At 42.8% G+C, this 144,179-nt stretch overlaps 2 protein-coding genes and 1 long non-coding RNA gene across 13 annotated transcripts; 2 read left to right on the top strand and 1 right to left on the bottom strand.

Moving 5' to 3' along the window:
• Nucleotides 1–33,444: 33,444 nt before the first annotated feature.
• Nucleotides 33,445–71,374, top strand: LAMP2 (lysosomal associated membrane protein 2). 3 transcript variants are annotated; one of them, XM_061408596.1, is made up of 9 exons: nucleotides 33,445–33,650; nucleotides 43,572–43,690; nucleotides 44,363–44,585; nucleotides 49,731–49,889; nucleotides 50,801–50,967; nucleotides 52,300–52,422; nucleotides 56,538–56,601; nucleotides 57,009–57,173; nucleotides 66,067–66,575. In XM_061408596.1, exons 1-9 carry the CDS (start codon nucleotides 33,452–33,454, stop codon nucleotides 66,204–66,206), a joined length of 1,359 nt encoding a protein of 452 aa, XP_061264580.1. In that variant the 5' UTR covers nucleotides 33,445–33,451; the 3' UTR covers nucleotides 66,207–66,575. The 3 variants fall into 3 exon arrangements, with proteins under 3 accessions (XP_061264580.1, XP_061264579.1, XP_061264581.1); XM_061408595.1 differs by lacking the exon at nucleotides 66,067–66,575 and adding an exon at nucleotides 68,810–71,374 and having other exon boundaries at nucleotides 33,446–33,650; XM_061408597.1 differs by lacking the exon at nucleotides 66,067–66,575 and adding an exon at nucleotides 59,797–61,807 and having other exon boundaries at nucleotides 33,456–33,650.
• An 8,192-nt stretch (nucleotides 71,375–79,566) lies between these two features.
• Nucleotides 79,567–127,011, bottom strand: ATP1B4 (ATPase Na+/K+ transporting family member beta 4). 8 transcript variants are annotated; one of them, XM_061408598.1, is made up of 9 exons: nucleotides 126,658–127,006; nucleotides 122,485–122,743; nucleotides 118,376–118,504; nucleotides 118,003–118,107; nucleotides 114,666–114,862; nucleotides 113,971–114,027; nucleotides 110,089–110,184; nucleotides 109,233–109,359; nucleotides 80,294–80,428 (listed from the first exon to the last, which is right to left on the bottom strand). In XM_061408598.1, the coding sequence occupies exons 1-9, from the start codon at nucleotides 126,718–126,720 to the stop codon at nucleotides 80,385–80,387; spliced, it is 1,077 nt and encodes a 358-aa protein (XP_061264582.1). In that variant the 5' UTR covers nucleotides 126,721–127,006; the 3' UTR covers nucleotides 80,294–80,384. The 8 variants fall into 8 exon arrangements, with proteins under 8 accessions (XP_061264590.1, XP_061264582.1, XP_061264584.1 ...); XM_061408600.1 differs by having other exon boundaries at nucleotides 122,497–122,743; nucleotides 126,658–127,005; XM_061408602.1 differs by lacking the exon at nucleotides 80,294–80,428 and adding an exon at nucleotides 87,257–87,371.
• Nucleotides 116,163–122,490, top strand: LOC133242438 (uncharacterized). Of its 2 annotated transcripts, none has more exons than XR_009734864.1 (3): nucleotides 116,163–116,709; nucleotides 121,211–121,312; nucleotides 121,630–122,490. It is a non-coding gene; the product is annotated as an uncharacterized LOC133242438 (long non-coding RNA). The 2 variants fall into 2 exon arrangements; XR_009734863.1 differs by having other exon boundaries at nucleotides 121,211–121,732; nucleotides 122,352–122,490.
• Nucleotides 127,012–144,179: the final 17,168 nt, after the last annotated feature.

The raw sequence follows: 144,179 nt of genomic DNA, 5'->3' as shown, positions 1-144,179 counted from the left end.
TCAGGTGGTCTGGTATTCCCATCTCTTTCAGAATTTTCCACAGTTTGTGGTGATCCACCCAGTCAAAGGCTTTAACATAGTCAATGAAGCAGATGGTTTTCTGGAACTCTTTTGCCTTTTCGATGATCCAACAGATGTTGGCAATTTGATCTCTGGTTCCTCTGCCTTTTCTAAATCCAGCTTGAACATATGGAAGTTCATGGTTCACATACTGTTGAAGCCTGGCTTGGAGAATTTTGAGCATTATTTTGCTAGCGTGTGAGATGAGTGCAATTGTGTGGTAGTTGGAACATTCTTTGGCTTTACCTTTCTTTGTGATCAGAATGAAAACTGACTTTTTCCAGTCCTATGGCCACTGCTGAGTTTTCCAAATTTGCTGGCATATTGAGGGCAGCACTTTCACAGCATCATCTTTTAAAATTTGAAATATCTCAACTGGAATTCCATCACCTCCACTAGCTTTGTTCGTAGTGATGCTTCCTAAGGCCCACGTGACTTCGCATTCCAGGATGTCAGATTCTAGGTGACTGATCACACCATCGTGATTATCTGGGTCGTGAAGATCTTTATTGTACAGTTCTTCTGTGTATTCTTGCCACCTCTTCTTAGTCTCTTCTGCTTCTGTTAGGTTAATACCATTTCTGTCTTTTATTGTGCCCATCTTGGCATGAAATACTACTCACTTGGTATCTCTGATCATCTTGAAGAGATCTCTGTTCTTTTCCATTCTGTTGTTTTCCTCTGTTTCTTTGCACTGATCACTGAGGAAGCTTTCTTGTCTCTCCTTGCTATTCTTTGGAACTCTGCGTTCACTTGGGTGTATCTTTCCCTTTCTCCTGTGCCCTTGCCTTTCACTTCTCTTCTTTTCTCAGCTATTTGTAAGGCCTCCTCAGACAACCATTTTGCCTTCTTGCATTCCTTTTCCTTGGGGATAGTTTTGGTCATCACCTCCTGTACAATGTTATAAATAAACCTCTGTCCATAGTTCTTCAAGCACTCTGTCTATCAGATCTAATCCCTTGAATCTACTTGTCACTTCCACTGTATAATCATAAGGGATTTGATTTAGGTCATACCTGAATGGTCTACTGGTTTTCCCTACTTTCTTCAATTTAAGTCTGAATTTGGCAATAAGGAGTTCATGATCTGAGCCACAGTCAGCTCCCGGTCTTGTTTTTGCTGACTGTATAGAGCTTCTCCATCTTTGGCTGCAAAGAATACAATTGATCTGATTTTGGTATTGACCATCTGGTGATGTCCATGTGTAGAGTCTTCTCTTGTGTTTTTGGAAGAGTGTGTTTGCTACAACCAGTCTGTTACTCGGCAAAACTCTGTTAGCGTTTGCCCTGCTTCATTCTGTAGTCCAAGGCCAAACTTGCCTGTTACTCCACGTATCTCTTGACTTCCTACTTTTGCATTCCAGGGCCATATTATGAAAAGGACATCTGTTTTTTGGTGTTAGTTCTAGAAGGTCTTATAGATCATCATAGAACCATTCAACTTCAGCTTCTTTGGCATTAGTAGTTGGGGCACAGACTTGCAATCCTGTGATGTTGAATGGTTTGCCTTGGAAATGAACAGAGATCATTCTGTTGTTTTTGAGATTGCACCCAAGTACTGCATTTTGGACTCTTTTGTTGACTATGAGGGCTACTTCATTCCTTCTTAGGGGTTCTTGCCAACCATAATAGATATAATGATCATCTGAGTTAAATTCTCCCATTCCTGTCCATTTTAGTTCACTGATTCCTGAAATGTTGATGTTCACTCTTGCCATCTCCTGCTTGACCATGTCCATTTTACCTTGATTCATGGACCTAACATTCCAGGTTCCTATGAAATATTGTTCTTTACAGCATCAGACTTTACTTCCATCACCAGTCACATTCATAGCTAGGTGTCATTTCTGCTTTGGCTCAGCCTCTTTATTCTTTCTGGAGCTATTTCTCCACTCTTCTCCAGTAGCATATTGGACACCTACTGACCTAAGGGGCTCATGTTTTACTGTCCTATCTTTTTGCCTTTTCATACTGTTCATGGGGTTCTCAAGGCAAGAATGCTGAAGTGGTTTGCCATTCCCTTCTCCAGTGGACCATGATTATTACATAAAAAGAGACTTTCCTAGAAGAAAAGAATTTGGATTTGGAGACCTGGAGTCAAGGCCTATGTATCTATTATTACTGTGTGACCTTGGGAAAAGTCCTTCTCCCAATTAGGTCTCCTCCTCAAGTGAAAAAGTTAGACAAGGACTTCCTGGTGATCCGTGGTTAAGAATCCACCTGTCAGTGCAGGGACATGGGTTCCATCCTTGGTCCAGGAAGATTCCACATGCCTCATGGCAACTAAGCCTGTGCGTCACCACTAGAGAGCAGCCCCTGCTCCCTGAAGCTAGAGAAAGCCCGCATGACGCAGTGGAGACCCAGCACGGCCCAAACTAACTAACGAAATAAATAAAAGTTAGACAAAATCCGTGTTTCACGGAATATACTTTGCAGACTACTCTATTAATTTTGAGATACCACATACACATAATTGAGAGAGAGAGGTTACCTTAGCAAATAAATCTGGAAAATGGAGATTAAACAAAATAAGTTTCTTGACCACAGGAGCTCTCATATTTTGCAGTGCTCATACAGTGCACGTTATGACTTTGCAAGATGTGACTATAGCTTTCCAGTGTCTCTTGACTGCAGAACCCTTTGCTGGCAGAGCATCTTGCAATGTCAGTATTCTAAGAAAAATATGCTTGAAAATGCTGGTCTGTGCTAATTTGGCGAATCTTCCTGATCACCCATGGCAAGGTTAAATGAGCAATCTGCTAATGTCAGGACACCAAGTCAGTGATAAAGTCTGACAACAATCAATATCATAGCTTCTTAATAATCATAGCAACCATGGTAATGATATTTATCAGTAATTCAATAATGGTTATTCAGGGCTGAGTAGGCCAAGGCATTGTGCCAAGTGCCTTACTTGTTATCTCATTTCATCCTCACAACAACCCAATGAAAGAATTTCTGTTATTTTCCATCTTAAAGATGAGGAAATCGAGTTTGAGAGAGATCAAAGAAGTTACTTAAGCTCAGTTCAGTTCAGTTCAGTCACTCAGTCATGTGCAACTCTTTGCAATCCCATGGACTGTAGCACGCCAGGCCTCCCTTGTCCCTCACCAACTCCCAGAGCTTGCTCAAAATCATGTCTATCAAGTCAGTGATGCCATCCAACCATCTCATCCTCTGTCGTCACCTTATCCTCCCGCCCTCAATCTTTCCCAGCATCAGGGTCGTTTCCAATGAGTCAGTTCTTTGCATCAGGTGGCCAAAGTATTAGACTTTCAGCTTTAGCATCAGTTCTTCCAATGAATATTCAGGACTGACTCCCTTTAGGATGGACTGGTTGGATCTCCTTGCAGTCCAAGGGACTCTCAAGAGTCTTCTCCAACACCACAGTTCAAAAGCATCAATTATTCGGCACTCAGCTTTCTTCACAGTCCAACTCTCGCATCCATACATGACTACTGGAAAAAACATAGCCTTGACTAGACGGACCTTTGTTGGCAAAATAATGTCTCTGCATTTTAACGTATGCCGTCTAGGTTGGTCATAACTTTTCTTCCAAGGAGCAAGTGTCTTTTAATTTCATGGCTGCAGTCACTATCTGCAGTGATTTTGGAGCCCCCCAAAATATAAAGTCTGCCACTGTTTCTACTGTTTCCCCGTCTATTTGCCATGAAGTGATGGGACAAGATGCCATGATCTTCATTTCTGAATGTTGAGTTTTAAGCCAACTTTTTCACTCTCCTCTTTCACTTTCATCAAGAGGCTCTTTAGTTCTCTTCAATTTCTGCCATAAGTGTGGTGTCATCTGCACATCTGAGGTTATTGATATTTCCCCCGGCAATCTTGATTCCAGCCTGTGATTCATCTAGCCCAGTGTTTCTCATGGTGTACTCTGCATATAAGTTAATTAAGCAGGGTGACAATATACAGCCTTAACATACTCCCTTCCAGATTTGGAACCAGTCTGCTCTTCCATGTCCAGTTCTAACTGTTGCTTCCTGACCTGCATACAGATTTCTCAGGAGGCAGGTCAGGTGGTCTGGTATTCCCATCTCTTGAAGAATTTTCCAGTTTGTGGTGATCCACACAGTCAAAGGCTTTGGCATAGTCAATAAAGCAGAAGTAGATGTTTTTCTGGAACTCTCCTGCTTTTTCCATGATCCAGCAGATGTTGGAAATTTGATCTCTGGTTCCTCTGCCTTTTCTAAATCCAGCTTGAACATCTGGAAGTTCATAGTTCACATACTGTTGAAGCCTGGCTTGGAGAATTTTGAGCATTACTTTACTAGCGTGTGAGAGGAGTGCCATTGTGTGGCAGTTTGAACATTCTTTGGCATTGCCTTTCTTTGGGATTGGAATGAAAACTGACCTTTTCCAGTCCTGTGGCCACTGCTGAGTTTTCCAAATTTGCTGGCATATTGAGTGCAGCACTTTCACAGCATCATTTTTCAGGATTTGAAATAGCTCAACTGGAATTTCTCCACCTCCACTAGCTTTGTTCGTAGTGATGCTTCCTAAGGCCCACTTGACTTCACATTCCAGAATGTCTGGCTCTAGGTGAGTGATCACACCATCGTGGTTATCTGGGTCATGAAGATCTTTTTTGTACAGTTCTTCTGTGTATTCTTGCCACCTCTTCTTAATATCTTCTGCTTCTGTTAGGTCCATACCATTTCTGTCCTTTATTGTGCCCATCTTTGCATGAAATGTTCCCTTAGTATCTCTAATTTTCTTGAAGAGATCTCTAGTCTTTCCCATTCTGTTGTTTTCCTCCATTTCTTTGCATTGATCACTGAGGAAGGCTTTCTTGTTTCTCTTTGCTGTTCATTGGAACTCTGCATTCAAATGGGTATATATTTCCTTTACTCCTTTGCCTTTCATGTCTTTTCTTTTCTCAGCTACTTGTAAGGCCTCCTCAGAGAACCATTTTGTCTTTCTTTTTCTTGGGGATGGTCTTGATCACTCCCTCCTGTATGATGTCATGAACCTCCATCCATAGTTCTTCAGGCACTCTGTCTATCAGATTTAACCCCTTGAATCTATTTGTCACTTCCACTGTACAATTGTAAGGGATTTGATTTAGGTCATACCTGAATGGTCTAGTGGTTTTCCCTACTTTCTTCAATTTAAATCTGAATTTGGCAATAAGGAGTTCATGATCTGAGCCACAGTTAGCTCCTGGTCTTGTTTTTGCTGACTCTCCATCTTTGGGTGCAAAGAATATAATCAATCTGATTTTGGTGTTGACCACCTGCTGATGTCCACGTGTAGACTCTTCTCTTGTGTTGTTGGAAGAGTGTATTTGTGACCACTTAAGGTCACAAAGCTACTAAATTGCAGCACTGGGGCTGAAGCCCTGGGCAGCTGCTGCCCAAGCACGTATCTAAGTATGCTATACCTATGGTGGGGAGAAGGCAATGGCAACCCAGTCCAGTACTCTTGCCTGGAAAATCCCATGGATGGAGGAGCCTGGTGGGCAGCAGTCCATGGGGTCGCTAGGAGTTGGACACGACTGAGCGACTTCACATTCATTTTCACTTTCATAAATTGGAGAAGGAAATGGCAACCCACTCCAGTAATCTTGTCTGGAAAATCCCAGGGATGGGGGAGCCTGGTGGGCTGCCTTCTATGGGGTCGCACAGAGTCGGACACGACTGAAGTGACTTAGCAGCAGCAGCAGTAACATACCTATGGTGATAAAACTTCTTGTCCAAACCGAGACATTTTTGAGAGTGAAGGATCTCTAAAAATAGCTATAATTTTTGAAATATTAAGTTTTTTCACCAAATCGGGTTTAATTATCTACTGTGCAAAACTTACAGTCAAAAGTAAAATGTTTGTTAAAAAATGAAAATTAAATCTACTTGTATATATTAAAGCAAGATATGTTACTTATATTGATTGTCTGAATATTTAAAAGTCGCATAAGTAGAGTAATTTTTATTGGTACATATTCACATAGTCTGATCAGTTTCTTAGTCCTGCCTTTTACAGTGAATCATTAATACATCTTCGCGAAAAATGTATTTTTTTCAATATGGTATTCTTATTTTTAAATTTTTAAAATAAAATTGTCTGGAATAATTTTCAACCTTGAATTTGATGGTTAAGAAACTTCAAATTGTTCATGTCTTCGACTGGCACATTTCTGTAAACCACCCTATTTTTCTTTCTTTAACATATCATCTATTTATTCATTTTTGACCACACCATACGGCTTGTGGGGGCTTAGTTCCCCAACTAGAGATGAAACCCATGCCCCCTGTAGTGAAAGAGCTGAGTCTTAACCACTGAACCAGCAGGGAAATCTCTGCCCACTTTATTTTATTTTTTATTGAAGTATAGTTGATTTACAATATTATATTAGTTTCAAGTGTACAGCACACATAGTGATTCAGTGTTTTTATAGGCTATACTCCATTAAAAGCGATTACAAAATAATGGCTATATTTCCCTGTGCTGTACAGTATATCCTTGTTGCTTACCTACTTTATATACAATCGTTTGTGTCTCTTAATCCCATCTCTCTCTTGCCCCTCCCCACCTCGCCTCTCCACTGGTTGGTTTTCTGTATCCATGAGTCTGTTTCTGTTTTGCCATATATATTCATTTATTTTTTACTTTCTGCATATAAGTGATATCATATAGTATTTATCTTTGTCTGAGTTATTTCACTAAGCATAATAATCTCTAGGTTCATCCATGTTGCTGCAAATGGCAGAATTTCATTCTTTTTATGGCTGAATAATATGACCTGCCTCTTGAGAAACCTATATGCAGGTCAGGAAGCAACAGTTAGAACTGGACATGGAACAACAGACTGGTTCCAAATAGGAAAAGGAGTACGTCAAGGCTGTATATTGTCACCCTGCTTATTTAACTTATATGCAGAGTACATCATGAGAAACACTGGGCTGGATTAAGCACAAGCTGGAATCAAGATTGTTGGGAGAAATCTCAATAACCTCAGATATGCAGATGACACCACCCTTATGGCAGAAAGTGAAGAGGAACTAAAAAGCCTCTTGATGAAAGTGAAAGAGAGAGTGAAAAAGTTGGCTTAAAGCTCAACATTCAGAAAATGAAGATCATGGCATCTAGTCCCATCACTTCATGGGAAATAGATGGGGAAACAGTGGAAACAGTGTCAGACTTTATTTTGGGGGGCTCCAAAATCACTGCAGATAGTGACTGCAGCCATGAAATTAAAAGACGCTTGCTCCTTGGAAGGAAAGTTATGACCAACCTAAACAGCATATATTAAAATGAAGAGACATTACTTTGCCAACAAAGGTCTATCTAGTCAAGGCTATGGTTTTCCCAGTAGTCATGTATGGATGTGAGAGTTGGACTATAAAGAAAGCTGAGCGCCAAAGAATTGATGCTTTTGAACTGTGGTGTTGGAGAAGATTCTTGAGAGTCCCTTGGACTGCAAGGAGATCCAACCAGTCCATCCTAAAGGGAGTCAGTCCTGAATATTCATTGGAAGAACTGATGCTGAAGCTGAAAGTCTAGTACTTTGGCCACCTGATGCGAAGAACTGACTCATTGGAAAAGACTCTGATGCTGGGAAAGATTGAAGGCAGGAGGAGAAGGGGACGACAGAGGATGAGATGGTTGGATGGCATCACCGACTCAATGGACATGAGTTTGAGTAAACTCCAGGAGTTGGTGATGGACAAGGAGGCTGGTGTGCTGTGGTCCATGAGGTTGCAAAGAGCCGGACATGAATGAGTGACTGAACTGAACTGAACTGAACTGATTTGCTGAGAGCTTCAAAAGCCAAAGGGATTTTTTTAGGACTCTATTTGTTGAATATTTGTATTAAACATTTCCAACTAATGTTGAGTAAAATAACCCCAAGTTCAGAGAACTCATTATAAAAGCTCAGTACCACTGTAGGACACTTAGGTCGACTAATACAGGGTTTTCAAAAGCACAAACATTTCTAACACCTGACTGATGATGGAGGGCAAACAGAAAAAGCACATGCTGAGTTTGTCTTTCTTATTTTGGATATTCAGCATAAATTTTGTCACATACAAAAATAATAGTTCAGACCCTAATTGCGTTTATAGGAAAAATATATTTGTGAATTTGACACTATATAATCTCTTTCAATAAGCATCCAAACAGCTACTTTGGAGGCAGTCATCAATTGTATGTGAACTACAACCATCCCAAGGATCTTCCCGCTCTACAGATTTCTTAATCAAGTCAGAACACTATTTTTTACCATGACAATTTCCTCTGTTAAAATTTATGCTCATCTTATCACCAAAGAAACAAAAGTAATTTTATCTTCAATGTTAAACTGAACTTAAAATAGTATTTACAATGCTAGCAAATGTTTCACCTTCATCAAAATTTACTTCCAAAACTGTTATTTGGGAAATTCCCTTGGTGGTCCAGTGGTTAGGACTCAGCACTTTTCACTGCCAAGGCCCAGGTTCAATCGCTGGCTGGGCAACTAAGATCCCATAAGCTGTGCAGCACAGCTAAAAAAATGAAAAAGGCAAAATTGTTATTTGATTGCATGTGTTGGATGAAATAACTGAACCATTATTAATTTGAATAATTAAGAGAAGCTTCTCTTCTATTTGAAGCACCTGAAGGCACTAGTATAAAGTTGGCGTCATGGAACCATTCGTTTGGCTAATTCAGGCAACACCTTCATGGCTACTGTTTCACTTTTCATATGTGCACAAGGACATTTAGAGTAAAAAGTAAGCAAAATCATTTTAGGACAACCACTTGATATACTTGACAAGTCACACTGCACAGAGTTACATGTAAACCTTCTATACCCGAACATGGAAATCCTTGAGCCCTTCTGGAGTAGATGGTGATTCTTCTTCAGCAGATAGATGTCTTCTGGTTTCTGTGCGGTCAGTTACATCACTGTGGCCTCCATGAATAGTAAACAATAGACATTACGTGTGAGCTACATATATGTCATCAACTTCAGTGCCTAGATTTTTATAAACACATGCTTTCATTTACTTGTGCTCCTTACTTCTAAGAGGATTTATTGCAAAATAGAAAAGCATTATCAATCAATAAAATATAGTTGTAGATTTCTACTGTGTAGAAATTATACAACTACAGTTGCAAGACTATTCAGACTGTTTGGAAGGACTGCTAGCTTCTGTTCCCGACACATCTTTCCCGTAGACCTAACCTTAATTTCCCACATCTCCCATTGACCCTTCTAACTAGAGACCTGACAGCTTCTACCACTCATATCTGGAACTCACAGGCAAGAAAACAACTGGCCAGTGTGCAGGTGGCGGGCAGCGGAACAGTGTCAAATCTGTCCTCCAACACCACCTGAAACCTGACGTTGATAGCGGTCCCTGGCTGCCGTGATCTGAGCACATTTCCTTTTATCCCTCATGGGAAGGTTAACTATGTTTGTCTGAAAAGGGTTAGAAAAGGAGATGGATTATCACTGGTTGTTGTTCAGATATGCAGGGTTCTCAAACTGAAACTTGCAGAAGCAGTGTGGGCTGCTTTCGCCTTATGGGATGCTCCACACTCTCTGTGGAGTGTGCTTCTCTCTAAATAAATCCATTTCTTACCTATCACTTTGTCTCTGGCTGAATTCTTTCTTTGATGAGACATCAAGAACCTGAGAGTCCTGAGACAGGTGTGTGATCTCCATTAAAAGACTGTGGTGCTCCAGGGGCTAAGACTGTGCTCCCAATGCAGGGGACCTGGGTTCGATCCCTGGTCAGGGAAATAGATCCCATATACCACAACTAAGGACTCAGTTCAGTTGCTCAGTCATGTCCGACTCTTTGCAACCCCATGAATCACAGCACGCCAGGCCTCCCTGTCCATCACCAACTCCCGGAGTTTACCCAAACTCATGTCCATCAAGTCAGTGATGCCATCCAGCCATCTCATCCTCTGTCATCCCCTTCTCCTCCTGCCCCCAATCCCTCCCAGCATCAGGGTCTTTTCCAATGAGTCAACTCTTCGCATCAGATGGCCAAAGTACTGCAGTTTCAGCTTCAGCATCAGTCCTTCCAATGAACACCCAGGACCAATCTCCTTTAGGATGGACTGGTTGGATCTCCTTGCAGTCCAAGGGACTCTCAAGAGTCTTTTCCAACACCACAGTTCAAAAGCATCAATCCTTCGGTGCTCAGCTTTCTTCACAGTCCAACTCTCACATCCATACATGACCACAGGAAAAACCATAGCCTTGACTAGACGGACCTTGTTGGCAAAGTAATGTCTCTGCTTTTGAATATGCTATCTAGGTTGGTCATAACTTTCCTTCCAAGGAGTAAGCGTCTTTTAATTTCATGGCTGCAGTCACCATCTGCAGTGATTTTGGAGCCCAAAAAGTAAAGTCAGCCACTGGTTCCACATCTATTTGTCATGAAGTGATGGGACCAGATGCCATGATCTTCGTTTTCTGAATGTTGAGCTTTAAGCCAACTTTTTCACTCTCCTCTTTTATTTTCATCAGGAGGCTTTTTTAACTAAGGACTGGCACAGCCTAATTAATTAATTGATTGATTTTTTTAAAAAGCAGCAGCAGCAATATGGATGCCTATTAAACACGCTGATCCTGGATCTAACCTGAGAGATTCTAATCGGCTACAACAGTGTAGTGACCTGAATCTGGGAATTTAAGAAGCATCCCAAGCCATGAGAAACATTGTTATGAAGCCAGATTGATCTCCTGGGCAGCCCTGAGCTAAGAGTTACTCTGCCTCTAGCCCCTGGGCTTCCATGATAGCTCAGTTGGTAAAAAGTCTGCCTGCAATGCAGGAGACCCCTGTTCGATTCCTGGGCTTCTCTTTGGAATTGTTGGAATCATTGTTGGGCTTCTCTTGTGACTCAGCTGGTAAAGAATCCGTCTGCATTGCGGGAGACCTGGGTTTAATCCCTGGGTTGGGAAGATCCCCTGGAGAAGGGAAAGGCAACCCACTTCTGTATTCTGGCCTTGAGAATTCCATGGACTTATAGTCCATGGGGTCACAAAGAGTCAGACACAACCACGTGACTTTTATTTTCAGCCCCTGACCTCCTCTCATTCTAACTTCTGGTTTCCATGCTACAGAAAAGCCTACCAATCACATGGGGCCCATTTGGCAATAGCCTGCTCTCCTTTCCTCTTGGGAGAGCAAACTCTGCTCTTACATGTACAAGTGTCTGGAGCACAGACATTTCAACTCACTTTTCCTTCTATCAAGGGAGGACTGCCAAGTCCTCTATCAAGCGAGCACTACCAATCTTCTTCCTTATCATGTTTAGATATGCTGGAATTCAGTCAGCAATTTGGTGTGTGTTTCTGCATCATTGGTTTACCCCCTAATCTGATTCCCGTTCAAGGAAGGACCTCATGCCCAGCTGTGGAGAATGTGCTCAGATCCCAGCGGTCAGCCTAGCCACTTTGGGGTCCGCTTCCACGTCAGGTCTCAAGGTCATGGGGGTAGCCTACTTCAGATGACTGAGAGAGAGGCAGATAAAGGCCTGGCCTTGTCAGCCCATCAGGGACAGTCTACCGGGCAATACTTGCTCCAGACCTCCCTGTGGGGTTTTCCACGGTTTGTAAGGCTGACACCACTGTTCCACGTTCCCCTCTGTCCAATCCTGCCTCCACGCTGCCCTTTCACAGATATTGATCTCTAAACATCTTGCACCCCCAATTCTACTTCAGCATCTGCTTCCGGAAAACCCAAGCCATGACACCCCATTTCTTGCCCTCACAGCAACTACACTAAAGTACATAAAGTCTAGGGCAGCACTTCAGTGCAAATGTAGATGATTCCCAGCAGTTCAGCACCAGGTGTCACACCCTGGGTCCCCCGGACGAGGCTTCCCTGTGTCCTGGCCCTTAGCCACGAGAAAGGCCGCAGACATTGCCTTGAAGGATGTGAAGCAGGGAAAGCTTCATGGAGTGGGCTGAATCTCAGGTGAACATTTCAAAGCAGGGAGAGAAAAGAGGGAAGAGAACTAGCACCCACTGAGTATCTCTTTCATCTAGGGCTCTCTGCTAGCAACTTATTTTATTTCATTAATGAGGTACTCACAATACTATGGGGTAGGTAGTTCCCCCACCAGTAATAACAAAATAATAGGTATTTTGATCGAGGGAGTGCAGGATTTAAGAGTACCTGACACAGGTACATCAGATACTCTTCTGAGCCTTCACATTGCACTGTTATCTCATGCATGCCTTACGGGTCTTCAAGGCCTTGGAAGCTTTCAGATTTTGAAGACATTCCTCGGACTCCCAGCCTCTAGTACCAGAGTTCCATGGATTTCACTTCAGATCAACTTTTGTGATAGTCATTCTCCCAGCAATTCTGCAGGAATTTACTATGAGGAAGTGGTCCAGATTTGAGGCCCCTCTAGACTCGGGGCTCCAACTGAATGATGCCGCTGTCTGCTCCTCTTCTGCTGACCCTGATTCACTCAGGACTCTGTGAAGGAGTTGAGGCTTAGAGAAAATTAGGGACTCACTTCTGCGAGTACAGCTAGCAAGTAGCAGAGTTTGAGTTCAGACCTTGTTCAGCCTCACTCCTTAGCCTGATTCCTGACTCGTGTACCGTCATCGCCTACTGGTCTGTGATATTTTCTTTTCTTTCTGTTCTTCTTTGGTTTGGAGGCACACTGGCTTGGTGTTTTCTTAGCTGTCACAACCATTGTAAATAAAACACTAATGAAATAGCCTCCTCTGGGGAAAAAAAAAAAAGCTGCAAATAAAACCATGTGCTCACAATATTGTAAAGCAATTATCCTTCAATTAAAAATAAATGTTAAAAATCTGCTTATATTTACAGAAATCTAAAGCTTTAAAATAAGTAACAATTAACTCACCGAAAAGGGCAATCAATATAAATTTTTAAACCACTCAGTGACATAAATAAAAGAAATATATTTTTGCATTTTATCAGTTTCAAGCATATCTCATTTTATTGTACTTTTCACATATGGTGTTTTATTGGGTTTTTTTTGTTTTGTTTTACAAATTGAAGGTCTGTGGCAACCCTACATCGGGAAATTTATCAGTGCCATTTTTCCAACAGTAATTACTCACTTTGTGTTTTGTCACGTTTTGGCAGTTGTCACAATATTTCCATTTTTTTCATTATTATTGTATTTGTTACAGTGACATATGATCAGTGATCTTTGACGTTCCTATTGTAATTGCTTGGGGGCACCACAACAGTACCCATATAGGACAGAGAACTTAATGGATTGTTGAAATGACAACAAAGGATTTAGAATTTTGTATAAATTTAGTTAATAAAGCAGCAGGGTTTGAGAGGACTGACTCTGTGGACAAACAATGTCATCTGCCATTTTAGTAAATAAAGGATGTTGTGGCCACAAAACCATCAGTCACTGCAGCTGCCCCCCACAACACACCCTGAGGGGATTCAGGATGGAGAAAAACTGGATACTGGTCCTAGATAGTTGCAGTTCCCATCAAAGGAATAATTTCAATGACTCTTGCATTTTCCCATAGATAGAAAAGCACTAAAATCATTCACTGGAGAGACCCAGTTTTTGGTGATTAGGAGTAATATCTTTTTCTGTTCCAACTACATGTTTTGTTTTGTTTTTCCCAGCAAAAACTCATATGGCTCCTCCCTTACCTCTTTAGAACAGTCCCTCAGAGCTATCTGAGAGGCTGTATCCTGGGCTATAGTCCTCAGTAAGTCTGCTGAATAAAACATAATTAATAAATAAAATTTATTTATTTATAAATATAAATAAATAAATAAAATAAATAAAACTTTCAGATTGTGCTTTTGTTTTCTCAGTCAACAACTCCAATTCTGAAAGTTTTTTTTTTAATTTAATTTTATTTTTAAACTTTACATAATTGTATTAGTTTTGCCAAATATCAAAATGAATCCGCCACAGGTATACATGTGTTCCCCATCCTGAACCCTCCTCCCTCCTCCCTCCCCATACCATCCCTCTGGGTCGTCCCAGTGCACTAGCCCCAAGCATCCAGTGTCGTGCATCGAACCTGGACTGGCAACTCATTTCATACATGATTTTTTACATGTTTCAATGCCATTCTCCCAAATCTTCCCACCCTCTCCTTCTCCCATAGAGTCCATAAGACTGTTCTATACATCAGTGTCTCTTTTGCTGTCTCGTACACAGGGTTATTGTTACCATCTTTCTAAATTCCATATATATGCGTTATTATACTGTATTGGTGTTTTTCCTTCTGGCTTACTTCACTCTGTATACTAGGCTCCAGTTTCACCCACCTCATTAGAACATGTGGGTAAAATGCTATCAGTATATTACATGCTATACGATACATTACCTGCAATACAGAATCATTCATGACAGGAAGAGTCCATTGACTTGGCAAACTTCATTTTTGTCTTATTTTAAGAAATTGCCACAGCCACCCCAGGCTTCGGCAAACACCACCCTGATCAGTCAGCAGTCATCAACATGGAAGGAAGACCCTCCAGCAGCAAAGACATTACCTCTTGCTGAAAGACATTACAACTTGCTGAAAGTTCTGATGATGGTTAGCATTTTTTAGCAACAAAGTATTTTTAAATAATGTATGTACATTGTTTTTTTCAGACAGAATGCGGCTGCACACTTAATAGACTACAATATAATGTAAACAGAACTTTAATATGAACTGGGAAACCAAAGCATTCATGTCCCTCACTGTGTTGCCCTGGTCTGGAACTGAACCCCCTATATCTCCAAGGTATGCCCATACTTATATAGTATTGCTTAGCATTTATTAGTTAATCCACTGTGTTTCTTTTAAACAGCTTTACTGAAACACACTTGACATTCAACGGCAGAGTCCACTGCACTGAGGTACTTTCACTTTCAAACTACATACATTTGGTGTCTTGGCCACTGTTAAGACCCCATGCTTCCACTGCAAGGGTGTGTGTATGTGTTCTCAGTCCTCTGTGGCTCTTTGCGACCCCATGGACCGTTCCTCTGTCCACGGAATTTTCCAGGCAAGCGTACTGGAGTGGGTTGCCATTTCCTACTCCAGGGGTGGAGGAACTGGGTTCAATCCCTGGTAAGATCCCACATGCCATGCCACAGTGAAAGTCGCTCAGTTGTGTCTGACCCTTTGTGACCCCATGGACTGTGGTTCACTAGGTTCTTCTGTCCATGGAATTCTTCAGGCAAGAATACTGGAATGGGTTGCCATTCCCGTCTCCATGGGATCTTCCCGAACCAGGGCTCAAACCCAGGGCTCCTGCATTGCAGTTGGATTTTTTTTTACCAACTGAACTGCAGAGCCAGAAACCAAACCAAATCAAAGAAAAAAGTATACATAGTTAAAAATGTACTGTTTGATGGGCTTTGACATAGGCACATTTACAAACCAGTTGTGGTGTCTTTCTAAGTAACGTATAACCAACCCAGCAGAGGCAGCAGGCTTTGGTGCAGATTCTTGCAGCCATAAAAAATACCAGGTGACTAAGTGCGCCAGAAAAAGACGTCAAAGCACCTACTGTCAGCGAACTTCTGAAAGCACCAACTTTAGAACCGTACTTTATTGTTCTTTTCTCCGAGAGGTCGTGATTACCTGCTAAGAATTACAGGCTACTCTTGGCGCCAAAGCCAAGACTAAAGCAGTATCACACTGCAAAAACAAACTGCGTTTAAAGGCCTCCAAAGGTAGAATGGTCCTGGAGGAATGCCTGGAAAGCGACAAAGCCTCCGGAGTCACTAGCTCAAAGTACAATTGTCGCTTTGCTGAGCAAGGTCGCCTTGACCGCTGGCAGCAAGCACGGCCGCCCACAGCTGCAGCCGGCCCTCCGAAGGTACCAAACGCAGGAGACACAAAAAGCCAATGTTTCGCCCAGATCGATGTGTTCCACCCGAAACGCTGACCCACGTGTCCAGAGGCGCGCCTAGCTGGCCCAGATCCCCCTCCTTCTGCCACCCTTCCCGCTCCGGCCCTCGGCGTGCCCGCCGAGATCCAAAGCATAGAATCCCACGCTCCCCGCTCGTGTAACACCACCAAGAGGGGGTGGAGTAGGAAGAGAGCCAACCACTTCTTAAGTTTCCTTTTTATTAAAAACTTCACGTGACTGCCCGACTCTTGACTCAGCGATTTCTCCAAACCGCCTCCTTTAATGTATTGGTTTGTCGTCACCGCCTTCACCTTTTTTTGATATAGTCCTACCTGCCAGTTTTGAATTTCTACAGGGAATTCTCCCATTCGGTACAAAGAACAAATAACTCACGGGTTAAATTCCTTTCACCAATTCATTTCAAGCCGGTAAAATGATGAGATAGGGGTTTTAAATAATCACTTAACATAGTTTCCTCCCTCATTTTCCACGGAAGCAACTGCCACGCATTTTCTTGAAAATATATTAAAAGGTGTTGATTTTTTCCCCCGGTTCCTCTCCCATAGTTACTGAATTATTATAGATTTATTTTTAAGCAAATAGGGGAATTAGCTGAAGACGATAAACGGATGTCCTGAAATTCCGACCCCCCTCCACAGGCACACCCCACCAGTGACAATTCTGAAAAGTTTTGCAAATTGAATTTTTAGAACTCAAACCTTGATTTTTGCTTTTAAAGGTTTACTTTAATCTCTGTGATAAAAATACTACACTTATTATAGAAAATATGGACAGTCAGACAACTCAAAAGACAAAATACTACACTTATTATAGAAAATATGGACAATCAGACAACTCAAAAGACAAAAAGGAAGTTATTTACAATCTCAACATTCAGAAACAATCCCTGTTAATAATTTGATGTCTCTCCTTCCAGGCTTTTTACTATGGATTAAAAAATCATTATAATGATAGAATTTTGTTTCCAATTTATGTTCCCTCATAACAAGGCTTGCATTTCCCCACTGTATGAAGAACATAACTTTTAATGATCCTTGGATAATCCCTTGTATGAATGTGACACGGTTCACTTAATCCTCCATTTTGAGACATTCAAGTCCAACATTTTCAATTGAGCAAACTATTTGAAATAGCCCTGTGGTAAAATCATCCTGTGAACCGAGGCATCCTTTGAAATGCAAATAGCCACTCCCAGGTCAAATAAGTGTAAGGGCAGAAAATTTCTCTTCCCTTCTCGATTCTTTCGCTGAGTTGACATAAGACAAGTTAACAGGAGAAAAACAATTTAAATTACGTTTACTTACATATATACAGAAGCCCCACAGAGAAAATGAGGAGTCAGCAGCAGTCAGGTACTTGAGGTTTCTGAACATTCCAAAGCTGAGAAGGGGGTAGGGCTCTGGGGCTTCAAAGGAAAGGAAAACCATTCACAGGGAGATGGGAAGAGGAAATGTTTGGTAAACAAATGTTTGCGAGGACAGTGAAGGAAGTCTTTCTGATATAATAAAAGTTCTCTCTGTTAATAGCTCTCTTCCTGGTGCAGGCTGCCTACCTCAATTCTTCCAGGGAGTTAAGGGGGAGGGGAAGAGCTTTTCCTAAATCTGTTGGGGTTTGCCACAGTGGTACATTTCAGGGTGGTGTGTTGTACTCCCTGCTCATGAAGTTTCTCAGTTCTCATTTATTTGGTTTGTTTGAGGTAATACAGGCTTCCCAGGTGGCACAGTGGTTAAGAATTCGCCTGCAAGGCAGGAGATATGGGTTCGATCCCTGGGTCAGGAAGATCCCCAGGAGGAGGGCATGACAACCCGTTTCGGTATTCTTGTCTGGAGAATTCCGTGGACAGAAAAGCCTGGAGGGCTACAGTCCATAGGGGTGCAAAAGAGTCGGACACGATTTAGCGGCCAAACAACAAGCTAATATAGGGGCTGTTGTATGAGTTTTCTGTTCCTGCTTTAATGGATCACCACAGACTTGGTGACTTCAAACAACACAAACTTATCGTACAGTTCTGAAGGTCAGAAGTCCAAAAATCGAGATGTCAGCAGGGCTGGGTTCCTTCAGGAGACTCAAGGGGAGATTAGTTTCCTTGCCTTTTCTTTTTTTAAAAAAAGTATTTTAGTTTATTAATGTTTTTGCCTGCTCTGTGAAGCATTCAGGATCTTAGTTCCTTTACCAGGGGTGGAACCTGTGCCCCCTGCAGTGGAAGCAAGGAGTCTTAACCCCTGGGCCACCAGGGAGGTCTCTCCTGCCTTTTCTAGTTTCTACAGGCTGCCAGCATTCCTTATCACATAACATCACTGTCTTTTGTATTTTCATACATTTGTAAATTCCCTCCTCTAACAACAACTGAGGCACAAGGAATTTCAGGAAGCTGTGGGATCCAAGATGATAGTGCCTAAAGTCATTTTACCTAACTTTTCTTTTAATGCTGAAATGCATTCTTACATTGTCTGGATAAATACTCCTTCAGCTTCTTTGTAAACACTTCCCGTGACTCTGAACAAGTCACTATGAGTTATTTCTTTTTAAGGTCTTATTGTTAGAAAGTCTTCCTTCCTACTGACCTGAATTCTGGCTCCTTGTGACTTCAAGCTACTCTTCCTAGTTTCTCTCCAGAGTTCCACAGGACACTGCCCGCCCTCTTCCTTGTGCTCATCCTGTAGGACTTTAGAGACAGCTGCCCTGTTAGGACTTCGATTCTCCAGCCTGAGCAAGTCCCCAAGGGGAGATTTCTCAGTTCCTTTCCATTCTGGTCTCCCTTTCCTGGAGGCTCTCTAGTTTAATGTCCTGAAACTGTGGTACCCAGAACAGAAATCTTTTTTTTTTTTTTTGGCTGTGCCAGGTCTTAGGTGGGGTATGTGGGATCTAGTTTCCTAACTAGCAATCGAACCTGTCCCCCTGCATTGAGAGCATGGAGTCTTTGCCACTGGAGCACCAGGGACTGGATCTATGGCTCCAGGGCAAAGGGCACTGGAATATTATCGCCTTTGACTCAAGTTTTCTACCTAAGTGATCCAAGCTTGCACTTGATGCTTTTTATTTATTTATTTTGATTCACACTGTTGACTCACATTGAGTTTGTCTGTAATAAGAACCTGCAGATCTTTTTCATGTAAGTGTTCACCAAGTAGGGTCTCTTCCATCCGGTATTTGTGAAACAGATTAAAAACAAACATATGAAAAGTAAAGTATCTCTGTTTAATTTCACCTCACTGGTTTGGACCCATTATTTCAGCCTAGACCAAGTCCCTTGAGGAGCGTGCCTGCTGCTGCTGCTGCTGCTAAGTCACTTCAGTCGTGTCCGACTCTGTGCAACCCCATAGACAGCAGCCCACCAGGCCCCGCCGTCCCTGCTACTAGGGTGTTTATCCTTAGCACTGCCCGCAGTGCTCAACAGGGTGCTGCAGTCATCTACCTTCCTTGTCTGAACACTAATGGTATCTGTAAACTATTGGAATGTTCAGCGCTGAATAAAAGGCACCTTGTTAGAAATATTGATTCATTTCAATCTCAGTCATCAGAATAGCTCAATCTCCTAGACTGGGATCATTTGCAAAGTTTCAGTCAGTTCAGTTCAGTCGCTCAGTCGTGTCCGACTCTTTCCGACCCCATGAATCATGGCACGCCAGGCCTCCTTGTCCATCACCAACTCCCGGTTCACTCAAACTCATGTCCGTCGAGTCCATGATGCCATCCAGCCATCTCATCCTCTGTCATCCCCTTCTCCTCCTGCCCACAATCCCTCCCAGCATCAGAGTCTTTTCCAATGAGTCAACTCTTCGCATGAGGTGGCCAAACTACTGGAGTTTCAGCTTTAGCATCATTCCTTCCAAAGAAATCCCAGGGCTGATCTCCTTCAGAATGGACTGGTTGGATCTCCTTCAGTCCAAGGGACTCTCAAGAGTCTTCTCCAACACCACAGTTCAAAAGCATCAATTCTTCGGCGCTCAGCTTTCTTTGCAGTCCAACTCTCACATCCATACATGACCACAGGAAAAACCATAGCCTTGACTAGACGGACCTTTGTTGGCAAAGTAGTGTCTCTGTTTTGAATATGCTATCTAGGTTGGTAATAACTTTTCTCCCAAGGAGTAAGCGCCTTTTAATTTCATGGCTGCAGTCACCATCTGCAGTGATTTTGGAGCCCCCAAAATAAAGTCTGTTTCCACTGTTTCTCCACCTATTTCCCATGAAGTGATGGGACCGGATGCCATGATCTTTGTTTTCTGAATGTTCAGCTTTAAGCCAACTTTTTCACTCTCCACTTTCACTTTCATCAAAAGGCTTTTTAGTTCCTCTTTACTTTCTGCCATAAGGGTGGTGTCATCTGCATATCTCAGGTTATTGATATTTCTCCCCGCACCCGCGCTCTTTGCAAAGTTTATGACCACTTAATTTTAGGGAAAATGTTTATATCATTTAAAAAACATTTTTTTTCTTTTCCATACTTACAGTCAATTCTAATGCATTGGAAATTAACGTTGTCCTTCATTGTGAGTCATTAGTTTAACAATGAACAAATATTTTTTTTTTCTTTTCTTTAGGGCAGAGAACCATAATTGCTTTTCCCGTATCTGGCTTATAACAGCTACAGATTCCTTTTCTGCCAAAAGTATGTTTTTAAGCAAGTAAATTGACCACAGACTTTCCTAGATATATTTTCATTTAGAACAGAGTTTCTCAAAATGTATCCCACAGACCTAGTACACCTGAATAACCTGGCTATTTTCTAAAAATGCAGGTCCCTGGGGCCCAACCAGACTCTTAGATTCTCTGGTAGTGAGGCTCAGAAATTATCATTCGACATTAAGCACAGAATATTCTTATGGACACTAGAGTTTAAGAACCCTGCTTTAGGACTTCCACGAAGTGATCTAGAGCAGTGGGTCTGAACCCAAGCCATACAAGATAATCATGCAGAAATTGAAAGTCTCTCAGTGTCTGACTCTTTGTGACACCATGGACTCCATGGAATTCTCCAGGCCAGAGTACTGGAGTGGGTTGCCTTTCCCTTCTCCAGGGGATCTTCCTGACTCAGGAGACAGGGGTCTCTCCTGCATTGCAGATGGATTCTTTACCAGCTGAGCCACCAGAGACCTCTTAAAACCTCTGCTATACAGATCACACCTGGTATGAAGTCAGAATCTCTCAGGAGGGACCCTGGCATTTATATGTTTTTAAAAGTTCCTGGTTTTTCAGGTAGTTATGTATGGATGTGAGAGTTGGACTATAAAGAAAGCTGAGTGCCAAAGAATTGATGCTTTTGAACTGTGGTGTTGGAGAAGACCTTTGAGAGTCCCTTGGACTGAAAGGAGAAACCAGGCAATCCTAAAGAAAATCAGTCCTGAATATTCATTGGAAGGACTGATGTTGAAGCTGAAAGTCCAATACTTTGGCCACCTGCTGCAAAGAACTGACTCATTGGAAAAGACCCCGATGCTGGGAAAGATTGAAGGCAGGAGAAGAAGGGGGCGCCAGAGGATGAGATGGTTGGATGGCATCACCAACTCAATGGACATGAGTTTGAGCAAGCTCTGGGAGTTGGTTATGGACAGGGAAGCCTGGTGTGATGCAGTCCATGGGGTTGCAAATAGTCAGACATGACTGAACGACTGAACTGAACTGAACTGGAAAGTTCCTGAAGTGATTCTAATGTGCAGTCATTGTTGAGAAACACTGATTTTTTTGAAGTACAGCTGACTGAGAAACACTGATTTATATGTTCCACAGTATAGTTTTTTTCACGTCTTCAGGTTAAAATCTATGTTTTATATACAAACTTGTATACCTAAAGTTCTTTTTTCTTTTTTAAAAAGTTGTATTGAAGTATAGTTGATTTACAATATTGTGTTAATTTCTGCTGTCCAGCACAGTGTTTCAATTATACATGTATATCCATTCTTTTTCATATTCTTGTCCACGATGATTTATCACAGGATACTGAATATACTTCTGTGCCATACGGTAGGATCTTGTTGTTTATCCATCCTATATATACTAGCTTGCATCTGCTACTCCCAAACTCCCCATCATCCCTTCCCCGCCCCATCCCTCTCTCCATTGGGAGCCACTAGTCTCTTTATGTCTGTGAATCTGTTTCATTCCACAAGATAGATTTCAGGGTTAAATAATATTTAAAACCTTGTGAAATCTCAAAACAAAAATGCTTTGAGCTCATAAAATGTCACCCGCTTACTTTGGACTTTGAATTACTTGTGCTGGAGTAAAAAAAGAACTTGTCTCTGTGAGGAGATATACAAGGTGCCTCTTATTCAACACTAAACATTCCAGTAGTTTACAGACACCATTATTATTCAGACAAGGAAGGTTGATGATTACAGCACCCTGTCAAGCACTGTGGGCAGTGCTGGGGATAAACACTCTAGCAGAAGGTATGCTCCTCAAGGTGGTCCAATGGTTAAGACTCCGCACTTCTAATGCCAGGGGCATGAGTTTAATTCCTGGTAGGGGAAATAAGATCCCACAACCCATGTGGTGCAGCCAAAAAAAAAAGAGCCTGGAAAAAGAGTGAAGAGCAGCTATACAACACCTCATCACAATGAAGTACCAAACTGCAGAACATATGTTAAATGCTAGTTTAGAAGCTCAGCAGAGAAGGAGGATTTGAGCTGCATCCCGCAAACATTTCAGGATTTGGATTGTTGGTGGGACACATGGACAGCTTCCTGGATGCAGGGTATTATAAGTTCAGATGACTTCAAGTGCCAGGCAACAAAGTTCTCCAACAGTGACTTAAGGTCATTTGGACTTTTATTATCCCATTTAACAAGAAGTTGGGGAGTGGACAGTTCCAGGATTTGTATAGCAACTCAACCATATCATCAATATTTTGTTCTTTTTGCTCTGACATCCTCAGATGTCTCCCCTCATGGTTCCAAGATAGCTGCCACAGCACCAGACGTCATATCCTAAGTCTACTACTTAACTCAAGAGGTTGATGGAGTCCTTTTCCACATTTATCTCATTTTGGAAGAAGAAAGGGCTCTCCCAGAAGTGCCCTCAGAGTCCTCCTCGTGTCTCATTAGCCAGAACTAGGTTACTTAATTATCCCTATATCCATCCTTAGCAAAGGCTTATATCAATGATTTAGAGCGATTGTGATTCACCTCTTGGAGATGTGCATATTGTCACCTGTAACATAATCAAGGTTCTGTCACTTAGGAACTAGGGGGAATGACTCTTTGGTAGGCAATAGGCCGTGCCTGTGACAGGTGCGATGTCAATGAAAACTTATGCAGCAATAAGGAGACCAACCAGCCAGAGCAGATAATGTATAACGTATAGATAAGATTGGCTTGGTAGAGAGGAAGTAAATTTTGAATGCCTTAAAAGCCAAGCAGAAAAATCTAGGGTTAATATAGTTGGAAAGAGAGCTAGTAAAGGGTTTTGAGGAGGAAGAGTATATGATAAGAGCAGTCTTTGAAGGAGATCAACATGACATTTGTGTGCAGGAACGGCTGGAGTCAGGGAGACCAACTAGGCAGTGAGGGCCTGGTCTAGGGTGGGAATAGAAAGCTAAGGATGGATTCAAGAGAAATAGTGAAAGAAACATCAACAGAATTTGGTGAGTGGCTAGTTTGGGGTATGGAGGAGCTGGATTAAAGATAATGTCAAGATATTAAAAAGAATGTGTAGGGACTTCCTTTGTGGTTAAGACTCCACTCCATGCCTCTGCTGTCGGGGAAAGGGGGCACAAATTCAACCCATTGTTGGGGAACTGAGATCCTGTGCCTTGCAGCGCTGCCAAAAAATAAATAAATTTTTAAAATCGCATTAAAAAATAAAAACCATGTCTAGAAATCTTTGTGAGGACAAAGGGACTGAGGAACAAGAGAAATGATTAATTTGGTTTAGGACAAATGAAGTTTGCGGTGACCATGAGCTGTGTAAATGGGTATGACCAATGGGCAAATGGATTTTCAAAGATCAGAAATAGGACCTAGTGTTGGAGATTTTGCACAGCAGTGTCATTGATAGAAACAGCGACACTGGAGCTAGACTGCTAGTGGTGGTGGTGGTTTAGTTGCTCAGTTGTGTCCAACTCTTTATGACTCCGTGGACTGAGGCCTGCCAGGCTCCTCTGTCCATGGGATGTTCCAGGCAAGAACACTGCAGTGGGTTGCTATTTTTTTCTCCAGGGAATCTTCCCAACCCAGGAATTGAACTTGGGTCTCCTGCACTGCTGGCAGATTCTTTACTGACTGAACCATCAGGGAAGACTGCTAGGTTTTGCACTTAATAGATAGGTTGTCATAGGCAGTGCTATGATTTAATGTCTGTGTCCCCCACTAAATTCATATGTTGACGCATTAATGCCCAATGTAACGATGTTCGGAGGTAGAGCCTATGGGAGGTTATTAGGTCATGAGGGTGGAGCTTTCATGAATGGGATTAGTGCCTTATGAAGAGAAACATTAGACAGATGATGTCTCTACCATGGGAGGGCACAGAAAAAAGGTAGCTGTCAGCCAGCTCTGACTGTCACCAGACACTGAATCTGCCAGCACCTTGATCTTGGACTTCCCAGCCTCCAGAATTATGAGAAAGAAATATTTGTTGCTTACGCCACCCAGTCCATGGTGATTTGTTACAGGAGCCTGAGCTGACAAAGACAGGCAAGTTATTTAGCCTTTTTGTGCTTCTGTTTCCTTATCTGTAAAACAGAGACATTACCTACTTCATAGAGTTGTTGTGAGAATTACATATGATAAAGGCTTACAACAGTCCTTGGCATATAGGATGTGCAGCTGTTAGTATTTTTTTTGGTGTCACCAGCTTAGAGGTGACCCTAGAGGCCTGCCATGGGTGTGCTCTTCAAGTCTTCTCGTTTCCACTGTTCTTTTTAGAACAAAAGATACCAGAATCCTTCATTATCAGACAGGCTTATCTTGGAAACCCAGAAAGAACCCTGGGTTTTATTTATTTATTTGGCTGCACTGGGTCTCAGTTGCAGTAATATGAACTTGTAATTGTAGCACATGCGATCTATTAATAGTTCCCTGACCAGGGATCGAACCTGGGCGCCCTGCTTTGGGAGCTTGGAGTCTTAGCCACTGGACCACCAGGGAGGTCCCAGAACCTAGGACTTTAGACTTTTATAGCTGAGAGTGATCATGGTGATTTTCCAGTCCAATGTTTCCTATAAATTTTTTAGCCAGGGAGCCCTTTGTTCAAAAGTTTCCCACAAATTCCACCATCTAAAAGAGAAAACTGGAGCCATTCCTGTTGGTGTGGGTAGGACATCCAGCATGCCTACTCTGAGATATGTCCTCTGAGCCTGTGGACTCCCTGGAACGCACTTTGGGAAACTCTGTTGTTGTTCAAACCCTAAGCAGCAGAGGAAAGTGTGATTAAGTGGGCCAAAGAGATAAGGTGCCTGAACAGGCCACAGAACGAGTAGCGGCCAAACTGGGCTCAGGAAGCAGCTTTCCTGGGTTTTATGTTGAGGATCATGAGCGAGTATTAGGTGCTAGCCCTGTGCTGGATGCCTCTAGATGGTCAGTATCACCATTCTGGTTCGCAGGGCTTCAGGTGGATATGCCTACCCCTGGAAGCCATCCTGGCTCACAGAAATCACTAAGTCTGGGGAGAAAGGGTGGGGAAATACGGATGGAAGGAAACGGATGAAATCAAGTGAAGTGACCTCATTTTTCTTGACTCCTATTACATCCCTAATGAAGGAGTTGGCCAGATGGACTGTTCCTCAAAGCCCATTGTAAAAGCAGCAAGGACTTCAATGAACAGTCAGCCAGAAAAAGGAATAAATAACATCTGGAAGGGTGAAGTTGCGGAGGGGTGGGTGGTGGGATGAATCGGGAGATTGGAACGGACATATATACACAACTATGTATAAAACATTGGCTTCCCTAGTGGCGCAGACGGTAAAGAATCTGCCTACAATGCAAGAGACCCGGGTTCGATCCCTGGGTGGGGAAGATCCCCTGGAGAAGGGAATGGCAATCCATTCCAGTATTCTTGCCTAGAGAATTCCATGGACAGACCATGGGGTCACAAAGAGTCAGACATGATTGAGTGACTAACACACACATGTATAAAACAGACAACAAGAACGTACTGTAAAAGAAAAAAAAAAGAACCTACTGTATAGCACAGGGAACTCTACTCTATGCTCTGTGGTGACCTAAATGGGAAGGAAATGTAAAAAAAGAGGGGGTATATATATACTTATAGCTGATTCACTTTGCTGTATAGCAGAAACTAACACAGCATTGTAAGGCAACTATGCTCCAATAAAAATTAATAATAAAAAAAGAATGAAGTTGCTAGGAAACTTACATATTTCAATTCACAAGAGTGCTAAAGTCTCCATGTAATAAATTCTGGAACTGAACAGGGCCCTCAGCATTTTCCTGGCCTTTCTCACTGACATGAAAATTTAACGAAGGGGGCCTTTTAGAGCACAGAGTTTGAGCCAACGGAGAATAGAGCACTAGGCAAGAAATACAGAGCTAAGACTTCTTCTCTCAGCTCTGCTGCCTATTTGGCCAAGTAACTCGACCTCCCTGGGCAAAATGAAGGGGTTGAAGCAGACAAGAGCTCTTATGATTTTAAATGACTGTCGTTCACCATCAGGAGCCTGCAGTTAGGGGCTGCCATCTTATGCCAAAGAGCTGGCAGCAGCCTTCTCGGTTACACTTGAAGCCCCGGGTGACTGTCACCATCAACAGTGTCATAACAGAGGGGGGTGGTAAGAATCTCTGGTTCTGAACCCTCTCCTCCAAACCCTGACTGCAAAGGAAGGGAGGGAGATGACATGATTGCTTGAGCAGCACACCATCTCACAGTTTCATGGGTCCTGATGTTCTGGGTTCCCTCTCCTTCATAATCTACTGAGTGCAAAGAGAATCTGGAGATTCCAGTGAAGAGCTAAGCGAGGAATGTATGAGTGTGCGTGTGAGAAAGAGAGAGAGACTCAGATAAAAAAGAGAGTGCGACATAGAGACATATAGACAAAGAGAAAATGAGAAAGTGGTAGAAGGGGAAGTAAGAAGTGAGTTCACAGTCAGCTGGCTGGCCTAGTGGAAAGAAGGCATGTATGTGGCCACTTTCCCTGACGTGATGCAGATGGAAGAAACTTGGGAAATACCCTGCTGGGGAGACCATTCCACCAGCTCACCACCTAGGTCCTGCGATCTCCAAAAGCCAGAGCCTATTCTTAGATCTGCCATTCATTTGTGAATTCAACAAGCATTTACTGAGCACTTACTACGAACATAAGATTGGTGGAAAAAATGGCCATGTCTTCTGCCCTAAAGAAGCCTGAAGGCTCCTGTGGAGTCTAGGCCAGTGAACAGTCAATTAGAGTGTGCTGGATGTTATGATGAGGGAAGTGCAGGGTTTTAGGGAAGCAGTCAGTGGAACCCCCTTAATTCAGCCTTGACTGGTTAATGATTTCTTGGGAGAGGCTCATGTCACCTGAAAGAGAAGCAGAAGCCAGACTAGTGTTGCAGGAGGTAGGAGGAGAAGGAATGTTCTAGGCAGAAGTCAGATCACAGGTTATTTAATTTTCTTCTTTGTATTTAGCGGTATGTCAGAAATGTTCTTCATTGGCTATGTGTTCATTTATATAGCAAGAATTTTAGGGACTTCCCTGGTGGTTCAGTGGCAAAGACTCCAGGATCCCCAGGCAGGGGGCCTGGGTTCCATCCGTGGTCAGAGATCTAGATCCCACATGCCACAGCTAAAGATCCTACATGCAGCAACCAAGACCTGGTGCAGCCAAATTAATAAATATTAAAAAAACATTTAAATATGAAGGAAAGCAATGGCCCTCCCTCAAGCAGTGAGCACCACTGCCAACTTCTTTAGGTCTGTGACACACTGGCAGAGAAAGGAATGCGACAATCGCTACCACTAATAACAGTGACAGCAGTGTTTGTTGAGTGCACTACACGTCCGCGTTTTCCCCGTACCTCATGCAATCCTTCCCATAATCCTACGTGATAAATATTCCTATCATTACCTCCATTTTAGGGATGTGGGAACTGAGGCCCAGAGGTCACACAATTAGTAAGTAGCAGAGGAAGGACTCAAATCGTGGCAGTCCAATGCTATCCCAGCCCTCTCTAAATAATGAAGGTGACGTACACAAGAGACTGATTCGTATTTAAAGTTGGCCCTCCTCTAAGAAGCAACTTCCTGCCACCAGCTGAGTATGTTCCTTCTCCTCCAAGTCAGGAGCGGGTGTGTGAAGGGGAAGACCAGATGCACACAGAGCATGGACTGACCTTCCCAAGTTTGCATGATAATCTGATGGCTGAAAAGGGTGCCAAAAATCCACTTCAGCATCACAACGGTGGACCCCATTCCGCTCTGGCCACACTAGCAATGCTTAGCTCATGACAAGTTTCCACTTTGGAAAACAGCATAAAACTTAGGCTTATGAAAACACATAACCCTAAATGATTTATTCAAATTCCCTTATTATTCATGGTGGGCTTCCCTGGTAGCTCAGACGGTAAAGAATCTGCTTGCGGTGCAGGAGACCCAGGTTCAATCCCTGGGTTGGGAAGACCCCCTGGAGAAGGGAACAGCTACCACTCCAGTTTTGTGGCCTGGAGAATTCCATGGACTGTATAGTCCATGGGGTCGCAAAGAATCGGACGGGATTGAGAGACTTTCACTTTCTTGTGATGCAATTCCTATGCTAACCACAGGGTGGTGCTGCAGACAGATCTTGGGATTTGTTTGGGGGAACGGGTTTAACAATTTTTGGGTTTTTATAAATCGAGATACAGCTACACAGTGAAAGCTAATTAGAAGAATGAGGTCAAGATATATGACTTTTAAGGACCATCTTCAAAATATGCCACTAAGTGAGAAAAGCAAGTCACTAAACAATATGAAGAGTATGCTTGTAATTATGAAAAATTTAAAATGTAAATATATATGCAGGTACGTGCATCATTTTTTCCTGAGAGTTTAAAAAAATGGATTCTTACCAGTTATTACTTTGAGGAGTGGGGCTAGAGTCCAGGGGAAGGTGAAAGTGCACTTCTTTTCAGTTTTATAAGTTAAAAAATTATTTGATTTTTAAAAATGATTTGCACTCACTAATTTAAAAACCATCGTTACAAAAACAATCTGATTACTATAAAAATTGAAATACTGCAGGAGTTAACAGAAGTCCCTTCTCTTCCACCTTTAACCCCATTCCCCAGAGGACAGGTGACCTCTGTTTGGTTTCTGGATCAGCAGCATCAGAACCACATGAGAAGTTGCCAGAAATGCAGATTCTCAGGCCCCACCCCAGACTTGCTCGAACTCCACAGTGGGGCCCAGTAATCTGTGTTTTCAAAAGACTTTTTGGTGATTGTGATACACTCTCCAAGTTGAGAGCCATTAGCAGGAGAAGGCAATGGCACCCCACTCCAGTACTCTTGCCTGAAAAACCCCATGGACGGAGGAGCCTGGTGGGCTACAGTCCATGGGGTCGCTAAGAGTCGGACACGACTGAGCGACTTCACTTTCACTTTTCACTCTCATGCTTTGGAGAAGGAAATGGCAAGCCACTCCAGTGTTCTTGCCTGGAGAATCCCAGGGACGGGGAGCCTGGTGGGCTGCTGTCTATGGGGTCGCTCAGAGTCGGACATGACTGAAGCGACTTAGCAGCAGCAGCAGCAGGTTAGACCAGCTCTTTGGCGGGCAGGTGGAGAAGAATGCTGCTGCAGAAACGAATAACTCCAATGGCCTGCTTCCACTCGCCCAGTGCATTTTAGGTTGAGGTTGGCAGCCCTTTGAGTCCACTGTGACCTCTCTGTTGGGGCTGAGTGATGACCATCTTGTCACAGTTTGGAGGGGAAAGGAAAAGAGGAGTGGACTAGAAACTTAAAAAAAAAAGGGGGGGGTAAGGAAAGGGGAAAAATGGCAGAGAAAGAATGCAAATAAAATAATTACATGATTTGGAGGCAAAAATATGTTGCCCGCCATTTCACTAAACAAAGAATGTCCCCCCCCCACCCCATCAAGCCATCAGCCACTGCAGTGCACCTGCCCAAAGGGATTCAGGACGGAGAAAAACAGGATACTGCTCCTAAATCCTTAAGATGCATACCTAAGGAATAATTTCAATGAGCCTAGATTCTTGCATCTTCCCATGCAGAGAAAAGCAGTAAAATCATTAACTTGAGATGTTTTCTGTGATTAGCAGTAATTTTTTTTGATGTTCAATTACTTGTTTCTTTTCCAGCAAAAACTCCTGGCTCCTGCCTTACCTCTTTGGAACAGTTCCTCAGCGCTATTTGAGAGGCTGTCTCATGGGCTATAGACCAGTAAGTTTCTCGAATAAAACCTAACTTTTAGACGGTGTTTTTCTTTAGTCAACAGATGGCAGGGAGATGAGATTAGAGCCTCAGGGCTGCTCATTCATTCATTTAATAAGCATTTATCATTTTTCTATTCTAAATCTATATATTGATGTTCATTTCCTCCCTTGGACCTATACATTTCATTGTCATCATTTACCAGATCTTAGAGGGTCATTGTCTCTTCCACCCTTCGGTGTGTTCACTTTTCGGGGAAGTGTTTACCAGCGATTCCTTGCTCTCAAAGCTGCTCAGAAAGAGTCAGAATCTACCTGGGGTGGTGTGGGGCTGGGGGTAGGGGTGGGGGAGGGGGACTGAGGAGTTTTGCGCAGGCAGGTGGGCACGGGGTCCCCTACGAGAGGAAGTGCATGTGAAAGCGCTCCCTTTCCTGGCAACAACAATCAAGTCCACAGCTGGGAAGCTCAGATGCCAGGGGAATCTCATAAAGTTCTTCAAACCACCGACCCCAGTCCCACTTAGGAATCCGCCTCTCCTGCAGAAGAGTCAGGGGCAAGTTCCTTCAACTGGCTAGGTGATGGGAGACACTGCAGAAAAAAGCGAGTAGTTCTCGCGGCATCTCCGAGCGCGGAGACATTCAACAACTGCGTTTGAGTTGTTACATTAAATTAAGTTGTTAAATTAAACAAAGGTTTGAGAATTTTGAGCCTGTGTCTTCTGACAAAATAACCCAACCTTTACTCACCAATCCCCCACCCGCCATCCTCCAACAACAACAACAAAACACAAACACCGTTCTGTCTCCTGAAGAAGGCTGTCCCGGTCAAGAAACCAGCGTTTGTTTTGCGAGAATGGTGGTGAAGGGGGCGGGGTGGGGGGTGGGTGGCGGATTTAGCTTGTAAGGCCGCTGCTATCTCTCTCTGTTCCATTTTTTCATTTGATTGACATCTGCAAGAAGTTCAGTACAATTGGTTAAACGGAATTCTTGACTCAATGGGGCACTTTGTTTTCTTATATCTTATACAAATGAGCATTTACTTTCATAGAATCCTAGACTTGTAAAGCTGGGATTACCTGACAGTTCATCTCTGGCCGATTAATACTGTCTTGGGGAGTTCTAAGAAAAATACAGTGCCCAGGCCCCAGGCCTTATCTACTGAATCAGAGAATCTCAAGGGGTGGGACCGAGGGGCATCTCTAGTTTTTAAGCCCTACCAGTGATCCCAGAGTGCAGCCGGCGCTGAGAAACAGCTCTAGTCACACATTTATATTTTATGGATGTAGAAGCTCAAAGAGATGAAGAGAAGGTCATGATGTCAGTCAGAGGTATCTCACGCCCAGCTCTTCTGAATGTCCGCCCAGTGTTCTTTCCACTATGCTGTTTTATCTCTTCTTAGCATTTCGCTGAACATGAAATTTAGGCAGTTTATAGTTGAGGAAGAAGGGACAGAGTCCCTTCATTAAGGATTGAGCCGGGTGGGGTGGGGGGCAGTATGCTTCCCTGGAGGTCCAGGGGTTAAGATTCCATGCTTCCACTGCAGGGCTCATGGGTTCGATACCTGGTCGGGGAACTAAGATTCTGCATGCCTGCATGCCATGTGGCACAGCCAAAATAAATAAATACAAATAATGGGGGGGGGGGCGCACTTCTGAGCGCTCAACTCAGCTGCAGGTTATCCAGGACAGAGCTGCTTCCCAGCCTTATCAATGGGGCAGTCAGTTTCACTCATGACAGAACACGTTCAGTGTTCTCACTTTCAGGAATTAATCACATTCAAGCGAAGGACAGTGGGGGAATAGATCTTAATATTGGAGCAGGGGTGGGTGTTAGGGTGAGAAGTCATAGGTCCTACTTGCTAAGCTGCTAAGTCGCTTCAGTCGTGCCCGACTCTGTGCGACCCCATAGACGGTAGCCCACCAGGCTCCCCTGTCCCTGGGATTCTCCAGGCAAGAACACTGGAGTGGGTTGCCATTTCCTCCTCCAATGCATGAAAGTGAAAAGTGAAAGTGAAGTCGCTCAGTTGTGTCCGACTCTCAGCAATCCCATGGACTACAGCCTACCAGGCTCCTCAGTCCATGGGATTTTCCAGGCAAGAGTACTGGAGTGGGGTGCCATTGCCTTCTCCAGTCCTACTTAAGAAATAGTAAAAACTACCAACTTCCTCAGAAAAATACACATATGTAAACCTTGCCTGTAATTTTGGGGGATTCACAGACACTTATCCCTGACCCCTAGTTCATCCATTGGAACCAGATTAAGATCTCCTGGGACTAGATGATTTTGAAGCTCTATTTTCTGATACTTGAAATATAGTCTGGGAACCATAGGAATCAGAATCACTTGGAGTTCTTGTTAAAACAAAAGAACTGATTCCTAGGAGTGCCACAGACCTACTGTTTCAGAATCTCTGGGGAATGACGTGAGGATTCTGCATGTTTTTAAAAATCCCCAGATGACACTTTTGGAAACTAACATTTGAGAATCGACGCTTTGTCCCAATTTGAGATCTTTATAGTTTTTGAATGCTTTCATTTGTTGAAGAGTTTAGGTTTCATCTGTTCAATTGTCAACTATACCAAATAATGTGTTTAGAGTGAATTCTAATTAAAGAATATTTACATGTGTATAGATAGAGGAAAAACAGCTTGTTGGATGGACAGGTAGATAATGGTGTCTCTTTCTGTGTGCTCGGAATATGGATGATCCTTTCTTCCCTTGTGCTATTTCTCTCTTCCTCATTGTCTTTCTTTCTATATTTAAATAAGACTCTTCCTCTTTCTGAGTTCAGTTTCCCCATCTGAAAAACAGGGTGTTGTAACTAGGTGAACTTCAAGGCCTGCTCTGGCGTTCACTGACTCCATATCACCCTCTAGCTCCCTTGTCCTTCTAATGACATGAGCTGCATGGCAACAGTGTTTGGAGAATAATCATGTTTTATTTCTGTAGGTATGACGTTGCAATACCTAGCAACCATTTTGACTCCAGCAAAAGTATTCTCAAGGAGTCAGAACTGAAATAATCTATACTATCTACACCCCCCAAAAAAGTTCGTCTCGCTTTAAAAACCTCAGAAAGGGCCGTCCGCGCGCATCTCTTAGGAGCATAAAAATGACTGTGAACCAAAAAGCCAGGGCGTGGTCATCCCGCCCACTGGGCCCAAGCGTCACCACCCCTAGGGCCGCTTTCAAGCGCGCTGATTGGCTGAGGGCAAGAAAGAGCCCCGCCCCTGGTCTTATGACCCGCGCTGAAAGCGCCGAGTCCTGGCTTTTGCAGCGTTGTGGTCGGTGGTCATCGGCCCTCCTATCAGGTTTCCGCGAGCCTTTTCCCTGCTGTCGCTGCTCTTGTCGGCGCCGCCTGCTCTCCGGGATCATGGTGTGCTTCCGCCTCGCCCCGGTTCCGGGCTCTGGGTTCCTTCTCCTCTGCCTCGTCCTGGGTGAGTTGTCGGGCCCTTCTGCTTAGTCCCTGATCCTGGGCCCGGGGCTCCCAGTTCAGAGGCAGTAACCTGAAAGACTGGTCCGGGGGGGAGGGGGTTGAGAGGCTGAACGACAGACACTGGGCGTTGGCGCTGGCCCGAGGTGATGAGCAGTGACCTAGCGAAGGCCCGACCGAGGGATGGCGAGGGACAAGGGCCCATGAGAATAAAAAAGAGCAAGGGGTCCGGGTGGACGCCGAGGGAGTAGGTAGGGAAGAGCAGCAGAGGTGGAAAGAGTAACTTGGGGGAGATGCTAAGGAGAGGTGAGCGTGGGAGGGCGGTACGTGCGGATTCTGGGGTGGCACGGACAATTAGAGTCCTGGTCCTAGGATCAAGGAAGAGTTTTGAAGATGGTGGGAACCTGTGGGGCGGGAGAGAAAACTGGGGAGGGAAGGGGACTGCCTGCGTGGAGAAGCTTGGGTTAAGGAGGGGGGGCAGATAGGGGGAGATTCTGAGGGGCAGTGAGAGGCTTGGTGGGGTAGAAGTTTAACGCTGTGGAGGAAGGGTGATTCAAGAGATCATAAATTGGGGTTTGGTACTTGGAGTGTTGATGGGGAAGGGGGAGCTAAGGTGGCTGGGGCAATTTCCAGACGAGAAAACTTGTACCCAACCTCTGGAGACTAAAAGGGATGAATACAAACTTCGGTGGGGAGTGAATATCTGACTTGGAGGTGCTGAGGACATAGTTGTTTATCTTTTTTTAAACCAGTTTTGTTACTTCCTTCCAGCTAGACTGATTAAAAAAAGGTACCCATATATTGAGGTTTTGGGGGTGGTGTATCTGAGTCTTTTATGCTGCCACTTTGCGTTCAGAAGCTCCTTTTCTTCTCTCTCACACAACTGGCCTGTTACCGCCTGGTTTTCGGAGGAGAAGGAGGGCAGGTCATTTTCTAAGGATCGGGTTTTTGCTAGGTCCTGGCTGCTGGCGCTCTGAGCGCCCCGCGCCCCACCTCCACCCCCACCCCCACCCTTCCACCCGCAAGCTTTAGGTCCCCGAGGCCTTTAAATACCTGAGAGGTGAACTTTGGCCAGAATGTTTCTTCCTGTCCTGATAAATTCTGAGCTTGTTACTACCTGACCCTTGCTATTTGTGACCTAATAAAAGACCGGAAGGCGCAGACTCAGGTGGGAATAGAGAAGAAATAGATACAGTAGGGGCCCGGGAGGGGCAGTGAGAGGCACACATTTTGTAATTCACATTTCAGTAGAAGAATGAAGTCAACACGTGGAATGGGGGATTCTCACCCAGGGGGCATTTAGCAATGTCTGGAGACATTTTGGGTTGTCATCACTGGGGATTGCTTTTGGCATCTAGTGGGAAGAGGCCAGTGGTGTGTCTAAACATCCCACAAGGCACAGGACAGCACTCCCCCACCCCCGCCCCCATAAAGAATTACCCATCTCAGAATGTCAGTAGTGCCAAAAGATGATGAATCTGGCTCCAGAGCCATGGAGTTGGAAGGGGTCTGGATCATCTAGTGATTCTTAAGGATCTTTGAGGGTGGAGTTAGGGGGAAGTTCCTGTCAGATGAAAACTATCTCCAGACTGAAATTAAGATATTTGTCTTTTTCACACTTATCCTCTCCTCAGTACGGTGGAGTTTTCCAGAAGCTATAGAATGTTTGATGACATCACCACTCTCATGGGTCTGATGTGTTTTAGTCCCTTTTTTAGTTTTAATTTGTAGTACAGCAAGTAGCAGTGGATATAAGTCACATAAACAAAGCCCTTTGAGGTCCTCAGTGGATAAGAGAGTAAAGGGGCCCTGATGCCAGAAGGGAATCTAGCTGTGCATTTAGTGCAGGAAAGCCTCTAGCCCTTTTGAAAGGGGCCGTGGAGCTTTGCTCAAATGTAATGTGCCACCTTGACTCCCCTGTGAAGCACTTGGGGAGGCCAGATGACCCTGTGAGAGGATTGTTTACAGTGAGAAGCACCTTATCAGTGACTAGAACACATCTGACCAAGGCATCTGGTAATCAGTAGTTCTCTGCCAATTGGATCAGCACAAACAACACTTTTATTGTGCAGAGAAAGGGGGAAAAATTCATTGTCTTGTTGGCTTGCTTGTCATTTTTTTTCCTTTTAATGAAAGCTTTTTTGTGTGTTCTTTTTACAAAACCAGTGCTTGCTCATTGCAGAAAATAAACAGGCGAAAAGAAGCACATTAAAAAAGCCATCAGCTCATCTGCTAGTTTGCCATTTATTGTTTGGGACTAACATCCTCTTGGAAGATTTTCAAACTCCTGTGTGTGTTTAAGAATTTAGCAATTCTTCAGTTGCTTGGTGGATTTTGCACCTTACCTTTATGTATCAAAATGGATACCAATAATAGTTTTTTGGAAAGTCAGTGAAGTATCTGCTGTGAAATTCAGGCTGTTCCTGAGCACTGCAGTGGGTCCCAGGGAGGAGGATTTGTTCCTGGATTTATGACCTTATGAACTGGTAGTGCACTGGTTTCACTTGGTAATTTTATAACTCTCTCCCAGCTCTACCAGGTAGCTCTTTAAAAATAGATGGCTTTAGAGTAAGTATAGAAAGGAATTCTTAGAGCCTGTGTGTTGGCCTTTTTCACAAAGATTAAATTATGCTAGTATTTATTGGAATGAATTAGACCTGCCTACTCTTGCCTGGAGAATCCCATGGACAGAGGAGCCTGGTGGGCTGCAGTCCATGGGGTCGCTAAGAGTTGGACATGACTGAGCGACTTCACTTTCACTTCTCACTTTCATGCATTGGAGAAGGAAATGGCAACCCACTCCAGCGTTCTTGCCTGGAGAATCCCAGGGACGGGGGAGCCTGGTGGGCTACTGTCTATGGGGTCGCACAGAGTTGGACACGACTGAAGCGACTCAGCAGCAGCAGCAGAGAGCGTCTGAAGAAAAGCTACCTAGAGGCGTTAGAGTAGTGGATGAAAAACTTTTCCTAGCATCATTGCTTATGTTTCCCCTGTGACATTATAGATTTCAGAGTTCTGTGGTTACTGATTCCCATAACTAATCTGACTTCTGGTTTTTATACGGTGGAGGCTATTCTGGGTGGGGGAAAACCTTATAGAAATTTCCCAAGTGTGTACTTCACTGGTAGAGCAGTCGCTCCTTCCCACAGTTGTTGATGGAAGCCACTAGGCGAAAGGTTCCTGCTCTCAGGGAGCTTACCTCTTAGTGGGGGAAGACAGCCCCTCAGGTCAAGAACAGAATTGCAGAGTGCCATAAGCAGGTGAAGGCAATGAGGCAGGATATGAGGAAGAAGAAAGAGCCGGTAGGGAGGGAGTGGTGGGGTTGACCCTCTTTGACATTTGTGGTCAGAAGGCCTTCATTGTTGGGTGACATTTGAACAGAGACTTGAAGGAGGCCAGCCCACGTGACTTACTTGGAGGAATAGGAGTCAGTCTTATCTTGCCCAAATGCCTAGGTTATTAGGCTAGCCTGTTTTCCACCCTTTTATTCCCCTTCCCCCTAGCCCCCCACCTCACTAGGCAAATCTCTGTGGATTTATTTAGTCTCTGTGTGGAGACTGTCTGCTGTACCGTTAACTTCCCATTGCCTCCCTGGCACAGGGCCTGGGGGCACGGGGTTAACTCAGTAGGCTTTTGTTGAAGGTCTTCGTTGGTGAGCGCTGGGGAGACATCGGTGAACTAGATTAAGTTGGTTACCTTTTTCTTCTGTGAACCTTACATTGGGTTTTGCAAGATGGAGAACTTTAAGATCAGTGCTAAGCTGTACAGATGATTATAAACCAACTGATTAAAGTATAATCCCATATAATAATGCTGGTATCTTACCTGTTGTTCACTCGCTAAGTTGTGTCTGACTCTTTTTTTGACCCATGGATTGTAGCCTGCCAGGCTCCTCTGTCCAGGGGATTTCCAGATAAGAATGCTGGAGTGGGTTGCCATTTTTTCCTCCAGCTCCAGGGTATCTTTCCAACCCTGGGATTGAACACGCGTCTCCTGTGTTGGCAGGATTCTTTACCGCTAGGCCACCAGGGAAGCCCCATCTTACCTATATCCCTTCACATAAACCTAAACAGTAGTGAAGGTTCACCTGGGGAACCAGAACATCCTGGATGAGGAGAATAAATAAGATTTTCACAAAGAACCAGTTTCTCTCTCTCGGAGGTGATTGAAAAGTGAGATTTTTCTGTAGCCTTACCACTGATAACTTTGGTTCACTGTTCTCCTGAAACTATTCTGGTTTTAATAAAGATACTCGAAAGGACAGGCTTATTATTCATCTGTTGGTCATTGGTTATCACATCTGATAGGATTTATAGATATTCACGTATTTCCCGTGAGTGCAGCTTTCTTCCACTGGATCCTTGAGTGGAATTTGTGATGAAGGATTATTTCACAGCATTATAGCTGAATTCAGTGATCCTTGGTGCAAGAAGACTGCTCTTCCTCCTGTAGTGATGAAAGCATTTCGATCATAATTTCAGATTAAAGTGATCAGAGATCCTGTCAGCTCCAAAAGTGTACTTTATAAGTACTTGTTGGTATCCTGCCTTGCATTGAAAAAGAATTCTGGAGGTCTGCCCAACACCACTCAGCAATAAGCACTTTCCATTAGTTGAATGGAAATCTTTTATTTCCTTACCCACTCTCTGACCTTAAAACAATATTTCATAGCTTGAAATCTTTTTTTTTTTAATTTTTAAGAGATTTACCAGAAATCCAGAGTATCAGGAACTACCACGTGGTAATTGTTACTTACATTAGGAACTGAGGAACAGTTGATTTGACTTGGTTGACTCAACAAACCTATGAGTTGAAAACAAAGTGTAAATAGATACTGTATGCCTATGTCCTGGTTTTTTTTCGTGTTTTTGTTTTTAAGATCCTTTGCTCAACCTCATTCTGAATTGATATCAGAGTTTGAGGACAAGAGTCCATCACTTAATACAATGAAAGTAGACAAACTGAAAATTTGGGAAGGGATCCCTTTAGGTGCTGTGCTTCTTAGAAGGGAAAAAAAAAAACTTTTAAGTTGGAATCTCTTAACTTGCATGGCAAAGGTCTTTTCGCTCTGAAGGGCTCTCGTGCTTTCGAAGAATGTGTTAGAGAAATACACTGTACAATTCTTAGCAAGGTTGACTTGCCCAGAATGTCACAACCAGTGTTTAAATTGGACTGCCTGATTTGAATTCTAGCTCTTCAGCTCCAGTGATGGGTCTCTTTAATTGTCTCATTATACTATTGCCTCTTAGATAATTGTTTTTCATTGGTTTTGTTTTACTACTGTTATAATGTTCCCCCCCACCCCCATATTGTTTACAAATGTATATTTTTCAACCACACTTTGGATCAAAAAGACTTAGGAAAACCTAGCCACATTTTGCTGTGTGTCATGCTTAGAGACCAGAGTTCTGAGTCCTAAAAGAACCTATAAATGATTTCTTTGGAAACAAGAGGATATTTGCATTTGGGAAAGTTGATTTTGCCTCTCCCCCCCAGCCCCTTTGGAGAGTAAACTCAGGTCTATAATTACACACTCCAGGATATATTCAGCTGTGTTTTTTAGTGTCATAAAGTCTTTGACAAAAATGGCTGGCTAGTCTAAAATCAGACACTTCGATAGGATGCAAGTGGCTTGCTGAAGATTTTTTTTAACCAAAATGTAAATGTTTCATCTATAAACTTCTGGGAAAAGCAGTATTCCTAGCTTAAATCCATGTCAAAATGTATTGTGGAAAAAACCGACATGGGGGTTGAGGGGAGTATCCAGAAGACTGATGGGTTGGGTTCATGATTTGGAAGAGGTGAAGGCTTAGACTTCCTGTAATTAGATTAAGCTGTGTTCCAGGTCCTGATTGCATGGTATTTTCACCTGGATATAATCAATCAGTATTTATTGACAATGTAATATATTCAGCACTACTAGGGATGGGGGGAGATGGAAGTAATAGATATAGTCTCCCCTTCCCTGACACCTGTGATGGATGACATTCATAAAAAAGACACACTCCTAGGGGCTGTGCATAGATAAGATCATCTGCCTAAGGGAGAATATTAGAATTCAAATGAGTAGCAGAGACCTTATCAAAAGCGAATCTTGAATCTATTCGTGTATATCATTCATTCACGGTCTTTGGTACTTTTTTTATTAGCTAACAACTTATTTGCTGTATACTATAATTTACCCTGGCACCTCAGTTTCTTGTGAAGTTACAGTTGAAAACTGTTGTTTTGGAGCTTACAGTAATAGAGGAGACAGGATTAACAGGCATAGAATAACTGAATAATTCAGGGTAGTATAAAGTATATGGAAGTGTGGCAATGTGCACTGTGACTGCTCCTTGAGGGCTGTTACAGTCAGGAAATCTTTAAGGAGAGAATGGTGGCTGAAAAACGGACAGCCTATCAGTCTGGGTTCTTAATTATAAACAACAGAAATTAAATCTCATCAATTTTTAAGCAGAAAAGGAATTTCTTAAAAAGATATTGGGACATGTGCATACACTTAGACCCTGCAGTTTCATTCCTAAACATACACCCAATAGACACACCACACACACCTGTGTTCACTGATGCGTCCATTTGTAAAAGAACCAAACTGGAAACTCTCCCAATGTCCATAAGCAGTAGCATAGACATGCAGTGGAGTACTGACCTAATGCAGGAAGGCTGTACATACAGAATTAGAAATGACAAACGGCAACTACGCTCAACACCGTGGGTGAATCTCGAAAGACATAATGTTGCATAAAAGAAGCCAGATACAACAGAAAGTATAGTGAAAGATTTCATTTACATCAGGTTGAACAACAGGCAAAAGTAAACTGTGCTGTTTGTTAGAAGTCAGGTTGTTGGCTGCCCTTGGAAGGGAATTGGTAACTGGAAGGGGAAGTGAGGGAACTTTCGGGGGACCACTTGGAATGTTCTGCGTCCTGACACAAGTGGGTTCAGTTTGTGAAAATGCTTCAAGCACTTGCAATCCCTTCTGTATGTATGCTGTATACACTTTTCGGTATGTATGTTACACATCACACATTAAAAAAAAACTCACGTTGTAAGAAAGGTACAGTGGATTACTCAGAATTTAAGCCAAGTTCAGTGTCCCAACTCATGCCACTGAGCTGCACTGCCGCCGCCAGGCATTAAGCAGCAACATGCCCTGCTGGCTGCCCCTGCGCATTTTCAGCTGTTACAGTGGGGGGAGGTGGGATTGGCCAGAAATTGTTTTTAAAAAAGGGCGGGGGTGTTGTAGATTTGGGGACAGCCAGAAATAGTGAAATCCCCTCCCAGGGAAACAAGTCTGTTTCAGATGGTAGGAACGGTAGAAGCCTGGGACAGAGGTTGACTGGAGCGCGGTAAATGGGTCCAGTGGAACGAGTTCAGCCGGATTGCAGGGTGTGTTCTGGGAACACGGCCTTGAGAGAAGTTGAGGAATAGGGTGGGGCAAGATTAAAGATTACTTTGAAAGTCAGGCAGAGGAATTAAATTCTAGCATGGGTATTTTGGAGCCCGTAAAAGGTTTTGAACAAGACAGTATCCTGAGAGGAAGAGGCGTTTAAGGACCGTGAATCTGACAGCACCTCTAGGGGCTGCTAGGACGCATCTGTAGTAAGTTAGGGGTATGCTGGTGGGTTTGGAGTAGAAACTAAAGGCAGAGATTGGATTTCAGAGGGAATTGGAAGGGAAAAAAATCAATAGGACTCAACAAAGAGAATGAAGGAGAAGCCAATTCCCCAAACCTTTTGAGCCTGAGTGTCTGGACAGGGTGCTGCCTTTCCTTTCAAGCCAGTGAGGCTGAGAAGTGGGGAACGAGTTTGGTGATGGACAGAGAAGCGTGGTGTGCTGCAGTCCATGGGATCACAAAGAGTTGGACACAACTGAGCAACTGACATCAAAACTAACATCAAAACAGCCTACCCACCTACCCAAGGGCCCAGCACATTCTGTTCTCTGACTTCACAACCCAGCACCCTGGGAGAACTGTGCTTTCAGAGGGCTTCTTCCACCCCCAGCTGCCCAGGGGCCACTTTTACTCAATGCCTGTGACCTCAAACTCGACAGTTCCAAAACATCCATCACCAACTCCTGGAGCTTGCTCCGACTCGATGGACATACAGATGGACTAACGTCCATCGAGTCGGTGATGCCGTCCAACCATCTCATCCTCGGTCGTTTTGATGTTAATGTAGCGGCAAATACAGACAACTGCCTTTGCTTTCTGTTCCAGAGAGCCGAGTCCTCCACCCTTGATACTGATCCTTTGATACTGAGTGCTTTTTCACGTAGTTTTGTTTGCTACTCTGATTTCTTTGGAAAGAAAATGATTAACACATGGCAGGCTTTTTTGGTTGTTTCTTTTGAATGTTTTGGTTTTTTTTTTTTTAATGAGTTTATTCAGAATCAACAAAGAATTAAAAAAAAAATTTATTTTTGGCTGTCTGGGTCTTTTTTGCTTTGCGTGGGCTTCTCCAGTTGCAATGAGTGGGGGCTACTCTCTCGTTGCGGCGCTCGGGCTTCTCATTGTGGTGGCTTCTCTGGTTGCGGAGCACCGGTCCTAGGGCTTGCAGGCTTCCGTAATTGTGGCACACGGGCTTAGTGGTCCTGCAGCATGTGGGATCTTTCCAGACCAGGGACCAAACCCATGTCCCCTGCGTTGGCAGGCAGATTCTTAGCCGCTGCACCCCTAGGGAAGTCCTGAATACTTTGAATACAAGGAGAATGTGTTAAAATGGGGGACTTTAAACAGACCAAGAGAATGTGTATGGAAAGCAGGCTTCCAGCTGATCAGAATTCTGAGCTGCAGTTCTCACCACTACTGCAGGGTAGCCTTGGATCAGTGATGGTAGCTCCATTCCAGATTGTTCTGAGAAAAGAATGGCTGTAAAACCTACTTAGGCCTCACAGGTCTTTTGGAGCCTGTAGCCAGTACATTTAGGCATTGTCAGTGACCACGAGCTTAGGCGTATCAGATTCAGGCTTGGCGAGGCAGCTTGGTCTCCAGAGCATGACGCGGGCTTTGTGTACAGCTTGAAAGCTGTTGCTGAGGCACGCCTTCTTGGTATTCCTCTCGGGACTCGATTCTCTCTAGTTTAGAGCGTGTCCCCACTTGTAGGTGACGCTGGCATGCTTGGGTATCGTTCAGGCTGTACAGCTATCTCAACAGGAAACAGTGCACCCCTTGGTGAGACAGTGAAGAAAACCCTTACATGGTGGTCCCTCATTTATGCTGCTGGTGTGTTTTCTGGCGTATCGTGTTTTGAGTCTTTGGGCTCTTCAATGTAATAGGTGATGTCCCCCATTTAACCTAGTGTAGAAGATCAGGGTCGAGGTAGCTGAAAATCCCCAAAGCTTTTCTGTCCCTGAAAGGTTTCTCTGCTAAAAAAAGAGGTAGCAGGTTGAGAATGGAGGAAGGGACTTTGAGTCCACGTCAAAAGATGAATTAGGCTTTCTAATCGATTGGGTTTTAAAATGAAACTGAAATGATAAACATTGTGTTTATAAAAATTAACTTTTTGCTTGTGGATCTAACAACCTTTGTAATACTCTTCCTTTGATCACGTGATACACATGCTTAGACCTGGCCCACATTTTTACATCAGAATAAAAGGGTTTGCCAAGACTTCTCAGTGTCATAGGTCATGTAGTTTGACAGGATTTAAAGCACCAAGATCGCAGAAATCAGAGCTATCATTATTTTTATAGAGAAGGTTCCACCAGCTGGTTTGAGAAAACACCCCTTCCACATTTCCCCATCACCTCATTTACCTAAAAAAAATAAAAGTCTTAATAAGTAATAATTGCCTAAAACTAGCAAGGCACAGAGTGTGGAAGTGATTATTAGGTTGAACTTTAGGGATGAATAGAGCTTACTTTTATTTTATATATGTTTCTGTAGTCCAATTTAAAAATCTTATTGTTTTTAATCTAGGCGCTGTCTCGTCTTATGCACTGGAACTTAATTTGACAGATTCATCAAACGCCACTTGCCTTTATGCAAAATGGCAGATGAATTTCACAATACGCTATGAGACCACAGACAAGCATAATGTAAGTGTTTTTATTTTTCTTTGGGTTTTATAGTAGGAATTTAATTATATTCTCTTTTTTTAATCCTTTGCATTCATTTATACAAATTTGATTTCATGTTAACTGACACCATGTACATTTTGTGGAGTTATTTAGCATGTACACTTGAAGGTATTCTATTTAGTTTTGAAGTGAACTTTTTTATTTATTTAGGAATGAATATTTTAATTCATCAGTTCTTTGGAGGTTTTTTGGAATTAGTTAAGGGAAAATGATCTGAAGACTATGGTGTTTCAGGTTTAACTATTTCTATAATTTTCAACATGTGCTAACATTGAAGCTCTTTTAAATAGCTTGCTATTAAAGTCACCTTTGGGTGGAGGTGTGTTTATCCTCTCAATCCTTTTTGCCTTATTTCTTTTCGTTGAGATCCTGCCTGCTTACAGCCTGATATATATATATTTTTTTAAGTCAATAGCTGAACTTCAGACTGGTTTTCCTTTTGTTTTTAGACATACATGAATTTGTCCAGAGGGACTGGTGTGTAGGTAAAGAATCGGAAACCCGTCAGCATAGACGGGCCAGGCTGGCTAGTGGGGTGTGATGTCAACTTCATAGTGGCACTCACGGTGGAAATGCTTGTTCTCATTGCTGCCTGTTTGGGACTAAGCCCCAGGTGTCTTTTTCTTTTAGAAAACTGTACCCATTTCAGACCTTGGTGCTGCAACCTACAATGGAAGCTTTTGTGGGGACGACCAGAATGGTCCTAAAATAGCAGTGCAGTTTGGGTCCGGTTTTTCCTGGATTGTGAATTTTACAAAAGAGGCAGCATCTCCATCTACTTATTTAGTCGACACCATCTCATTTTCCTACAACACTAATGATAACAAAACATTTCCTGATGCGAAGGAAAAAGGTAACCTTAAGAATTGGATTGTGTTTGTGTTCTCTTGCTCTTCATTAATAATGAACAATGTAAATAATTTAAAAGCCGTGCTTATGCATGTCTGTCTCCCTAATTGGAATGGAAATGTCATGTCTTTGGATTTTCTTGCACAGCATAGTATTTGATACAGTGAGGATGTTTGATGTCATTGCTTGATGCTTTACTGTGTACCATGTAGTACTCTAAGTATGTTGCCAGCAGCATCTCACTTTTAAGCCTTACAGCAACCCTGGGAAGTAGATTTTATCTCAGCTTTACAGGCCCGATGAGATGAGATATCTTTCCCAAAGGTCACACAGGCTAGTAAGTGGTAAGCTGGTGTTTGAACCAAAGTCTGTTGAACTTATGTGTCCGTGGCACATGACTACTGTTATTTACTTCATTCAATAGTGGGCAGTCAGTAAGTGTTGAATGAATGAGAAAATCCTTTACTGATAACTATTTTAAATGGGTACAAGTTTAGTAACCTGAGACCAGCAGAAAAACTTCATCTTCGAATCTTGTTACCGTTTATATAGGATTTTGACTGTAAAGTAAAAAACGTAAGGGAAAAGAGTTGTTAAAAAAAAAAAGGTAAGGTGACTAAAGTCAGCATTTGCTGCTATTTTGAGACAATTTTAGGTCAAAATGAACTTGGGAAGGCATTGGGAATTAGACCATTCTGGTAACTCCAGAATACTGGAGTTGGGTAGCCTTTCTCTTCTGCAGGGGATCTTCCCAACCCCAGGGATTGAACCCGGGTCTCCTGCATTGCAGGCATAGTCTTTACCAGCTGAGCCACCAGGGAATCCCAAGAATACTGGGGTGGGTAGCCTTTCTCTTCTCTAGGGGATCTTCCTGATCCAGGAATCGAACTGAGGTCTCCTGCATTGCAGGTGGATTCTTTACCAACTGAGCTACCAGGAAAGCCGCTCTGGTAACTTACTAGAAGTGAAATGTGTTATTAAAATATTTTGAAGGCATGGATAATGGAGATTTCAGTCTTGCTAGGAATATAATTCTCTCCTTTCTTCCCCTTCCACTGAGATTGGGATATTAACATGGTGTTCCTAGTAGCTTAGCATTTCTCACAGATAGTATTTCATCCTGACCCCAGAAACACAAGTAGATGGGCTTTAGTTGCCTGGTCTGGGGGATGAGTAATTCATTTGGATTTATGGAGTATCAAAAGATTATATTTTTAAAGACCCAGAAGTGAGTGAGCTCATGTAAAACATGGGCAGTATCACTAACTGAGACTCAGAAATCAAATCCTAGGTTTTTTTTTGTTGTTTTTTTTTTTGTTTTTTACTGATCTCTTAGTTTGAGAGGATAACTGAAGCAAGTTTGTTATTGGATATTTTGTATATTTAGCTTTCTGCTGTATATTGTCTTTCAGAACTAGGATTAGGATTTGGCCCTAACTTTCAAGGAGCTTAAGAACTAGTTGGAGAGACTGAGTGAGTGAAGTTGTTTTCCCAAGTATACATGGAAAAATTGGAAAGAACATTGAGATCTGTGTGGTTTTGTTATTGTTTGTGTTTTTGGGGTGGAGGGTTCATAAATCTTTTCTGACTTCTCAACGTACAGAGTGAACTTTACCTATGGTACATAGTCCCTGAGCTAATCAGTGGATACCTCTGGACAAGAGGGCCTGATGACAAGCAGAGGACGTCATGCATTGGAGGAGTGAGAAAGCTTGGTGTAGAGGAGGAGGGCCTGAGCTGAAACTTCGCCTAATGGTAGATTTTGAGTAAGCGGAGAATTTTGAGCAGAGTATTTCCAGCAGGGGCAAGCACAGTATGTGCAGTAGTGTTTGGAGAGCCGCCCAGTTAAATAGAGGCTGTACATAGTAGAAGGAAAATCATGTTGGCCAGGTGCAGTGAGTCTAAATTAATAGGGGGCTTTGGAAGCCAAGGAACTGCTTTTAGCTTGATGGGGTAGGCACTGGGGAACCATTTTAGATTTTTAAGCAGGAGAATGATGTAACAAAAGTAAGAGACAGTAGTTTATAAAGAATGTTCTACGGGATTAATCGGGAAGTGAGGAGACTACAGGCAGAGATACTAGCTTAAGAGACTGTTACAGAGCTCAACGGATGATGTAATAAGTACCTGGACCAAGGTGGGGTGGCAGTAAAAGCTGCTGCTGCTGCTGCTAAGTCGCTTCAATCATGTCCGACTCTGTGTGACTCCATAGATGGCAGCCACCAGGCTCCCCGTCCCTGGGATTCTCAAGGCAAGAACACTGGAGTGGGTTGCCATTTCCTTCTCCAATGCATGAAAGGGAAAAGTGAAGGTGAAGTCGCTCAGTCGTGTCCGACTCTTAGTGACCCCATGGACTGCAGCCTACTAGGCTCCTCTGTCCATGGGATTTTCCAGGCAAGAGTACTGGAGTGGGGTGCCATTGCCTTCTCCGGCAGTAAAAGCAGATGGGGGTTAATCTGACAGATTTAGTGGGAAGACTGTGGACTTTGAAACGTTAACACCGATCTCTCTCCCCATTCATTTATTTATTTATTTTTGGCCGTGGGCCTCCCAGGTGGCTCAGATGGTAAAGAATCCTCCTGCCAAGTGGGAGATGTGGGTTCAAGCCTTGGATCAGGAAGATCCCCTGGAGAAGAAAATGGTTACCCACTCCTGTATTCTTGCCTGGGAAATCCCATGGACAGAAGAGCCTGGCGGGACACAGTCCATGAGGTCGCAAAGAGGGACGTGACTGAGCTACTAAACAGCATCAACAACATTTTTTTTTGCTGTACTGAAACTATTTGAAACTATTTGAGATTTTAAATGACTCCCTTAAACAAACTGTTGATAGTTTTTTGAAATAATTTAGCATCCTATTTTTAGGCATCTGGTAATTGAAGTGACTTTGAAGTTGTTTATTGTTTTTGGCTGTGCCACAGTTTCTCGGAGTTTAGTTCCCAACCAGCAATTAAACCCGCATCCTTGGCAGTGAAAGACCGGAGTCCTAACCACAGGGAATTACCTCCTGCTGTTTCCTTTAAATTTTTCTTTTTCATGATTAAAATACAGTGTACTCTGCTCAGTGTTATGTGCCAACTTGGATGGGAGGTTGGGGGGAGAATGTGCTTTGCCGCCCAGTCGTGTCTGACTCTCTGCAACCCCATGGACTGTAACCCGCCAGGCTCCTCTGTCCATGGGGATTCTCCAGGCAAGAATACTGGAGTGGGTTGCCACACTTTGCTCCAGGGATCTTCTGAGCCCAGGGATCGAACCCAGGTCTCCCTCATTGCAGGCAGATTCTGTACTGTCTAAGCCACAATGTATATGTATGGCTAAGTCCCTTCACTTAATCAGCTATACCCCAATACAAAATGTATTTGGTGTTAAATAAATGAAAAATTTTTAAAAATTACAGTGTAGAAATAGAAAAGTACAGGAAATAACAGAACCACACATAAACCCATTACCCAGAACTAATGTCGTTTTTTCCATATTTGCCTCATTGTTTTATTTCAAGAAATAAAAAACCTTTCCAGGTAGTCTAGAGGTTTCCTTTGTACCCACTCCTCAGAGCCATTTTCCTCCCTGCCTCCCAAGAGGGGATCACTCTTGGGAGTTAGGAGTGTAGCCTTCCTGTCTATATGTTTGTATTTGACTAATATATATGTCAATATGTGTTCAGACACAATGCATCATTTTAAAAATGACAGTTTTATAATGTAACTCCGGTGTGTCTATGACTTGTTTTTGCACTCATTTGTATTTTGAGGTCTGTCTATGTACAGCCAGTTCAGACATCTGTTCACTTAGTTAACAGTGAAAAATGGTTTTGGAGGAAACTGTTCTGGTTCATTGGTTTAAATTTTTTTTCCCTTTGGCATTTCACTATAGGCATTATAATAACTGCACAGAAAGGCGGTAACTTGTTGCTTTCATATTGTGAGATTTTCCTAAATGGAATAGTCTCTAAATTCTATCCAGGAAGAGGTTTCAAAAACTCATTTTAGTTACTTTCACTTACTTTGGGATTGTAGCACAAAAATAATCCTTGATTATTCCATCTCTCTTGTTTGTTTTGTCGCTAAGTCATGTTGCTTCTACCTTAGATAAGTGTTTGCAATTTGCCTCTCTGTTCTCTTCTTGGGCTTCCCTGGTGGCTCCGTGTGGTAATGAACCCGCCTGCCAGTGCAAGAGATGTGGGTTCAATCCCTGGGTCGGGAAGATCCCCTGGAGGAGGAAATGGCAACTCAGTCCAGAATTCTTGGCTGGGAAATCCCATGGACAGAAGGAACTGGCAGGCTACAGTCCGTGGAGTCACAAAGAGTCAGCCGTGACTGAGCGCGCACGCATGCTCTCTTCTTACTGCCCCTCACTGTCTTGGTTTAGGCAACTCCTCCTCATCTCCCCTGCTTTTTTATACTTTTCTTTCTTTCTTTATTTTTGTGCTGGATCTTTGTTGCTTTCAGGTTTTCCTCTAGTTGTGGTGACCAGTTGGCTTCTCTCTAGTGTGCCGGCTTCTCATTGAGGTGGTTTCTTGTTGTGGAGCATGGATGGTAGGGCGCATGGGCTTCAGTAGTTGTAGCACATGGGCTCTGGAGCACAGGCTCGATAACTGTGGGCTTAGTTGCTCTGCGGCATATGGGATCTTCCCAGATTAGGGATCAAGTCCAGTTCTGCTGCATTGGCAGGTGGGTTCTTTACCACTGAGCCACCAGGGAAGCCCTCATCTTTCCTCTTAACCAGGTCATTAGCGTACTAGCTAGTTTACCTCTTAAATGACTTTGCTTACAAAGTTTTCTGCTCTGCCTGACGTCTACAGTTTTGCTGTCTTCCTTAAATGACATGTTTGTTATTTCCAGCTTTAAAAACTGAAACTTACCTTCTATTGCTAACAAAACAATGCCCAACCTGTCCTTAGGTCATAGAATATGCTGCAAAGTGTGACCACCTGCAACTTATCTTTCCTTCCTAATTCCATCACCCCTTTCCTCTTAACCCCTTGTGTTTTAGCCACAGTGAATTTGTCAGTCCCTGAACAGGCCTTGTCTGTTGTCACTTCAGGAGTGGGGTGGGGCATGCACACAGAAAAGGTGAAACTCTATGTATTTATATGATCACTTTCCTCCTACCTTCTTGGAAATAGCTGTTGTTAAATCTTGTCTTACAGAAGTTTTTACTGTTAATAACCGTGTGGCACTCAAGATTCCATTGAATGACATCTTTAGATGCAATAGTTTGTCAACCTTAGAAAACCGTGACGTTGTCCAGCACTATTGGGACGTTCATGTACAAGCTTTTGTCCAGAATGGCACAGTGAGCACAACAGGTAAGACGATTCTGTACTTGGGTCCTGACTTAAGATGAGAGTATACCAAGAAGCTTTAGTTGAAGTACCATCTGAAGCATTTATATGTTAAGACTGACAGCTACATTGTACTGTAAAGGTTTTATAAATAACAGCAATCCTGATTCTGGTAGAACTTGCACTTACAGGTTTCTGATGCACATGTGGCCGAATGATCTTCTGAAATACCTACCTCTAGTGCTCCCCGTGGATAAAGCCTAATCTTGGCTGGAACAAATCCTCAAATAGCATTTGATCCTCAGCTTTTAAGCTTTTGAAGATCCCAGACAAAAGCTGAGAAATTGGATTTGTGTTCTAATCTTGACTTTTATAAATTGATTTGGTAACTTTTATATGACTTTATTGGAAATACATTAATTTCTCAGCCACCAGTTCTGGAAAACGACCAACACTTCCTGTGAAGAGGTTGAAATGCCTATGATTTGCTGTAGGGGCAACACAGAGAAAAGGTTCATTTGTATTTAAATCCTTCAGTAATTTTTAAACTTTTTTTTTAGTTAAAACACTTTTTTTTTTTTTTAATGTAGGGGTGAACTGTTTTCAAACTTAAATCTCTGATTTTCATCTCAGAAGCAGGTGATAATTTGGGGGGAACAAAGTGTATAAAAAGATGAGTGTGTGGCCACATGTGAGTAGATAAAGCATTTGGATGTGTCTGGAGCCCATGTGCTGTGTCATAACTTTTTTAAGATTGTCTGCATATGAAGCAGCAGTTTGAGGACCTCTGCCTCATTTAGTTTAAAATACTAATAATACTTTCAAGACATTCCCTATCCCAAATATAATCCTTTTGGACTTCTGTTTTGAGAAGTATGTTGCTCTTCCCTGACCTTATGAATTAAACAGTTTATTTTGTCCTTTGTATGTCTTAGAGTTTTTGTGTGATAAAGATAAAACTGTAACCACTGCCGTGCCCATCGTTCCCACCACGCTGCCATCTCCAACAAAACCAGTGGTCGGATCCTATTCAGTTGTAAATAGCAATGGTACCTGTCTTCTGGCTACCATGGGGCTGCAGCTGAACATTACTCATGATAAGGTATAGTTGCCTGTTTTTATTGATACGTTCTTTTCTGTATCTCCTTTCCAATGTAGTGGGTCCAGCCTTCAGCCCAAGAGTAGTGTAATAGACTGATGCAGTTTTAAATACTGATCTGATGTTGTCTTGTAGAGTTGTAACTAATTTGAGTTAATACAACCGTAAAGAGTTAATGTCACTGTCAAAGGATTGTCTTGGCCAGCAGGAAACCTATTAGTTTAAGGAACTCTTTGGGGTGTAGATTCTTTTCCCGTCAGCAGGTCACAATATGAGCAGTTTTTTTTTTTTTAAGAGTAGTCTTTTTTAAAATGTTTATTTATTTTTACTTATTCTTCTCTGTGCTGGGTCTTCATTGCTTTGGGTGCGCTTTCTCTAGTTGCGGTGAGTGGGGGCTACTCATCGTTACTGTGCACAGGCTTCTCAGTGTGGTGGCTTCTCCATTGTGGAGCACGGGTTCTAGGCACATGGGCCTCAGTAGTTGCTACTCTCCAGCTCTAGAGCCTGGGCTCAGTGGTTGTGGCATACGGGCTTATTTGCTCTGTGGCATGTGGGATCTTCCTGGACCAGGGATGGAACCTGAGTCCCTTGCATTGGCAGGCAGATTCTTATTCACTGCACCACGAGGGAAGTCCAAGCAGTTGATCTTTGTTTCAGTTAGTTTAAAGTACAACTCCTTCACACTTTTATGTGAGGGCTTCCCTGGTGGCTCAGATGGTAAAAAAATCTGACTGCAGTGCAGGAGACCCTGGCTTGATCCTGGGTCAGGAAGATCCCCTGGAGAAGGGAATAGCAACCCATTCCAGTATTCGTGCCTAGAGAATTCTGTGGTCAGACCATGGGGTTGCAAAGAGTCGGACACAACTGAGCGACTAACACTGTAAACTTGGAACAGTGCAACTGTTTCTCCAGCTGTTTGATGATCTGAATGGTATAGGTAGGTAAATACAGAAAGGAGTACCTGATGGCACTTCTGCTTGCAAAGCTCTATTGGGCCTACAGAGGGCGTTCTGGCAAACCGATCCCATTTCCAGTGTCTTAGGACTTAAACAAGCTAGACAAATGGCTCTTGTGCACCATAAAAAATGTCTTTTCATTTGGCTCATTGTTTGAGGAAGCTTCCCTCTTGTCTTCCTTTTTTTTTTTTTTTAAAGTCTGCTGAGTTACAGCTTGAGGGGCTTGTGCCAGCTTTGAAAGTAAGACATCATACATTTAAGTATCCAGGAGACAAAAGGAGTTTTTGTTTTCCATGAACTTGATCTTATTGGAATATAAGGTTTTGCTATAGATTTTTATGGTTAATCTATGCCTTTCTCCCCTCCTCTTCCCCTAAAGGTTGCTTCAGTTTTTAATATCAATCCCAACACAACCAACGCTACTGGCAGCTGCCAACCTCAAACTGCTCTGCTCAGGCTGAGCAGCAGCAACATCAAGTATCTCGACTTTGTCTTTGCTGTGGTGAGTAACTGGTTCATCAAGAATTAGGATCATTCTCTCAGAAACACATCTGAAAGTCTGTGTGAATGGGTGTGTTATGTTTATGTGTTGAGGGGGATAATTATCTCTCTTTTCCATTTCAACACTGCTTAATTACACAGTGTAGTCCATTGATTCCTGTTAATTCTGCAGGGTCACTTCCATGTTCTCTGGACTGGGCTCATTCTCCTCTTCTGCTGTTATATAGACCTTAGGGTAGGAGTAAAAATTAACCCATATAAAAAAAAAATCTAATTTGTACAAATAGATATATGTAATAATAAAGTCTATTTATAAAAGACAAAGTACTTTCCATAGTTTTTTTCCATTATTGGTTAGAAAATTCTCCTGTTTATCTATTATAATATTTAGGCTTTTTCAGGGTTATACTACTTGTCAGAGTACCAGTAATGATGATAGCTAACACTGAGTACTCAGTGAGTCCAAGGCTCTGCATGTACTGCGTCAGGATAGTTTATAATGGTGGCGTCCAGGTTTTCTTTGTTCATGGTCCTATCAAAGGCTGGACCCTAAACAGGAGTTTTCATGCATGTTTGACTTCTAGCTAGCAGAAATTAATCATTGGGGACCTTCATTTCCACCTTCTCAGAAGCAGTTGTTATCCTCGTAATTTTTTGAAGGGTGTGTGTGCGTGCATGTGCGTGCACAGGTTACGACAAATTGGAATGGGGAAGTGGGGCTAGCTACCCATGAGGGAACCTGTTGACCCACCAAAAGTTAATATATAAGTGGCTAAAAACAGTTGTGCTTTTAAATCAGATTACTCATATCTAGGGATGGGGAAATAGCTTCAACATCTGATACATGAGAAGTTAGGTATGCCTTTGTTTCTTGTCTAAACTTGGTATTTTGAGTATAAAGCCTTTTTCCTCTATGGAAAGTAAGTGGAGTAATTAATGATTATATTTTAGAAAGATTTATAAAAATCTTTTTCCAATATGTAAATAATTTCTCCATTACAGTACACATATGACCAGTGAACTGCTATTAAGAATGTATAGTTAAGCTTGTCATCTTCAATGTGGTAGAGCAAGCTTCCCAAGTTAACCTCATAGAGATTATATTCTAGTCAGTAAAAATGAAGGAAGCAATATTTTAGATTCATTCCTTTTTGAGTGATTAAGCTTGATCTTTCTAGCTGAGGTAGGATCCTAAAGGGAACATGGTTTTTTCTGACTCTCATGGGGAAATATGTAATACTTAATTCCAGAAGACTATTCTAAAATGTAGTTCAAAATAGTGACATTTTAACCCTGCTACAGGCACTTTGAAAAGTCTAGAAATATCTACAGTGTCACCAGAGTTCAGTGGGGCCCATCTCACCTTCAATCTTATCATGGCAGTTGCTTCTCAGGATAATTGAATTCAGTGTATGTACAGGATGCTTTTTATAGTGTTCATGAGGTTCTAATGGCAAGTATACTGGGGTGGTTTGCCATTTACTCCTCCAGTGGATCACATTTTGTCAGAACTCTCCTATGACCCATCTGTCTTGGATGGCCTTACACAGCAAGGCTCGTAGCTTAATTGAGTTACCCAAGCCACTCGCCATGGCAAGGCGTGTGTTCCGCCCCCCCATTGGAAAAGACCTGATGCTGGGAAAGATTGAGGGCAAAAGGAAAAGAGGGTGTCAGAGGATGAGATGGCTGGATGGCATCACTATTGCAATGGACATGAACTTGGGCGAACTCCAGGAGGTGGTGAGGGACAGGGAGGCCTGACATGCTGCAGTCCACAGGATCGCGAAGAGTTGAACACGACTGGGCGACTGAACAACAACACAGGATGCTATGGTGGGATACAAAGAAGAAGGCCTATATTCTTAAGATGCCCATGATTTATTGGTCAAGGTGTGTGCGTGCATGCGCTCAGTTGTATCCAACTTTTGTGACCGCATGAACTGTAGCCCACCAGTCTCCTCTGTCCATGGAATTTTCCAGGCAAGAGAACTGGAGCAAGTTGCTGTTTCCTTCTCCACGGGATCTTCCTGACTCAGGGATCGAGCCTGCATCTCCTGCGTTGGCAGGCGGATTCTTTACCACTGAGCCACTGGGGAAGCCCCCAAGTGATAAAGATAGCAGTGTACAAATAACCACCACTTTTATGGAAGGCCTTGAATGCCATGCTGGCTTTTGGATTTGATTCTGTGGAAAAGTAGACTGTGCTGTAGGAGGTGCATTCAAAGTGGGGTGAGTGTTAGACCAGAGGAAAGTACAAAGTGCTATGGGAGTAAAGGAGGGCTTCCCAGGTGATTCAGTGGTAAAGAATCTGCCTGCAATTGCAGGAGACACAAGAGTCCCAGGTTCGATCCTTGGATCAGGAAGGTCCTCTGGAGAAGGGAATGGCTGCTTCCAATATTCTTGTGTAGAGAGTTCCATGGACAGAGGAACCTGGCGCCCTACAGTCCATGGGGTCACAAAGAGTCAGACATGACTGAGTGCCCCAACACAACAATGGAAGTATAGAGGAGTGAGCCATTAATTCCGGCTGGAGGAGAGTCAGGAGGGCTTTACAGAAGAGATGGCATAAAAGCTGGACATTCAAGAATGGGTCAGATGTGTACACATGGAGTATAAGAGGAGTAAGTGAAAAAGTACAGAATATCCCTGGATAAAGGAGCACAATCAAGACCAGGTGGAAAATGAGGCATGGAGCGTGTTCAGTGAATGATAAGTTTGGAAGAGTGTTTGGGACAAATTGTGGAGAGCCTTGAATGGCAAACCAAGGAGAGATGGGGTGGCATTGTCAAGACTTCTGTGTGCTTTCTCCTGAAGTTCTCTTGGTCTGCCCCCTTGTTTTCATTCCCTACCGATTCCAGCCTCCATTACTGCTTACCTCCTAACTAGTTTCAGACCACCTCCTAACTAGTCCCCCCCTTCTCCTCCCCTCCCCTAATGTACTTCGGCATCAGCTGAATCTTCTTGAAGCTCAGCTCTTTCTCAGAAACTGCAGTAGTTCTGTTTTGCCAACAAGAAAACATCTAAATTCCATGCCTGGGGCAGCTCAAGCCTCCTCTCCCCGCTGTGCAAAGTAACCTGCATATCCAGCTCTATGATTCCTTCTTTCCCTTGTCGTGAATCTCGTGCTTCCGTCACCATGCTCCCTGTGCACATCCACTGTGGTAGGAGAGTGGCCAAGGAACCAACCCTCAGGCTGCACAGCCAGACTCCTGGCGTCAAATCCCAGCTAACTCTGTAGCCTTGTGGAAGTTGCTCAACACCCTCCATGGATCAGTTATCCCATCTCAAAATGGGGTGTTGTAATTCTTCCATGAAGCCTCCTGGGTAAAGTTTTAGGAACAGTGCTTGGCACTTAAAGTTTTCAGATGCCAGTGTGCTTGCGGTAATGCTCATTTCTGACTTCTTTACTCAGGCTCTTCCCTTCTTGAATACTCATTTGTGCTTCTTTCCTAATTGAATCCTACCCCATTCAGATGGCCTGCCCCTAACCTTCTGTTGCCTTTGCTCCTTCCCTAGTTGGAATTCCTCTCCTTTTATTCATAATTTATCACTTTCTTTTTTGTAGTATGGTTATTTATTTTTCTTTGTCTTCTCTGGCAGAGTATAAACACAATGGGGGCAGGATCCAAATGTGTCCATTTTGCTGGCTCCCTGGAACACTTTGATGTGTTACCTTGTACATAGTAAGCGGTGAAGTAATTAGAAGGATCGTTTGATCAGATTAATGCTTCAGAAAGAAAACAGCATTGGAGGAAAAACAGAGCTGGACAGGCAGAAAGGCAGGGAGCCCTGTGAAGAGGCTGTTGTGATCCAGGCTAGAGGTGGTAAGGGCTTGGAAAGTGACAGATCAGAACGGAGGGAGTGAATTGCTGAGTGTCTGGGAACCAGGTGAGCACATCATCTCTGGTCCCAAAGTTGGAAACAAAAATGAAGAGGAAAAGGGTTTCAGTCACATTTTGAGTCTCTTGACTTATTTGCAATTTGTGCTACTGAACCAGGTCTAATCCCTGGTTGGATCTTCTGGGTAATAGTGTTAGATTGCTCTTCTTCCGTAGATGTTAACTGTGTCTGTAAACAGCTGTGATGCGTTGACTAACTGGATGCTTTTTTTCACAGAAAAATGAAAACCGATTCTATCTGAAGGAGGTGAATGTCAGCATGATTTTGGTTAATGGCTCTGGTAAGCAAAACATTGGCCTAGGGGGTGGGGAAGAATATAGGTTTCACTGAAAGAATACAAACCATAATTAATGACAAGCGCCTTATTTTATGGAACAGAAGATTCTATGTCAAAATTGGGCTTTGACCATAACTTAGAACCGGTTTTATCTTTTGCAATATCTTGTATTTTCAAAGCATAGTGAATAATAGTTAAGAATGTGACTGGGTTTTAGACTGTCGCAACATCCAAAGAGAGATAGGGAACCTAGTTAGTGATCTTAAGAATGGCTTTTTGTGGGCAGACCCTGTACCCTGAGCTCTCCCATATTTCACAGAAAATTCCTCAGGATTGTCTTCCCCCTCCCCCCTTTTTAAAAAATATTGACAGGATAAGAAGTTACTAACATTTTTTTTTTTCCTTTAAAGTTTACAGCATTTCAAATACCAATCTCAGCTACTGGGATGCTCCCCTGGGAAGTTCTTATATGTGCAACAAAGAGCAGACCGTTTCCGTGTCTGGAGCATTTCAGATAAATACCTTTGATCTAAGGGTTCAGCCTTTCAGTGTGACAGAAGGAAAGTATTCTACTGGTAAGAGTCAAGCAAGTTTTATTAATAATTTATGCTCATAGGTTGACTGCTAGGTGGCTTTTATTTTGAGTTGTGGAAATTTAAGCCCTGGAATAGAGAAATAGGAATTCACCTCTCGACTCTTGTAGCCCTTGAGCAAGTAGTATGACTGTATTAGCTAATCATTTTGCTCAAATTAGGTGTGTTTTGTAATCTCAAAACCATTTGCAGCAAAATTCTTAAAGCTAAAAACTGATAGGTGCTTAAGTGAGCTTTACAATACTTTGGCCACCTCATGCGAAGAGTTGACTCATTGGAAAAGACTCTGATGCTGGGAGGGATTGGGGGCAGGAGGAGAAGGGGACAACAAAGGATGAGATGGCTGGATAGCATCACCGACTTGATGGACGTGAGTCTGAGTGAACTCCGGGAGTTGGTGATGGGCAGGGAGGCCTGGCGTGCTGCGATTCATGGGGTCGCAAAGAGTCGGACACGACTGAGCGACTGAACTGAACTGAACATAAGACGCAGACACTCCTCCATGGGTTGTCATTTGTGGGAAGGATGGCACTGGGGAACAGCAGTTTTTGAGCATCTTGACTGCCTTCTTGGGGCCATCTTCTCACTGGAAACATTTTCATACTCAAAGCAGTTTGGTCTCATTTTATTAAGACAAAAGATTGTGGTAGGAAAGCCTCAGATGTGGCCTATGTTTTGGCCAGCTAGAATGATCTGGAGAGTTTTGAAAGCATGTGCCAGTGTGAATGAGGCTCTTTGAAGGTCTACTCAGGGCTAATGGTGGTATTTAACAGATTTTTAGTGAAAGCTTTGTGAACGGCTCATTACACTGTGTTTATACGATTATGAAAGATGCATTTGGCATTACAAGATTAAAATCTGCATGAAGAGGGAAAAGTACATAAAATTCCTTAATTGACTTGTCTTTTAAACCCGATTATATAAAATGGATGATTTGTGGATCACAGCTCTGCTGAGCAGAGCCACACCAGTCATCCCCATCCTTTTCAACAATGAATTCAGTGGTTTAGAAAGAAATGTGGAAGCTGCATCTGAAAGTGAATATGCTGCGAGCTGCTCAGCGGTTTTGCAGTAGTGCTGAACACCTAGCCGGCCTTGGTTAGGCCAGAATAAATTAGGCTCTTGACCCTACCATTCTTGTGATTAGAGGGGTTGATCACAATTAAAACATAGTCTCAAGAATTCATTTTCCCCTTTGTCAGATTTTGCTTGTGTGCTCAGTCAGTCGTGTCTGGCTCTCTGCGACCCCATGAACTGTAGCCCACCAGGCTCCTCTGTCCATGGGATTTTCCCTACTAGACTACTGGAGTGGGTTACCATTTCCTTCTCAATTATTTTGATCCTTTCATGGTTTTACTTTTGAGTCTTCATCAAACTCCTCCTCTGCATTATAACCTTCAAATTTTAAGTCCAGATTTGTGTTTAGAACTTCAGATTATTTGCAGTGTGCAGTCAGCTCAAGCCTGTTAATCTAGTCAGCTAAAATACAGATGAGCTGTATTTTTTCTCTTATTTTCCGCTTTGGTTTTCATATACATAGAATTAAAAATATCACCCAAAGGACTATACAACATTTAGTACTGAGACTGAATGTATAATCTATTTGTGGAGCTAGGTTCTTGACTGGTAATACTTGACTGTATAGGAGGAGGAAATAGACTTTCAGTAAGGTAAGAGTGTTAATTGGATTTTACTGAATCAGACTGCTCTCTAGCAATGGAAAAGATAGCCCCTGTGAGCCCTGACTGGATTGATAAATGTGGTAAACACACTCAAATTAGTCAGAAGTCTCAGTTTCTGGGCTTTAGCAGCCACTAGAAGTGTTTCCTCAAAGTTGAGAATCTGCAGGCTTTTTTTGTAAAGGCTCACACAGCGTTTCAGCTTTGGAGGCCATATGGTCTCTGTCACAACTATTGAGCTCTGCCGTTGAGGCATGAAAAAGAGCCTCAGGCAATAAACAAGTGAACGTGGCTGTTTTCCAGTAAAACTTGCCTTGTGGATACTAGAAACTTGTATTTCATGTAATTCACATGAATCACAAAATCCTCTTTCTTTGTTTTTGGCCCCCCACCCCCACCAATCATTTAAAAATTTTCAAAAGGCACTTTTTTAGCCTTTGGGACAGATTTGGTTCACAGGCTATAGTGTGGCTCTTCTGATCCCGTGATGAAACCTTCCTAATCTGCTCCCAGTTTCCCTAAAGACATCACTCTGCCATGAAGAGTCTAAACTGGCTATGTAGAAATCTGGCTAGATTGGCTCCCTTCATTTCTGATAAAGTAATACTCCTATTTTGGAAAGCACTTGGAATATATAAACAAAGAAATATAGACACATGTATGTGTTTTACATAAATGAGTACACATGCGTATATATCTAATATATACAAACACATGAATGAAAGGACAAATAAGTTTTTGGATTTTGATTCTAGAACAATCTATAATTTATGTAGCTTTATCATAAAAATAGACCTGTCTTAATTACTTAAAGTTGATCTTTTAAGAGCATTTTCTGACTTTTTAATGAACATCTTTTACTTTTGGAACATCATTTCTTTTTTTATTATACTCATTCTTTGTTACACACTTTTTCTCACCTACAGCCCAAGAGTGTTCGCTGGATGATGACACCATTCTAATACCAATTATAGTTGGTGCTGGTCTTTCAGGCTTGATTATCGTTATAGTGATTGCTTACCTAATTGGCAGAAGAAAAAGTTATGCTGGATATCAGACTCTGTAACACTAATCTACATGATAATAAAAGCAAGTACAAATTCCAACATGCAATACTATTCAACTTAAGGTATATATAGTTTACAGTGCTGATCTTAAAACAGGTGGTGTTGGGGGATTTCAAACTCAAATAGATAAAAACACCCCTAAAATGATAAACTATAAATTAATCACATGATTTTGGCTTTTCCAACTAAGGAATTTAAAACATTTTTATAGCGCCCCCCCACACACACAAATGTGCAAAATCGCATGGATTATAAATTCTGTTTTACATTGCCTTGAATTAGTATTCCATTGTTGTCACTTTAGACATTCTGATTAGAAATACCCAGTTTAGGAAAAAGAGCTTAACTCCCTCCCCACCCTCGTATGTAGTCAAATTGAGACAACACATTCTGTGGTGGGTTTGTACTTGCTCATTTTGCATTTCTTAGTGATTTTGTTTGCAGGTTAACTTAGCTGCTTTGGCATTGCTGCATATTTGACTATGAGAGACATGCCAATAGATGTGAACAGGGTCTAATAGTATTATATTCTTAGCAATGCATGCTTTTCTAATGCCTTTTGAGTACACTTGTACTTAATATGGCTGTAGTGACAAAAGATACAAAAGCTTTTAAAATTTTAGAATAGGTGTTAATCTTACCGTTGAATCCTTTCTTTAAAAAAAAACTGGGTAATTCAGCCTTTTAAATGGTAAAATACAAGACTATTCCAACTGGGCATTTCAATCCATTTTCTAGATGCTTTAGAGATAATTGCTAGGCAGTGCCAATTTGCGGCGTTAGTTCTTTGTACCCATAAATTGGCCCCTAGGCACAGTGCTAATATTAATGTCACTAGATTTATGTAGATTTCTCTTTAGTCTTTGAATCTCTGTGTTGGTGGTAGTTTGTTTTATCTTTCCTTTTCCTTAAAGAAGAAATGCCAGTATGTCCTAGAACCTAGATAAAGAACTTGGACCCAACCCAAAAGTCTTGGTCTCCTCTTTGTTGACGAAAAAGCTGTTCTTCCTTTCCAGCTTGCATTGATGGCTACATTTACTAATGTGGCTTTCATATTTAAATAGTTCAGTGCTAATCAAAGCTTACGTTGTTATTGTTCATTACAGTAGCATCATCAATTCATGTACTTTGTTAAGTTTTGTGCTCTGGGGAGAGGCACCAATTGTCCATTTCACCTGCACCACCTAATGTCTAGAGCCCCTCTCTAGAAAGCTTCTTGGAGCTGCTTTGCCAGCTTAAGGCACTTTTTAAAGGCTAAATAGAAATCTGATTTTTTAAAAAAATTTTATTTAAATAATGTTTTAGTGTAAGATTGTTACCCTTATAGGAATGGACAACGCTTCCAAGAGTATGAGCCTTAGATATTTCTCAAGAGTCAAAGCAAAGCAGCTTTTTTAAAAAATAAAAATTGGAAGCACAAGCAAGTGGCACTGGCTTAATGCTGTTAATGTTTGTAGAAGTTTCTACCTTGAGATTATATACCTGATTCATATTAAAATACCTCTAATTAGCACTGTTTTATAGAGAACCTGACTTAATTGACTATTTTCGTATTTTACATGGGCCAGTTTATATGCTATTATTCACGCTATTAGTTCGTATAGCCACGTGTTCTTTGTACCTTTTGTAGTTTTGTTTTACTGGGTTTACATCTTGATGGTCTAACACTCTATTTGGTTTCTGGGTGTTTCTCATGGGTTAGCATTTGTATAAAGAATCTGGTCCATGTAAATGCTTTTCATGTTTTTTTCCTCAAATGTTTAAACCACTAGTTGATGTATGGTATTTCTCTTCGGTTATTTGACTGTCCACTTGCTCAACATATTGCTTCTAAAACAAACAATAAAGATTCTTTTATTTCTTAAGGAAATTTGCTCACATTTCTTTCCTGTTGGCTAAAGTCTAGATTTTGTATACTATATAATGGCAATTTCTTCCAAAAGGAAAAACTTCAGAAATGCCTAGAACTAAGTTATTTCCAGAATGTTCTGTGTATTACTGTCTGGGAGAGTGGCGTGTGTGTGTGTGTGTGTGTGTGTGTGTGTGTATAGGTCCTTACTGATGTTGGGGTGGCTACAGAGTAAAAATCAGGTCGGGGATGAGATGTGTATGGGATGTATGTATGTGTGTGTGTAAGTTCCCCAGTTGAATCTTATGTGTAGCCAGTTAGAAAACCAATGATTTAGAATATTTTATAGTAAAAGCAACAGAATATCTCTGTATACTTTTCTCAACACCTAAATTGAGGCTGATATTTAATATCTACATTGCAGCCTCACAAAGCAAGCTATTGATCCAAGCCAAAACAGGATTGTATGTAATCTTTCTCTCAGATCACCTTAAAATGCATGAAACTTCCAATTTCTAGATGACTTCCCAGTCTACCTTAGTGTATCACACACAACCATTTAGCAGCCTGGCTGGCTTTCCTCTGGCTCAGCCAGTTAAGCCTGTGACCACCAGTTAATCATCACAGCTCTGAACGCTACTAGCAGCCATGTGCCTTCGGTCAGGCTACTCAGTTGGGGTCTCTCAGGTTTTTCATCTGGGGGTTGAGGGTTTTCAAGTCTTGTTACTTTTATTTCTTTGAGTGAAATTTTTCATTTCAGTGAAGAAAAATACACATCTGAGTATTTTTAGAAGAAACCTGATAAGCTACTTGTTAGGGATAAAAAGCATATTTTCATCAAGTGTAAAACATACCGTCTGAAGTTTATTGCAACTTTTTAGGAGGAATTCTTAAAAGAATCAAGATAATTTTAGGATTATAGCATTTTTATTTCTTTTTATTTAAGTAGATAATATTATACTGTCTTAGGCTCACCTTTCTCCTACTTATCTCCTGATCTTTTATCCTAGTACCTAATTTTCTGCATCAATAATTATCATATTTTTGAAACTAGTATAGAGTAGCTTCAAGTATCTTTTCAGATCCGTATAATAAACTTCAAGTGGTTTGACTGTATATCTAAAAGATATGTGATAAATGTCATATAAGAATGTGCTTCTTAATGTTGATTCTTCCAAAGAGAAATTGACTCATTGGTTTTAAAGAGGTGTTTGTTTTCTATTTTATTATAAATGTACATCTTGACTTTTCAACCCTCACCCTGAAAAGTGTATCTGACAAATTTCTGAACTAACAGAAAATTGAAGATTAACAGCATTTTTAAAATCTCCATGAACATTTTCCTTGAGATTTCAATGGCCATGAAATTTTACCTCTAAAATTCTTCACTGCTTCTGTGATTATTAAACTCTTCCACTTTTCCATTCTCCAGAAATATTTTCAGTATGGTCTCAAGTGTACATTAGGCAGATAGAGCAGGTCAGAATGACTTACAAAAGGAGGGTTTTCTTCAAGATGTGATTTTATTAAAATTTCTGTTTACCAAAACATCTTTCCATTACCTGAAGAACTTTTGCAGGTTGATTTCATAAAATCAATAGTTATTATAAATTCACATACTAGTTGAGAACATTTTAGGTAAATGACAGCATCTAGAAAGATCTTTGTATTAGTGGAATTGCCTTTTTGATCTAGGAATATTTGTCTTACATGAAAGCCTTATTGGCAGTATTTATTAAAGTCGTTTCACTAGTTTCAAATTGGGTCAAATACCCAATTTGGGAAAGAGAGGAGTTTGAATTTGTTTCCAGAATAAGAATCTACTAATAAATTTTTTAAAAACCAAGTTATAAAAAATCCAAGGCATGATACTTTATGGTACATGTCACCCAAGTGTTTATATGCTGGCTGGTAATTTGGGAAATTGAAGGGGAGGAGCTCACTGGGTGATCTTAACACCATAAATCCACAAAAGCCACATCTGGCAATCTTAGCTATCCTGATTGTTAACAAAACCAAGAAGCAAGTGAAAAAGATCATTGAGCTGGCAGCCAAAGTTGATGTCACAAAGTCCATAAACTCTAGGATTGCATATTGTTCCCAGTTATTGCTCCAGAGACTAGTGAAAGGCTGGCACATTTCTTACTTGAAAATACAGATTTGCCTTGCAGCTATTCATTCTTTTGGGCACAATTCTAATAAGCATAATTATCTGATTTATCAATCCCTGGTAAATTGCAAGCGAGGAGGAGAATTAGGGCAGTAAGAGGCAAAGAAATGGAAAACAGAAGTTGTGGTTCAACATACTAGCTGCTTCATGTCTCTGCAAACATACCACCATCTACACTGTTCCTTTCTTCTAGAGTCTCAGTAGGTTTTCTTCTGGTCAGTGCTTCTAGAATTGCATTTCTCCTGCCTTCCAGGAGGCATCTTCAACCTGTAAAAAACTCATGGCTTTTTCCTTGATCGTGTAACCACTTAAGTCCCTCCCACCCTGAAGATACCCTCTCTTAACCCCGTGTCCCCCTGCTGTCTACCTTTCTTTGGTCCCTCTAAACTTCTCATAACAAATACTGTGTTCCTCATCCCAAGTTCTTGATCTCCTAAGCAATCACTTCCCACTCACTCTTAAACCTGCAACAATATGACTCCTAGCCCCCACCCTCTGTATTGCTTCAACCAGTGGACATTTCTCAGGCATCTCTAGTAATTGACACTATTCTCCTATGATAATGGAAACTGTTTCCTTGGCTTCTGAGGCACCATTTTCTACCTACCTTTCCTGCTTTTCCCTACTCCTTTATGCTTCAAAGGGTTTTGTCCCTGACCCTCTTACTTCATCTGCCCTTGCTGAGAAATACCTCTGTCCCTGGTTTGACCTATCACTTAAGTACATCAACCACTTGGTTAAGACGCAGGTATCTGAAACTTGAATGTCTCCCTCTTACACAGATCCCTCTTTACCCTCTCCCAACACACAGATTTTAAAGATTAAAAAATTAACCCTCCCAAAATAATTACATATAAAACTGAAATGCATATTATTCCTCTGTATTCCTTATCACCATGAAGGGCACCAGCATCTACCTAATCACCAAAGCGTGGAATTGGAAGCCATTCTATTATCTCCTACCACACCGCCTACATCCATTTGGTCAGTTCTGTCTTCTCGTTGGATCTCTAGTCTATCCCTTCTGCATCTGCACATTGCTAACTGAGTTCAGGATCAAATGATTGGTCATCTGGCTTCTAGCAGTAGAGTTGCTTCCTAATAATACCTCCAGCCTTCCATCTCCCATAACTTCTGAAACAAATATCCTGCTTAAAATTCTGCACATTTTTTTTTTTGCTATCAGTATAAGGCCAGACTACCTAGAGCATACAATGCCTTTGTAAGCTGGTCCTAACATCCTATTTCCACCTCTTTTCCAAGAGTATTTCTTAATCCATTGTTTTAGCTATGCCAGCCTGCTTACATTTCACCCAAAGCCCTGTGTTTTGTTACCATCCATGGGTCCGTATTTTTGTCTATGCTGTTTTCTATACCCGGAGTGCCCTTGACCTGGTACCTGCACAGCTAATTCCTACTCATTCTTAACATCTCGGCTCTCGTGTCACCTTTTTCAAACTATACCTTGGGTAACAAGGCTGAGTTGAGTGCGCCTCTGAAAAATTTCGATGTGTGTTCCCTGCCCTTGTTACAGGACATTTTGAAATTGTAACCACTGATTCTCTTGTCTGACTCCTATACCAGACTGAAATCTTGAGGCTGACAGTTATTTAATCTGGGCCGGTTGATACCTTTCCTTACTACTAAGTGACCCCGTATTGCTCTGCATTGAGTCTTCTATCTGCTTTGTATAGTTGGTTATTTGGCTCATTTCATTATTGCTTCCCAATCTGTGGGGCACCTGGCACTATGCTGCTTCAACTTCATAACAGTTTGCTTCCGAAAGCTCACAGCTTGATCATCAAGGAAAGGCTAAATATATTTATCCATTATCTTCCATTTAAGAAATCTGGGAAGTAGGTGATCGTTCTATGTCTCATCCAAAATGACTGCATTTGGGGGGGGGGCGGTACTTAAAAGTATGTTTTGGTTATTTGGAAAAGCACTTTCGTGGGACATCTCATCTGCTGGTAATGAGTGCCAGTGATTTGTTGCCTGGGTGTGAAAAACGAATGTGTGTGTTGGGAAGAACTGTCATTTTAACTTAAAGTGTACACATTAGAAATGTTGTCACTGTTTTTGTTCTCAATTGTCCTTTCTCCACATCTAGCTCAAGACTGCAGTGCAGATGACGACAACTTCCTTGTGCCCATAGCGGTGGGAGCAGCCTTGGCAGGAGTGCTTATTCTAGTGTTGCTGGCTTACTTTATTGGTCTCAAGCGCCATCATGCTGGATATGAGCAATTTTAGAAACCTGCATTCTGATTGATTATATAAAAATACATGCACATAACAAGATTTTCTTCCTTTGCAGTTTTGAAATATTTTGTGAAGATAGCAAAACTTTAAGTCTTAAATCAGTCCCAGCATTTGAGATCACTCTTTATTAGTAAAAACTGTAAATAGAACAGCTTAAAACTGAAAAAGCGTCGTGTTAACTGGTCCTGAAGACAAATTTGTTGGAAAGAACATGGGTGTGCAGTGTTTCAAGGTCTATCTTAAGAAGCCTTGGCCAAATTTGGATTCTAACCTAAGATGCCTGAAACTTATTAACATGACCATTATGGAGGTTGAATGTGTAGTTGTGTCTTCATGGAATTAATAAATATTGTTTCACTACCGGTGTTCTGTTTTCAGTGTATAAGAACTATCCTGATTTAAACTCATCACAGTGCCTTTGCATATAGTTAATTAAATAAATGTTGATGTGGCATAAATGCCCATCATATGCTTAAACTTGGTTTTCGGTTGAATGTCCTCAGGTGTCAGCATTTTATGTGACTTTTGCTGACTTCTTTGAAGCTGAAGTCAGTATCTTAGGCTTGTGATTTTTCCCTAGGTATAAAACAGACCCAAGAGACTACAACAGAGCTTAAACTGGCTTCAGAATTAAGAGCTTTTTAAAAAAATGTTTCTTTTGCAGCAGTATAGACTGAAAAGATTCAAACATGTTTAACCACTTGCCTTTTTTTTTTTAGTGTTTTTCTCTTCCTTGGATGCCCAATTAGCATTGAAAGATAGAAATATTCTATGAACTAATTGGGAGAGATTGTGTTGTGTTTCTCTACCTCATCTTGTTGATCTCTGGAGCATTAAAATCTATTTAGTGTTGTCATCAGACTGGTACTTAGGAAATGTAAGCTAACAGCAATCTCAAAAGTCAGGCAGTGAGGCATAGCAACTAGGCTCTTAGTTTTTCCAAGACAGCCCCTGTGGGGCAGAGCATAGATGGGGGATAGAGAGAAGCTGTTGGCATTAAAATGAACTAGAGAATCAGCCCCTATCGAAGCATGCTCCATGTTAGAAGCGCAGCACAGATACTGAATGTATAGACAAGTAAAAAGGAAGCTTGAGAATTTCACATTGAAGTGATTATTTTATTAATTCATTCTATGTATATATTGACTTGTTCAGAATTTTTATAACTCACTAATCAGTATTTTGGCACCCAGCTATCAGTCTCAGAAAGCTTTCAGTAAAATACAGTAAATCCTTTTAATAAAAGCTATTGTTATTGCTGAAATTCATATTATATATTCAGAATGATAGCAACTTTTTATGCATGACAAAAATTCAAGAGGAGAAAAAGATTATAGTAAAAAAGCAAGTTATTGTTTGATCATAAATCACACCAAATACCACATTTGTTATGTGCACGAGATTTATAAAGGATTTTTAAAGACTGTTTACTCTATACCCCGTAATTTTTACAGAAGAAGAGAAGTGACTCCACTGAGGTTATATATCTAGTGGACAACAAAAGCACTATTGCCATTTTTATTTAAAAGAGTCCCAATGAAATCTAATCACTCAATAGTAAAACTGGTTTAAACTTGAAACTATGAGATCAGCATTGGACACTTTGAGTTTCTGTACTAATTACTTCCAATAAATGATATATGACACCAACTTTGCTTAAATATTTTTGAAGGTAATGTTGGCTTTTTGAATGCCTCCTATTTTGATCTGTTCGCTACTTCAAAGCCTAAAATCTCCTTGGATGGGATCACAAACATGGGAGGAAAAGAGAAGGGAGTAAACACTTGTTGACCTTCTGATGTGTATCAGATATTTTAGAAATATAATTGTTTTTAATCCTTAGATACCTTATAATGTAAGTATCATCCCCCTTTTATAGATGAGGAAAGTGAAGCTCAGTTTAAATTACTTGACCAAGGTCCTTTAGCTAGTACTTGAAGGAGTCAAGATTTAAACTCAGTTCTGTCTCAATCCAGAGCTCAGAATCTACACTGCGTGTGTGCACAGCCTTCTTGGTGGTCCAGTGGTGTCCACTGGATTCTGCTTTTATTCCAGGCCACTGCTCAGTGAAAAATAATATAACCTGACAGTTACCTAATGCTTGTATGAAAAACATTACACTGCATTTTCTTGATCGTAAATCTTTTTAACTTGAATTTTATTACTCATTCAGAATTTTTATTTATATTTTCACAACAGTTGTGGCAAGGTAGGAAGGGAGTGGGGAAATACACAGGTGGTGGTTTTATTCTCTTTTCCCGTGGTGCTATTAGACAATTCAGCATAAAGTCTTCCCATATTAGGCAAGCACACTTCTTTGTTTCAGACCCTTTCCCGTTGTCCCCTTAACTTATGGTTTTGTACTGAGGAATTAGGTGTGGTTAAAGATGAAGTGACAGTGAGATACAGGAGGATTGGTTAGTTGGAAATGTTAATATTTGGGTGGGTATAGTAAAAATAGAAGATGGGGTAATGCTCTAAAAGACTAACCTATGTATACATTCAAAATGCTTGTTTCTTGTTTGCTTGTTTCTGCTTAATTGCATTCCTTACTAATTTCCTTTCCTTGCTTTCTGTCTGTTCTTTTCTGACAGCTGAAGAATGTTCTGCTGACTCTGACCTCAACTTTCTTATTCCTGTTGCAGTGGGTGTGGCCTTGGGCTTCCTTATAATTGTTGTCTTTATCTCTTATATGATTGGAAGAAGGAAAAGTCGTACTGGTTATCAATCTGTGTAATCAATTAAATCTAGTAGGTTCTTTTATTTTTATTTTTTGGCTATCAGAAGTTATGTCTTCCATTGGCTAAAAGCCAGGAAATGCTGTGCAATTGTTTGGGATATGCAGATTAACCTCAGTGAGTTGCTAGCTAACTTGGGCATGAGTAGCACTCTTAGGACCAATTTCTGTTTTTTATTTTTCTATGTTTTGTTCCTTTGTAAAAGTGTAATTGAAAGAAAAATTGTGGCTTACAGTATCTTTTTTAGTAAATAATGATTTTAAGCCTCTGACTCCAATTATGAAAGCATTGCTATTGAAGGGTAATTTTATATGTTGCAGTTACTTGTATTTTGCCTCTTTGACATTATTTGCAAAATCAAAGCTGTTGGAGAATTTAACTTGCTTCAGAAAATCAAGAGCATAATGGAATTCATTTTCATTGGTGGCAAACATAAAATTTGGTTTGTCATCAGACTTAGTTTTCCCAAGATTATTTAAATCTTGATTTTTCTGCTAGTTAGAAAGAAAGGAATGTTTTCCCAATATTGTATTTAATAGCAAAAGTCTGGCTGTTTTCTTAATTACAATTAGTGGCTACTCTATTTTAACAAGGACGTCTTTTTTTTCCTACTAGAGTTTGGAATATATTGACTATCTCAGACTTACCATTTATGCTGAAGGTTGAAATAAGATCTACAACCCCTTTTTTTTTTAAGGTGTTCATACCAAAATTTTTTGCCATACTGCACAACACACCACGCGCGATCTTAGTTCTTCCACCAGGCATTGAACCCTTGACCCCTGCAGTGGAAGTGCAGGGTCTTAACCACTGGACCACCAGGGAATTCCCTGGGTTATAATTTTTTTTTTTAGAGTTATGAATTAGAATTTTTTTCCCCCATGGAGGCTTGCCTTGTTCAGAAAGTTACTTCATCCTCCACTAAAAAAGAACAAGATGAAGCTTTATTTTGTGTGCCGTCTGCACTCTCTTGTCCCCTGTATGAATAAGTTCTAATTGATAAATTTTTAATGTGTTGGTTTCTTTTTCTTATAACAGCAAGTGCTAACTCTAGAAACTAGTGGGCCCTGAAGTATCATCAGTCAAATGGCTGCCTGGCCAAAGCTGGACCAGGAATATTCTGTAAATTTGTTGATAACAGACTCGTATCCCTGTAGGGACCTCTAATGGCTCTGGCTGCTGGAGTCAGATACTAGAGGCCTCTCCTCCCAGTGTCTGCTTGACTGGCCAGGCTGTTGAATCACCCTGTGATTTGGAAGCACAGTGCTGTATCTCTCTAGTGTGCAGCTTTGCACACATGTGATTTGTATGATTCCCATGAAGGCAGATGCTGAGTTTATCAAGCTATTTTCTCTCTATGTAACTAAAAAACAAGCGTCTTCCAAAGATCTGTCTTCACTTTAAAAACTTTCTTGGATTAAAAAATTAGGCTTAAACCTTAAATAAAGTTTGTTATTAAACCCAAGGATAAGATCCCCATCTACCTCTCAGCACAGTGCAGATGCTGTCCACTGTATTGCTGCCATTAAGTGATGCCAGAACTCTGCCAATAATTGGGACTGGAAACTTTCATTAGAAAAAAAATCATCAACATCTTTCTTTACTATCTTTATATGTGCACCTCAAAAGCATATATTCCAAACTGGAGTAGAAAGTCAGAATGCTCAACTATACTTCCCTTAGAACTTTCTAGTTCTGACTTGCAGACTTGAGCTCTCCTCAATTTGCTAAGTATATAAAGAATGTTTTATTTAAAAATTTTTTTTGTGTGTGTGAAAACAGTTGATTAGCTGTTATTTAGTCTGAGTGATGGCACCATGAAGAACAGTGGCTTCGTTTCAATAAATATTTTTGAGATGATTGTCTGAAAGCCAGGTTATTTAAATCAGCTTGTGACCTTGCCAGGTATATGGGTTGGAAAATTCAGATACATTTAGAAGTATGGGTTCATTTAAAACAGTCTCCTACTGTTGGGTAGGAGACTAACATTAATTCTTCAATGAGTATCATGGTTTTATCTTAGATAATTAGCAAACATGTTTAATTCTTGAGAATTAAGATTAACTAAAATATAAAATTATCAGATGGTTAGAACAAAAACTGCTTCAATTCCAATAAAATACAGGAAGCCCCAAATTTATGAACTGAGTGTTCAATAAGCTTTGCTCACTGGGTTCATTTTTATGTCAGTACAACAGTGGATCAGATAGTGGGGCTTTGAACTCATGAATATAAAGAATTATTTTCACCTGAGCTTCTTAGGAAGAACTGATGCTTGCTGCTACCTAAAGTTTTGGATATATCAATATAGTGAACTAATTAATACCTACAAAATAAAGCATACTGTGGCACTCCTGTTTCATCTGATATGTGTGAATTTTAGATCGGTGGATTAAAATATAATAAAGATCATTCAATCTATATTACTATGGATAACTTCATTTTTATTCCATGATCTCAGTATTTAGAGGTTGGATTGGTTTGTATAACTGAGTTCCTCAAATTTTTGTCTCTTGAATTGTCAATAGGACTTACATAATCTCATAGGTTTGCACATTTACACAGGGCAGTCATTAAGGCATTAGAACCTTTAATGTAGACATCTCAAATATGGGGGCCTATATGGTCATGAAAATTCCAAGAAGATATTGAAAATATAAAAATCAAATTTAAGAGCTTCATAATAATTGTACTTTTAATATATATATCTATCTGCATTGATAAACTGTACTCACTGTTGAAATTGGTTCCATTCTGAGCAAGATAAACACCTCAGGGATCTGACAGGGGCAGAAGAAGAGCTATCCATTTTCTGAAAATTCCTCTGAATTCCTGATAACCCAGTCTAATGCTCAAATGTTATATGACTGGATTAAATGGCGCACATTCCTTTTTACTTGAGACATTTTTGGTGGGAGAAGGGATTGAACTTTGGATCTCTCCATAGTTCTGAATAACGGGGTTTCATTTTCTGATTGTTAAATGTTTAATGGGCTTTAATTCAGTCAAAAAATGGCCTTACCTTGCATTTGTGGGACTGAGGGGAGGGGGTCGTCTGTCTTCTCTCAGCTGAATATATTTCATAACTCTGCACCTCACAAAACCTCTGAAAGAAGCACTTTATAGATAGCAAGTAGAGTGTTTGCATATATGTTGCTGTCTATCTAAAAAGTCAGCGTGGAGGTCCATCTTTTTTAAGTTCAGTGTGTATACTGTAAGTGCTAGAACTGCCTTTAGAATTCTAAGGAAACGTTTTGCTTTCTCTTTACTGTTATTGTCTTTTTATTGTCTTTTGATGGCAGTGTAAATTTGAGTCCCTCTATTTCAAGAGAGCGTGAACAGGAAAAATCTTGGCACCCAATTCATTTTTAGTGGGAAAATGCAGCTATAGTTGTATTGAGCAGTTACAGTGCTGTGCACTGTATACACGCATTTCATTCATTTAATCCTCACAGCAACTCTCTGAGGTTGGGTGGTATCATTCCCAGTTTACAGAGGAGATAACTGAGGTTTGAGCTGTTACTTAACAAAAGTCCCACAAAGAGTAAGTGATGAAACTGACATTTGAACCCAGTTCTCTCTGCCTTCAAAGACCGTGCTCTTCACCACCATGCATCTTGGCTTCTAAGAAAGAATAGATTAAAAAGAAACATATACCTTACATTAAATGGTTACAGAAATCTGACTTCTATACTCTTGTGTCCTGCATGAAGTCACCCTATAAATGTTCTTCAGTATTCTTAAAATAACTTGAGTTTAGTTCAGCCCAGTTGACGCAAGAGTGAATGTGGTGGCAGTGTGTGTTGTGAAAGATCAAACCAAGGCCAGTTTGTGCTGCACCTCGTTAGAGATGTTAAGCCCTGAATGTCACTGTTCTTCAGAGTAGCTTCATCTAGTTATTCTGATCACGTATCATTATCATTCTGTCCTCAAAGTGTTCTGCACCATGAATCATTCTGACCATGCATTAGTGTGTTTAAGAGACTAAATGGATCTGTCTCCTCACTTTACCTAAATTAATGTCATCCCTACCCCCCAGCCATCCCCTAACTTTAAGTGCAGTGTAGCCATGACACTTGGCAGTCCTTGCTGGGTGGTTCTGAGTCCCAGTATGCAGTTCCTCGTACTATCTAGAGCCTTTCTGAGAGGGCATTGAAACATATATATCACCATAGGTAAAACAGATAACCAGTACAAGTTTGATACATGAAGCAGGGCACTCAGAGCTGGTGCTCTGGGACAACCCAGAGGGATGGGGTGGAGAGGGAGGTGGGAGGGGGGGTTCAGGATGGGGGGAACACATGTATACCCGTGGCTGATTCATGTCGATGTATGGCAAAAACCACCACAATATTGTAATTAGCCTCCAATTAAATAAACAATTTTTTTTAAAAAGAAATCCTGATTGACATTTGTTGTTGGTTGCTCAGTCATGTCCAAGTCCTTGTGACCCCATGGGCTGTAGCCTGCCAGGTGCCTCTGTCCATGGGATTTTCCAGGTAAGAATACTGGAGTGGGTTGCCATTTCCTTTTCCAAGGGATCTTCCAGATCAGGGATCGAACCCACGTCTTCTGCATTGCAGGCATGTTCTTTACTGCTGAGCCAACAGGGAAGCCCTTATTCGCCTACTTATTTTCCAGCCATAATGTGCAACTCTTCCACTCCCACCTTATCTGCTCTCCTGTACTCCCTCCTCTCCAGCCATACTGGCCCTCTTGCTACTCCTCAAAGACCCTCAAGGGTGTCTTCCCTTCAGGGCCCTTGTGTTTGCTCCGCCTTCTACCTGGAAAGATCCCCTAGCTATCCTCACGGTTCATCCTCTAGTCCCATTTGCTGCTGCTGCTGCTAAGTCACTTCAGTCGTGTCCGACTCTGTGCGACCCCACAGACAGCAGCCCACCAGGCTTCCCCATCCCTGGGATTCTCCAGGCAAGAACACTGGATTGGGTTGCCATTTCTTTCTCCAATGCGTGAAAGTGAAAAGTGAAAGTGAAGACGCTCAGTCGTGTCTGACTCTTAGCGACCCAGTGGACTGCAGCCCACCAGGCCCCTCCATCCATGGGATTTCCCAGGCAAGAGTACTGGAGTGGGGTGCCATTGCCTTCTCCACTAGTCCCATTTAGGTCTCTTCAAATGTCACCTTCAAGGGAAGCAGTCCTTGACCACTCCAGTGTTCCCCCCTACACCACTTCCCATCCCCTTTAGTCTGTTTCACTTATATTACTTACCAGCCGTTACCATCTGACATACTATTTTACTTGCTAATCTGTATTTCATGTATGCTTCCCACTAGAAGGTAAACTTCATGAAAGCAGGAATCTGGAATGTTTACTAGGCTGTTCCAGTCTCTAGTGCCTGACACACGGTTCACACTGAATAAATATTTGCTGATGGATAAGTGGTCATTTTTTGTAGTAATAGCTAAACATTAACTCCTCAGTACCTGTTTTATCAAATCTAAGATGCTATCAGTTCTAAGATAAATACTTGTTAAACTGTGAGAGGCCTACTGTTTTCAAAAATGTGAAAAAAAATGTACACCTTAGAGTTGATATCCATCAGGCACTGTGGAGAGTACTATTCCTGCATTATAACACCTACCATTAATCCATTGAATGCATCTGGGATTCAGAGCCAAGCCATAAGCATGCTACCATTACAACCTCCCTTCAGTATGACATACTGCTTCTTGTGTCCTCTTCAATTGCAAAAACAAAAGTCTGGCGGCTATGATTTTCCACTTTATGGCAGACAGTATTTAATATTCATGTTTCCTTCTTTTTAAATGCTACATAGCATAGCATGGCAGGTATATCAGAGAAGAATGTGCATCCTTGCTCTTGACACACATCAGGGTGATAAGTAACTTGGACAAGTTATTCAACCCCTCTAAGCCTAGCTTTCTCCATTTGTAAGATGGAGATGGTACTGCCTTCTACTTACTATCTTGTAGGGTTTTAAAGGGAATTAAATAAGATAATGCCACCAAATTTACAAAGTAAGCTCACATAAACATGAGCTTTTAAAAAATCATATAGGTTGGAATCTTCTTCCTTTTAGATGATAGATGTCAAATGTTTAGACAAGATCATGGAAAGAGGAAGTGAAGAGAGCATAGGGCTGAGATAAAGCCTTAAGGAGCAGAAATCCACTCAAATTAGGTTATAAAAAGAGCAACAAATTATGAAGTGATTGTATAAGTCTCACAGAATCCAGTTGAAGAAGTACATTTGAGACTCAGGAATAGAGTTAAATTATAAAGCTTCAACTGAGAATAAACAGGTGATAACTACCAAGAAAATTTAGAAAAAAATGAGTGATAACTTGACTGCATTTATTAAGATGTGTTATAAAGCTCAGATCAAGTGTTAGATGGATATAATAATAGACCAACAATTTAATGGACAACATATATACACACACTGTATTTGGTATTTGATAAAGATGGTCCTTTCAGATCAGTGGGAAAAGACTGGAACATTGAAAAATGATGCTGAACTACTAGGTTGATTATTTTTGGGAAAAATACATTGAGACCTACCTCATAAGTACCAATACTTCTATCAAAATGCCACCACACACAAAGATAATCTACAAACAAGGGAAAATACTTGGCATCCTAATTATGACAAAGGGTTAGGTTAATATCCTTACTATGAAATAAAAGCAAGGTGAGTATTCCATGAGTACACTTAGGACATGAATAAATCATGACAGAAGAAATACAAATGGTTAAGTAATTTCAAAAAATACTCCATCTTTCTATGTAAGCAAAGAAATGCAAATCAAACTAAGATCTTTCAAACTGGTTAAGATTTTTTAAATGATTATATTTACTATTAGGTTTTCTTCTTGTAGCTCAGCTGGTAAAGAATCCACCTGCAATGCAGGAGACCCATTGGGAAGATGGAGAAGGGATGGGCTACCCACTCCAGTACTCGGGCTTCTCTGGTGGCTCAGCTGGTAAAGAATCTACCTGCAATGTGGGAGACCTGGGTTTGATCCCTGGGTTGGGAAGATCCCCTGGAGAAGGGAAAGGCTACCCACCCCAGTATTCTGATCTGGAGAACTGCAGGAACGGTATAGTCCATGGGCTCGCAAAGAGTCGGACATGACTGACTTTCACATTCATATTTATTCTTGGGCATGGTACAGAAGACTCTGCACACTAGTATTGTTGAGAGTGAAGTGAAAATTTGAAAACAATCTAAATGCCCAGTGAGAACTCCTTAAGTACAATAAATTGAAACACTGACATGACAGCATTTTACATGACCATTTAAAGTTACATTCTCAAATAATTCAGATATGAGACAGTGTACCCTACTGCTAAGTGAGAAACAGATGCAGGAAAGGAATATGTACTGAGTTAATCTGTTTTGGTAAATCTCTATGTAATCTGTAACTGCTCTGCCACCCAAAAAATACTTCTCTCAATTCCTATACCTTCTTGCATATGGGGTGCAGAGCCCACCATAGAAAGGATCCAAATTTGAGTCACTACTTTTACAGTTGAGGAGGCTTCAAAAAAATATGTACCATACTGTGTCTTGGTGTATATAAATATGTGGTTCTATATATACCTAAGTGTGTGTATGTAAATACATTATAAACAGTAGTTACCTCCAGGTTTGGGGATTGTACATGGTTTCAATTGCTTTTCCTGCTTCTGTTTTGGTGAATCCAGTTTCCTTTGATAGTCAGAAAGGGCCTCAGGAAAATAATTTCCCAAGAGAGTGAGTTATGAATCTCCTTGGTTCTCTCTTGCATCTTGCTCATAAATAAGGGTTGACTCGGTGAGAGGACAAAGCCTCCACTCCTGCCAGGTATCAGGGCTCTGCCCTCATTTGAAACTTGTTTTTATTAGAGAAAACTTGAACATTGCTCACTAGTCTGGCTAGCTGGCATTTGCCATGCACTGGGCACAGCTCTCACCTGCAGAGGGATGCAGCACACCTATCACGGAGCAGTCTTCTGTTGCCTCCTGCGACACCTGATGGAGAAGGCAATGCACCCACTCCAGTGCTCTTGCCTGGAAAATCCCATGGATGGAGGAGCCTGGTGGGCTGCAGTCCGTGGGGTTGCTAAGAGGCGGACACGACTGAGCGACTTCACTTTCACTTTTCATGAATTGGAGAAGGAAATGGCAACTCAATCCAGTGTTCTTGCCTGGAGAATCCCAGGGACAGGGGAGCCTGGTGGGCTGCCGTCTATGGGGTCGCACAGAGTCAGACACGACTGAAGTGACTTAGCAGCAGCAGCAGCAGCAACACCTGAGTGGGGCTTCTCCCCATCCCTACACTTACCACTCGCTGCCTGCAGAGGCCCCCAGAGGAAGGGTCAGCTTGGAGCCACTACTTCTGCAGCTGTATGAGACAGAAGTGTTCATGGCAAGGGGCTCTATGGAGGTGGGGCGGGGAGCGTAGCAGCCACCCTATGCTGCTCCGCTTTCTGCATCGCTCTCCCTGTAACTTTCAGCAGGCTGACACCCCTAGAAGCCATGTCCACAGTCCTTCCAGCACCTTCTTTTGTAGCATCAACACTCCACAACAACCAACCCTGACTCTTTGGCCACCTCCACTCACTTCCCTCTCCACCAGACTGGCTCTATGATTCAGAGTCCTTCCATTATAGTCAGATACATCCAGCAAGGTATTGACAGACCCTGTTAACTGCTAGTAACTGGTAAGGGTACAAGGTTGAGGTTCTGATATAGCAGAAAGGGCATGGAGTTCAGTGCCAGGCAACTTGGGTTAGAACCCACACTTCACCAACTCCCAACTAAATGACTCTGGGTAACTTACTGAGTTGCCACATTTGTTAAAATGGGAGTAAAACATCCTCCGTGAAGCACTATTAATAGAGGCTCTATTATACCTATACTTGACAGAGCTGTCACCAATGAGGATAATAGCCATACAGTGTCACATGGTGGCCACTCTGTGGTATGAGAAGTCACACCATGGGCACCCTTTATACCCATTACCCCAGCATCACAGAGATCCCAATGGTGGGGGAAGGCAGCCGACACTTTTTGGGGATCAGAGAAATTCAGTAGCTTGTTTTAGGTTACACAGCTAGTAATTGGTAGAGCAGGTGTATGAGCCCCGTCACTCAGGATCTTAAACAAATTACTGCCTTTACCTGCGTGTGTCCAGCTTGGGCACAGCCAACCTTAATGATTCTGGCCAAAGATTCATGCAGGTTGCTATGAAAAAAAGTCACCCCTGAAACATTAGGTGATTATATTGAGCTACAGAAGAGTTGTACCTGGAGAGTCTGGTTTCTTACAGTTCTACAGACATTCCAATGGACATCAGAGTGTGTTGTGGAGCCTTAAGTGAGCCAGCCATGATGGGATCCAGGGTGATTTGTTCCCATTACACTCTGGGTACAAACAAAGGTTCTCAAACCTTAGTAAGCACCAGAAACACCTGTTAGACCCTTACCCCCCACAACTTCTGGAGTCAGGAGGTCTGAGGTAGAGCTTGAGGATTTGCATTTGTGATTAAGTTCCCAGTTGATCCTGATGCTGCTGGTTCAAAAGCCATGCATTGAGAACCACCAGATTAAAATGTACTATAATATTCCCATCTCATCTGTGTCCTGTCCTCCCAGAATTCCAGGGAGTAATCAGCATACACAAGTGTATCACAGAACCAGCCTCCAACCCAGAAAACTTAGCTTTGTGATGATGCCCTCGACGGTCCCCTTCCTCCCCAGCACCCTCCCGAATAACCAAGGCCTCCCAGTAATCAGGACCCTGGGAGCGAGGACGCTGGCGGGGCAGCTTCATGTCTGTTCTCTGCCCCATGTGTCTCTACACCAAGCAGGGAGCCAGACTCCACCCCTTTTGCCTCTGGAAACATTTGCCACATTAGCCAACTGGCTAAGCCTGGCTCTTCTCCAGAATCCTGAGCACCTTGATGGGACTGTGCATAGGAGGGAGGGGAGAGTGCCCTGCAGGGCAGAAATTTCTGCTCAAGGCACTTCTGGGAGACAGGGCCTCAGGGAAATGGCTTCTTGGTGCAGATAGGGAGGCTGGACACATCCCAGCCTAGGCAGAAGCCCCCTCCTCACCTCACCTCACCTCTCCTCTCGTGCCCCACGGGCCCAGGACTAGAAGAGAAGCGCACCTTCAAGGACACAGACAGTGAGGGGAGCAGGCACAATCACAATGGACTGAAGACCCCACGGAAGTCCCTCCCCCCAGTTCTTGAGTAACTCACAGGAAGAGGAGGGGCCCTTCCATAGTGAATGACATGGAATTCTCTAGTCACCTCAGTGGGATGGAGGGAAGAGGCAGATTTAAAACACCACTTCTGAGCAAACCTGCCCCTCGGTACACACAGCGCAGAAGACACAGCAGGTAAGTGAACACTCTATTACTAGTTAGAAGCAGAAAACCTCTGACAAATGCTGAGCCTGGTGAGCTGGAATCTCTTGGAGGAACTTGAGGACGCCTCTTGTTCAGACTGGAGCCTGAACTGACCTCCAGCCCCTGGGTGGACCCTGGCTCCCCCTGGCTTGCAGCAGCTGCCTCAGGGAAGCAGAGCACCTGAAGACACCAAGTGGAAGAGAAGGATCCAGGGGCATTCTCAAGAGTGCCTATCCCAGTCCAGTTCTATTTTTAATTTAGTTCAAGAAAGCACAGTTCATAGCACAATGCCTGTCCTAGAAAATACATGTTATTCTTCATCTACTCTTGACTGAAAAAGGGCTTGGGATGGGAGCAGCCTGAGGCTGAGGGCTTAAGTGTGTAGCAAGACAACCCAGTGGTCTTTTAGAAAACCAGGAAAAGTTGCCCTTCTCAGGGGGGAATCAGCAGGAGTATGAGAAAAGTACTGCTTGTACTTTTGTGAGGCTACATTCCCAATATATGCCCCTGCTCATTTATTTCCACTGGGATTAATGTGATGAGCAGTTCAGTCATTCAAATTCTTCCATGAAAGTCTGATTTTGCTCCCAGAATTGTAGAAATGAATCTTGACTTTATTTCAATTGGATTTACTTAAAGGCCACACTATATGTAAGGCAAAGAAGTCATACCTGATACAATTGATATGCCAAATTAGGCTCTCTCCTGTCATGTAGCCTCTTGCATCCAATTGAGTTAAAATGTGTGCACCAGATAACAACATACAGTAGTAATTACTAGTACATGCTAGGCAATAACTGCTTGTTCAATGAATTAATGAATGCAATTTGACAAACCTGCTAAATCCCTAAAATTCACTACTACACTCCCACCCCTCTTTGAAACTTTGTCATTCATTAAGCTTAACAAAATCTTGTCTGCCCTCCCTTGTTACAAGATGTGTGTCAGAATGTCTTCTTTCCTCTGATTCTTCATTTTTTTTTTCTGCTCCAGCCAGCTGAGATCTCACTGAGGCGAAGGCTGCTGAGAGCTGGAAGGGCATTTCGTGGTGATTCACACATAGGGAGCTGGACTTCCTTCAGCCTCAGATGAAGATCCTGGAGTTTAGAGACACAAAGAACAGGCCCAAACCAATGAATGTTATAAAAACAAATCAAGGAACAAATATGAACATGGCTGCAGTATACAGCATAACGATAGTATTCTCAAGGAAAAGCAGTGTTCCTAGAATAAAACGTATCTTATGTTCTAAAAGCACAGTTATTCTCAGCCAAAGACCTGGTATCATGGGAGAGAGGGGCTAAGAAAAATATAGGAAGGAGAAAACGAATGTTTAATCACATCAGCCCATATACCTTAAGGTGTCAACCAATCGGTAGCAGCCATCAAGTCTACCACCTGTGAATTTAAATGCCATTGGAGAAATTTTCCTTTAAAAATTAACATATTCATTAGAATCTCATCTTTCTTTGAAACAATACACATATATACATGTATACATGTATAATATGAAAGTAGGGGAAGAGATCCATATGTAGAAACATATTGTTGTGTTAAAATGGTTATGGGTCATTGGTAGGATAATGAAAATTTTTGTTTTATGGATTTTCAAATTTTCTATGATGTAAATAAAATTTTTTGATCAGAAGGGGACCTCCAGAAATTGATTTCTCTTTAGAATATGTCTCCATTCTTTTTCTACATCCCTGAATCCAGTGAGGAGCTTCTTTGGGGCAAGACTTCCCACCTCAGTTAGTATCTAGATTTTTTGCATTCATCGCAAGCCAAACATCAGGAAAAGTTAATCCCATTCTGTACCTTAGGCAGTCCCAATCCCTCCTCCTGAGGATCCCTCTTCCTAGGGTTCAAAGGCTTTCTTACCATCTGGAGTCCTGGGCATCCGATCCTGAGATTGTTGATACATCGGGTCAACTTGGAAGTGCCCCACGGGGTTTCCGAAGTGGGGACCTTCCCCTTGGCCTTCGACCCTCTGGTACCACGGCAGGGCTACCTCTTCCTGGGACACAACTACAGGCCACATAGCAGGTGCACACATCACCGGAGCAGGCATCTGGGGGGCCGGGTATGCTGCTGCTGTGGCGGCGGCTCCTTCGGCTTCTGAGAGTACCCTAGGTGGGGGAGGTGGTGGGTATGGGAATGGCATGGGGTATGGCATGTGCCTGGGGCATGGCATGGGAGCTGGGGGTTGAGCAACCTGGGCCCAGGGACCCTGGGCCCCCTGCACGTACTGCACACCGCCTGCCAAAGCATACTGCGCCTCCTCCCTCTGGGCCTCCAGCCGCCTTCGCTGCGAGGTCGCGACCAGCAACTTGTTGCGCTCCTCAGCGGTCACGGGCCACGTGTCAGCCCGGAGCTGCGGGGATCGAGAGCTGACTGCTCTCTGGGCCTGCAGCAGCTGCCCGCGCAGGGCCTCGCGCTCGCTCAGCGCCTGTTGCAGGTCTTGGCGCGTGCGGCGCAACTGCATGACCACCTGCTTACGCTCCTCGCGCAGACGCTGCAGCTGCGAGGCCAGGGCCCAGGTGGCCGTCTCGCGCTCCTCCACCTGCTCCTGCAGCCGCTGGACGCGGCGGGCCTGCTGCTCTCGCTGCCTCGTGGCCACCCGCACGCTCAAGGCCAGCGCGCTCCAGGCACAGGCCCTCTTGAGGTTGAGAGGTACATGTATGTCGGCCAAGACGGACTGCAGCTCGTCCTCGATCTCATTCCAGGGCCGCGAGCGGTAGGTCATGTAGAAATCTGGGCCGCCGCCGTTACTGAGTACTTCTTGGTTGATGAATGTAACTACGTCTCTGTGGCGAAAACCGCTCCTGGGATCTTCGCCGTCCAAGGCCATGACCTCCGCGGCCTAGTCTGCGGAGATGCAGCAGCTCTGGTGAGAGATGGCCGCTAAACCGATCCGCCTCTCGGCTCCTCACTCAGTCCTCCTTCAGCCCTAGCTCAGTCCTGGCCTCTTTCGCCTCCTTCCCCTCACACCCACGAGTCCCCTAACGAAGAGTGGTGTGGCTCCTCACACGGCGTGACGCATCAAAACTGTGGGCTTCGAGTGAGGCTGCAAGGCATGGTGGGAACCCCCGTCCTCGGCATGGCGCCTCCTGTAGGACGGGAAGTGGGGCGCCTGTTCCTGGATCCACCGCCGATGCACCTGCCTTGGCACACCGCCCCCTACAGGGCGGGCTGGCTGGTGACTGCAGTGTGCCGCACAGTGAATTCGCGTTCCCAAGAGATTCTAAAGCACCTGGATACTAAAGAATTTCGAATCTGGGAGTCATTTCAGTGGGCCGGGCGCGGGGGTCGGCGGTTGGGGTGGGGTCTTTTGGTTCAGCGCCCTCTCGCTTTACGTCAGCCGTTATCTCACATTTTCTATAAGGTTTCAAGCTGTCTATACTCTTCCCTAATCCTAAAGCAGACAGCCTTGGACTTCGGCTAGTCAAAATCAAGTGGTTGAGCCATGAAGCCCCTTGGTTTTCCTTGCTGAACCCTATCTTCAAGCTCTAGATCCCAGTTCCTCCTATTCCTTTTTTTCAGGGACTTCACTTCGTCTTCCCACCCCTCCCCCCAACCCCCGTATTTCCTGCATCTCAGCCGGGCTGCACCACCCCTGTGCTACTGGGTATTTTTCTCCCAGACAGTAAGCCTGTTCAGGTTCCCTATGTGCTTGGAATAATTTCCTCCCTCTAACCTGCGTCCTGGACTTTCTTTCTTCTCATTAGAGTAGTCCATCCTAGGTCCACTTCGCGATGCTCCCTTTACCGTTCAACCTGCTGCACTTTGGTTTTCACCCTACAAAAACTTTAGTGAAAAATCTCTGATAAGGTCACCAATAGTCACTATCTCACTACAAAAGCAAGTGGATACTTTGATAGTTTTTATGTGATTTTTTTCAGTAGGCTTTGAGTCTTTTGACCATTCCCTCCTTGGCACTCACTCTATCCTATCTTGCTTTCTGTGACATCAAATTCTTCTGATGCTCCTCCTGTCCCTCTGGCTTATCTTTCTGTTTCTTTCAACTGTTTGTTCTTCTCTGCCCACGGCTCCAAAGTTAGTATTTTCCCAGTTTTGTCTTCAGACCCCTCCTCTTCATTCTATATGTTCTCCTTGAATAAGCTTATTCACTCCTATACTGTTATTTTGTTTTCTCTGGACTTCAACCCCATCAGCTGTAAAATGGGAATATAGGTAGGATCTACCTTATAAGGTTGTGAAGATGAAAATGTTTAGAATATGTTAATTCTTATTGCAATGATTACATAGTTGCTGCTAATAGAAGTCATAATAGTGGTAATGGTGGGGTGATAGTTTTAACAGTCTATGCCCAGTTGCAGCCCCAGATCCTGTCTGGTTATATATATGCACATATATGTAGAGAGAGAGTTGATTTATAATATGATATTAGTTTCAGGTATATAACATAGTCCTTCAACATTTTTATAGATTATATTCCATTTATGGTTATAAAATATTGGCTATGTTCCCTGTGCTGTACAATAAATATATCCTTGTAGCTTATTTATTTTATACATAATAATTGGTACGTCTTAATCCCCTACTCCTATCTTGCCTTTCCCCCTTCCCTCTCACCACTGGTAATCACTAGTTTGTTGTCTGTATCTGTGAATCTATTTCTTTTTTTTACATTGACTATCTTGTCTTAGTTTTCAGGTTTTTTAGATATAAATGACAATATACAGTATTTTACTTTCTCTGACTGATTTTACTAAGCATACTGTCCTCCAGGTCCACCTACGTTGTTGCAGATGACAGAATTTCATTCTTTCTTCTGGCTGTGTAGTATTCCATTGTGTGTGTGTGTGTGTGTGTGTGTGTGTGTGTGTAGCTCAGATCTTCTTTATCAGTTTGTCTGTTGATGGACATTTAGCTTGCTTCCATATCTTGGCTATTGTAAATAATTGTAGGTAATGCTGCTATGAACATTGAGGTGCATGTCAATTTTTGAATTAGTGTTTTCATTTTCTTTGGATATATACCAAGAAATGGAATTGCTGGATCGTTTGGTAGTTCTATTTTTAGTTTTTGGAGAAACATCCATACTATTTTCCATAGTAGCTGCACCAATTTACATTCCCACTAACAATGTACCGCAGTTCCCTTTCCTCCACATTCTTATTTGTGGCCTTTTTGACAATGGCCATTCTGACAGGTGTGAGGTGGTAGCTCATGGTTTTGATTTACATTTCTCTGATGATGAGCACTGTTGAGCATCCTTTCATGTGTCTGTTTGCCACCTATATGTCATCTCTGGAGAAACTATTTAGGTCTTATGCCTATTTTTTGAATGGGTTGTTTTTTGATGTTGAGTTGTATGAGCTATTTATATATTTTGGATATTAACCCCTTATTGATCATATCATTTGCAAATATTTTCTCCCATTCAGTAGCCTGTCTTTTCATTTTGTCAATGATTTCCTTTGCTGTGCAAAAGTTTTTAAATTTAATTAGGTCCCATTTGGAGAAGGCAGTGGCACCCCACTCCAGTACTCTTGCCTGGAGAATCCCGTGGATGGAGGAGCCTGGTGGGCTGCAGTCCATGGGGTCGCTAAGAGTCTGACACGACTGAGCGACTTCCCTTTCACTTTTCACTTTAATTCTTTGGAGAAGGAAATGGCAACCCACTCCAGTGTTCTTGCCTGGAGAATCCCAGGGACGGGGGAGCCTGGTGGGCTGCAGTCCATGGGGTCGCTAAGAGTCTGACACGACTGAGCGACTTCCCTTTCACTTTTCACTTTAATTCTTTGGAGAAGGAAATGGCAACCCACTCCAGTGTTCTTGCCTGGAGAATCCCAGGGACGGGGGAGCCTGGTAGGCTGCAGTCCATGGGGTCGCTAAGAGTCTGACACGACTGAGCGACTTCCCTTTCACTTTTCACTTTAATTCTTTGGAGAAGGAAATGGCAACCCACCCCAGTGTTCTTGCCTGGAGAATCCCAGGGACGGGGGAGCCTGGTGAGCTTCCATCTATGGGGTCGCACAGAGCCGGACACGACTGAAGCGACTTAGCAGCAGCAGCAGCAGCAGGTCCCATTTGTTTACTAGCCAGATCTAGTGCCAGTCTGTTGGTAGGTAAAGCCAGGTCCTGGGATCTGTCTACAGGGCCTTGGCTGGGGGGGGGAGGGAGTGGGGGGATGGGGGGAGTGGGGGGGTGGGGGGGTCCCAGAATTGGTTCCTGACACAGCTGGCAGCAAGACCCAGAGTGTCTTGAAGCTTATATTGACCTGCTTGTGGGTGGGACCAGGGCCCAGTCGATTCTAGTGCTGGTTGTGTCCTGATGGTGATTGACCTGGGTCTGTAGGCTTCAGGACTATGGTTTTCCTGGGGCTGGTGTTCACCTGTGAGGGGTGAGGCTTGTCTTGAGGCTAGAGGAGGCTTGCTGGTGGGCAGGGCCTGGGCCCATCTAGTACTAGGGCTGGAGCTGGCCTGCTGGTGTGTGACTTGGGTACATAGGTTGGGGGCTGTGATTTTCATGGAGCTAGTGTCCGCATGCTGGAGGGAAAGTCTAGAACAGGCTTGCTGCTGGGCAGGGCCTGGGATTCTGGGGCTGGTGTCTGCCCACCGTTGGGTAGAGCTGTGTCCCACTATCTTTGGCCACAGGAACCTGATGGTCCCTGATCTGTTACATGTGCACTGGTGTGTGGGGCCTGTTTCTGGGCCCTCTCATGGACAGGGCCTAGTCTAAGGGTGGCTGTGGGCTCAGAGGATCTTAAGGCAACCTGTCTGCTAGTGCATAGGGCTGTGCCCCCTCACAGTTAGTTGCTTGGCCAGAGGTATCCCAGTACTGGTGCCTATGGGCTGTTGGGCATGAGTGGGGCTGGGTCCTGAAGCTAATAAGCTAGAGGGAGGATTCCAAAATGGTGCTTGCCAGCACCAGCGTCCACATGGTAGAAAGAGCTCTCGGAAATGGCTGCCACCAGTGTCTGTGTCCCCAGGGTGAGATATAGTTGCCTCTTGTCTCTCCAGGAGATTTTCCAGATCAGCAGGTAGGTCTGACCAAGGCTTCTTTCAAATTAGTGCTTCTGCCCTGGGTCCGGGAGCATATAAGATTTGGGTGCACGCTTTAAGAGTGGAGTCTATTTCCTCCAGTCCTCGTTGTCTTTGGAAATTGAGCGCAGCTGTCCTTCAAAGCCAAACCTTCTAGGGAATCATCTTTCCCCATGCAGGACCCCTGGACTGGGGTGTCCAATGTTGGGCTCAGACCTCTCACTCCTTGGGGAGAACCTTTGCAGTTATAATTATTCTCCCTTTTGTGGGTCACCACTTAGGGGGATGAGACTTGACTATATTGGACTTCACCCTTCATACCCCTCTTGTTGTGATTTCTTATTTATATCTTTAGTTGTAGATTATCTTTTCTTGTAGGTTCTGGGTTTTTTCACTGATAGGTGTGCTGTTAAATCATTGTAATTTTGATGTGCCTGTGAGAGGAGATGAGCTCAGGGTCTTTCTACTCTGCCATCTTGGCCCAATTGCACAATTTTATTTTTTCTAATTTATTTTATTTTATTGTTATTTTTGGCCACACTGTGGGGCATATGGGATCTTATGTGGGATCTTAGTTCTCTGACCAGAGATCAAATCCACATCACCTGCAGTGGAAGTGCACAGTCTTAACCACGGGACCACCAGAGAAGCCTCTCTATACTTTAAAATACTACTTGCATCCACCACAAGTCGAAGTATTCCCAACCTAGACATCTCTCTTAAACTTAAGATCCATACATTTTTCTTCCCTTAACTTGTAGCTATTGAACGCATATAGAGTCACTTTTTGAAAGTAAAATTGAGAGATATTATAGATTGTTTGGATGGGGGTTGTAAAGATTAAGAGGAAAAAAAGGAGACAAGGATGACCCCTAGTTTTTAAGTTTGAGCAATTGTTTCAGAGATGTGGTTTGTGATGTCTTTTAGTGACCAGACTAGAGATATCAAGCAGGCCTTCTGGGATATACAGGTTTGGAGCACACGGAAGAAATCGATGGTACTTAATAACCAAGGACTTGAATGAGATCTCCTAGGAAGAGAGGAGAATAGAAAATAGAGGACTGAGTCTCAGGGCACTCCAATTTATAAATACACAGTTATAGTATAGTCAGTTATTAAAAGCACAAAAATGATTCTGTGTTAATTCCTATTTAACCTTTCAGTTCAGTTCAGTTCAGTTGCTCAGTCGTGTTTGACTCTTTGCGACAACCAGGTAATTATGATGTATGCCATTTCAACCATAGAAAAATATGAAAAACTCCCCCAGATCATTTTGTATAGCCATTATTATATAATATCTGATGACAAAAATATAGTACCAAAAAGATTACTATTGACCCATCTCATTTATAAATATAGCTGCAAAGAGATTCGACCAACATTTATATGTTACTTTTGGTTCATATCCAAGAACAATTCCTTGTTGTGAGATTCTTGTATTATATATGAAGGAGTATAATAACTCTTAAAAGTATATTAAAGATGCATATTGTAAGTTAAAGATATATATTCCACACCATAGAAAAACATGGGCAGCTCCCCAGTTCATTTTGTGAAGCTGATAAAGCTAATAGCCAATCAGAAAAATAGTGTGCAAGTTAATATTGTATAAATATACTGACCCATTTGCAAAAATCCTACATATCTGAAAATGGACAGTGTCAACATTCCTAGGACAGCAAACCCTACTTTCTTCCTTGCTAACAGAACCTCTACATTGCTTAGTCAGTGGCGTATGAACCCTGGGCAGGGTCTTGTGATTGACTTAGGGGTGGACATGTAACCCTGTGCTAGTCAGTGAGATATATCAGGAAATTTGCTGGGAGTTTCAGGGAAAGATTTTCCTTTGTGATTAGATAGAGGACCAATAAAGTGCAAACCTTTTTCCACGAGCCCTCATCCTTAGGATGCCAGGATGGGGTTGTGTTGTTTGCAGCTGCAGCAGTTACCTTGAGACCAGGAGGGGAGACATGGCAGACATATGTTGTGACCATCGTGTAGGGTGAGCCTCCATCCCAAATTTGGTCCAGACGTCCAGACTGATGACATCACATGCACAGTAAGAGGGTTTGAAAATGTTTATTCCATTAAGGAGCTTTCTGGGGAGAACAGCCAGACTTCCCGAGTTGGTCCAAAAATGGCTTGAGAGAGCAAAGAAAGACTGGCTGGGGATTTTAGTTGTAGTTAGAGTTGGGGCTGTGGTGACAGTTCCTGCGTGCAGGTGGGGGCTTGTGGTTTGAAAGTCTTGCCATCACCAAGGGAGAAAGCACTGAGGCTTTCTTCCTAGCTTTCCCAGATGAGGGGGTACAAGGGGAGAGTGAGGGTTGAGGCCTAAAAGCTGTCCGCAAACATAAAAAAGCGAAGTCAGACTCTTCATGATAATTCACCCCAGTGTTTGAGTGATGACAAAAGTGTATGACACTTCATTTAACTGAAGTTGATTATGGCACTCTTTGTGGCCTGAGGGCTTCCCAGGTGGCTCAGCAGTAAAGAATCCATCTGCCAAGCAGGAGACACGGGTTTGATCCCTGGGTAGGGAAGATGCCCTGGAAAAAGAAATGGCAAACCACTCCAGTATTCCTGTCTGGGAAATCCCATGGACAGAGAAGCCAGGAGGCATGAGAGAAGGTTGCTAAAGCTTCTCTTTGTGAAAGGAGTCTAGCCAAGGGGCACTAATGAGAGTGGCTGTTGTATTGCAATTTTGACAGAATCTAGAGCCTTTGTTGGAAGGGGCTCCATTCAAGGTGGGCTGATTTGCAAATAATTGCATGAATGGGCTAAAGGAAAAATTGTAAATAAGGAGTACGTAACCGCCAGAACCCAAAAGGCCTAAAAGATACTGGGCTTGTTTTAACACTGGAAGTTGAGAATTCGTAACTATTTCTTGACAGTGTCAGGTATGGAGGGGTCCTCCGTTTACCAAATAATTTTCAGGAATTTACAGAGGTAGTGGGGTCTTGCACTGTTTGTGAGGCAATGGCCTAGCCCCCTTTTTGAGCTCCCTATGTGATTGTGTTCATCCTGAATAAATGTGCCTAGTGAACAGCCTCGGAGAAGGCAATGGTACCCCACTCCAGTACTCTTGCCTGGGAAATCCCATGGATGGAGGAGCCTGGTAGGCTGCAGCCCATGGGGTCGCTAAGAGTCAGGCACAACTGAGCAACTTCACTTTCACTTTTCACTTTCATTCATTGGAGAAGGAAATGGCAACCTACTCTAGTATTCTTGCCTGGAGAATCCCAGGGACAGAGGAGCCTAGTGGGCTTCCATCTATGGGGTCGCACAGAGTCGGACATGACTGAAGCGACTTAGCAACAGCAGCAGCAGCAGCAGCAGCAGCAGTGAGTAGCCTCAGAAGAGGATGTCAGGAGTATAAAGCCATATCTGTGCCCCTGGAAAAAGCTGGATGCAGTTAAGATCATTTTGCAAAGATTGTGTGCGATGGCAAGACTGTTGATGTGCTCCATAGATAACCAGGTAAAGTGTATCATGTACCTTAGGAGGTGAAGGCAAACTACAGTTGAGAGACTTTTGAAATAGAGACTGAACAGAATGTATTAGTCAAATCTGTTACAGAAAAATATCTACCATTTGCTTGGACAGAGTCAGTAGTTTCAATAATTTTGAGTACAGAAACCTTAATGGGCGGGACCACAGCACTGAGGCTACAAAAATCTACTGTGGGGCATCATTCATTCTTTTTTCACTTGAAAGTTTTTAATAGTTGATACTAAAAGTTAAACATTTTTCTTTATTCACTTAAGACTTATATAACATATTTTTTTCCCTTGGTGGATAATTGCTTTACAGTATTGTGTTGGTCTCTGCCATACACTGACGTGAACCAGTCTTAATTATTGTTGTTGTTCAGTCGCTAAGTCATGTCTAACTCTTTGCAATCTCTTGGACTGCAGCATTCCAGGCTTCCCTGTCCTTCACTATCACCTGGAGTTTGCTCAAACTCATGTCCATTGAGTCGGTGATGCCATCCAACCATCTTATCCTCTGTCATTCCCTTCTTCTCCTGCCTTCAATCTTTCCCAGCATCAGGGTCTTTTCCAATGAGTCAGTTCTTCTCATTATGTGGCCAAAGTATTGGAGTTTCAGCTTCAGCATCAGTCCTTCCAATGAATATTCAGGGTTGATTTCCTTTAGGATTAAATAGTTTGATCTCCTTGCTGTCCAAGGAACTCTCAAGAGTCTTCTCCATCACCATAGTTCAAAAGCATCAATTCTTTGGCGCTCAGTCTTCTTTATGATTCAACTCTCACATCCGTACATGACTACTGGAAAACCATAGCTTTTTGACTATATGGACCTTTGTCAGCAAAGTGATGTCTCTGCTTTTGAATATGCTGTCTAGGTTTGTCATAGCTTCTCTTCCATGGAACAAGCATCTTTTAATTTCGTGGCTGCAGTCACCATCTGCAGTGGTTTTGGAGCCCAAGAAAATAAAGTCTGTCACTGCTATCACTTTTTCCCCTTCTATTTGCCATGAAGTGATGTGACTGGATGCCATGATCTTAGGTTTTTGAATGTTGAGTTTTAAGCCAGCTTTTTCACTCTCCTCTTTCACCCTCATCAACAGGCTCTTTAGTTCCTCTTTGCTTTCTTCCATTAGAGTGGTATCATCTGCATATCTGAGGTTATTGATATTTCTTCCAGCAATCTTGATTCCAGCTTGTGCTTCATCCAGCCCAGCATTCGCATGATGTACTCTGCATATAGGTTAAATAAGCAGGGTGACAATATACAGCCTTGACGTACTCCTTTCCCTATTTGGAACCAGTCCGTTGTTCCATGTCCCGTTCTGTTGCTTCTTGACCTGAATACAGGTGTCTCAGGAGGCAGGTAAGGTGGTTTGGCATTCCCATCTCTTTAAAAATTTTCTACAGTTTGTTGTGATCCACACAGTCAAAGGCTTTAGCATAGTAAATAAAACAGGTGTTTTTCTGGAACCCTCTTGCTTTTTCTGTGATCCAACAAATGTCGGCAATGTGATCTCTGGGTCCTTGCCTTTTCTATATCTACCTTATACATCTGGAAGTTCTTAGTTCATGTACTGTTGAAGCCTAGCTTGAAGGATTTTGAACATTACCTTGCTAGCATGTGAAATGAGAGCAATTGTACAGTGGTTTGAACATTCTTTGGCATTGCCTTTCTTTGGAATTGAAATGAAAACTGACCTTTTCCAGTCCTGTAGTCACTGTTGAGTTTTCCAAATTTGCTGATATATTGAGTGCAGCACTTTAACAGCATCTTCTTTTAGGATTTGAAATAGCTCAGCTGGAAGGAATTCCATTACCTTCACTAGCTTTGTTCATAGTAATGCTTCCTAAGGCCCACATGAGTTCACACTTCAGGATGTCTGGCTCTAAGTGAGTGACTGCACCGTCGTGGATATCTGGGTCATTAAGATCTTTTTTGTATAGTTCTTCTTTGTATTCTTGCCACCTCTTTTTAATCTGTTCTGCTTCTGTTAGGACCTTGCTGTTTGTGTCCTTTATTGTGTCCATCTTTGCATAAAATGTTCCCTTGGTATCTCCAGTTTTCCTAAAGAGATCTCTAATCTTACCCATTCTATGTTTTTTGCTATTTCTTTGCATTGTTCACTTAAGACGGCTTTCTTATTTCTCCTTGCTGTTCTTTGGAACTCTGCATTCAGCTGTGTATATCTTTCCCTTTTTCCTTTGCCTTTCGCTTCTCTTCTTTTATAATTATATAATTTTATAATTATAATTTTATAATTATAATTATGACTGATTCACATTGATGTATGATTTTATATATATATATATATGGCTTCTCTGGGTCAGGAAGAGCCCCTGGAGAAGGAAGTGACAACCCATTCCAGTATTCTTGCCTGGGAAATCCCATGGACAGAGGAACCTGGTGGGCTACAGTTCATGGGGTCGCAGAGTCAAACACAACTTAGCAACTCAACAACAGCATTAGTCACAGCTTAGGCTGAAATCAAGACAGATGATTCATTCTAAGACACACAGATAGGTCTGGGCCAAGACACACAACCCAGGGTCATTCACTTTAAAGAGGGCTCTGATCCCATACTTCTAAATGCCAATTAATTATTGAAACTTCTGACTTAGTTAAATCTATAACACAGCTCTGTAGGACTCAGCCAATGTAACACAAAGGAGCACAACTCAAAGGGCAAGCTAGCCAGCAGGCATCAGAGTCAGTTAGCAAGCTAGAGCAAGAGAAGACACACCCCTGGTGGTGGTGATCATTGTCTCAGCATTCTGCTCACAGTACTGACTGTGGACACCCTACAGAGACAGCATGGACCCCCACCCCAAATTTAGTTTTGATGTCAACACTGAAATTGCTTACATAATGAGGCTTTCTGGGGCAACCAGGGCAGGCATCTCAAACTGACCTGAAATGATATGAGAGAGGAAGGAAAGAAAGACTGGCTTGGGGTTTTTTCTTTCTTTTTTTTTCTTTTCTTAATACTGGAGTGGGTTGCCGTTTCCTTCTCCAGGGGACCTTCATGACCCAGGGATCAAACCAGCATCTCCTGCGTTGGCCAGCAGATTCTTTACCACTAGTGCCACCTGGGAAGCCATGGCTGGGGATTTTTATGGTTGTCTGGGGAGAGGTGGGCTGGAGTGAAGGTTTTTGTCCATGAGTTGGGGCCCGGGGGTTTGAATCTATGGCTGGTGCCAAACAAAGGAGAACCCAGGCTTTCTTACCAACTTACCAAGATGCGAGGCACAAAGGGAAGAGGGAGGGTGAAGCTTAAAAGCTGTCAGCAGTCAAACATTGAAAAAGGGATTTGACTTTATTAGAGCACACTTCTAATGGCAGTATGGAAAAGTGAGAGCGCTGGGTCCTTGATGAGTTTATTCAGCCTCTCAAAGGCCTTGGAAACACCTGCTCCAGACTTCCACTGTTGCTGAATAATTCAGTGTCTTTATGGTTAACAGGCTATTTTTAATTAGGCTTTCTGTTAGTTGCAGTTAATTCTGAACTGATTTAGTGTTGAAAATATTGTATAATCCATTATTATCATTTTAGATATATTCAAGGAATACAAAGGTGGTTCAGTATAAATAAACCTGTACTCGTAATTCATAACAAAGTGAATTAAAGAAGAACATCATGGGTCATATTAGTAATATACTTTAATTGCTTTCATAAAATCCAGTAACTATCCCTAATAAAAACACAAGGTAAAAGAGGAATAGAAAGACCTACCTAAAGGCTCCTTACTAAAAACAAACAACAAATATCATTCTGAAGAATGAAACACTAAAAACATTTCCAAGATAACCAAGAATTACACAGGAATGCTATTATAATTATTCTTCCACATATTCTTATTCTAATCAATGCAATAAAGGAATAAAATGATTTAGTACAATAAATATTGAAAAAAATCATAACTTTTTCTGGTGTGAGTGTATACCCAGAAAATCCAAGAGACACTAATAAATACTAGTATGATTGATGACATCATCAAGGTTTCTGGATAAATATTTATTCACTCATTTGTTTATTTATTTTAAAATATCTATTTATTTATTTGGCTGTGCCAGGTCTTATTTGCAGCATGCAGGATCTTTACTTGTGACATGCAAATTCTTTAGTTGTACCATGTGACCTCTTAGCTGTGGCATGTGGGATCTATTTCCCCTACCAGGGATCAAACCTGGGCCCCCTGCACTGGGAGCACAGAGTCTTAGCCACTGGACCACCAGAGAAGTCCCCAAAGTAAATATTTAAAAGTTAAATTTTCTTTGTATTAGGAACAAATGAGGATAACTAGAAAGGGAGAAAATACTTCATTCACTGAAATGACTTAAATTATAAAATACTTCATAGTAGATTGGTAATGGGTTAATTTGTTCAGGTTCAGCTACATTTCCCAGAATTCCTTTTCCTTTATGTTCCCAGCTAGGGTGGGACACAGGAGAGATTATTGTGGGGGACTTGGAGGACTGAAGGGAAACAGTAGCCATTTTGTAGCTTGAACACATTGGTTTTTTTCTGCTGACTGACTTCAGTGGCGCAAGACAGCAACTGGGTTTGAAACTGTCCGACCTTCCCCTCAATTCTCCTTTCACTTTTCTGAGTCCTGGGTCAGGTGTGAGAGTTTAGTTTTGTGACAGTGTCTTGGCCTCTACAAGATACACATTCCATTAAGGTCAGAGGAAACAAGAACTGACGTGACACAAGTTTCAGTTCATCCTTGGGAATGCTAGCTCATGCTCGTGAGGTCCACTTTGTTTCTGTTCTTTCCCGTACTTCATATCTACCTCCATCTTGCCTTCCTGACTGTCTGCACTGTGGACTTCAAGTTCCAGCATCAGATGTGAAGATAGGAGCCTTACAGAGACTTCTTAACTAGTTCTCATAATTGTGTAAGGTAAAATCTCTATAACGAATGCCTTAAAAACACACATACACTCACATGCACACTCACATGTGTGCACATGTACACATACACGCAGAGTAGTCCTACTACTTTAATGGAAGCCTGACTGAAATACTTTGAAATAAAATTTAACAAAAAAGGAGATAGATTTTTGCTACCGGCCAAGATGGTACAGTAGAGACTGGATTTACTCTCTTATTACAAAAAGATTACTACATTTTTACAAATGGACACCAGATATGAAATAACAGTTTTCAAGTCACTGGACCTTAAGTAATGAAGGACAGTGATTCCTCAGAAATGGGAAACAAATGAGGTGATCCCTATGTTTGCTCAGCATACTGTCTGGAAAGAGTTTCCAGGACATACTATGAGGAGAGGGAATCAGGTAGAAGCAGAAAAACTCCATGAGTTGAGGAGAGGGAGTGAAGAATCTGGGGGACACTAAGGCAGCCAGTATTTGCAAGACAGAGTAAGACTGCTGCTGCTGCTGCTGCTGCTAAGTCATTTCAGTCATGTCCTATTCTGTGCAACCCCATAGACGGCAGCCCACCAGGCTCCCCCCTCCCTGGGATTCTCCAGGCAAGAACACTGGAGTGGGTTGCCATGTCTTTATCCAATGCATGAAAGTGAAAAGTGAAAGTGAAGTCGCTCAGTCGTGTCCAACTCTTAGCAACTGCATGGACTGCAGCCCACCAGGCTCCTCCATCCATGGGATTCTCCAGGCAAGAGCAAGACTATATACATATATATATGTATATAACTTCAGAGACCTTCAGAGAGTCCTCTCAAGTATTGATGTGCTCACATGTGAAAAAACTACTCAAAGCTAAGGAATTAATCACAAAAAAGGATTAGAACACAAATAGACATGGAAATAGTGCCTGTTCCCTTAGCCAGACTGGTAGTAATCTCACAATTCATGCAACATTGGGTAGAATACTGAGGTTCTGGCCTAGGTGGTGGAGGATATTTAGACTCAAACTGAACACTGCTCTCAACCCACCTAAAATATCATAAAAGCAAGCTCCTAAAGGATTTAACTGTTTCCATGTAATAACTTAAGTGTCTCTGAGGAAAAAGCTTCAATAATTGTAGGATTACAGAGACAACTAGTACTCACCAAGTTAAAATTCTCAGTGTTGGTTATCTAATAAAAAATGGCTAGGCATGCAAAGAAGCAGGAAAACTTAAGTCATAATGAGATGAAAAAAAAAATCAACCCATCAAAAGCAGCCCCAAAACAACTGAGATGTTGGAATTAGCAGACAAGGGCATTAAAACAGTTGTTATAGCTACTAAAATTGTTATAACTATAACTCTGTATGTTCAAAAGTCGTGAAGACATGTATAATATAAAAAGACAGAAATAAAATCTATGAAATTGAGAACTATGCAATTTGAAATAAAAATATACTGAATGGGACTAACAGTAAATTAGACATTGAAGAAGAAAAAAATAGTAAACTTGAAAATATAGCAATGGAAACTATCCAAAATGACACACTCAGAAGAAAAAGCATCCAAAAAAATGAACAAAGCATCACTGAGCTATGGTAAAACTGTATTTGTGTAATTGGAGTTCTCAAAGGGAGTACAGAAAATGGTTAAAAACTTTCCAAAAGTTCATGAAAGCTATGAACCCACAGATCCAAGAAGCTCAAAGAACCTCAAGCACACAAAATATTAAAGAACACTACACCAAGGCATATATGATTAAATTTGTTCATGAGTGAGAGAGAAAATCTTTTTTTTTTCATCCCACTTTGCAGCTCGCAGGAAGGATCTTAGTTCCCTGATCATGGTTTCAACCGGAGTGTTGTCACAACAGTGAAAGTACTGAGCTGTAACCACTGGACCACTAGGGAATTCCCTGAGAAAATCTTAAAAGCAACCAGAACAAGGCATGTTACATAAAAGGATGATAGTAAATTTCATATCAGAAATTATGTAAGATGACAGAGGAGCAAAACCTTTAAAGTCTTGAAATTAAAAAATGATTGTCAACCTAGAATTTTGCCCAGTGAAAATATTGTTAAAAAACAATTTTTACTCAGTAAAAATTAAAGATCTTATTGGCTTTATTCAGTGATCCATGAATCGGACAGCATCCCATCTAGTAGAAAGGCATTTCCAGGAACTGTACAAAATGAAAGATTTTTATAGGCAAAAGGGAACAAGAGCAAGGAAATTATGCTAGAAGATTCACTGTGGCAAGGTCACTCCTTTAGGGGATGGCAGGGGTCTATCAGAGAAATTGCCTTACTAGTAGTGATCAGGTAATTCCTGACTGATTGGTTTAAGATTCCATTTTTGGGAAAGCTGAAACTGTAGTTAAGTTTTGTTTGGTGATGTGAGACTTAGCATAAGTGACTCCATTTGTGACCCATTGTCTTATTTTTAACAATATCAAGAAAGAAAGTGAAATACTTATTCAGATATACAAAACTGAAATAAGGCATTATTAGCTGACTCATACTGTAAGTGTTAAAGGGATTTCTTCAGGCAGAAGGAAAATGATAAGATGGAAATGTAGATTTCTACAAAGGAATAAAGAACACTAGAAATTATTACAATGAGATATACATATATATGATTTTTTCTTATTATTTAAATCCTTAAGATAAAATTGACTTAAAATAATATTAACAATCTAGTGTAGATAAAGCAACCCTAAAATAACAATAGAGAGCAAATGCTGATAAAACCAACAAAGGCAAGAGTGAGATAATAATCAATATGCAGTTCATCAAAAATAAGGCAAAAAGAGGAGAAAAAGAATAAATGGGGCACATACACCACTGAAGTTGTACCCCAATTAAGTCAGAGGTTCTCAAGAGAGTGGACTTAAAACCAAGGCCCAATTAGAAGTTGCCTGCAAGAAACACACTTTAAATATAAAAACGCAAATAATTTAAAAGTAAAAGAATGGATTTAGCAATGATTTCTTGGATTTGCCACCAAAAAATGCAGGCATCAAATTTTTAAAAATATATAAATTGCACTATGTCAAAATTTAAAACATCTTTGCATTAAAGGACACAATCTTTGCATTAAAGGACACATTAAAAACACAGATTGAAAAGGAATCCTCATGGAAAGGGAGAAATATTTATAAATCTGATAAGGGGTTAATATGCAGAATATATAATGAACTTCTACAACTGAATGATTTAGAAAACCTGATTTAAAATACGGGCAAAGGTAACAAGATGGTGGACTAGGAAGTTACAGACCCTCCTTTCCCCACAGAGACACTGAGTTACACTGAGTTAACAGTAATACACAGACCAGAATACCTCTGTGAAAACTCTAGAGACCAGCGGAGAAGCTACAGCAACTAGGCCCTTATAAAACCAGGAGGGATTCCAGTGAAAGAGTAGGAAAATTCATGCATTTTGGTTACTCGTTCATGTCACTCCCTCTGTGTAGCATAGTACAGAGTAACCTGGAGGAAAACCTCCAAACCAGAGCACCTCCCCCCAGAAGGAATAAAAAAGGAACATATGTCCAACATTCTGACTTGTTTGGGACTGCCAGAGGGACTAGTTTCTGTCTTGTCTCATTCAGAACACTGATGGGACCAGCACCACGGTTTGGAAGCCACTGAGAGCAGGTTTGGGCTTCTCAGGTGGAGCTAGTGGTAAAGAACCTGCCTGCAAATGCAGGAGACATAAAAGATGTGGGTTCGATCCCTGGACTGGGAAGATCCCCTGGAGGCGGCATGGCAACCCACTTAAGTATTCTTGTGCGGAGAATCACATAGACAGGGGAGCCTGGAGGCCAAAGTCCATAGGGTCGCAAAGAGTCAGACAGGAATGCATGAAAATAGATTTGAAAGTCACTGAGAATAAAGACGGAGAAGTCAATGGCACCCCACTCCAGTACTCTTGCTTGGCAAATCCCATGGACGGAGGAACCTGGTAGGCTGCAGTCCATGGGGTCGCTAAGAGTTGGACACGACTGACCGACTTCACTTTCACGTTTCACTTTCATGCACTGGAGAATGAAATGGCAACCCACTCCAGTGTTCTTGCCTGGAGAATCCAAGGGACGGGAGAGCCTGGTGGGCTGCCGTCTCGGGTCGCATAGAATCGGACACGACTGAAGTGACAGCAGCAGGAGTATAGAATTAAGAGCATGTTAGGACTGTAGTTCTGCAAGCAGACACCAGGGAGAGCAAGAGATCGGAAAAGGTTTGAGAGGTTTCAGAACTTTGAGCAGCGAAGCTTGGAGAACGTCTTCCCTTGCAAGAAGCTAGCGCTTAAAAATTGGGAGAAGTGGTTGTTTTTCAAATGCCCAAAGCCCAGCAAAAAATTACAAGAAACAGAGAAACATGGCCCAATCAACGGAACAAAATAAAACTCTAGGCATCAACCCTAATGAAACACAGATCTATGATCTGCCTCACACTCATTAGCATGGCTACTATCACAAAACATAAAATAACATGATGATAAGGGCGTGGAGAAATTGGAACCTTTGTGTACTGTTGAAGGGGCTGTAAAATGGTGCAACTGCTATGGAAAATTATACGGATGTTCCTTTAAAAATTAAAAATAGAACTACCATATGATCCAACAGTCCCACTTCTGGGTGTGCACCCCAAAGAATTGAAAGCAGAGTCTTGATATTTGTTCACCCATGTTCATAGGACCATTATCCATAATGGCCAAAAGGTAGAAACAGCCCAAATATTCATCAACATATGAATGGGTTAACAAAATGTGGAATATGCATACAATGGAATATTCAGTTCAGTTCAGTCGCTCTGTCATGTCCGACTCTTTGCGACCCCATGAATCACAGCATGCCAGGCCTCCCTGTCCATCACCAACTCCTGGAGTTCACTCAGACTTACATCCATCGAGTCGGTGATGCCATCCAGCCATCTCATCCTCTGTCATCCCCTTCTCCTCCTGCCCCTAATCCCTCCCAGCATCAGAGTGTCTTGTGCAATGAGTCAACTCTTCGCATGAGCTGGCCAAAGTACTGGAGTTTCAGCTTTAGCATCATTCCTTTCAAAGAACACCCAGGGCTGATCTCCTTCAGAATGGACTGGTTGGATCTCTTTGCAGTCCAAGACACTCTCAAGAGTCTTCTCCAACACCACAGTTCAAAAGCATCAATTCTTTGGCACTCAGCCTTCTTCACACTTCAACTCTCACATCCATACATGACCACTGGAAAAACCATAGCCTTGACTAGACGGAGCTTTGTTGGCAAAGTAATGTCTCTGCTTTTGAATATGCTATCTAGGTTGGTCATAACTTTCCTTCCAAGGAGTAAGCGTCTTTTAATTTCATGGCTGCAGTCACCATCTGCAGTGATTTTGGAGCCCCCCAAAAATAAAGTCTAACACTGTTTCCCCATCTATTATTATTCAGCCTTAAAAGGGAGGAAATTCTGTCATATGTTACAACATGGATGAACCTTGAGGACACTATGCTAGGTGAAATAAGCCGGCCACATGAAGACAAATACTGTATAATTCCACTTATATGAGGTATCTAAATTCATAGAGACAAAGTAGAATGTTTGTTAACCAGAGGCTGGGAGGAAGGGGAAAAGAAGAGTTGCTGTTTAATGGGTACAAAGTTTCAGATTTGTAAGATTAAAAAGTTTTGGAGATCTGTTTCACAAAAATGTGAATTCACTGAACAGTACTGGACTCTACACTTAAAAATAGTTAAGATAGCAAATTTTATGTTGTGTATATATTTTTTTTGGCCACAAAAAGTATCCTAAAGGAATAATCAGAACTGCGCAAAGGGATTTTAGCACAAGAATGTTCATTGATATTTATAATTTTTAATATCAAGGAAAAATAAGTAACAACCTTAATGCACAATTTGGAATTGATTAAATAAATTTTGATGCATCCATACTCTGGATAGTACATAATGCTATTTAGCTATTAAAAGTCATGTTAAGAACAAAAAAATGATACATGTTAAAGCAAACTAATAGTTATAACAATGAAGTGTGGTGTTTATAACATACATAGAAGAAAAATGTATGATAAATAGCACAAAGATGAAATGGAAGTTAATTGTTGTAAAGTTCCTATACTATACATGAATTGGTATAATATGACTTGAAGGTAGAGAGTGATAAATTAAGGATTTCTACAATGAAACCCTAAAGCAATGTCTAAAAACACACACACAAGAAATAAATGAAGCAATAATAGCTAATAAGTCAATAAAGTAGAATCATTTTAAAAACAATTAATTCCAATGGAAGACAGAAAAACAAGAAAGGGAGAACAATAAACAGATGGGACCAACAGAAAACAAATGGCAAGATAGTAGATTTAAATACAACCAAATTAATAATCACATAGTATATAAATGGTCTAAACAACTCAAATGGTAGAGGTTGTCAGTATAAAATATATGATAACTACATAATTAAATATATAATAATTTTTTTCTTATTACTGAAATCTCTTTAAAAATAGTTTACTGTTTAAATAAAATAATAACAATGTGTTGAGCAGCTTATGATATATGAATCAGTAAAATGTATGATAACAGCAGAAAAACCCACAGGGGAGAAGTTGAACATATGGTTCTGTGGTAAGGTTCATATACAATATGTAAAGTGGTATGATATAACTTAAAGGTAGATAATGATGTTAAAGATATATACTCTAAACCAGTGGTTCTCAATCAGGGGTGATTTTGACCCCTGGAAGACATTTTGGAATGTCTGGAGACATTTTTGGTTTCCGCAACTGAAGAGGGTACTACTGATGTACACTGGGTAGAGGCCAGCGATGCTGCCAAACATTCCAAATGCACAGGATGGTCCCTGAAATGAAGAATTACGTGGACCAAAAATTCAACAATTTTGAGATTGAGAAAACCTGCTATAAACTCTAAAGCAACCATTGAAATAGAATCTTTCTTGCAGAAATTGACAGGCAGGTCAAAAAATTTACATGGAAATTAAAGGTATGCAGAAAAGCTAAAAAAAAAAAAATTTTTTTAAAGAAGAACAAAGTTGGAAGACTCACACTTCCTGAGTTCACAACTTGCTCCAAAGATTTTGGCAAATCTTGTATTTGATAAAGGTGTATAAATAACCCTAACAAATGGAGAGTAGAAAGACAACCAAACTAAAAATGAGCACAGGATCTAAATAGACACCTCTCCAAAGAAAATATACAAATGGCCAATGAGCAGAAGAAAAAAAATGCTCTCTGTCCTTAGTCATCAGGGAAATGCAAAATACAAGTCAAAACCACGATAAGGGGACTTCTCTGGTGGTTCAGTGGCTAAGACTTCGAGCTCCTAATGCAGGGGGCCTGGGTTCGATTCCTGGTAAGGAAACTAGATCCCACATTCTGCAACTAAGACCCAGAGCAGCTGAAGAAATATATATTTTAAAAAAACATGATAAGATGCCACTGCACTCCCAGTGGGATGGCTATAATAAGAAAAAAATAATAAAAGTGTTGGCAAGGATATAAAGAAGTTGGAACCCTCATACTTTGCTGGTGGGACTGTAAAATGGTGCAACTGCTTTGGAAATCAGTCTGACAGTTCCTCAAAAAGTTAAACATAAAATTACCATATGACCCAGAAATTTCTCTTCCTCTATATATAGATGGATAAATGGATAGATAGATAGATAGATAAGTGATATGTGGATAGATATTCTCATCCCTATTAAAAGACGCTCTCCATTCCCCTTCCTTCCAGCCCTTGGCAACCACAGATGTATTGTATCTTTATGGATTTGCCTATTCTGGATACATCATATAAATGGAATCAAGCATGTGACCTTTTGTTTGGCTCTTTTAGCATAATGTTTTGAGATTCATCCATGCTGTGGCATGGATCAGTATTTCATTCCTTTTATGCCTGAATAATATTCCACTGTATAGATACGTTATATTTTGTTTATCCATTCATTAGTTGGTGGACATTGGGGTTATTTCCATTATATATTATTCCAACAATATTATGTAGTTTTCAGTGTGTAAGTCTTACACTTGTTTTGTTAATCTGTTCCTAAATATTTTATTCTTTTTTATTCTATTATAAATGGAATTGTTATGTCAATTTCATTTTTAAATTGTTCACCACTAGTGCAGAGAAAGACAATCAATTTTTTTGTGCTGATATTTTATCTCACAACCCTAGTGAACTTATTCTCTAGCTGTCATAGTCTTTTAATAGATTCCTTGGATTTTCTATATACAAGATGATGTCATCAGTCAGAGGATTGGAGGGGAGGGAAAGGATGTTACCCTCATCCTGCATGTTACTTGTGAACAAATTTGTTCTGATGCAAGTCAAATACTTTTATGATTCAAGTTATTAATAACTATTTTATGAAGATTGTATCAGTCTATTCTGAGAAGAAAACGTTTTATGGAAGCCAGACTTTGAATGCAGATTTAAATTATGGAATTCTCTTTGGTAAAGACAAAGTAGAATAAATCAAGACGGTTTCTTTCTCTTTCCACCTTGCTTTTTTTCTAAGCCAAAGGTGTTGACAAAATGCCAGAGTAGAGTGAAAGGACTGTCTTTGGAGACCTTAATGTTAAAATTTTGAAAAGATTTTAGTTTGAAAGTACAAGAACAACCATAAGTAGATGTAGGATTTGACAGGACACTGACAAAATGCAGTGGACAGCTATTCTATCTTCCACTCGTTCACCTTTCTTTGGTAAAATCACTTCAGTTTTCCTCAGGAGGATCACCTCTCCCTGACTTTCATTCCAGGCAAGCTGAGTGGTATTGATATCATCCCAAGCTCCAGGGCTGGGCATGTGACTCAAGCCTGGCCAACTAAAGAAGTTTCTCCTTGTGGCCACAGAGGTAGGTTCAGGGATGGACACAGAATCCAATTCAAGCCAATGAGAGACTCAGAATTTTTATTTGAACTATCAGGGAAGAGAACCTACCTTTTCAAAGGGAAAGTGTAAGTGATAAGTTGCTCAGTTGTGCCAGACTCTTTGCGACCCCATGGACTGTATAGCCCGCCAAGCTCCTCTGTCCATGGGATTCCCCAGGCAAGAATACTGGAGTGGGTAGCCATGCCCTTCTCCAGGGGATCTTCCCTACCCAGGGATCGAACTTGGGTCTCCCAAATTGTGGGCAGATTCTTCACCGTTTGAGCCACCAGGGAAGCCTTTCGAAGGAAAATTAGCCTTTGAGAACATAGGCCTGATAGTGCTGGCAGCCATTGTACATATCTTGATTTGTGGAGCCTGGAAATGAAGCCAACGTGATGGAAAGCAGTATAGAGAGATGGAGAAAGACTGGTTCTTAATGACATAGAGTTCCAAGACTTGGCTATGCCTCAAACCAAAGTAACCAGAACCTGGATTTTTTAGTTATATGATTCAGTAAATTTCTTTTTATCCTCAAGTCTATTTGAGATCGTTTTTATTCATTTGTTTTGTGACTTACAAGCAAAAGAGTTTTAAATGACATACTAAAGGATACCAGATTAGGAAAGTATGAAGGAGGAAATTGGAAAAGGGAATGAATATTAAAGAACAGAGAAAAGAGTTTCTATCATGGGAAAGCCTACTGCCTCTGACCCCAAAGCTGTGGAGCAGAGTATGCATGAAGACAAAATGCCCTGGTCACTGGAGTCGGTTCAGTAGATGGTTCTAGCACTCTACCAGACTCCCAGGAGTCTGTGCTCAGAATCTCAAAATCTTGGTGTCTGCACTAGATGTTTTGTGTTTGACGCTCCAAAAGTAGTCCCCCCTCCCCTTTCCACCCTGCCTTCTTCCTTGGGAGACTGACCTGTATGGACCACACCAGAGGGCTTACTTGCCCTCTGATTTTGGTTGGGTTTGGGCAATGAGAATTACCAGCAGGAGATCAGAAGGAGGGAGGAAGATTAAGTCAAGGTATTTATTCTCCTGTTTCCCTACCTACTAGGTCACCTTGAGATAGCTTAGTTCTCCAGCAAGGTCTCCACTTCTCTCAAGGTGGTCAGCTGTACCCTACTCAGTCCTTCTGGGTTTTGGAAACCACTTCCTAACCCCATCCCTTAGGGCCTAGGGAAGGTTAAGAGTTTAGCTTGAACTAGCCTGGGTTATTGTGCTATTCTTTATGGTTCCCTACATTGACACATTTATAATTAATCTCTTTGTAAATAAATCCTCTACCAATTATTCTATTTTGTCAACATGCTGTCTATTTCTTATTGGAATCCTAACTGATGCTACAGCTAATCAGGGGCCTGCAGAGAAGTATATCTTGAATACAGGGCTGTCAGATTGAGAGCCTACCACATCCTTCTTAAAGCTTTTCGATCCCTCTATCAGCTTTTCTTCTTTCCTAGCCTACAACTAAAGAACTGTGTGAAGTAGGCAGGGCTGTTCTGCATTTCAACTCCATTTTCCTTGCCCTTTGCCTCCATCTGTCCTAGCCCCCCTCAAACCCCTCAGTGCATACACAGACACCCAAAATTATTTTCTACCTGGATAAAATCACACTGTAAATCACACTTCTGCATGATTTGGTTAAACTGCTTTATCATGTTTGAAGTTAGTAAGGAAACAGGACTCTAACACAGAACCTAGATGGGGGAAATACATTGGGATCATAGACCGCCCCCCAGTCAAACCATATCTGCCTATTAGACCTTAGCCCAGGGCAGCTTGCAAAGAAAGAAGGGGTTCCTACTGCAGCCTAGCCTCTGACTCAAACAAGGGAATGGAAATATTTCTGTCTTTAGCTGCAATCACCACTAGAGATTTGCTCTGGGAGACAGTCTGTGGTCAGATGTGCCCTGAAGTCACTTAACTTGCAGTTTCTCTTTGAATTTCTGTTCCTTTTCCCTGCCTCAAAGTTTCTCGTCGCGTTCTTCTCCTGTGCAAACAAACAGAATAATTTATACCAGAAACTCAACCTTGATGAAGAAAGGCAGTTTACTCTGACAAAATAGTCTTCCAAGAAACTGGAGCATGAATGTTGCAAAAGGAAAAACGCTTAGAAATGGAACAACTTTTAGTTTCATTCTCCTGTGGCCGAATCCCAAGAGTCAGGAAAAAAAGGTGGGAAGGGGAAGAAAAAACAGTTTTAAACTAATACGCTGTCAGTTGTCAAGTTTTCCACCCACATGTCTGCCCAATATTCCTGTGGGGAAATCAGTGGTACAGTTTAGAAAGAGGAAATCATACACTCCTTTTTTATTTTAATTTATTGCTGTCAACATCTCCCCAAGACAATATTAATGTTTTCTACATGAAGATTCCCAGCAAACAAATGCCTAAGAAAGGTAACGTTAGAATAATAATTTCAAGGGCTAAGAAGTAAAAAATCCTAAGTCTAGCATGGACAAAAATCATGAAGGCATTTGGAAGTAGTATTTCTCATTGACAATCAAGTAAAACCAAGCGCAGTGCAACAGATGGTGTACAAATCAAATCCTGATACAGCACCATTTAGGGGACTATTTAAATTAGTCCACTGGAAGTTTCTTCAATTGTTAGAATCCAGTTGTAATAAATATAATATCCAGTTCTGTATAATAAAGCTATTTTTAAATGTCCTGGCTGACATCCCCAAGTATCCTACTTCTATTCAATATTGCTTTCAAACTGTGGAAATGATGGATTCCGTTGAATGAGAAATACTGTATGACAAAAGATTCATAATTCCTTGTCTGTTTAATAGTCAACGTATTTAACAGGATAATGTATTATGTATAATATATAGCACCAGTTGAATTCCTGTGAAATGTTAACTATTCTAACTCAAATTTGACATATGTTTTAAAATGTCTGGGATATCTATCATTCATTGATTTTTTAAAAGATGGTACTTCCTGGTAAGCAGCAGCTCAGAGTAGAAAGAGCACTGGACCTGGAGTCAGATGCAATGCTGGTTGTTTGCACTAAACGCTCTCTAAGTTCCTTTCCAGATCTACTGTTCTATTATCTGTTACTACTAAATCTTGAGACTTTGATCATTTGAGCTCATTGTTTTCAAGTTGTTATCTTCAAGTTGGTTTCTTTTTAAAGGTTAGTTTTGAAAGTCGAATTTGGTAAGGAAAGGAGTTGAGGGGAGACAGTTTCGTTGTTTTTTGTGTTTTCCACAGGTCTGCTGTTGCATGTCTTTGAATCACTTGTTAATAGCAGTCAGCCCCCCTTTACTGTCACTAAGAGTTGGAAAGGTGTGTGGGAAGGAGATTCCAAAGAGCAGCAGCAGTCCTTTCTGCCATAAGCCAAGAGAGAAGCAGTACCTGAGAGACCAGATTGCTGTGATATGTTTACATAAGTGGCTCAAATTCCCATGATTAAATACCGTGGACTTTCTTAAGAGAGTTCACTTAAGCAAATGTTGCTTTTGTTCTCAGATTTCCTTCTTCACCAACCCACTTATATTTACAGCTCCACATCAGTGTCTGACAAGTAGAAATCACAAGCCTAAAATGTCCAGAATTGATCTCAACATCTTCCTCTCCATTCCTGCTTCACTCATGTATTCCCAGTCTTAATCGACAGTATCACCATCCCAGGGGTTCTTGCCAAGCTCAGAACCTTAGTGTCATTCTTGATTCCTTCTCCCTCACTGCCCATTCCCCAGTCTTGTCCCTCTGCAATGCACCCTTCACGATGTGGCTGCCAAAGTGCTCTTTCTGAAAAGTAAGTATGATCACAAAGCTTCCCTGCATAAAATGCTTTTGTTTGTTGTTGTTTAGTCACTCAGTCGTGTCTGACTCTTTGTGACCCCATGGACTGTAGCCCGCCAGGCTCCTCTGTCCATGGAATTTTTCAGGCAAGAATACTGGAGTGGGTTGCCATTTCCTTCTCCAGGGGATCTTCCCCACCCAGGGATTGAACCCGTGTCTCCTACGTGTCTTCTGCTTAGCAGGTGGATTCTTTACTACTGAGCCACCTGGGAAGCCCATAACATGCTTTAATGACTCCTTTTCTCCTACTGGACGAAACTCCAAGGCCTCTTTCAGTACCTGTATGCCTTTCTAGCCCAGTCCACTGCCCCTCCCTGCCGTTGCTCTGAGCCCTTTACATTCAAGTTACATGAGCTGCTCACAGTTACCCAAACACAGTTGCATGTGAAACTTCCTCTGCTACTTTCTCAGCTTGAGTTATTTTTCCTCGTGTTCCCATAGCATTCCCACATACTAATATTAAAACTCTTGTCACACTATATTGTAGTTACTTCTTTACTTGTTTGTTTTCACTACCAAACTGTCAGTTCCCTGTTTTGGGAGAAGGTAAACATTGTAGAGGAGATTCCGACTCTGGATATTTCCAGGTGGCCTTTAAGCTTGCTTTGGACCCTGAGACACTATACTCTTCTCTGACACTCTCTTTTTCTCCTGGTCCCAGCCCTCCCCCTAGTAGAGACAAGCAGCGGAATGGTCATATGGCCAAAGATAAGACAAAGCAGCCTGGCTGATCCACAACCTGGATAAACATCTGCCTCGTACCATTTTTTTTAAGAAAATGAAAAGCTGGCTAATGGGACTTGAATATAGGGTGGCCTGGCAGGAGATTTCTGTCTTACCATGTATCAGTCAGGAGACCCTGACTTCAATCCCCAAAGGTGTAGCAGAGGGTGTGAGGGTGGTCAACACATCCATCCCTGAGGTCTCAAAAGAACATCACACTACTGTCAGACAAATAGCCCAAGAAGAATTCGGTGGTGGAGATCATCCTTGCCTTTTCCTTTGCCTGAAGCTGAGACAACCTTTCTGCGGGAACATTTGCCTTTGGATGACTACACCATAAAGCAAGGAATCTAATAACAGTCACATCCACGTGGTAGGTGTTCTCCCCAGTTGCACTGGGCCTCACCTCCCCAAAGAAGTCATAGGGAAGGTCTATGTTCTGCTCTATCCCAGAACAGCATCCAGTTATCAGTGACTTCTGTTCCAGTTGGAGATAACCCAGTTGGTGAAGCAGTATTTAGTTGCCCAGGAAAGCCTATTTCACAAGCAGCCTTGGATACAGACTCCCTGGGCATGATGGCCCTAGGTGTATTCTGGATTGGTCTGCTTGGTGATTCTCAGGGCAGGACCTTGCCAGGCAGGTTAACAAAAAGGGTTAGTTATCAGCCTGGTTGGGAGGAATCTCACCTCTAAAAACAACACATTTTTAGAAAATATGATGAATTTATAATCATTACAGAAATTGTCCTTCATGGCTACTGTGAATTTTATCAGATACTATGTTTACACTACGATGAGACTTCTAGCAGCAAGTATGGGTTTTGGTTTTAAGTGGGGGAAAAGGAAACAAATATAATCTATTTGTCATCAGGAGAGACTACCTTTAAAAATCAAATAGTTCCCACAATGCCATTTTGTACATATGTCAAAGGCAAGGAAAAATGGTCTACTGTCTCAGGTGTCCATCTGGCTGTGTCCTGATTGAAGAAGAGAATTCAGGTGCTACCAGGGTAACATGAAATAAAACAGAAACAGAACTGGTGGGAGTGGCCCCCCGAAGTTCTTAGGTTTCTATGTTTAGAGTAAAGATTACCCTACCCACAAAACGATCATTGATGACGTCATTTATGATGCCTTTGCCCTTCAGTTGGCACTGCACAGGCACCGCTTGGTTCTTCACTACATCTGTAAAGTGCATTGCCACCAGCGGGGAGGTGTAGTTAACCTGTAGGTGGAAGAACAATGAATTCTAAGTGGGAGGAGGGGCGGGGTTGTGGGGAAGGATAGCAGGATGGATGTGATTGGATGCTCAGTGCAGGATGGAATAACCTCCACAAAGGGAACTGTGTAAATCCCATGATGCCAAGTCACAGGTGGCTGAAGCAACTGAGATGCTCTCTCTGCCCTGGGACTTGGGGGAAATTACACGTTTCTCTCATAAGTCAATGTCAGTTGTCTGACTGTCCTCTGGGGAGAAGCAGTTCTAACTCAGCATGATATGGTTTTCTGGGTATCAGACCATGAATCAAACCAGAACTAGTATTTATTAAGTCTCCATGCTGGTGTTGAAGCCTTCACTGCCCCAAGACGCCAAGCAGGAGAAAAAGGAACCCGATTATTTGGGCATCATTGAGTGCAATGGTTAAGTGATTAGTCTGCTCCTGGCTCTGCCACTAATTGTCTGTATGACCTTGGGCAAGTCACTTCCTCTCTCTGAACCCTCATTTTTCTATCTGTAAACTGAAGGAGTGAGGCCACACCATGTTTGAGATTCCTTCAGATTTGGCAAGGAGTGGTTGGGATAGGAATTGGTGGAGTGAACTCCGGGTCTGGGCCAGCAGCTGTTCACCCCATTGTTATTACTACCTGCTGCTCCCTGATTCTCATTGATCCCAGTCAGCCCTGCCTCTGAGCCCTTTCTGACAGCAAAGACTAAAGGGGAGTACAGACTTACATGAGTCAGTTTGCCATAGTAAGGGTAGTAGCGGAGGTCAAAAGAAGCCGACTCTGGGTAGTAATTGATGGATCGGATGTCGTTTTCATCACCTCTCTGTAAGTAGAAGCAAGTATGTATCAGGTGGTGGGTCCCTGAGTTGGAGCCTGAGCTAAAGGGGCCTGAGGCCCAGGTAGAAACACTGTGTGTCCATCTCAGGAAGACCAGGAAAGCAGAGTGAGGCATAGCTCAGGCCAGACTTATTGCCAGAGGAGTGTTTCCAGGGAGAGACTGGGCTTTGGCTTTGCAGTTCAAAGAATTCTGAATAGAAGGCCCAGACATGGAAGGCTGAAGGTTCTCACTGTAGCTCTGTGCTGGCTCCTAGGAGACTCAGGCGGAAGGGCTCCGAGGGGCTCTAAAGGGCTTGCAGTACCTCGTGTTGCTCTGGCAAGAGGGCCTACCATGCCAGTCCCTCTGCAAAGAATCATACTGGACCTGGCACCCAGCCTTGGACTCTGGAGCCGAGGCAGGTGTAAATTAGAACATGCTCTGTAAATCCCACTCTACAACACCATGCACGTGGTGTGCTCGATTCTGATGGAGGTCAAACCAGGTGCACAGGGACACAGCCTGGACGTGGCTCACCTAAACGCGTGTCTCTGACCACATTCTCTGAGGGGCTTCATTACAGGGGGTGGGGTCAGGAGGATAAGCAAAGGGGGAATGACTAAATAAACAAGTCCACCCTCATTTAACTTCTATGTAGAGTACATCATGTGAAATGCTGGGCTGGATGAAGCACAAGCTGGAATCAAGATTGCCGGGAGAAATATCAATAACCTCAGATATTCAGATGACACCACCCATATGGCAGAAAGCGAACAAGAACTAAAGAGCCTCTTGATGAAAGTGAAAGAGGCGAGTGAACAAGTTGTCTTAAAACTCAACATTCAGAAAACTAAGATCATGGCATCCGGTCTCATCACTTCATGGTAAATAGATGGGGAAACAATGGAAATAGTGAGAGACTTTATTTTCTTAGGCTCCGAAATCACTGCAGATGGTGACTGCAGCCATGAAATTAAAAGATGCTTGCTCCTTGGAAGAAAACCTATGACCGACCTAGATAGCATATTAAAAAGCAGAGACATTACTTTGCCAACAAAGGTCCGTCTGGTCAAAGCTATGGTTTTTCTAGTAGTCATGTACAGATGTTGAGAGTTGGACCATGAAGAAAGCTGAGCACCGAAGAATTGATGCTTTTGAATTGTGGTGTTAGGAGACTCTTGAGAGTCCCTTGGACTGCAAGGAGATCCAACCAGTCCATCCTAAAGGAAATCAGTCCTGAATATTCATTGGAAGGATTGATGCTGAAGCTGAAACTCCAATACTTTGGCCAACTGATGTGAAGAACTGACTCTGGAAATGACCCTGATGCTGGGAAAGATTGAAAGCAGGAGAAGGGGACGAAAGATGATGAGATGGTTGGATGGCATCACCAACTTGATGGACATGAGTTTGAGTAAGCTCCAGGAGTTGGTGATGGACAGGGAGGCCTGGCATGTTTCACATGGGGTCACAGAGAGTCAGACACGACTGAGCAAGTGAACTGAACTGACCCTCATCATAGTATGTCAGGCAGGGCTTTCTGCCCATGCGTTAGGTTTGCCCTAGATAGCTGAGGTCTGGAGGTAAGAGACAAATAGTGAATCACTACTAGCAAATCACTCACTCGGGTCGTGTGATTACTTCTATCAATATACTATAATGGCTTATTATAAACTGAACTCTCCTTAATTTATTCTAGTAATTACTTCATCCTGCTTGACTTCCACAAGTGGGTGTGGATTTGACCAGTATTGATTATTATAGAATGTATAATGACTCAATTTTTTTTAAAAAGACAGTTCTCAGCAAGGTTCGATGTAAGCTGAAAAATGAATGACTTCCACTAGGGAACTCTCAGTTCATTTCAGTCATCAGTCATGTCTGATTCTTTGTGACCCCATGGACTGCAGCACACCAGGCTTCCCTGTCCATCACCAACTCCCAGAGCTTGCTCAAACTCATAGCCATCAAGTTGGTGATACCATCCAACCATCTCATCCTCTGTTGTCCGCTTCTCCTCCCACCTTCAATCTTTCCCAGCATCAGGGTCTTTTCCAGTGAGTCAGTTCTTCCTATCAGGTGGCCAAAGTATTAGAGTTTCAGCTTCAGCATCATTCCTTCCAATGAATATTCAGGACTGATTTCCCTTAGGATTGACTGGTTCAATCTCCTTAGGGAACTCTATGCTATGCTAAGTCACTTCAGTCGTGTCCGACTCTGTGCGACCCCATGGACTACAGCCCACCAGGCTCCTCCGTCCATGGGATTTTCCAGGCAAGAGTACTGGAGTGGGGTGCCATTGCCTTCTCCGAGGGAACTCTAAGCAGGACTCAATCCAATTACTATGCTAGTTTAAGACTGAGTTCATCTTCATGGTTTATTTATGTATTCTAAAAAGTAATGAAATTTATTTTTGGTGAATGGTGTGTGGAATCAATTCCACCGTTTGTAGTCACACCTCTCATGTGTGTATGTTTATACATGTTCACATATATGTGAACAGAATGAATGTCCTTCCTACCTTGGTCACTGGGCAAGCACGGCCTGATCTTTCAAAGCTCATCTTCAGTGTCATCACCTCCCATGTGGAACTAACCTTTCCTTCCTTTATGTCTCCACTGCATCTGTATTACTTGACTGCCTTGATTTCAGAGACAGATTCATATTTATCTTGGCACTCCCAGCACCCAGCAGAGTACCTGGTATTTAATAAGTGATTCATACATTCTTGTTGAATGTGAACTGCTGCTGCTAAGTCGCTTCAGTTGTGTCCGACTCTGTGCGACCCCATAGATGGCAGCCCACCAGGCTCCCCCGTCCCTGGGATTCTCCAGGCAAGAACACTGGAGTGGGCTGCCATTTCCTTCTCCAACGCATGAAAGTGAGAAGTGAAAGTGAAGTCGCTCAGTCGTGTCCGACTCTTAGCGACCCCATGGACTGCAGCCTACCAGGCTCCTCAGTCCATGGGATTTTCCAGGCAAGAGTACTGGAGTGGGGTGTCGTTGCCTTCTCCATGAACGTGAACTACTGCTGAATAAATGCCACCTTTTGTTGCTTTCTGATCTGCCACCATCAAGACTGCAGTTTTGAGTGGCATTTCTGCTACTGAGAATGGGATTCCCTGGTTTCACTTATTTGTAAGACAGCTGCCCAGGACTGGGGGTACAGTGGCTGTTAGCAAACAGGAGGCAGCTACTGCCAGTTTAAGAAGCAAACCCAAGATCTAGGGCTTTTTCCTACAAGGGAGCTAATTGGCACAGATGAGATAGGAGTTAATGGCCCCTTGAAGGACAGTTAGTTAGCATATTAATGGAGTTCTGTTTATGCTTCCTTTGTAGTCATTTGTTATTGCGACACCCAGTGCCACTGGTCATTGCTGCAAAAAGTGAAATTCAGTTTTAAAACCAGGGACTAATGACTCTAATGAAAGCCGCTTGTTTAGTTCAAAGAAACAAGTAATTAGAGCTAAAAGCAAAAGTGTAAACAGAATCCCAATTAATGACTTGGCACATTGTTGTTCCCAGCTGTGTCCCTTAGCTGAGGTTCAGTCCTTGGCTTTCACAGGTATAAATCAGCACACACACACACACACACACACACACACGAATACACATGAATGGAATGCTTTCTGGAAACAGGGAGGACTGAAGGTATAAATGGAGGCGTAGTTATGAAAAGATTAACCCTTTCCCTGACCCTTAGCCAACCGTCCATGGTAAAGCCCTTGGAAGAGATGACCCATCTTTTTGCACGAAACAGGTGTGCTAACAGTACTTATTCAAAAGGGCACTTTACCTGAACTTTGCAGGAAACCTTCACAGGGTCTCCACGCTCAGGACGAAAGCCAACAATCTAGCAAAAGAAAAAAAATTAACAGGTTTGACAGTAAAAAAGTAGGGCTTTTCTAAATCCCCCTAGAGTCATCACTTCTTTAGGCACAACCTTGATCTATTTGTCCTCTCAGAAATGTTACAGAAAGTAGAAGATGCAAAATATCTTCAAAGCTACACAGCTCAGCTTACTCCTTGTTTTATTTGTGGCTGATATTCATACAATGGTAACCGCAGCAAGATTATCTTGAAGGTGTAAAGAATGTACTGGTGTCAAGAGGAGAGCATGCCTAATAAGGCTCTGCCACCCCAAGGCATGGCAGGAGAGGAGGAAAATGCATTTCTTGTAATATAAGAATTGCCCCCCACACCACCTTCATGTCAGTCTCCTGTGCCAAACAGCTCAAGATCTCATTCCTGATACAGGCATCCAAGGGCAGGTTCAGGGGTGCTGGAGAAGAATCCAAATAGAAAGTGTTCAGGGAGAAAAGGAATTATTACTTGGTAGGTTTATCCAGTTGTTTGTATTACTGATGCTCTTGGTAAAAATGGCCAAGCTTAACAGTGTATAAAGACAGAACCCAAGAGACATGGAGTGGCCAGGGCCTTCCTACCCAACTCATCCACTTTTCATTGCCAGAGTATCATGGGCCAATATACCCGGTTCATCTTTAGAAGGATGCAAGGCTGTCCAGTAGAGTAGCCAAAAGTTGGGTCTTCCAGGCCAGAGCAGTTCTTCAGGAAGGAGCGCTTAAATTGGCAGGCCTTCTTGTCTTCATCCTCATCACCGTCTTGGATGAAGTACTGGCCTGGGGGACAGTCTACATTCATTTCCTCTTGAAGACTGTCATTGTAACCTAAAGCATGTGGGGGTGGCAAAGGGTCATGTTAGGTGCTGCAGAGAGGGCCAGGTTTTCAGTGGTTCTCCCTGGTTTCCTTTCCCCAGCTTACTTGTGCTCCTTTGAAAGCCCACTCAGTCTGTCTTAGACCCTGTGACCTGGCATCAGGGGCCCCAGGCCCTTCAACAACATCTCTCCCAAGAAGCCTTCTGGGCTAGTCCCCCTAGCCCACTTGGATTGCCTGTCCCCTTGCTTCTCATTCTCTTGGAACTTCTTCCATATCCATCTCTGGATTGTATTATGTTTGTCGCTTTATAACTCTTCTCTATTTTCCATTATTTCTTTTCTGACATGGTAAATTGTAAACGTGGAGGGCTGCCTCTTCTATTAATACCTCTGGGAGAGGAAGAGGCACATAGTAGGCAGATTTTGGAAGAAGGACTGAGTCATATCAAGGCATGGGATATACATAGAGGCAGAACACAGGGGTTATATCTCTTTAAGTTCAGTCTAGGAAACCTCTCTTTGAGGTTGATCAGAGGCACCCAATGCAAAAAGGTGAAAACTGTATGTTGTGGAACAGGAGGAAGCAGGAGGAAGAAGAGGAGGAAATAAACCAGCTCATTCTTTATAGAGGGAAGTTAGCACTGAAAAGTAGAAACTTAGGTTGAAAGACAGGAAACAATGACAAACGTAGGGTCTCCACTGAGAGGTTGAGGGGTGAGGTCTTGTCTTCTGAGACCCGAGGCACTCAGAGTTAGTGTCCCTTTCCCTTGCATGGAATTTAGCATGTGCCCAAGGTACACGTGGCTTTCCTGATAGCTCAGTTGGTAAAGAATCTGCCTGCAATGCAGGAGACCTGGGTTTGATCCCTGGGTTAGGAAGATCCCCTGGAGAAGGGAAAGGCTACCCATTCCAGTATTCTGGCCTGGAGGATTCCACAGACTGGGGTCCATGGGGTCGCAAAGAGTCTGACACGACTTAGCAACTTTCACTTTCAAGGTACAGGTATCAGGGAGAGGGCTGAAAAGGTCCATCTGTGAGCTGACTGGGCTACTAGATGCCATAGAACTGGGCTTTAGAAATGACTACATTATTCCCAGTTTGGTTCTCAATGATGAAATCCAGTTAGTCCTATTAGATCCAGCCTCCATGCGTTTATGTTCCAAGTAGCTCAGTTTTCAGAGGAGATTGTGCCACCAGAGGTAAAACTCCAAAAGTACTGCTGGGCCCTTATCTAGACGGACTGTGACTTGGGCTTGATATTAGAAGCAACTGGGAATTTTAAATCTATTCTAGTAAATTTTAAATCTTAGTTATGGCTAAGCTTTTATTTTTCCTTTGACAAATCTACATTCAATTCAAGGTTTTGTTTTAATCTCTCTCTTTTTTTAATCTTTTTTTGAAGAATAAGACCTATGTTCAAATAACTTTCTAAATAGAAACTCTAATCACGTGTTCGTTGTTTCTCTTGAGGGTGTTCCTTTAAAAATAATGTGACATGGGCATGACCCCTTATTGCAAAATCTCTGTCCTCACAGGAATGAAATTGATACTCTGATGTCTATTTCAGAGATGTGTTCCTTTTAAACAGGGCATATTATCTACACTTAGGCACTAAAAAAATCCAATGCTTTTCCTAATGTTCCCCACCTCTGTCATCAGGTCAGAATTGATATTTCTGCATCTTCTCTCTTCTCAGAGGAATTTCCTCAGCAGAGATTCTGATAGTACATTTGCAATAGCTCACAAGCATTTTGAAAGAAGAGAAGATATTGTGCTGGCTATGATGCCCAAAACATTTTGGGGAGTCAAAAATGGGACTCCATGGATTCAAAAAGAACCATGCTCCTCTCATTTTACAGGTGAGGATTCTGAATCTCAGACTTAATCAAAATGACACTGATACAAAGCTGAATTTCTAATTCCTGGTCATATGGCAGCAGCAAAGAATTGTGAAAAGCAGCACTTCTTAAGCTTTAAAGGGTGTAAAGACCACCTACAGACCCTCATTCAGCAGGTCTGGGTAGGGCCTGAGATTCTCCCTTTCCAGCAAACTCCAAGTGATACTGATGTTGCTGGTCCCTGAATCACACTTTGAGTAGCAAGGGTGTCAAGAACAGAAACAAGGGTTTAAATTGAAATACTGGTTCAGCTACTGGAAGACTTTGATCAGATTTCTTCCCCTTTCTGAGCCTCAATTCCCCCATTGGTAAAATGAGGACAATAGACTCTGCGATGCAGGGTTAAAGTTCAGTGACAACATTTATGCATTTAAACAAGGCTTCCTATCACGTAAGAGAATCCTCTTCGTTCACTGCCTGTTCTGTAGGCCACCCCCATCACTTGGCTTCAGCCAGGCCAGGACAACCAAACCAGTCTGACGGGCTTTTCCTCCACAAATAATAGGTGTAGTTAACCCATGGATTTACTTTGATAGCTGGAGAAATACAGAGACTGTGGGCTCTATGTTTAACCTTAACCAAGCTGCTGCCTCAGTTTTCACTTGCCCCTGAGAACATTATCTGATAATACTATAGAGATAGGCATCTTGAAAACACTGGCTATCAAAATGTTGGAGTGACTACCACCCAGAGGTTTGTCCTCCAACTCCCTTTTGGATTGCTATTTAAATAAAGAGACTTAAATAAAGGCTTTTTAAGATGGATCATCCTTTAAGATGGCTCATCTCCAAGAAATGAATTCTCTCACCTTGAGAAAACACAAGAGGTAAGAGTCTTCCAGTTCTGGAGAACACTCTCCTTTTCTCATCACCACCTGCCCCCCCCCCCCCGGAATTATCTTTTATAATTGATCATTATTGAGCCATCTGGATATGTCCAGGACATAACTAGGTGCTCTAGGGTATTCCAGAAGAGAAAGCAAGTTCTCTGTTCTAATGAATTTATCACCTTACTGGCTTATATGCTTTCATATAAACATGTAACTTACCATCTTTGGCTTTATATGCTTTAAGGCAACATACAATCACAAACCACAGTAGTTTTGATTGTATCTACAGGTGCTGAGGGGGATGCAAGATAACGAAAAATCAGAATGGGCAGTGTTAGTTAAGACTGGGATTTCAGAGCCAAGTGATTTTTGAGTTCCCACCCATCACCTTTCCAAAGATATTCTCACCATTCAGAGGCACTTACCCTGGAGAAAGCCATTTAGACTAATCACATAATGCTGCCAAGTGTCAGGTTCAGAAACGTTGAAGTTGAAGTTAAGGCTATGGGCGAAGGGTCTGATCATAACTCCTGGCAATGAAAACAAGTCTTGGATATATTAACCCATTCTTGGGATAATTTTTGTATCAATTCCCATGAAACCATTCCCCCCAACCCCACCCCAGGCAATCAAAATGAAAAGGACCATAATCTGCCAAGTACCATTTTACTTTTACTCCTAATAATTGAATCCCTAAGTCATTACAGGGAAAAGCCAAAGTTAATTGAGGCTGAACATGCCGTGCAAGCAGATTTCTGTCCAGGGTGTTCGGACAGCTCAGGGTATTTGGGCACTCACCAGGAGGCTTCACCCTCTCAGTGAAGGTTGGCATGTAAGGACTGATGGTCAGAAATAGCGTGTACATGCAAAGGGTGATCACAGCAGCCAGGGAGGCATAGAAGAAGAAGTAAATGACTAAGATCAGGCCTGCAGAAAAATCAGAGATGAGGGTGGTCAGTGCTGGCCAATAAGCCCTGTGTCTGCATTTGAACTCACGAATCAGAACCAGCGCAAACACGTGACATGGCTTTTTTTGTAATTCCCCAGATTCAGTATGTCCTTGCTTATTCAGATTTCACCGATTTGAAATTGGTGAGAATTGCGTCAGAGGTCTGATTGCAGTTTTACCTTTACAGCATCTCCGATGGAAGGGCTTGCTGAGCAAATGATGACCATGAACTAGATTATAGGGGAACAGAGTTTAAAGTACTGCAGAGGGCAAATTGCTTGGGAGTCCTCTGGGCTATGGTCAATGTCCTATGTACAAATCATTCTCTGCTATTCATTAAAGCAGGTGTCCTAAAGAGTTCTAGCCACCTGGTTCCAGTGATTATATATATTTGCAAGTGATGAAAACAGCATTTCTTTTCACATAGCCCATAATTCAAACTTTTGCTTCATTTCCATTGGACTTGCCTCTAATGAAGGCAAAGCAAGGTTTCACTTTATGTACTTCAAATCTTATTCATGTTTGGCAAAAGTTTAAGTGACTCTGATTTCAAAAAGAACACTAACACAGGATGGGGAATGAAGGAGGGGGCAACTGTACTTATTGATACCTGCCACCTGTGAGCTCTAACTCTGCACTTGGGCAAGTTATAGAACCTTTGGGCACCCCCCGATTCCTAGCAGATAAAATGGTGATAAGTTTAGCACTTCCCTCATATTCTGATCTGTGTCCCTAACAATATTTGAAATTCAGCCTTTCCTTCCATCCTGTGCTGATGCTACCATTTCCTAGCTGTTGGATGTTAGACATGCTATTTACCTCTCTGGGCCTCAATTTCCTCATCTGTAAAATGAGGATAATAATAGTACTGACTTCTTAACATTGAATGATGCATATAAATAGCATAGCACAGAGCCTGGCAGACACTCAGTGCTCTATATATGACACTCTTCATCACTGTTAATATTATTATTGCCATGGTTTCCAGAGGCACAGTTGTATGAATTCTCCCTCTGTGGGCTGGATCAGGACCAGGTTTGTCCCGGGATTAGGCAGCACAGAATGAGTGAGTAAGCATGCCCCTCTTTGGGGCCGTCTCAGAAAATAGCATCTAACTCTTCTCACAGCAGTACCATGATGTCAGAACTATGGATTTGAACCATATCATGAGCTGGAAACCAGAACAAACTACCTAACTCTGCTGTACCCCAAACCAAATCCAAATGTCAATTTTTAAATTGAACCATGAACCGAATAAAATTAACAGCCCCCAAAAGGAGTCGGGAAAAGGAGAAAAAAAATTCCTTAGGAATTTAACTGGAGGTGAACCTTTATGTTTTCTAAGATGCACTAAAGTGGAACTGGAATACAAACACCTCACTTCAGTTGGAGTCCCCAGAGAAGAAACAGCAGCACCTTGTGTGCCTGTGGTACTTGGCTGCTGCCCACTGGCTGGCCTGATGGGTTGTGCCCTCTGCCTCCTCCTCCATTCTCCATTGCTCTACCCCTGTCCTCATCCTGGCAACCCATCCACAGCTGGAACCATCCTGGGGGACCAGAAGGCTCAGTTTCATGGATGAAAGGAAAGCAATAGAAGACAGGTACATTCCTTGGGAGACATCTTCCTTCTTGCCGGGGATGTGTGGCTGGGAAGCTGTAGATGGGAGAATGGCACAAACAATGTGTCCCCTCAGCTTTGCCCAAGAGTCTGTGCCCTGGAGCCTGTGATAGGCTGTCTCAGCTACACTGTACCACCCCCACCCCCGGCAAAACCAAGCACTGTACCCACCTGAACCCATTGATCCCTCCAACCTTTTCTGCTCCAAATATCCAAATTTTACTTGGGCTGCTCCTCTAGGTAATCCAGGGTTCACCCCTGAACGCCCCACCCAAGCTTGGATAGACGATTATATCTTGAATAGACAAGATACCCTCAATCCCAACTCTTCAGTCCTTCCACTAAAACACCCCATCAGGTCCTGAGTCTTTTACCCATCAGGGCCTTGCTCACTGCTAAAGTTCATGAAGACAGTGTGGTGTTCTGGCAAGAGAAGGAACTCCAGTGTTTATCCAACCTGGGTTTGAGTCCCAGTCCTGCCACTTATTAACTGTGACTTTAGGTAAGTTACTTACCCTCTCTAAGCCTCAGTTTCTGCATCTGTAAAATGGGGACAATAATATTACTACCTCATAGACTCTGGTCAGTACCCAATAAAATAAAATAAAATAGCTCCTATGAATAGAGGTTGCCCAGCTATAAGAGGAAAAGCCCAGAATATAATAACAGGCTGGGTGAATATGTCTGTCATGGGTGAATATGTCTGTCATGTTGATGTCCAGGCTGGACAGGGTTAGTAAGTGCTTAATTGGCACCTAGTTCTCAAGCAAGAGGACAGCAAGGCATGTGGTGATCTGGGCATTAACATCACTATTTGCCCTTTGCCCAGGGTTAGCCTTCTGAGACCCACTTCCCAGAGGCCTGGATATGCAGTGTCCCCACTGGCACATCTCCCCTGGACACTCGAACCTTCCTCCCTTGTCCCCACGTATTGGCTTATGGATTCTTCTCCGCAGGCACAATTTGGATCAGCTCATCTGGTTAAATTCCAATGGCTGTTTAAGGGTTAACGCAGGGCTTCCTCTCCCAGAACCACACTTGGATTTCACAAGGCCTGTTTTTTCAGTCCTCTTTAGGCAAGCCACAGACAGCTGTGCCCCCTTTGGAGCCCCAGTGAGTGTCCTGCATTTGTCTGCAGCTTCCAGAATGTTGGAATGTTCCTTGAAAGGTACATTTGTTCCAGTCGAGAGTTGAGAGTTTGAGGGATGGGCAGGGGTGGGGTTGGGAACTGAAGAGGGGTGAAGGGAGGTGGGTGTTGTTCAGAGCCCCACACCTGCTATTCCCAATTCCAGGAAGCGGGGCTGGCCGTTTCACCCTGACTGAGCTGAATTAGAAACATCAGCTACAAAGGAGAGAATTCTCAGTTAAAGGGGCCTTTAGAAGGCATGAACGTCGACTTCAGCAATGTAGACTCTTGGCACTGGGGGACTCTTATTTCATCCATAGACTTATCTGTTTTTTCTTCCATGGGGTAACTGAGTTCAGACCAGCAGCTGCTCTTCTCCTGGGATGTGCAGAGAGTGTGGCGAGTGTGAATTTTACCATAAGCTAAATCTCCTGAGAAGCATCAGCATTAAGAGTTCAAGAGGTGAGTAGGAGGGACCCTGGGAGAGGAGTGCTGGGGAAGCTGTGAAGTGACAGTGGTGGCTGCAGATGGACCGCAGTTCTGCCATGGATCAAGAAAAACAGGAGCTTGGGCTTAAATCGCTAGAAATGATCCCTTTAACCCATTTCTCTCTAAACACCCTGGAGCCGTAGAGCACCCACAACCTGGGGCCAGCGGCAGCCCTGGCTATCCTTCTCTGACGTTATGGGGTGAACTGATGAGACTCTACAAACCCTTGGTCAGGTTAGTAGGGACCTGAGTCTCGTATCCTAGGAATAGTCTTCTGCGTAACACTTTTGGTTTTACCATGTTCATATCTTACCAGAGTCTCAGGCTGCTCCTGTGAGACAGAAAGGGAGATACTGCTTCCCTTGTTTATCAGGTGAGGAAACTGAGGCTCAGAGAGGATAAATGATGAGCCCAAAGTTACAGAGAGAAAATGACAGGGCTGGGGCTTCCATAAAACCTGTGCTTTTTCAACTCATTCTTACTGTCTTTTTGCACTACAAAATGCTGTTGAGCCCAGTGGATTTCAGCTACACAATCGTCTGTTCACCCACTTGGAGTTTGTTCTGATGAGATCTGCCCATTATTTCCCTAGGCGTTGATCCGGTTACGTGAAGAGCTAAGAGAAGTTTGCAGACAAGCCCATCCAACGTGTGGTAAAGGAGTCCTGGACGCCAAGCCGAAAGCAAAGGACACCCGACTGGGGCATTGGGACCACTGGGACTTACTCCAACTCTGACCTGTTCGGGCCAGAGATGTCCTTTTCTCCGGATCCCACAGGTATTCATTGACAATCTGCAGTTTCCGCCACCAGGCACTGTCTGTTTCCTGACTGTGACTATCTTCCTCCTCCTTCTCCTCCTCTTCTTTCTCCTCCTCTTCTTCCTCCTCCTCCTCCAAATCAGGTACCACCATCACCCTAGCCTCCTCTTCTGCTTCTTCCTCTTCATCCGCTAAGTAGTTCTGGTTCACTTCATCCTGATCATCCTGAAACAGTGACAACACACAACCCCTTTTTTTGGAAAAGAAAATTTCCCATGGCACATCCCACCAGCCAAAATAAATGAAAAACAACTCAATATTTGGAGATGCTTCAGATGTCCACTTACCCAGAAACATACCTGTTGTTACAAGAGGCAGATTTCTTTCTCTCTTGCAGGAAATATTATTTCTATGACCCATTTTGACCCAATATTCTTTCCATAGAGGTGCAAGTGTTATTCTCAGCTGCAGGCATTTCGGTTGTTCCCCTAGGACTGTTCATGTCATTACTCTGTCCTGGGGCCATGGCTTCCTGTTAACTTTGGCCTGTCAGGGCAGACTGAGCTCAACACTGGAGGATGGAAGAGTTTTAGACACTTGTGTCTGTGATGGCACATTCTCAGTCCAAGGCAGCTTTGTCCTAACACTCTGGATGCTTTCAGCTGCTCACCCTCACCATCCTAAGTTGTGGCTAAAAATAGCTTGGAATAGACATCAGGAGGAAAAGCCAGCTGCTGTACCCCTCCTCAAAACTTAGACTGTCTTCCCCACAGAAACAAGAGATTGGGGGTGCAGTTCTTTGCTGCTTCTCTGACTATTGCCCACGCTGGAACCTCTGCCTGCCAGAAGCAGGTTGGACAGGCCACCTGAGTGCTGGGATGGCAACTGATATTTCCTTCGTCTTCCCCACCCCCAAGCCCGTACGCTTGGCAGAAATCTGGGCACGTAGGAAATGCTCAGCACATATTTGTTGATTGACTGATTGCAGCCATTACTTGAGATCTGAAACTGTAATCTTCTCCAAGTGGTTCTAAGAAAATTAAACAAAAAAGAGAAAAACCCAGACTTCACCAAATGGTATTTCAAATGCCTCCCAGCCACAGGCTGGCGAGTTGGATCTCTGCTCTTTGTGGGTCTGCCAAGGCTCATTGCAGCAGCAGAAAATGAGGCCACCCTCCCTTCTCTGTGCTGTCCAAATCTGAAGAGCGGCAGGGCCTGTGCACCTGTTGGGGGGATGTATCCAGTGATAGAGGCCAGGGGCTCCGTGCCGCCCTCTCCCTGCCTGATTCCTCAAAGGCCATTTAGAGGACACTCGGCTGAAAGGGCTGACGTGGGGGGCGGGGCGGGCCAGAGAGCTAGATTGTTCAGGATCCGTAAAAGTGATACAGAACGACAAGGCTCTACTCTCAGCATTCAGTCTGCCCAGTGCTGTCTAGCTCTTGATTACAAGCTCTCTTGAATTGCTCTCTAATTTCTTCAAAGGTACAGTCTTATGTCACATGTGTATCAGACCTGACAGGGGCCTTGAAGAGTCACTTGTCCACGTGCGGCCCAGAGAGGCAACAGGATGTAGCCAGAATCACGCAGCTAGTTCAACGATAGAGCAGACAGTCTCTGAACCCATGTCTCGCAATATCCCTGACAATGATGTTTCTCTCCTACCACTTTGAGCGCAAAAGCTGAGAGGTGGTTGAGCAGATTGACAGAGCACAGCAATATGTTAGATTCTGTGTTCCCAAGAGGCTGAAGGTGCTCACAACTGGAGATTTCTAACTCTGACAAGGACTCATGGGATAAGGCTTAGGAAAATAACCCCCCATCACTCAATGTTGAATGGATTAATACATGTTCTTGAATCTCTTTCACTTGTGTGTGAACATAGGTACCCATTTGACCTCCAGAATTACATTCTGAGCACCTGGGGTGGGGGTGGGTGGGACGGGGCCGTATTTTCTAACTCCTTGATGACCCTCCACAGCATGGAGCCTGCAGCTAGGTAACCAGTGGGCACCGAACAAACATCAGTGATAACTGCCTGACTGAAAACTCCTGAACCATGCCCTCGCCTAGGCATTCATCCGGACTGTAGTGGGTAGTCAGTCATCCTGGCCTCCAGAGAATCTGATCTAACTGAAAATCTCAGAGAATTTGAAGTATAACATTTCAAGGTGAAGGAGTTTCTATTCCCTTTATATTTTCGGGAAAATCTCCTTTCCTCTCCTAGTCGCCTGTTTTGCCTGCCCTCCACCCCTGCTCCACAGAGGAGGCAGCTGGCTTTGGCCTCTGCCTGATCTTATTTGTAGATATGAGCTCTCACGATAATCCCATTAAAGATGGCTTGTCATTAAAGCTTTACCCTCCCGGGAAGAATTAACCTTCTCAGAGCTAATTTCCCCACAGCTCTCACACTGCCTGGGCTTCAGGAACTGCAAATATCTTTCCCCCTTGCCCCAGCTTCCATGTATAGGAGAACCTCACACTGTACAAGAGGGGCGCTTTGGGGGCAGCTCAGTGTTTCATGGAACCCAGTAGGGAACACTTTTGTAATGAGAGGGCCTGTTTTTGTCTGTTTCCTAAAGTGGCACTGACCTCCTGTGATAGTGTGTGTGAGTGTGCAGAGATGGAAGAGTGGGTGTGTGCTGGGGCCGTGGTGTTGCCCTAAAAGGAAAGAGTCTGAAGGGCAGAACATGGCTCCATTTTGAGCACTCTAAATATATAAACATATAAACAAATACATAAACAAACAGTATGACCTGGAAGATAAATTTGTGCCCTGCATTGAGTGACACCCTGTAAACATTCGAATGGTTGATTAATTTTGAAAGAGACATTAGCACACAGTTATTCACTGCATCAAATCCTCTCTTTGTAAACGTGATCAAGTGTTCCCAATAAAGCAAGATCCCCTGATGCATTTAAAATCCAAAACGAGGGGCAGATAATTAAACTTGTACACAACACTTTAGCAGCATTATAGAGAAAAGAATCCAAATAAGGAATGACTTTGTATGCCCTACAGACTATGACTGCTCTGAGAACTGGAAGGGACTTTGGGGAACGTCAAAAGAGAGATTCTACAAACCATGGCTAGAAAGTTATGAGAAGCCCTCCACAGGTTGGTATGGGGTTAGATCTGTGTCTTCCTCTGCAGGCTGTTGAGAGTCTCCAGTTAGCTCCTTGATTGGGGAGTGGCCATTCCCCAAGAAAAATGGATTAAGCTTTGTTTCTTCCTGAGGCTCTCCACAGCCCTCTCTGGAGGAGATTTCAGAATATACTTCTCAGCAAAAAAAAAAAAAAAAACACTGCATGTGGCATATACTCATGATTTCTAGCAAACTAAATGCAAGGAAACTTTGGGTTCAAAGAAAATTTTAATGCACCCTGGAGATAAATGGTGACATTGCAGGTGGGGTGTGTGAGTGTTGGGCAGGGTGGGGTGGCAGGCAGGAAGGCCATGGGTGCTGGAGGGTTAGGGAGTTGCATGCTGCAAATATGAAAGAGCATAGGATGAGAAGTGAGGAAACCTGCATTCTCACTTCAGCTTCTCCAGTAAATGGCCAGGACCTCCCGTGCCCTGAGCCACAGCAGTCTCCTTACGTGATGAGGGATTCTAGAGAAACGATGTCTAGGACTGCTCCCAGCTTCTACCTAGTATTCCAGGATTTTAGCTATAGCTTGGAATTTCAGCTTTAGAAAAAGAGTAGCTGGGTTCCTCAGAAGCTCCCACCCAAAGGGACTGAGACAACTGGGTAGGCAAATGCCTTTCCTTTCCTCTTTCCCTTCCCTTCTCTCTTGGCTCCATTTCTTGCTATTGGAATGAAACCTCTACTCCCAGACTCCAAAAGGTCTGTTCAAATCCTAGACTCCCACGAAAACATTGTAGAAGACGCCTTCATTCTCTGGCATCTCCCCTGTCCCTTATCTTTGTTGCACAGGAGAAGGGCTTCCTCCTTCAGTCTAGCCACTCAGGGTGCAGTGGGGTCCCGGGAGTCACTGCTCACGCTTGAAACCCTGGGCTTCCTTAAACTTCACTGTTTCTGCCCATCCTAAAGAGAAGCAGCCGTGAGTCATGACCTACACACCCCCCACCCACCCCATTCTAAAGGGACAGCAAAAATATTCTGCTTCCCGGGACTCACAAGTCTGTAGCGATAACCGTAAGGCAAGGCCGGAGCCCTTCTGGACCGGAGCTGCCTTCTCATGGCTGTGCAGTGGGCAGAGGTGCGGCAGAGGCAGGCGAGTGGGGGAGAGCTCCGGAGCTGCTGCTGGTACAGGAGACACTGGTTGCTGGGGCTACTTGGCGCCTAGTAAAAGTGAACCCTCCTGGCATGAGCCCTTCCCCAAAATAATCTAACATGCCCCTCTCTCATTGGTTGGCCCCTTCTCTGAATCAAAGGAAAGCCCTTATGGAAAAGCAAGCTCATCATTACAGGGAGGGGGAGATATTCTGGGTCACAAGGATGAGTGACTCGCCCCCCCCGCAGCTTCACGTCTTCCCACTCCCTGCCCTTCTCTAGCGCCTGAGCTACTATGGGCCCAATGGCAGTCTTCAGTTGTGTCCTTCTCAGTTGAGAGCTGGATATCAGTGCATGCAGGGGGTGGGGCCTGGGTGGGAGTTGGGGGTGAGGGGAGTTGGCCAAGAATAACTTTCTTTTTTCATAAGGCTGATCTCATGCAAAAGGATCTAAGGTGTCAGGAAAGATTCCCTTTGCTCTCCCCACCTCCCCTGCCCCACACTAAGCCACATATAATATTCCTTATTTGTGTCAATCCACCAGCCCCTTAAATATGGATTATTCATTTTAGAGGCCAGGCTCCTGCTTGGCTCCTCCCGCCCACCAAAGAGGGCCTTGGATATAAAGAAACCTTTTTTCTCTCCCACATGTCAGAATGGCCCCATCAGCACTGCCCCTTACACACACACCCCTTGGAATCCTGGCCAAATTTCTGTAGTGGTTGAGATCTATATTTATCCCTTAGCATCAGGGCAGGGAACAAGCCAGAACTTTGCAGTGTCGGTTTTCCAGACATATATAACTCCTGAAGCCAATGTGGGATCCACCAAAACAAAAATTAGTAGAAACAGCCAAGAACATTATATAGCAGTTTTGGTCTGTTTGGTTCACCCCACTGGAGCCTGGGTAGCTAAAAGGCCTGGGAGGAATATATGATCCTTCACAAATCCCCTCCCCCTCCCATCACACCCAGGTGACTGAGAATGTTGCAGGCATTGAGATTCTGGGCATATTGATAACCAGGAAAATCAGCCCAACCACTTAGAAAGATCGATTTATTCATAATGCCAAACCTAGGCTGTTCTGATGAACACAGCTTCAGTAGTGGCTAATTTAAAATAAAGACTCCATTTACTAGAACGTTACTACTCAGGATTCTTCTTTAACAGTCTCCTCTGATACCCTCGTTTGACGAGAAAGAGATCACTGACAAAGAAAAGAGAAACTCATTCCTCTTTTGGGATTTCAATGAAACCAAATTTTTTCCAGGGGTTACCCTGGTCTCAGTAGACATTGAGCTTTACCTCTTATGCTTTCTCCACTTGAACTTTGTGTGTGATTCCTGATGTTAAGTATATGAGAAACTTGAAGCTCTTGGAAGCCTTAAAAACTAAACAAAGGATAGATACATTGGTCTTGTCTTACTAAGGCAGAAAAAAAGTATACAGTTATGTTCAGTTCAGTTCAGTCGCTCAGTCGTGTCCAACTCTTTGCGACCCCATGAATCACAGCACGCCAGGACCAACTCCCAGAGTTCACTCAGACTCACATCCAACGAGTCAGTGATGCCATTCAGCCATCTCATCCTCTGTCGTCCCCTTCTCCTCCTGCCCCCAATCCCTCCCAGCATCAGAGTCTTTTCCAATGAGTCAACTCTTTGCATGAGGTGGCCAAAGGACTGGAGTTTCAGCTTTAGCATCATTCCTTCCAAAGAAATCCCAGGGCTGATCTCCTTCAGAATGGACTGGTTGGATCTCCTTGCAGTCGAAGGGCCTCTCAAGAGTCTTCTCCAACACCACAGTTCTAAAGCATCAATTCTTTGCTGCTCAGCTTTCTTCACAGTCCAACTCTCACATCCATACATGACCACAGGAAAAACCATAGCCTTGACTAGACGGACCTTTGTTGGCAAAGTAATGTCTCTGCTTTTGAATATGCTATCTAGGTTGGTCATAACTTTTCTTCCAAGGGGTAAACGTCTTTTAATTTCATGGCTGCAGTCACCATCTGCAGTGATTTTGGAGCCCCCCAAAATAAAGTCTGACACTGTTTCCACTGTTTCCCCATCTATTTCCCATGAAGTGATGGGACCGGATGCCATGATCTTCGTTTTCTGAATGTTGAGTTTTAAGCCAACTTTTTCACTCTCCTCTTTCATCTTCATCAAGAGGCTTTTTAGTTCCTCTTCACTTTCTGCCATAAGGGTGGTGTCATCTGCATATCTGAGGTTACTGATATTTCTCCCGGCAATCTTGATTCCAGCTTGTGTTTCTTCCGGTCCAGCGTTTCTCATGATGCACTCTGCATATAAGTTAAATAAGCAGGGTAACAATATACAGCCTTGAAGTACTCCTTTTGTTAGCAAAATTTAAAAAATCAGGAGTAGGGAGTACCATTATTCACGGTAGCCAAGGTACAGAAAGAGCCTGAGTGCCTTGTCAACAGATGAATGGACAAGGAAGGTGTGGTGTATATACATATATATGATGGAATATTGCTCAGCCATGATAAAGAAGGAAATTCTGCCATTAATAACAACATGGATGGACCTTGAGGGCATTGTGCCAAGTGAAATAAGTCAGACTTAGAAAGACAAATACTGTATGATCTCACTTATATGTGGAATCAAAAAATGCCAAATTCATAGAAATAGACAGTAGAATGATAGTTACCTGAGGCTAGGGAGACATGGAGGAACTGGGGACATGTTGGTCAAAGGGTATAAACTTCTAGTTTTGAAATGAATAAGCTCTGGAAATCTAATGTGTGACATGGTAATTGTGGTTAATAGTACTGTGTTATATACTTGAAAGCTGCCAAGAGAGTAGATTTTTCATGTTCTCATCATAAAAAAGAAAGTAATTATGTGATGTGCTAGAGGTATTAGCTCACCCTATGGTGGTAATCATTTTGCAATATATATGTGTATCATGGATAAAATCACATTGTACACCTTAAACTTACATAATGTTGTATGTCAGTTATATCTGAATAAAGCTGAGAGGAAAAAAACCCACAGTAGGAGACAAAAGGGGGTTTGGATTAATGTGAACTCAGGTAACAAAATGTTCCATTCTCCAGAATCTCTCATTCCCTAGCATTCTGGGTGATTTTGGGTTTGCCATATACTTAAGATATTTGCAATGTACTTAGCCCAGGCTGCCTTCTGGAATGCCAGCTGTTGGGTGGAGTACAATAACAAAATCCCATAGGATCTCAAAGACAGAAATGTGTCTGAGCTCACACTCAGAAGACTAAAGGAGAAACCATTCCTGCCAATTTTGGAAAAAAAGCAATCTGCTTAACAGGACAGCAGAGGAGCCAGAAGTGACCAATGGAGCTGCAAATGAAGCAGTGGCTACAGAGGCGAGAGAGGAGGGAGAAAGGAGAGGCTTTGAATTTGATACCGAGTTCAGAGGCAAATGATTCAACTCAGTCCTTGTGCACAGATGTTAGCAGCTGCTTCTGTAAGCCCCTTTTCCTGCTTGCCTGCCTCAGTCAAACCACATGGCTGCTGACGGGGAACAGAAACAATCTTAGGACCTGGTCGTTCTGTTCCCAGGAAGGAAGAGAAGGTAGCACTTTTGAGAGATTGTTTCCTTTTGCCACGAGAGAGGCTAGTTTATGGCATCTGTTCTTGTGAGCTATTTACACAGTTGGGTGTGGTTGGGGAGTGGGATGTGTCCCTGCCTGGAGTTTGGCTAAGTCCTCGGGGAGACTCTAGAAGGTCATATGCAGTGGCATTATGAGTACTGCCTAGAACCCCAGTCTCTCCCAGTGACCTTGAGGACTCTGAAGTCACGAGTGAGGGAACTCCAAGCTGGCTGAGGAGCTGAGGCTGCCATGAATGCTGCCCAGCATAGGGTGTCAACTTCAAAATTCGTGGAGGAGGGGGAACTCATTCGAGACTGCAAAGATCAGGGAAGGCTTCCCAGAATAGGCGGGGTTTGGACTGGACCTTGAAGGGCAGTCCTTCAAGCTGGAATGGCTACTGCTCGACTTTGATGATGCCAGTATGGTCCCAGGTGCCCAAAGTTCCCCCTCCCGAACAACTAACCTCTGAGTAGTGGCCAGCAGGCGTGGCCAGCGGGCTCACTGGCTAAGGCCAAAGGGTTTCTTTGACCTGAATGGTCCAGATAATGGCCCCGGATCCTTATTTCGCTGGGTTCCAGGAAGAACCCTTAGCGCATCACATTCCTGAGCAGTTTCCATCTGTCGAGTACAGTTATACAGTGAGAGATGCTTTCATTTCGAGGGACTGAGGGCCCTAAGTTGGTGACTGTATCAGCCTAGACCCCTGGGGGAAAAATGAAGGCTTGGGAAATAGTGAGGTCCTTGTGGAGTTTCAAGCCTATTTCCAGTGGCTAAAAGGCACTAATGAGCATAATACAGGCAAGAGACGTTGGTTCAAACAAACAACTAATTGGAATTAAGAGAAGAAGTGTGCAGAGGCCCCTAATGAATGGATATGCTAATTGGTCTTCTTTGCTAGCCCCTTGGGCTTTGGCTGTGACATAGACTAGCCTATTAGACGCCTGCTCTGTAATAGCTGCTGAATGCTGGGGCCCTTTATTGCCATGGTAACATTGATGTCGAGAGTCTAGCTGAGCCCCGGATCTCTTAATTTACTACTCAGGCGGCTACAATTCTTTGGGTTTTATTATTCTTCGTGCCCCGGGTGCCAGAGTGGCAGTGAATCATGCTTATTCATCCTCTGCACCGCCCACGGTGTCTTTGAATAAGTCAGGGTGTCTCTTACTGTGGGTGATGAGCAGATTATTAAGTTCGAGCCTATTTCTGCCTTAGCTGCACTAGTGCCTCTCAGAAACCAATGTACCTCTCTAACCACTTGCTTCCTTGCTGTGTCACATGGCTTTTGGCAAGCTGAGTGATGGCACTGCAGTGGGCTCACAGCGGCCCAGCCTCCCAGGAGCTCTGTGCTTGCTTGCCAGGTGGGGTGGGGTGGGGGTGGGGGGAGCAGAGCAATACAGGTGGGACAGCAGCAGCTGGGAGAGTGATTCTTGCAGACCCATGCCATCCAAAGGGGGCAGTCAGAGGGGGAGGACGGTCACTGCAGAGAAAATCCTGTCTGGGCACTGTGGTGCTGGAGGTTTCAACCTCTCTAGGGTTGGGGGACAAGCCTGTATAGAAAAGGAGATCCCTTATTCTGAGTGACTCCAGAGGAAGGGAGCAGCCCCCTAAAGCCAGGAGTTACTAGGAGGATGGATTTCGCTTTATTTTATAAGAGATCATTGTGGGAAAAAAACGCTGGTCACAGGCACCAGCTGCCTCTGAAACTTTTGCATAACTTTATCTGCATTGTTGTTGTTTAGTCCCTCAGTCGCGTCTGACTCTGTAGCCCTCCAGGCTCCTCTGCCCATGGGATTCTCCAGGCAAGAATAACGGAGTGAGTTGCCTTTTCCTTCTCCAGGGGATCTTCCTGACCCAGGAATTGAACCCAGTTCTCCTGCCTTGCAGGCAGGCAGATTCTTTACCTCTCAGCCACCACAGAAGTCCCAACTTGTCACTGGAGCTGCCCAAACTTTGGTCTCTGAGTAAGAGTTGTTCTGAGCATTGCGGCCAGGGGGTGAAGAACAGAAGGGAAGGTTTGCTAGATGACCTCTTAGGACTCCTCCAACTATGGAATCTTTTGTGTCTATATATGACGTTGTTTAATTTGTCAGGACATATGCTAAACTTGGATGATACTTTATATGTATGTGTGCTTGCTTTAACAGCACATGTGCTAAAATTGGGATGATATTCTATATGTGTTTGTCTGTGTCTATCTCCAGCCAGAGATGAAATCTTGCAACAGGTGCAGAAATATTTTCCTGACACCCCTGTCACTAAGAAACGGGAAACCTGAAGCTAAAGATAAATCATTCAAATAACCCCCCTCCCCAATTACAAATGCCTCTTACTAGCAGGAGAGAGTCTTGGTTTCTGTGGTTTTGTTTTCTTTTTTTCATTTCACTGCAGCACTTGACTGGGCATCCTCATGGGAGAATTGGAAGACTAGAGAAAACTGTGGGCTACACAAATTTGGAGCACCTTTACAAGGTTTTTTTTAATTGTTGTTGTTCCTGTTTATTGGGAATGGAGGGTGTAGGGTGAGAGCGAGAGTTTTTCTTGACCTAACTAGAATCTAAGAGGTAGCATTTTCCCGTGACAGGCTGGACAGAGCACTGTAAACCTAAAGGCAGTCAATCAAGTGTGCAAAGCACAGAAAGGGGCTGTTAAGCAACACCGGTCTTTTCCACCAAAGCCTGCAAGCCTGTTGATTATCAAGCAGCAGCCTTTCCCCACGCAAAGGACAATGATATTAATCCAATCTGAACCCACTCTGGATTCAGCAAGCACCAGTCAGAAATCACAGGGGCTCTCAGCTGCCTCTTAAATCAAAATCAAATTCATAAGCAAGAGCTTAAGTTCCCTCCATCAACATCCCTGTTCGGTTACTCACTTGCTGCAAGACCACAGGAATGCCAGTTGATCTCGCTGTTCTCCATCTTGAAAGATAGTAAGTCCAATGTCCCTGCTTCCTCATGCTTAGGGATGCTGTGGGCCTAGAACTCTTCAGAGGAAAATGGAAAGAGAATTCTGAAGTCGGTGGGATTCTTGCTCATTAGGGAATAGAACTGAGTGTTTAAAAGCATATGCTTTTTAATTGGTACTGGATTTGAATCCAGTTCCCACTTTTTTTTCCCTACTATGTTTTAATTTATTAATTGAAGGATAATTGCTTTACAAAACAGTTCCCACTTTTAATAGCTGTGTAACCTTGGGGAAGTTGCCTCACTTCTCTGAGCCTCATTTTTCTCATCTGTAAAGTCCCTCATTGGCATAGGATCAAATGATGTAATTTACATACAGTGCTCGGCTTAGTTCACCCCACTATTATTATTATTTATAATGATAAATATCAAACAAACAAAAATACATTGTCCATTTTCAAGGACTCTTCCTCACAAGGCCAGTGACCTGAGTAAGGGGAGCAAGCTCCCTTGGGTTGTAGGCAGTGCCCCCATCTGGTTTACCAATGTCTCTCAAGCTAGGGATTTGGAGCCAGGCAAGAGGGAGAGGGTCTTTGGAGGTGGAGTGAGAGGTAAAAGGTGAAGGCTGACATGCTAAGCCTGAGGTATTTTGGAGGCAGAGCAGGCCTTGGAGGACCCTCATTCACATCAATCACACCATGGAAAACAGTGGTTCAAACTTCAGTGAACTCAAGAATCACCATAAGAGCTCGTGAAATATGCTTATTCCCGATTACTCCTCAGATTACTTATTAATTGCAAAGGAAACATGTACCTTTTCAAAGAAGAATTCTAGAAGACACCACCTTAAATAAGGGATCAAATTTAGCATCACCAAAAACAGGGCAACGGCATATGAACCTCCCGATGTGACATGCTGGGAAGTAAACAACATTAGTCCTGTAGTATTCTTGCCAGAGATGTTTAATATGAATCTAATCATGAGGAAACAATCAGACAAATCCAGACAGTAAACAAGGCAGCCAACTTGGACTCTTTAAAAATATCAGTATCATTAAGGAAAAAAGCCAAATGTACAGTTCTAGAATCTAGATTAGCAGGAGCAGAAAAGACAGTAAAACAAACTCCATGATTCTTGACTGAATTACAAATAGCTAGGATGTTTGGGAGATAATTTGAGAAATTTTGATATGAGTCAATATTGAATAATGCTATTTTGTCAATGTTACATTTCTTGGATGTGATAATGGTATTATTATTTTGCAAGGGAATGAGAGAATGCTCTTGTTCATAAGAGATACATGCTGAAATTAGATGCAATTTTAGATGCAAAACTTTAGATGCAAAGTGGCATGATACTTGCAATTAAATTTCAAATGTTGTAGCCGAATACATACAAATACATACATGTTTTTATGTGTGTATATGTGTTTATATAGAGACAGCATATGTGCAAATCTAAAATGTTACTGTCCTGGTTAATTTCCAGGAAGGATATGCTGTTATTCATCATAGTTTACTTTCAGATTTTTCCAAACAAAAAGTTGGGGACAAAACATAAACCGTTTCCTACAATTCCATCCTTCCCAGATATGCCTTCTCATATCCCCAACATCCCTTGAACCCAAGTTCTTAGATGCCTAGTATCCTCTACCCCATAACACCAGGAGATAGCTGCAGTTAAGGAGACATGAAATCAGGGAAAGCATCATGAAGGCAGCTACACCTGAGCTTGGCCTCCAGGATTGGAGCAGGATTTTGCTAAACAGAGATAGCAGGAGAAGAACTTTCCAGAAGGAGATGATTACTTGAATGAAGCTTGAAGAATATAGAACAGAGGTCCTCAACTTTAGTGGACACAGAGTTATATGAGGAGATTTTACCTATGCAGACTCTCTGATCCCAACTCCAAAACTCTCATTCTGTAAGATTGAAATAGAGCCCATAAATTTGCAGTTTTAAAACACTAAAATGGGTCTCCTGCAGGGGTCTGAGAACCATGATTTGGGAAAGACTGGCACGGGCAGCTGCCTATTCCACACACACACACAGAACTGGCCCTATCTCTCTTGTGTTCAGTCGAATCTCTCATAGGTGGATTGTCACCAAGGCTGATGTAAACCTTCAGGGGAAGTGCTCTTTATTAGACCTGTCAGTCATGGTGCCTGCCGTGTCCACTATTGTACTCACTGCCTCCTGGTCAGGAAAGCAAATCCAGCTAGTTGTGGCCTCTGGTGACCTTGACTGTAGCAGGATTGGGCCCCCACAATTTGGTGACAGATAAGCATGTATGTGCATGCTAAGTGGCTTCAGTCATGTCCAACTCTTTGAGACTCTGTGGACTGTAGCCCACTGGGCCCTTCTGTTCATGGGATTCTCCAGGCAAGAATACTAGAATGGGTAGCCATGATCTCCTCCAGGGGATCTTTCTGACCCAGGGATCGAACTCACATCTCTTATGTCTCCTGCATTGGCAGGCAGGTTCTTTATTATTAGTGCCACCTGGGTAGCCAGGCACTGCTGCTGCTAAGTCGCTTCAGTCATGTCTGACTCTGTGCGACCCCATAGACGGCAGCCCACCAGGGTCCGCTGTCCCTGGGATTCTCCAGGCAAGAACACTGGAGTGGGGTGCCATTGCCTTCTCCGAGCCAGGCACAGTTCTGTTCAATAGGATTGACAGTAACAAGCTAAAGCAGTCAGACCAGCAACCTGTGGCACTGTTCCTATAGACTACAGAGGGAGAATTTCCCAGTCCCTGGCAAGAGAAGACTAGAACAGACTTCCAGAGGGAATCAGGGATGTTGTATAATAACATGATGCTGATGACTAAGCTACTTTGGAATCTAGTGGTTCTCTATGCTGTGTGTGTCTTCACTATAATCTTTTCTCAAGGTCTCCTAAGTAGACCTCTGCTATCTAAGATAAAAGAAGTAAATTAATGTGCCTTCTCTGAGGTTTCCAGTTCTTGGAGAATTGCTAATGCCCATGCTAGCAAGAAGGAAACTGTCTCTATGGCACGTTGCTGTTCACCTGAGGAGCCTGCAGGACTGAAATAAACAAATTGTTTCCTTGTCTCTGGCCTCTTTCAACAGATCTACAACTCAAGAGAAACCCTGAGCCCACGTGCTGGAGACTCTCCTTATCTTACAGATGCCTGCATCCCAAATGCCTCCCTTTCTTGTCCCCAGTTGTCCGTGCTTGGTTCAGGATGGTGGCAACTCCAAGTTGTGTAGCCCTTTTCTGAACTGTTTGCTTCCCACCAACCCTGGCTCCAACCCAAGCAAAGCCCAGCTTGGTAAATCCACGCCCAGAAGTCAAGGAAGTGAAACAGTCCTCCTCTGTTCAGATAGAGCAACAGCTGCTAGAGGGGGTCAGGCAGGGGATAGCTGAAGGCTGTGGGGAGGTTTTGTCTACTACTCCGCCAGGGGGCCATTCGGCCAGAAGACCAGTTATCTGGCTGAACTCTTAGGCCCAAAGACACCTATATGTCAATTTTGCATGCAGAGAATTCATGCAAAAGAAGAATTCATGGTCCAGTCAGACTTTAGGACACCCAGTCCACAGCTCTGTGCAGTGCACCAATCCTTACAACACCCTTCTACCCTGTCTCTGTGGAAGGAAGCATGACATGTCTAGGCATGGCCCTTTCTTCTGGTAGGATGACAGAAGCTGTCAAAAGGAAGAATCCTCATCCTACCCTTCATCCTACTCTTCTACCTCCTGGAAACTAGGACACCAGCCTCTGAACTCACTAAAATATGCAAGGTATGGAAAGGGATGGTAGCCCCAGATCTGCTATGAGTGCACAGCAGAATGTTGAACTGCTTAGTCACTTAAACTTTTTGGACCTATTTCCTCAAAGGGCTCTTGTGAGGATGGCATATGATCATTCTGGTGCAAAATCTAGACAAATCATTAGGTCTTCTGGTGGACCATTCCTCTGGGGACATGATCAGGGGAATGACCTCACTGCTCCCCAGCCTCTGAATTCCCCTCTCCCCAACCCTGTGCTGGCAGCTGTAGCTCTAACTTTAGTGAATACAGAGAATGATGGCCTGACATGCCAACACTGTTGAAGATCAAAAGAGTTTGTAGATAATAAGAGCAAAAGACCTATATGAACAAAAGGGATATTTGGGACTCCTGAGATTAGGAATGTCTACTGAAACCACTTTAATACAATTATTTCAGGGGTTCAAAACATATGGAAAATGGGATCTTGGGGTGCCACCAATGTATACCCTCTGAACTACTACCTAGATGGCCCAGCAAGGATATAGGAGCCCCAGGGCCTTGTGATGTAAAGTTTGGCAAGTATCCTCCAAAGCCCTGAACCTAGCTGGTTATTTATTTAAATTTATTAAAATGTGCATGTTAATTTACTTTCTTTTTAAAAAGTTATTTATTCATTTTTGGCTGTGCTGGGTCTTTGTTGCTGGGAGGGCTTTCTCTAGTTGTAATGCATGAGCTTCTCATCACGGTGGCTTCTCTTGTCGCAGACCACAGGCCCTAGGGTTTGTGGGCTTTAGTAGTTACAGCACTCGGGCTCAATAGCTGTGGCTTGCAGGCTCAGTTGCTCTGAGGCATGTGGGATCTTTCTGGACCAGGGATCGAACCCATGTCCCCTGCATCGCAAGGTTTCTTAACCGCTGGGCCACGAGGGAAGCCCTAGTTGGTTATTTATGAAGTTGTTCCAGTTGTTGTGTCCTCGGAGCAGTTTTGTTCATTGAGATGAATACGCCTGACAAAAGCCCGACTGTCATAAGAACAATAACCGTGGGCAAATAGTATGATTAAGAAGATGGGATGATAGATGAAGGACTTCCATTCACCTCGGAGACAGAGGGAAAGACAATTATAATCAGATACTTTAAACCTCTTTGCTTCACCGAACAATCCAATCATCCAATTTGAAAAGTAAAGTCAGACTTAACACACAAAGGTATGGGGGAGGGGAGGGCAGGGAGAAATGACATCATATGATGTAGCAACCAGCCCATGTATAGCTCAGGAAGCAGCAGCATTCTGGGAAAAGAGTGTGGGTTCTGGAGTCAAATAGGTATGGGTACCATTCCCATTTTTGATGCTTCACCCGTGTGACCATCAGGACCTGTGATGGTTCCGAGATTTTATCTTACTTGCAAACTACCAGTTTAACCTGCCACATCTTTTCATGAATTCTGGCAGAAGATATGAGACTCCTGGGTCAGCCAGAGTAGAGGCCAGAGTATAAGCATTTTCTTGTGTCAGTTCCCTTTGCCCTCAAAGTCTCAGAGGAGCCTCTCAAAAAGGGCCGGGTGACGCTTGCACATGCTGTGGGTTGTTACAGGAGAGCAACAGTGACTTTAATGAGTCTGAATCTTCTAGGGTGAGCAGTAGATCTGCGTTTCCACTGGCCCAGAGGGAGACACTGGATCTTCCAAAGCTGTTTACTGTACAAATATCCTGAAAAAATAGTCCGGTACAGGGTCAGTCACTGTCTGTTCATAGGATGTGCAGAAACAGGAGAGATCCATGAGCAATTGTCTCACAATAACGATCATCAACAACTTATTGAACGTCTTTGAATCTCTTTTTTTCATCTATAAAATGTAAAACTGTCATATTGCCTATCTCAAGGAGTCATGAAGATTAAATGAGTTCATACATGTTAAAGCACCAAATACCTAGAAGATGCTCAACAAATGTTAGTGTCCTTTTACTCATGATCACTTTCTCACCACTGTTACTAGAAGGCCCTACTATTCTACACTTCCTGTTTCCTTCCTGCAGTCATTTCATGGCTCCCAACAAAGACTTCAGTTCATTTCTCCCCACCTTTTCTCACTCATTTGCTAGTTTCCATCTACATCCTGTCAGGATTTAAGTCCCACTTAACTGATTAATTATGTACCAGATATTTATAGGACACTGACTACGTGTCAGATGCTGTGTTGGGTGCTGGTGATAAAACAGGGAATGAGAAAGACATGGTCAATAGCCTCATGGAGTATTCCCTTTTGTTGGGGAGATGGACATTAAACAAATAAATTAGAAATGATAGGTCACCAGAAAGCATGGCATATGGGAGAGAGGATTATCCCCATTTTTCTCATTTGACCTGCCCTGACTGCAGCCATGAATTTAAAAGACGCTTACTCCTTGGAAGAAAAGTTATGACCAACCTAGATAGCATATTCAAAAGCAGAGACATTACTTTGCCAACAAAGGTCCGTCTAGTCAAGGCTATGGTTTTTCCTGTGGTCATGTATGGATGTGAGAGTTGGACTGTGAAGAAGGCTGAGCGCCTAAGAATTGATGCTTTGGAACTGTGGTGTTGGAGAAGACTCTTGAGAGTCCCTTGGACTGCAAGGAGATCCAACCAGTCCATTCTGAAGGAGATCAGCCCTGGGATTTCTTTGGAGGGAATGATGCTGAAGCTGAAACTCCAGTACTTTGGCCACCTCATGTGAAGAGTTGACTCATTGGAAAAACTCTGATGCTGGGAGGGATTGGGGGCAGGAGGAGAAGGGGACGACAGAGGATGAGATGGCTGGATGGCATCACTGACTTGATGGACATGAGTCTGAGTGAACTCCGGGAGTTGGTGATGGACAGGGAGGCCTGGCGTGCTGCGATCCATGGGGTCGCGAAGAGTTGGACACGACTGAGCGACTGAACTGAGCTGAACTGAACTGACTCACTGAGAGAGCCTGTCCACATAGGATCCTATCTCTCACCACTTTTCCTTGATGGACTCAACTTCACTCCTGGGCCCTAAGTAGGTGAAAGGTCAATCTAAACTTGTGGACCAACTAGGATGTAGAACGGTGTCCAAGGAGTGGAGTCCTATTACTTTCCAAGACAGGCAGCAGCACTGGTGATAGAAAAGAGAGTCAGAGAAATAAGGCTTCTGTAATGTGCTGAGGACTTGAACACATCCCAGTTGACATTAGCAGACAGTCTTTTTATAAAACTTTTTCTTTTGTATTGGGGTATAGCGTGGCGTGCTGCGATTCATGGGGTCGCAAAGAGTCGGACACGACTGAGCGACTGATCTGATCTGATAGCCAATTAACAACATTGTGATAGTTTCAGGTACACACCAGACCAGCTCAGCCATATATATATATATACATGTATCCACGCTGCCCCAAACTCCCCTCCCATCCAGGCTGCTGCTAAGTCGCTTCAGTCGTGTCCGACTCTGTGCGACCCTGTAGATGGAAGCCCACCAGGCTCCTCCATCCCTGGGATTCTCCAGGCAAGACCCATCCAGGCTAGCAGATGTTATTTAAGAGAAAGCACAGCTGCCAAAGCTTTTGCTTTGTTGTTGTTGTTGGCTGCACTGCAAGGTGTGTGGGATCTTGTTTCCCCAATTAGGGATACAACCCAGGCCCAGCAGTGAAAGCGCAGAGTCCTAACCACTGGACCACCAGGGAATTCCCCAAAGGTGTTTTTGAAAGCAAATCTGTTGGCCTTCACTTTTAAGGAATCTACATAGTGCCCTCATTTTCCACAATTAATTAGCAACACAGCCCTCCCTCCCCTTCTTCAAATGTCAGCCTCACCTCTGGCATATAAAGATATGATCATGCACGCCAAACCAGTGAGATATTTTCTCTTCTTTCTCCTAGCTGAATATTGTTTCTCTCCAATAGGACTGTAAGAACCTTGAAGGCAAGGCCTGTACCTTCTCTTGTAATGCATGACCGCTGCTTCCCTTCCCAGCAAAGCCTGCATCTGTTCAGTGACACAATCTGTTCTCAAAAAAAAAAAAAAAAAAATCGAGCTAAAAAAAGGAATGATGCTGTGGAATGGTATGGTGTTTACAAGCATATTCGAGGTTATTTTATTTATAAAAATTCCCAGACTTCTCTGGTTAGTCACTCTTATGGTATCAACAAAAACATTTTTCCCCTGAGTATTTTGTTAGCCCAAACAGATTGGTCTCCCTAGCTTCACAGATAGAAAGTCAGGTGTTGATTTGAACCAATCCCATGCTAGTACAGTACTGCTAGGAATAGAAGCAAGGAAACATTATCCCTAACTCTCTCTTTAATCATTAGCTCGGCCTCTTTCTTAGTCTAATCCCCTTGATCAGGAGTCAAGGACCTTTCCAAGCAGTTTGCCAAGACTTCTCTCACTGTTCCTCCCCAGGGCAAGGGGCAAGAACTGATTAACCTCAGGGGAGGGCATGAGGGGGAAGATGGTTACCTCTCAGCTATTGTAACTTGGAGGTCAAGGGGAGAAGCCACCTCTCTGCAGAGAATGAGATTGGAATGAACTTTCAAATGCTTGTTCTGAGGAGGCCCTCATAAGATGGGAAGAAGCTGCCAAGTCACCTCAGTCGTGTCCGACTCTGTGAGACCCCACAGACAGCAGCCCATCAGGCTCCCCTGTCCCTGGGGTTCTCCAGGCAAGAACACTGGAGTGGGCTGCCATTTCCTTCTCCAATGCATGAAAGTGAAAAGTGAAAGTGAAGTCGCTTAGTCGTGTCCAACTCTCAGCGACCCCATGGACTGCAGCCCACCAGGCTCCTCCGTGCATGGGATTTTCCAGGCAAGAGTACTGGAGTAGGGTGCCATTGCCTTCTCCCATGGGAAGAAGAAGCCATGACAGTTGCAAAGATGAGCCCATGCACTAAATCTGACTGTTTACTTATCAAGAGTGAACCTAGAGATCTTGGAAAGTCAATAATTCCTTACTTTGTTCTACAGAGAAAGATGGTGTAATAGGGGAAAGCGTAGAATTTTCACTTTGATGGCCCACAATGCTTAATTAAGTCTAAAGTTAATATATTGACATACCTTCTAAAGCATGTGAGAAACGTAGAGCACTATAACTGTATCACTTCTCCCCAGACATGTCTTCCTTTCAAAAGCTGTGAAATATTATATGCATACAGATTTTAAAATAGACTTTGCTTTTTAGAGCATTTTTAGGTTGATAGCAAAAATGAACAGAGTACAGACAGTTTCCATATACCCCTTGCCCCCAACAACCTCCCCCACTATCAACATCCCATACCAGAGTGATACTTTTGTTACAATCAATGAGCCTCCACTGACACATCACCATTAGCCAAAGTCCTTCGTTTACATTGGGGTTCCCTCTTGGTGTTGTACATACTATGCATTTTGACAAGTGTATAATGGCATGTATCTACCACTGTAGTATCATACTGCCTTAAAAGTCCTCTGTCCTCCATCTATTCATCCATCCCCCTCCACTAACTCTTAGTGACCACTGACCTTTTCACTGTTTCCATAATTTTACCTTTTCCAGAATGTTACATAATTGGAATTGTACAGTAGGTAGCCTTTTTAGATTGGCTTCGCTCACTAAAGTATATACATTTAAGTTCCGCCACATCTTTTCATGCCTTGATAGCTCATTTCTTGGTAGTACCAGTTACATACAAATTTGATACATAAAATATTATCGTGCAGTGTAATGAAAAAAATGTAAAAAGCTAATGCCATAGGAAAACCACTACCCAGGTCAAGAAATAAAAGATTGACAACACTCAAGAAATAACCATCCTGCCATGTGGACTTCCAAAAGTCTGGACTCTGAGAAATATAAATAACATGAAAAGAAACATCGGGAGGTTTTAAGTTAAATGAATCTAGAGAGACAAAGCAACAAAATGCAATATGTAAACTTTGGTTGTTGGTTCCCGACCTCCACCACCCCAAAAAAAGACCCATAAAAGACATTTTTGGAGGTATTTAAATATGGACTATTTATTAGATGATATGTAGAATTATGTTCATGTATTCAAGAATGTAATTGTATTGTGGTTATATAGGAAAATGTCCTTATTTAGTTGAGATGCATACTGAAGTAATTAGGGATTTTTCCTGATGTCTGAAACTTATTTGGTATGGCTCAGCAATGGCACCCCACTCCAGTACTCTTGCCTGGAAAATCCCATGGATGGAGGAGCCTGGAAGGCTGCAGTCCATGGGGTAGCTGAGGGTCGGACACGACTGAGCAACTTCCCTTTCACTTTTCACTTTCATGCATTGGAGAAGGAAATGGCAACCCACTCCAGTGTTCTTGCCTGGAGAACCCCAGGGACGGGGAAGCCTGGGCTGCCGTCTATGGGGTCGCACAGACTCGGACAGTGAAGTGACTTAGCAGCAGCAAAAACTATACATGGATATATATGGAAGTTCCACTCTGTGGACCAGCTCTCCAGTGAAACTGCTGAAAATTATGAAAAAAACTCTCTGGAAATGATCCTAAGGACATACAGAAAATGAAGAAACATCTACTTAAGAAAGAGTCTACTAAAATTTGATTAGAACATGGGGAGTATGTGGTATTGGAACCAAGACCCATTCTCTTCCTCCCCCTTTCCTAGCTCTGCAAGAAGGAAACTCCTCTCCTGATTGGTGCAAGCAAGAACACAGGGCTCCAGTTTTTCCTAGCTCCCAGTTGGAAGGTTGCCTTCTTAGGAGGTGCAGGATGTGAGCTTTTCTCATCTTGCCCTTAGCTACCCATTGGTGAGGTAAGATCCAGTGAGCGTGCCCAGGAAGCACAGGCTTCATTCTTTTACCCAGCACCCACTTGTGGGATGCAGGCTCTACCTTGGGCATGGCCCCACTGAGAATACTGGGGCCCCATTACTTTTCTTCTGGCTTGTAAGGTGGTGGTTCTGGGCTGAGAGAAGTGAGCCTAGAAAACTTGGAGCAATAGCCCTCCACTCCACTGAATACCAAGCTCCTAGAAGCAGGAGAGAGGAAGGAACAGAAAAATTATTTGAACAAATAACGGCTAAAAACTTCACAAATTTATTTAAAAATATTTGTCTACACATCCAAGAGGGGCTTCCCAGATGGTGCTAGTGGTAAAGAACCTTCCTGTCAATGCAAGAGATGTAAAAGACGCAGGTTCGATCCCTGGGTAGGGAAGATCCCCTGGAGGAGGGCATGGCAACCC

Source organism: Bos javanicus, chromosome X (genome assembly GCF_032452875.1).
Source record: "Bos javanicus breed banteng chromosome X, ARS-OSU_banteng_1.0, whole genome shotgun sequence".
Classification (NCBI taxonomy): domain Eukaryota; kingdom Metazoa; phylum Chordata; class Mammalia; order Artiodactyla; family Bovidae; genus Bos; species Bos javanicus.
Note: the sequence above shows the minus strand (reverse complement) of the source record. Positions and strands in the feature narration are given on the sequence as shown.

Coding starts and splice junctions, on each gene's coding strand:
- LAMP2 (XM_061408595.1), top strand. CDS start 33,452: ATGACCCGCGCTGAAAGCGCCGAGTCCTGGCTTTTGCAGCGTTGTGGT. Junction 50,968..52,299: donor TGAACATTACTCATGATAAG/GTATAGTTGCCT, acceptor CTTCCCCTAAAG/GTTGCTTCAGTTTTTAATAT. Junction 56,602..57,008: donor GATTTTGGTTAATGGCTCTG/GTAAGCAAAACA, acceptor TTTCCTTTAAAG/TTTACAGCATTTCAAATACC.
- ATP1B4 (XM_061408598.1), bottom strand. CDS start 126,720: ATGAGAAGGCAGCTCCGGTCCAGAAGGGCTCCGGCCTTGCCTTACGGT. Junction 110,185..113,970: donor AGGTTTCCTGCAAAGTTCAG/GTAAAGTGCCCT, acceptor TTCTACTTACAG/AGAGGTGATGAAAACGACAT. Junction 109,360..110,088: donor ACTATGGCAAACTGACTCAT/GTAAGTCTGTAC, acceptor TTCCACCTACAG/GTTAACTACACCTCCCCGCT.